At 35.8% G+C, this 144,179-nt stretch overlaps 1 protein-coding gene across 1 annotated transcript; it reads right to left on the minus strand.

The window, feature by feature from the left end:
- Window positions 1-1,037: 1,037 nt before the first annotated feature.
- Window positions 1,038-119,665, minus strand: OTOGL (otogelin like; the record flags this gene model as incomplete). Its single annotated transcript, XM_084255969.1, has 58 exons — window positions 1,038-1,238; window positions 1,913-1,992; window positions 3,237-3,282; window positions 4,592-4,711; window positions 8,355-8,459; window positions 8,944-9,122; window positions 10,515-10,578; window positions 12,531-12,571; window positions 12,657-12,761; window positions 13,873-13,974; window positions 14,124-14,231; window positions 15,086-15,190; window positions 15,652-15,864; window positions 16,992-17,177; window positions 19,237-19,378; window positions 21,542-21,756; window positions 25,420-25,609; window positions 29,218-29,310; window positions 29,399-29,422; window positions 29,671-29,813; window positions 30,298-30,475; window positions 31,475-31,548; window positions 33,459-33,500; window positions 36,469-36,548; window positions 37,685-37,802; window positions 40,290-40,568; window positions 42,248-42,415; window positions 45,204-45,230; window positions 45,892-46,048; window positions 46,897-47,013; window positions 47,922-48,041; window positions 48,645-48,794; window positions 53,572-53,706; window positions 57,377-57,515; window positions 58,273-58,380; window positions 60,511-60,673; window positions 62,201-62,253; window positions 65,255-65,329; window positions 66,380-66,545; window positions 68,697-68,906; window positions 74,924-75,048; window positions 78,201-78,378; window positions 80,687-80,810; window positions 80,895-81,040; window positions 81,772-81,818; window positions 82,851-82,959; window positions 84,249-84,374; window positions 84,880-84,986; window positions 89,028-89,134; window positions 89,507-89,634; window positions 93,428-93,633; window positions 104,689-104,810; window positions 109,896-110,050; window positions 111,865-111,963; window positions 113,598-113,664; window positions 117,547-117,595; window positions 118,507-118,534; window positions 119,587-119,665. 58 exons carry the CDS (start codon window positions 119,663-119,665, stop codon window positions 1,038-1,040), a joined length of 7,023 nt encoding a protein of 2,340 aa, XP_084112095.1.
- Window positions 119,666-144,179: the final 24,514 nt, after the last annotated feature.

Consider the following 144,179-nt stretch of genomic DNA (forward strand, 5'->3'; position numbering starts at 1 on the left):
TTAATTATTAACACATTCAAATAATTTTATTTCATTCTTCAGCAGCAGCAGCATGAACAGCAAAATAGCATGCAACTTCAATAGTATGCAGATGCATCTCAAAAGTCAAACATCATTGAGATAGTAAATAGGTTGCTAAATGTTAAACAGTAACAATATATTTGATAATAGTTTTAATTGCATAAAAAAATAAAAGCTCAAGATATCCCTCTCTTTTTAGTAACTATGCTACATTTCCCCATTCATTAATAGTGTGATGACTATTATATGCCTGTATATACATAAGCATGTGTGGTATTTTATCTTATTTAAAAAGGTATTAAATTTAAAATTCTCAATTCTGTGCAAGGAAATTCTGTAAGAATAAAATATTTTATGATAGATACTTTACTGTTCAAAAGAAAAGACCATATAAAAGAACTAGTACATACAGATTGGAACTTAACAGTTTACATGAATTCATTATATTGTTACATCAAATAAATTTGTACAAGTCAAACAGCTTCTCTGGTTATATGATATATCTGCAAACTGAGGGGAATTTGCAGCTAATATCCCTAACTTCCATTCAGGCTTTAAATAATCTTAGTTCCCACAGTTCTATGATATATCTCTAAGGATGCCACTCTTTATGACTACAGATGTCAGTTTTAACTGATGATATTTTACCAGACTCAACAGTAGAGATATATTTTGCAAATCAAAAAATAACTCAAGTTAAATGGAAAGAATTAAGTAAAATAAACTTCTATTTGACAAGACCATCCCAGGTCTGCAGTATGTTGCAATTTTATACATCAAAGACACCTAAATGACTTAAAATAATTTGATTCTCTAAAATAGGGTAGATCAACAAATCTATTTTCCCATGGACATTGTATATATTTCATACCAAGTGTCAAATTGCCATAAACTAATCATCTGAAAAATATACTACTGTTAAATGGTATATACTTGCACAGTGCCTAGATAGTAGAGATAAAATTTCAATCCATTTGACATTATGATGCTGCATTGTGTTTTTCAAATCTGTAAGCTTAAATCCACTGGCATGTGCAGTCTATAGGTTCCTGGAGGGTGTGCATGATTTCAGTTCCATTTCCTGAGCAATACAGTGGCACAGTCAAGTTTCGCACTCCATTTTCACGACAACATTTGCAGAATCTTAGATGGCTCTCAATATTGATATTATAAATGGTGGCTGATGGGCATATTCCATCACAGGATGCAATATTTATCTGTAGGGAGTGACAGTGAGAAAAGAATGTCTTGAAAAATATAAAAGACTATTGATTGATTCCACTAAGAAGTCAAATGAAAGTTAGTCTTTTTCCTTATCATTTCAACCCTAGAGCCTCTGTAGGTCAGAAGACTGCAAAAAATATAAAGTTGAAAATTTGCAAAAGTCAAGGTGATGTTCCATGCAAAGTTACATTGATGTTGATATAACTCCAAGTATAAAATGTGTGCACATAACTACACAGATAAGGAACATGTTAATCACAATCTAGTGATTGTGATTAACATAGTAACTATTAACATAGTAACCTGTGCTACACCTTAATCAAGCAACTAAAGAAGAGAACAAATTATATTAAAGGAGGCAAAGTTAAAACTAGAACATTTTTGCTGAGTAAAATTGCACAGTTAAGACAATATGTAGTCAAATATACTTAGATTTAATTTTAATCTCTGTGGATCACAATTATCATTCAGAACTGCTGATTTTGTATGCTAACAGTAATTCACACTTCTTCACAAACAGTATATTTTAAGATAAGAATAGGAATAATCTCAAAGTTAAATATCATGTATTAGCATTTTATTGGCTTACAAAATTATTAGTATATGTGACACAAACTTTTGGAGAGACACATGTCCTTCATGTAACAAATGTTGCTTTTCCACTTACAGAGCTTTGACTTATACAGTCCTGTTTCCTTATGATTGATTTAATGATCACTTTCTGGCATATTCTTTCTTCTCGTTTACCTGATAAAATATAGAATGCATTAATTCATCAATTATTCAAAAAGCCCATGTCAAAATGTTTAATTCAAGTAAACCTATGACTATACTTAAATTTTATTTATTTATTTATTTGTTTGTTTGTTTATTTATTTATTTATTTATTTATACAAGAACTGGGGTACAGGCCAGAGGTGCAGGAGGGTGAAAGGATTTACCAGAGACAGAGTGGGGAACAGAACAGGCAGACTAACAAAATACACTGCTGAGGGGAGTAGCAGGTGAGACAGGAGAGGTCTGCTGCGCCATGTGGGATTCTCGTCGGCTGGCCAGGGATCGAACCCGCGCTGCAGAGGCTGCAGACATCTTCACAGTGAGGCGCTCAACCGCCCGCGCCACCAGGGAGGTCCTATACTTAAAATTTTAAGTTTGATGTATTTCTATAAAATATATGCTGGCAGATTGAAAGATATTGAGGCCAGGCATTGAAGAGGCCTAAATCTATTACTGACAAGTATAATCAACTTTTCTGAAATTTCAATTCCTGATCTATAAGGTAAACCACACCTACTGCCTTAACTATTGTGAAGATTTGTTGTGGTCCTGTCTGTCTGCAATATGCTTAATAGAAAATCAATGTGTAGCAAGCAACAAATAGTAGTAATATGATTGGTTACACAAATCTTCTCCTGTCTGCCCTCATGTGAAATAAATGCAATCACATCTCAAATAATTAACATTATAGAATCCACAGTCTTAACACTTCAACAGGATTCTATTCCTATGTCTCAGACCTATGAAGTCTCAACTCAGAAGAAGCAGAAGAAAGAAGTGACATCACAAAACTATAAATGTCTTCATATTCTAGAGTCAAAATGTCATTCTTTGAGTTCTTTATACAATGACTATTTAATACACATTAGTTTACATTTTATTCAGAGAGAATAAAAAATTGCTTGCGTTTAATGAGCAGTAAACTTTTAAGTACTATGTGTCTAGTCCTAGTAATTAAAAAAAAAAGTAGTATTATACTAGCCACAAAAGTCCCAACAAAAGAATATAAATGTTATGGGTTGAACTGTGCCTTCTTAATAGTCATATATTCTTCAGAATGAGATGTTATTTGGAGACAGGATTTTTATAGGTGATCAAGTGAAATTAGATTATTAGAGAGAGCTCTAATTCAATAGAACTATCCTTATAACAAAGGGAAAATTTGTACAGACACATATGTAAGGCATACACCATGGGAATATATCATCACTCACAGATCTTGCAACAACCTTCATTATAAAACTTCACAATCCCTTCATTCTAGGAGGAGAAAAGGAATAAAGTCAAAACTCACAATGTTCATTCATTTCCTCTTAAACTAAAAATAGAAAACAAGTTTCTTCAATATTTTTATTAAATATCACATAACCTTTATAGAAAAACAAATGGGATATACCCCTTTTAATAAGAATAACTTTGTTTTTAAAATTAAGATCAGATATTTTATTTAAAATAATCAACTTATTTAAACAAAATCAACTTATTTAAACAAACACATTTTCAATACTCAAAAATATTTCTTACCAAAGCAAAGTACTAATAGATACTCTAAATAGAGGTCACTATATTTTTTCAACTCCTAGAAATGATCTAAATTTCTCTGGGACTAAACTCTTGAACATAAACTGAATGTTAAAATGATTTATCTTTTTCTTTAATATTTTATTATTTAAAAATTCTCCACTTCAGGATGACTCCAAAACTTAAATTCAGAAAATTATATTGATTACCTTTTTAAATATTATAGTAGTTACATAGTTACTTCTAATTGCAATTCAAATATAAGAATAATTTACTCATAAGAATGAGTCTCTAAGATGATGTCTGTTTTGCCAGAGTAGAAATTTTATGACTTTCACATGTATCATATCTTATTAGCTAATTCTCACTAAAAGAGTATACTTGAAAAAATAAAACTATGTTATTTCTCTACCCTTACAAATATTATGGCATCATAAAACAGAACAAACTTCACTCTCCATTATCAGTTTCTCTATTTTTAAAGCTTCAAAGGATCTTTTCCAAAAATTGTCGTTTTCATTTTCAAGAATCTATACTTTCAATGAAATTTTCTCTGACAGAATAAAGAATTGGGACAGTAAGATTAAAGTGTCAGCAATGGTATAACCAGTGCTGAGTTCTACAGTGGCTTGTGATTGGAGATGCTAAGAAAAATTTGACTTAGGCAGCAAGAGTTAACAGGTAAATGACATCATAAACCTATTTAAGAAAGAAAGCTGGACAAGCTTTAACTGATTTGTTTATAAATTCATATTGAAAAATAGTCTAAATCAACTGATCAAATGATTTTTCAATAATCTGATCTACACATAAAATTTCAGAGATAACATAATTATTATTATGTCAAAAATTTTTGGAATACCTCACATAACTCAAAATGGAAAACAGAAGAAATATAACAGGACTTTTACTTATACATGAAAATAAAACATACATCAAAATGAATAAGCCACAAAGTATGTATTTATGATCTTAGAAAACATACTAATGCATATTTTTCTAAGTTACACCTAACACAAAATTTTCATAAATATAACAAATTACAAACCATTTTGCATTCAGTCTCATTAAAAGGGGGACAGACCATACTATAGTTCAGAATAATTGTTCCTTCATCAGTCTTAACACATTCATATGTGGTGCAATTATAATGCCAAGTACTCCCCTCCTAAAAATAAAAGAGAAAGTTATTGTTTTGCATATTAATATCTATTGTATTTCTTAAATAGAAAATTTCCTCTCCTGCCAAATTAAAGGTAAAGTCAACATGCAGAAAATGTTTTATGACATAGTTTTCATATGGAAATGTCCCCAAATATATCTAATATTCATTTAAAATGCATATATATGTACATATGTATATGTGTGTATGGATTTATATATATATATATATATATATATAGTGTGTGTGTGTGTGTGTGTGTTTGGAACTGAGATGTAAATGTACAATAAAGCAATAGATCAGTGATAAGGAGGCTTGGAATAAAGGTTGGGAGATGTAATTCAAAAAAGGCAATAAGAATGATGCCTGAATTGAGACTATTCTGCACAAGGTAGTGCTTCATCCATACCTAACTCTAAACTTGATAAAACTGCATATAACTAGCTGCGTCTTCAAAAATGAACATAAGGTGGCGCGGGGGTTAAGCACCACACTATGAAGCAATCCACGCCTCTGCAGCTGAGGATTGTCTGAGTTCCATCCCCAGACGGCCAGGGAGAAACCCACATGGTGAGGCAGAGCTCTCCTGTCTTGCCTGCTGCGCATCTCTGGTCTGTACCCCAGCTCCTGTATGCATAAATAAATAATTTTTTTTTAAATGAACATAAGATAAATTCAGGAAATCTGAATACAATTGCTGATTGAGTCTGCTAATAACCTAGTTTGATATTTTACTATAGTTTTACAAGATGTTACTAATGTACACCATGGAATATTACTCAGCATTCAAAAAAGATAAACACATGCAATTTGCGTCAACATGGATGGCGCTGGAAGGGATCATGCTCAGCGAAATAAGCCAGAAAGAAAAAGAAAAATACCGGATGGTCTCACTCATAGCAGGAATCTAGAAAACTTAAATAAGGGACCAGGAAAAAGAATAACTGTAAGAAAGAAAATATCAAAACCAACAAACAACTATGAACCAGAGACACTCTATGGGGGGTGAGGGGCGGGGAAAGGAGGGATGGGGGTCAAAATAAGGGGGTTGTAATTGTATGGGGAATATAAAAATAAAATTTAAATAAAAAATAAAAATTTTTTTAAAAAAGATGTTACTAATGGAAGAAAGTGCATGACAAGTACACAGAAAATTCTGTATTCTGTCTTACAGTACATGTGAATCCAAAACTACCTCAAAATTGAAAGTTTATTTTAAAAATAAAGCAATAAAGAAGGAAAAAACAAATGGGTATCTGTGGCTACTACAAAATTAATTACCTAATTTGGTCAGTGTCAAAGGTCTTGCCCTCGGTTTACTTCACTAATTATAAAACAACAAATCAAATTACTTAATATGCCATCTTTCTTGAGTTTTGTTTAGACTCCCTTCTACTCCCTTATCAACAAAAATATTTTAAGTCTTTTTTTTTAAAGATGTATTTATTTATTTATACAAGAATCGGGGTACAGGCCAGATGCGCAGGAGGGTGAGAGGACTCACCAGAGACAGAGAGGGGTACAGAACAGGCAGAAAGACGAAATGCACTGCTGAGGGGAGCAGCGGGTGAGACAGGAGAGGTCTGCCACACCATGTGGAACCCTCGTTGGCCGGCCGGGATCGAACCGGCGCTACAGAGGCTGCGGGCAGCTTCACAGCACAGTGCTCAATGGCCTGCGCCACCAGGGGAAGCCCAATATTTTAAGCTTTTCAGTGATAGTGATTATTGACTTTTGGTTCTAAGTTTGTATACCTTATGGCTATTTTAAAACTTATTCCTATTCTTTTAACAAAATTTTAAGTATAACAATTATTTGTTTCATCCCTAACTTCAGAATTCCTATTTAGAATAAAGTCAGTTGAAAATAAATTATGACATAATTACTGAGATGTAATTGTTGATGTATATTTTTATTTTTTAATCCACATTTTAAATGTTATTCAAACTCTGACTTAAAGATTCCCTGTGAACAAGAATGTTGATTAAGTTCCTTTTCTCTAGGTTCTACGTTAATCTATGAATAACAAGAGCTTCCACGAACTTCAGTTGGAAAAGCATATATGAGTTCAAGTTTGAGAGAAGAGATAGTCTTTAAATTCAAGAAAAACTGTAATGTTGAATTCAAAAATAGAAAATAGATTTTTCGATAATTAAAGCTTACTCTTAAAAAACAAATTAATGATTTTGATATATTTTTACCTATCTGCATTACCTATTTTTTTAAAAGATTTATTCATTTATACATACAAGAACCAGGGTATAGGCCAGATGTGCGGGAGGGTGAGTGCATTCACCAGACACAGAGCGGAAACAGAACAGGCAGACTGACTGAAATACACGGCTGAGGGGAGCAGCGGGCGAGACAGTAGGTCTGCTGTGCCATATGGGTATCTCCCCTGCCAGCCAGGATCAAGCCCTCACTGCAGAGGCTGTAGACAGCTTCACAGCACTGCGCTCAACTGCCTGCGCCACAAGGAAGGCCCAGCATTACCTATATTTTAAAAATACTCTGAACATACCGGATATTTTTTTAAACCTCAGGCTTATTACAATGAATACCAATTAAAGACAGTAATGGTTTCTAGATTATTTACATCTGTAGAGTTCATTCTGCCCTTTCACCCCAAATCCCCAAATGACTACATGTTTTCTAGTCTCTCAGTCCTTTTGTTCTGACACCTGTATCTCTTCATTATGTAAGAGGGCAAGACTCTCTTTAAAAATAAATAAATAAAACAAATACTGCTAGGATAAAACATACAGCAATACACTATTTAAATCAACAAAACTATTTTGCACAAAATTGTAAAACAATAGATTATGATACAAGAAAGATAATTGTTTAGCTGTCTTATTTAACAAATGCACAGGAATGGAAAAATATGCTTTCTTGGGACATGCAAGTAATCTCATGTAATTACTCCAAAAACAAGATCTCCAGATAATTAAATTTAATGGACAAAAACTTAAGGGTAGTAATGATAAGTCAAAGGTTCTTTCAGGTGACATAAAACACAAAGAGAACCTGTGACTATCCAACACCTGATGACACAACTAACAACTACACGAAAATTTCAAAATTCCATTCTTCAGTTCTAGGGGAGGAGTAGGTTAGTCTGCAAACCTGTAAAGAATTATTTAGAGATAATTGAATTCAGAGCAACTATGTATTCTTTTTGGTGGGAACATAGCATAGCATTTGTGACTCTTGGAATCCTCTTGTTTTTATTGTCAAATATTCTAAATGCTTTGTCTATACATTGAAATCTTTAATATCTGAAATAATAAAGTGCTAACAGTATTAGGTTTCAGATTTCTATCAAAATATTTCATTTCAAATGAGTAAATATATTATAATTTTTCCTGTGTAATTGTTAGAAATGAGCATTTTTCAAGGTCGAGTCCTCATATCTGGGGTAAAATTGAGGATCTATAATAATACAAGTTGGAGAAATGAGTTAAACATGTTCTTTTACAACAGAAATTATCAGTGACAATTACAACTGTGTTTTGTGTATGTGTGCTTTATATAGCTGTGTTTATTGTATTTAGAACTCTAAATACAATAGAGTTTTGTATTTGACTTGAGAATATAGCACAAAGAGCTACTCTCCAAGGAACACATTTTGGTAAACAGCAATTTATACCTCATGTATAACTGATGTTCCATTTTCCATTTGAAACTTGCAGGATACATTTTTGCAGGTACCACAGCAATTGTAATCACTTGGAGATGGCATATATACCTGGTGCTGCATATAACAATAGTACCTTGAATTAGCCACACAATAGCATCAATATTTGTAATGAATGAGCTCTAAAAGTATTTCTTATCATAACGATATGCTCTCTCAGAACACGTGTAAGCATTGCTAAATTTGAGGCACTTCAAGTAATAATTGACTTTATGTAACTGCAGTAGAAGTGAAGTAGACAGTAATCTTTACACCTACCTGTCAAGATTCATCAAGCAGGTATAACCACCTCAGGTCAAGCAAGCTATACATAATAAGACTTTTGGCGCTCAAGGGCATTTACAAGGAAATGAAGATGTGCATTTTATATTTATATATATATATACACACACATATATATACACATTACACATGAATATATTATTTAAGTACTATTCAAGAGTATAGGTTTAACTTATGGAGCATTCCCTAGTTCAAATTCTATAGTTATCATTTTAAGATTAATCAGTTCTCTCCAGAATGACTTATAAAGAATACTTACAATATCACATTCCTTTGAGCAATTTACCATTGTAAAATTCAGCACATGAAAGCCTGTATAGTTATTTTTTTCTTCCAGACACTCCACTGAATGACAATAGTCTCCTTCCAAATATTTAATCATGGATTGACCTGGATTCAGTACTGATGTTTCTTGAAATAAACACACATTGTCCTTATCTAGGAAATGAAAAATGGTCATCAAGAAACTATTCAGTTTTTTATTAACCAATGAAACTTTTTTTTAAGCCCATGTTTTCATTGCTCTATGAAAAATTTTCTAAACCAACAAAAGAATCAGTGAACCAAAACCAATGAAGATATTCACTTTTATAAATTGTTTACTTAATAATACATTAATACATTAATAATTACTCAAGAATTTACTTAATGATGAATGTAGCTTATTTATTCCTTAACATTCATTAAGAAATCTGAAGAGGTGTGGCCCTATACCTCTAAATCATGTACAGTGTTATAATTCATTATCCTAATTAAAAAAAACAATAAAAATATTTTTACAAATAAAAAATATTATCTGTACTCTCAAGTGTAGTTTTCTGTTTGATCTTTCTCCAAAAGCTATACTTTGTAGCAGACCACAGAATTTTAGATCAAAGCTGGCCAAGCTACTCCTGTTCCTTCTGGAAACAAATATTAGGAGTGGATTATGCATGCAGAAAGGCAAAACCCAATTCAGTAGCAGTAGGCCTCTTCATGATGGGATTGTGTAACGGTTCATGACGTTTACTTGTTATTTAGAGAGAAACTTCTCAGTTTTATTGTGTCATAAATTAATAGTCATGTATGTCATGTTTTATGATGGATTTAATGTGCTACTATATCTTTTAAAGGATAGTGATGAAGAATTCAGCTCAGAAGCTCTGACTCACCAACACTGAATTAAGATTGGTCTCAAAAAAAAACAAAGCCTTCAACTTTTCTTGCTCAAAAGTTTTATTTTTTATCAATTAACTAATACTTAATATAAAGATTTGTTATTTCAAAAAAACCTCACTGTTAGTTTTACAAAGTTAACATCAGTAATTATAAAGCAGTGAGAAAAAAACCTCACTTTTAGATGTCTACTCTTTATTTTTTCTAATTAAATGTATTTATTTATTTTCTAACATCACTGTTCATTTTTGTACAATCCTGGATTTCTCCCCTCAGGTGTAGTCCCCGTAGTTCTTCCAATGCCATAGCAACGTGAACCATCACGCCATACCCTGTGCTATTCCCTCCCCTGTTTTCACACACCTCCCTCCCCTTCCTCTGTTGTCTAATCTTTAAAATTAAATATAATATAATAAAAAGAACCTTAGCATTAACTGTAAGTTCTGTGAAATCTCTAAAAAAAATTCATTTTTCTGTCCTGTTATCAAATTTTTGGAACATTTAGAGATATTACAAAAGAAGAAGCTCAAAAATAATGTTTTTATGCTAAAAAAAAATTGACAAATGGTTTAAAATATGCATACATCACAAGAAAACAGCATGCTTAATTTATTAACTGTAAGTACACAAATTTATACTATTCATTTTCTCTTATGAGTTAAAAATCATAGTTACCACAGAGATACTTTACACATCCACAGTCACTCTGAAAGTTATGGTCTATTGCAGTAAATTCTCCCTATTGGAAAGATATTATTATTATGATTATATGATTTATCATAGGGTTTATTTTGTGACAATTATAAAAATACATAATGTAAGATCTACTATGTTCTCTACTATACAGCAAGATACAAAGCAGGTGCTTAATAAATATTTGATAGTGAACAGCCTTTTCTTAATTCAGTGATCATTTAATGGATTATCCCATGAGAAAAACTGCCAATGAACAATGTGATCAAGGATCATTTAATCTCTCTAAACTTTATGTTCTAAATGATTGAAGTCATAAGATGACCTTTATGGTCTGTCCTTACTTTAAGCTATGTTGTTTGATTCTGAGTGTCCAGTGTGCAACGGAAGAGAACACTTGAAAATCCTGGAAACTTCCCTTGGTGGAAATTTTGCTTATCTTCTTCATAGAGGTGGCTCAGAGGTCTGCTATTTGCAAGGCTATTACAGTATGTAAAGCAGGAGCCGAAAAATATGCATAGAGACCAATGGTACAGACTCAGGAATAAGACTGCCTTCATTCTGATGTACCTCTGCTACCTATTAGCTGTATAGTCTAGGACAGGTTACTCAGCCAGCCTTCTCCTCACTTTCCTCATCTGTAAAATGGGGGGTGGTAATACTTTATACCTCTAAGTTTATTGAGAGAAACAAATGGATCAATTATGTAAAGAACCTAGAATGAGTTAACAGATAGAAAGCTGTCAGTGAATTGTTTAAACTTTGCCTCATCGGAAACAGTATAGACTTTTTATGAAAGGTAATTAAATAATCTACGCAAATCACAACTTTGGCATACGAAAGTTCATACATACTAGATGATTTGGAGCTAAGAATACATCCATGAAACTACTTATGCCACAGATCTATCCAATACCGCCAAAAGTTTCATCACATCATTATTATTACTATTACTATTATTATTATTATTATTTCCATTATTATTTTGATAAGATCACAAACTAAGATCTACCTTTAGAAAATTTTTCAATATACAATATAGGCACTACACTGTACAGTAGAACTCTAGAACTTATTCATCTCGTATAAACACAATTTTGCATCTTGCTTTGTTTACTAAGCAGTGACATCCTAATAGGGGTCTATTACTTTAAAAAATGCCTCATTTATTCCCCACTATAGCTATGACCTGGGGAGTCTGAATCAGATTTTCAAGGATATACATTGTTTGAGAAAGAGAATAAAAATAAAGTCTCTTTGTGAAAAAAAGTCTTTCCTAATAAATAATGCCAGAAATATATTTTCCTCAAACCTTATAGCTCTATTATGAAGGTAAATATTTAAAGAAAACAGACTTATAAGGCACTATGGTTACACCTAATGGTTCAATATGTGACGGCAATGTTGTAATTATTCCTAAAAATAAAATCTTTAGAATTTCTCCAACATTAGCAAGTTTATAGGTAACTTTTAAGAAGGTGCAGATCGTTACATTTATACCCTTTCTTTGCAAAAGATGCATTTCCTTGAAGAATCATTGATGATTCCTTTCAATATTTTCTCCTTTTTATTTATTTTTAATTTTATTATATATTTTTTACATCATTTTTCATTTTTGTACAATGTATGCATTTTCATCTTGGTTACAATCACCGTAAAATTCCCTCCACCCATTTACCTGTGAACTATCACCATGGTCCCTTGTGCTCTTCCCACCCTTGTTTTGATCCTCCTTTCAATATTAAGATATTTTTTTTATGTTTGGCCTAATTTTAAGTGAACTTAAGTAGATGCAAGACTAGTAGAATCAGTCATTCATAACAAAACATGTACTTTCCTACCTCAAATTAAATATGAAAGAGTACATTATTTTAATCTACCTCAGTACAATTTAATGGGGATAATTCCATTAACTGAGAAAAATTCATATGATGACAGAGATAAAGGAAGATAATCTGCTTTAAATAATAGGACAAGTCAATTAAAATGTGGTCTTACCACTTCACAAGTTGGCATAACAAGGTTCTCACAGCTACATTCTGAAAGGATAAAAGCACCACATTTATATTGATCAGAACACATTAACATACCACAATAAAACTTTGAAATATGAAAATTAATTACCACAACGCCAAGTTGGACAACATTGACCAGATACATTTTCTTTCAAAAGATTCATATCTTCTGCACAGCTGAGTAATGGCTGAGGACAAAGATTCGGCTCACAAACTAAATAGAAAAGTTACATGGGCAAAGATTAGCTTCATGAAATAAATTCTCACCACCTACATTTAATTCATTACCATTACTGATGTAATAAGCAGCCACATATCTCCCCAGTGTTGACTCTCCTGCCACCCATTGGCCAGGTGTTGGTGAGAAAGGAATGAATGACACGTAAGCAGGTATATCAGCAGGAGTAGAAGGAGGACAGCACATCAGGTGAGGAGGCTTGAGAAATGGCAGGGGTGCAAGAAGAAAATAGGCATGAAAATAGTGTGGAATTGGGCCTCCCTGGTGGCTTAAGGGGTTAAGATGCAACCTATGAAGCTATCCACAGCCACTGAAGCATGAGTTCGATCCCCAGCCAGGGAGCTACCCAGATGGTGCAGCAGACCTCTCCTGTCTCACCCGCTGCTCCCCCTCAGCAGTACATTTTGGTCAATCTGCCTGTTCTGTTCCCCACTCTGTCTCTGGTGAATTCTCTCACTCCCCCCACACACTCACACCTCTGGCCTGTACCCCAGTTATCATGTGCATAATAAAATGAATATTTTTTTTATTTTTTAAAGATTTATTTATTCATGCATACAAGAACTGGAGCACAGGCCAGAAGTGTGGGGGTTGGGGGCTAAGAGGATTCATCAGAGACAGAGAGGGGAACAGAACAGACGGAATGACTGAAATACACTGCCGAAGGGAGCAGCAGGCGAGTCAGGAGAGGTCTGCTGCGCCATGTGGGCTGCACCCTGGCTGGGGATCGAACTCATGCTGCAGTGGCTGCGGACAGATTCATAGGTTGTGTCCTAACCCCTTGCGCCACCACGGAGGCCCCCAATAAAATGAATCTTTAAAAAAAAAGAAAAGAAAGTAGTGTGGAATCACCAAGATTTCTAGGAATTCTAAGATGATGAAAAAAGTTATAACTGACCTTATTTTTTGGCAGTAAGGTTATTATCCAAAAAGAGTTCTTAGAAGTATAATATTCTATATATGTAATGTATATTTTATAAGCTAGAATTCAACTAAGTTCTGATATAATAGTACAACTAAAAGGGACTGGGTTCCTTAAACATTGGAGATGTCTACATATTTTAAAATAGTTTTAAAAAATACTTACCACAATAATACTGAGGACAACATAAGTGTGTGGTGTTAAGATCCACAGTGAGAAATTCTCCTTCATTACAGAGTGGAATAGGTTCAGTGCAAGGTTCACAAACTAAAGGTAAAGCAGAAAAAAATCCCAGAAAGTCACAGCTGAACTAAACAAATTTTTCAGGTAACTTTATATATGTTAAATCCTATGAAATTCACATCAAATGAAAGCTTTCCTACATCTTCCCTTTTCTTTCAAGAAACTATACTCACCACAAAGAGGAGAAAAACAACAAGGCTCTCCCTGTTGAACTTGAAGCATGAAGTAGTCTTCTTTGCACTCTGGTATTGAAATACTGGGACATCTGAGTGGGTCACATTCTGCAGAAACACAAAGATATTTGATGATTTGTATAAAGTAAGATAGTAAAATAAATTAGTGTGCTTTAGTTCTCTTTGAATTTAGTGATAATTCACTTTAAATACTTTAACCTTTAATGAAAATATCTAAGGAAAATATCTAGGAAAAAGCTATTATATATGCATATATGTATATCTACATACATAGTTGCTATTTCCTAAAATGAAGATATGCTATATATGCACAACTATAAAAAAGATGAAATCTTTCCATTTGCAACAACTTGGAAGAAACTTGAGGGGAGTATGTCAAGTGCAACAAATCAGAAAGGAGAAAAGGAAATACTGATGATTTCACTTATATGTGGAATATATAAAAATAAAATAAAAAAGCAACAGAAAAAAACTAAACCAAAATAATTGCTAGAAATATGACTACAGAATTGAGGCTACCAGAAAGGATGGTAGGTGTGGGGAAAGTGGGGTTAGGAAGTAAAGTAAGGATTCCAGTGGACTATAATGGAAGGTTATGGGTGCTTTGGTGGTGGGCACAATAACAGGTGGACACCCGGCAGAGGGGTGAGCCTATACCCTTAAATTATGAACAGTAATATAAAGTAATGTTGCCTCAATACAAAGCAATAAAATTAAAGAAAAATAAATTTTGTATATGTACACATGCATATGTACACACATATACACATATATACATATAGAAATTTATAAATTGCAGATTTTAAAAACTAGCTTTAGCAAGACAATTATGTAATCTGCATAAGAAATCATTTCCTTGTGGAAACAAAGAATGAGAATCTAGTCTACTATTCACACTGAACAATGAATCGCACTCTTATTTTTCCTAATTATTTACTCACCACACTTGTACTGTGGACAGCAAGAAAGAGGGCTGTGGCCAATGATCAATTTTTGACTATCTGTACAAGTTGGAACAGTAGTTTCACACAAGGTCATGTCACATCCTGGAGAAAAAGAAACAGAAGCATTAAAATATCAGTGAACATAACTAAAATCTTTTGCTTCTAACTCAAAGCAGGGAAAGAACTCTCATTATGCATATTTTTGTACAATAATTAATACTCCTCAACTCACAAAATTGGTTAAACGTGAAAATTAGGAACTTAAGATTTATTAATTATTGTATTTCACCCTTAATTGTCATAAGTCAGATTCTTGGATCCTTCATCTTGTCACTTATTACTGAATAATATTTGTTGCTAACAGAGTTTTGTCTATTTATTTGCAAATTTAACAAAACCATAACAAAACTGGCTTTGAGAAAGGGTAGCATGTAGGACAGTATTTCTATTGTCACTTCAAGCTTAATTTTTTATACAAAACATCGTGCATACCCTTCTTTTTCACAAGAAATAACATATTTTGTAGCATTAACTGACTATAGGGCTTCTGTCTGCATAGATACCACAAATTTCCTTTGAACAGCAGGTCCACTTATCGACGACGCCCAGGACAACTTCAGCTTCTCGTTCACAAACAGGGGAAGGCTCGTCATCACATTCAGGTTCTATAGGAATAATGCTTCCATTCTCCAAACATTTGTATAGAGCACATTCGTCAATGCCCCCATTCCAAACCTCCCCAGCACTGCGGGGTTGGTCTTCACTATCAGTGCATGCTTTAAAAAAAAAAAATCGACAACTTTACATCACTCCAAACCTGGGCACTGACACAAGCAAGCTACAATGTTCCCATTTCAGACTGTGGCTTGTTCCAGTAACATAACTTGTTACAGATCTTTTTTCAGAATCCTTTTTCTTTATATTTATCAGCTACTGGTCTACATTTTTCTTCAATGAAATTTTATTAAAAATAAATATGAAAAATATTTTTTGATTATAGAAATTTGTATGGACTCATCTATAAGTAAGATGATTTGTTAATGATTTTTATTCCTTTCCCCTGTGCTTGAATGAGTACAGTAATGTCAACTTAAGTCAGTTTCAAATATTAAATATTAAAAATGAGCAGTATTAGAAAACAAAGTATTCCCCACAAAAAGGATCAGAAGAATTAAAAAAAAAAAAAGAAGACAAAACTAACAGTCAAGCTATAAATTGGAGGCATTCATTAGGGGAGTGAGAGGGATCAAAACAGGAGAGAAGAGCACAAGAGTCTATGTTGATGGTTCAAGGGTGTCTTGGTGGTGGTAATTTATGGGGACAACACCTGAGAGGAGAAATCGAACACTACAACAATGAACAATGATATAAAAATATATAAACAGATAAACGAAAAAAATCTAAACAAAAGAGAAAACCAGGTATTCCCTACTTATATTAACTTTTTGCCATATGAAAATTCAAAACACTTCTGCTTTAAAATTTAAACATGGAAAGTAGCAATCAAGCCAAATATTATTTAGTGATAATAAAAACTATTATTTAGTGATAATAAAAAACTAGTGATAATAAAAAACTATTAGTTTTATTATTAAAGTTTTACTTGATGATATATATGGCCTCTAGTATGTCTTTAAAGGAATAGTAAATACAAATGTAGTGACCATCATATGCCCAATGAACATTCCTTATTTTATCCTACTAAGTAGCAAACCAAACTCACAAGTCCCCAATTAAAAACCTGCAAACAAGCAAACTTGTTTCCTTTACAACACATAGGTAATCTTCGATTAATATTTCTCAGATCTAAAAATATTTTTTTATTTATTTATTTATTATGCATGCATGCATGTACGTATTTACTTCCTGGCTCCCTGAAGTTAATTTATACTTTGCTTCTTACCACATTCTTTCTCTGGAATGCATTGAATTGAATCTGGCCTGTGAAGAATGGTTCCATTTTTGCACACACAGTCTTCTCTTAAATTCAGACATGGAGAATGTCCATAGAACCACTTGTTCAGGCATGTTCTGGCTTCACAAGATCTCACACAGGGTTGATATTCCTTTCCCTCTGGACAACTCAGAGCTATGAAGAATAGAGGGCAAAAATTGTTCATGATAGAAGTTACCTGGCTATTGAATTCCACTAAAAGCAAAAAATGTCAGATTTCTTTCTAAAAATAAATCTGATGCATTTCAAACTTTTCAAAGTTCAATTTTCACTAATATGACCATAAATCAGAAACAAAATAATCAGTGGATATTCTTGAGCGCCTTTCAGCTAGTATTATATTACATTATGGTAGGAAAACATCATCTGATTTCTATTAAGATATGAACAACAAGCAGTCGTAATCTGGTTGGCATAAGTATAGTGTCAACTATTCAAAATTCACTGTTCTGTGCAATGAGAGAAGATTCAACAGGCTATTCAAAATAAGCAAGATTAAATGCTTGAAGTATGTAAATCAACCAAGTCATAAAGAAGAACAAGGCTGCATGCTTTGGCACCAACCTTCACTGCCAAAAGAAACTACCATTGCTGAGGAGTTTCAAATATTTAGAAAATTCTTATTGATTTTCAGTTATCTGAAAAAGTCATCCTGTTTAAAAAAAAAACATATAATCGGTCGAGGTATAATGTAAAGTCTCAGTGAAGAATAATATAATCATGTCTCATAAAATTGGAGATATCATACATTCCCTATTAATCAAGGAACCCTATTCTTGAATAATGATTACTGCTGGGAGAAGCAGAGAGCAAAGGGATAGGACATAGGTACACCAGGAGTTACATCTGTAATTGCTTTCTTTCTAAGCATAGTTATGGAACTGGTGTTTGCAATATATCATTCTTCTTGAAGCATTTTTTTTTTCCTGGAGAAAATTAAAGCTTTTATTTGGTAGTAGCATTCATTTTGAAAATCCTTTATTATTTAATAACTCTCTCTTAAGTTAAATTGACAATATAGTCTGCAAAATGTGCCCACGATTGGTGAAAGGTAATCAAGTTTGCTTGAAGAAAGTTGACAAAGCATGAGCACGATAGACAAAAATGGACAAAGAACACATACACAAGAGAAGGGAAACAAGAATGTATTGGGGGAAATATTGATCTTAGAGGTTAATCAAAGAAAGTCATAAAGACTGGTTTCTAGGAAAATGGATATGGTGTTAGGGAAAAAGGAACAGCAGGTAGAAAAATCTCCAATCTCTCCCTATTGCAAATGATTTAGGACAAGCTGGGGGAAAAGAGGCAGGCTGAATAGGAACTGACAAAATGTGCTATAACTTACAATCCAAATGCCCAAAAATAGATGACTGGGTCAAAAAGATGTGGTGTATCTATACATGATGGAATACTACTCAGCAATGAAAAAAGATAAAATCATGCCATTCAAAGAAACATGGATAGAGCTAGACGGGATCATTCTCAATGAAATAAGCCAGAAGGAAAAAGAAAAATATCGATGGTTTCACTTATAGGAGGAATATAAGGGAAGCAAATAAGGGATCAGGAAAAAAAGTAATGATAATAATAATAATAATAATAATAATAATAATAAAAACTAGCAGGCAACTGTAAATCAGAGACATTCTGCAAAGGAAGGGGAGGAAAAGGGATAAAATAGGAAGAGAAGAGTCTAGGGACTATGGTGATGTTTCACGGGTGAATTGGTGGTGGGAATTTTACAGGGAATACATAATGATGTAAAAGATATAAATAAAAAAATAAATTAATAATGGAAAAAAAAGATTTAACATCCTCCTTTGATCCTCTGTGATCCCTCCAAAGTTTCTATCTACTTTGCAAACAATTATTTTTGTGGACTAATAAGCCCCAATTATTACATAATAATTACCATTATTGGGATCTTCTTTAATTTTAGAGCAGGTTGGAAACAGAAGGTACCCTGAGCAGGAGAGCTGACCTCTACAAGGTTACATTTACAAGCATTTTATTCTGACCAAATTAATTTCTGATGAAAAATGAAAGGAAAAGGAATAAATGAATGCAGAAGAAGATTGTCATTTGGTTATTAGGAAATATTTGAATTTATTGAATATTTTTTGAAATTATTTTGAAAATATTTTGAAAATATTTGAAAAAATTTTGAAAATATTTGAATAATTGCACGACTTACAGCAGTAATCAGGGGTTCTCCACTGAATACAGATGTCAAACTTGCTGCACAGAGCCACGTATGCAGAAAGAGCATCACACTCATAGTTCCAGAAATAGGTATAATTGATCCACATTTTTTCACAAAAGTCCTGTGGTGAAACCTAAAGATACAATTTCCTTTGGGATCAGTTATGTAGTCTTATTTCTTTGAAGCTCCTAAATTAAATTAAAATTTGGAGATTCAAAGGTAGCAAAAGTTAACATTCATTATAGCTACCCTTCCATCTCAGATTTTCTTTTTAAATTTTTATTGGAAGTGACTTTTGTTTACAACACCATAGGCTTCAGGTGTACAACCTTGTAATCAATAGCTATACATGTTACACTATGTTCAAAACCAAAATTTCAGTCTCCATCTTTCACTACATAATTGATCCTTTTTACCTCTCTTACTCATCCTTCCCCTTAGTAAACTACTATTTCGTTCTTATAGTCTGCATTTGTTTCGTTTGGTCATTTGTTTTGCTTCTAACTCATTTTCATATTCAGGTTGTAAGGAGACAACTATCTGGAACTTAGCAAATTAACAGAAGTAGTAAAAGAGGAAACTGGACAAGTAAGCAGAGGACTGTGTAAGCTCAGATGAGAAGCTTGGGTTGTACTTTAAATGTAAGTGAAAGACACTAAAGGATTTTAAGCAGAGAAATGATATATACTGTTCCCATTTTTTAAAAGACCATCAAACTGCTAAGTAAAGATTGGCAGAGAGGATGGAGATTAGAAATGGGAAAGCATATTATAAGCATTCCTTTCCTTCACAACAAAATCAGTGGGAAGATCCTAAGGAAGGACTGAGCCCACCACAGACACTGGAGATCCTGTGTTACCTTGCGATGCCTTGAATACTTAAGCTGAAAGTTCCCTGATTTAATCAACTTTCCAAGTTCCCAGTAAAGGCTGCAATTTTCAAAAATCATTACACTATAAAAGAATAAAATGACACTAAAATAAGTTTGAAAGTTATTTTTTCTTTTTTTTGTGCACGTGCATTTTAAAATGTGAACATTTAAAACTGATTTTTATCCATAGTTTCAATAAAACTGAAGCTCCAGAAAGAGAGGTCATTTTTATCCCATAACTCTATACCCTTTGCTTTTCCCTCAGGCGACTCAGAAGCTGAGAACTAGGGCATCTAGAGCAGAAGGTGCTTCCGGCTTTACAATTCCCTCACATTCCTTCTCAGACTCTTCCTTCCATCTTTCTTTAAAAAAAAAATTATTTATTTTTATACAAGAGCTGGGGTACAGGCCAGAGGCATGAGAGGGCGAGAGGATTCACTCTCTGGGGAGCAGAACAGGCAGAAGGACCGAAATACACTGCTGAGGGGAGCAGCGGGCAAGATAGGAAAGGTCTGCTGTGCCATGTGGGCATCTCCCTGGTAGGCCGGGAATCGAACCCATGCTGCAGAGGCTGCGGACAGCTTCACAGCACTGCGCACAACCCACTGCGCCAGCGGGGAGGCCCACCTTTCCATCTTTCTTGCACTAAATTATTTCGATGTTTTGCTAACCACAGCCTTTTACAATGAATTTACTCTTGTATGTATTTTTGTCTCTGCCTTGGTCTCCTTTACTTACTCTTCTCTCTTGGCAAATACATCCTTCCATAATAATGCAAATACCTAAAACCCTGGGAAGTCTTCTCCACTAGACACCTTGAGATCAAGAAGAAAGTTTTATGCATCTTTCTATCCCAGGAACTTTAACTCAGTGCCCCTAGATGTGCGTAGCTTTTCATTAAATGATTCAAGAAATGCCACATTTGTCTATGTCTCTAACAATGGATCTCTTTACAATGATACATATTATTTACAATCTCTACTAGTCACTTAAAGTCTGAACATTAGAGGCTAATAAATAATGATTAATTTGAATATGTTACTGGTTCTGTTACAAATGTACACCTAAGAGGCCAGGGTCATAGGGGTGGATAAAATTCTCACTGTCTTTGTTTCAATACTGTGTTATCAATCTACACTGATCTCTTTCTCCTACAGGTATTTATTCATAGGAGGGAATCTCATTTTTCATGAACACTATAGATACAGTTCTGAAAACAACATAGGGGAGAAAAGATAATTATCGTTCCTGTCTCTGTAAGTCTATAAACAGTAAATGATTCTGACTTCTAAAACATGCTCACAGAAGGTTTGGGAATAAACTATTCTCCCTAGAAAAGCATCACAGCAAGAACAGAAATTTATTGGCTTTTGCTCTCCACATGTCTAACGTGACATTTATTATTTATGGTTACTTTCAACTTACTTTATCATGGCATGGAATGAAAACTCTTCTATTTAATAACTCAATGCAGGGAGTGCAGTCATGCTCTGTGCAATTTCTGACAGGTCTTCTCGTTGTTACTTCAAATGATTTCTCAATTTCCCAGCTTTCAATAAATAATGCTATGTCTTCCAAATTTGTAATAATTGTGCCATTCTGCATTCTGAGGTCATCATCTGGGTCTTCATTACAAATTCCTAGAAAAATATGTGACATTGAAAAGGAAAATAATTTCACTTAAACCATCTGTAGGCAATAGAAATAAGTCACCTTAATAACTGATTTTAAATGGATGAATAATTTACTGAATTATTCAGATTTGCATCAATTGCCTTAAACATTGATGGATTTTTTAAATTATATACTTGGTTATTTGATGAAATAGTATAAATCTGTCTTACCCAGGCAAGAAAGAAACCATGATCTTAGAAGTCAAGATGTGAAGAGATCACAAAAGATGAAGAAAGAGGAAAGTGATTTTTTAAGAACTAGTTCTTAAGATTGTCAAGGAATGTGGACATTTGTCTTTCTCTGTATTCATTCCCTGGAAAATCTACCTGAAAACATTATTTTTTTTCCTTTCAGAAACTATCCTGTCCTATCACCTGATGACACTACTCTCAGAGAGAGTCCTGATTGGCATAAACTTATACCCTTGCATTAATAACCGTTACAAGTAACCCAGGCATATATCAGTAAGCTGTGGAATCATCTAGATACTTGAATTTATCCAACATTAAGATAACTGTTGCTAACTGCAGGACTTCAGCTGGGAATTTGAGGTCTTAGACCATCTCCTTTCTTTGGGATATGGCCAAATGATGACTCTAATGTTTGACCTATTATAGTCTTTAGCTTCCTTTCAGAATGGCCAAACTGAAAATGGAGCCTACTTTTCACCCAGTGGACTATAGAGTCAATGGTAGTACAGAGAAATGGACCTAAAAACCTCACTGTACCTTACCAGAATCCCACCCTCCTTTAAGACATAATTTTTCTTAATTCCTAAGGCTCCTGGATGTAAAATGTGTGAATTAATCTTTTTATCACATATCAAATCTTAATCCTCAAGCAGATTCATTAAAATCAATAAAGGTTGCTGCTGCCATAGTCGCCTTATCATTATAAATACACAGGGGACTGAGTGAGAGGCAAAAAACAAAGCTTAAGTGAATCATAATGTACAGCAGCTACTGTTTAAGTCTAAACACTTCTGGAGAAAGGTAATTGCTAGTAAAATTATATTTTCATTACAACTTCAGCCACCACCTCATCTGCAGACCTCAGAGTGCTGTGTAGAACAGGGTATAATGTTGACCACCCGTTCCAATGTGTGTGCTCACATTGGGCCACATTATTTTTATATAAGATTTTTTTTATTTTATGTAGAAGAACTGGGGTATAAGCCAGAAGTGGCAGAGGTGAGAGGATTCACCAGAGACAGAGTGGGGAGCAGAACAGGAGAGGATCCATTGAGATACACTGCTGAGGGGGGCAGTGGCGAGACAGGAGAGGTCTGCTGTGCCATGTGGGTTAGCTCCCTGGCCAGCAATCGAACTCAGGCTGCAGACAGCTTCATAGTGCTAAGACTTAACCCCTTGCTTCAGCAGGGAGACCTTGGGCTACCTTTTTGCTCACTGCTTTTCATCTAACACCCAGTCTAGTAGTCCTCACAGCACTCAGATTCCTCTTTACAAACCATTGTTTCTCCACTGTGAAGGTGTGAAATTTAAGGGGTGACCACTGGGGAGCAGAAAAGTGATCCTAGTCCCTTCTCTACAATGACTACGAATCTATAGTTAAGAATCTAATTAGCAGAGTGTCTGTCTCCATAAAGTAAAAACTGACACTAAAGGAGAAAAGAACAAAAAATTGAATATCAAACAGAAATCTCAGCACACAGAGTGATAAGTCAAAGGAGAAAATACGCGTTCTGAAATCCTATGAATTGTTACTCAATAAGAACTATTGAGTTACTATGTATAGTCAATACAGCACGTTCTCAATATTATATGTTCTCAAATGCTACATGATCAATACTGTGTGTAACTATTTCCACAATGATTATGTTTAGTCAGCACAGGAGATTGGCTTACATTTATCATGTTCTAAATATGTAGACGATTTTTTTAAAGATTTATTTATCTATGCATCAAGAACTGGGGCACAGGCCAGAGGTGTGGGGGGTAAGAGAATTCACCAGAGATAAAGTGGGGAACAGAACAGGCAGATCTACTGAAATACACTGCTGAGGGGAGCAGTGGGCGAGCCAAAAGAGGTTTGCTGCACCATGTGGGCAGCTCCCGGCCGGGGATTGAACTTGCACCTGAGTGGCTGCAGAAAACTTCATAGGCTGTGTCTCAACCCCTTGCGCCACCAGGGAGTTCCAATGTTCTAAATAAGCAGACCATTTTTAGCCAAACTTTCCACTAAATGCTGTAGGTTTTTGTAAAGAAATATGGTATTTCATGTAATTTGTGAGGACAGGAACTTAAGTCTATTCATTTTGAATTGTCAACACCAAGCAGAGTGAGACATTCAGAAGGTGACCCATGAACTTTTACTCAATATTAGTGAAGTTAAAGCAGCTATACGTTTTACTAAGTAAACATTTATTAACTGCGTGTAGTAAGCAGATGTGTTAAATATTTTACATTAATTTTCACATTCAATCCTAGTAACAATCTTGAAAGTATATATTACTATTCCCATTTTAAAGATGAGGCAACTAATGTTCACTTACAAGTACAGAACTGTAAAGGGAACAACTCAAGTTCAGCTTTCCAGAAGACAACAGCTAGTATTATTCTTTTTATTTTTTATACCATCGAAATATTTCTGATTTGTTTCATTTGGCTTACAACTCTTTCTTTTAAATCACATATGACTTTAGTTTCAGGTATACAAAAAGATTCCATTTTAGGATATACTGTGAAATGATCACCATGATAAGCCTAGTTATCATCCATCACCACACATAGTTACAAACACTCTGCTTCTTGTAATAATTCTTTACGTAGCTGGACCACATACTGTGACTTAACTACATGTAAAGGCACATGTAGGCATTATGCTTTATAATAAAACTGGGACACATATTCAGAATATTGTGTTCCCTGTATAAACTTTTAAGATGACTGGGGCTTTCCCCAATTTAAAACTTCAAAAAATTTTTAAAAACAAAGTTAGTTACCCCTTTAATCTTCTTATAACTCTTTTTTGTCATTTAAACATTAACACTAGTATCTACTTATTAGGACTATTGTTAGAATTTTTTTTTTTCATACAAGCACTAGGTACAGTCAGAAGGGCGGGAGGGTGAGAGAATTCACCAGAGCCAGAGTGGGGAACAGAACAGGCAGACTGACAAAATACACTGCTGAGGGGAGCAGCGGGCGGCAGGAGAGGTCTGCACACCATGTGGGACCCTCGCCCGTGGCAGGGGATTGAACCAGCACTGGCAGAGGCTGCGGGCAGCTTTGCAGCCCAGCATTCAACCGCTGCAGCACCAGGGGAGGCCTGCATTGTTAGAATTAAAGGAGTTACAGTATACTGACTAATGTCTGACACTTCATTAATGCTTAATAAAGATGAGTTAGCAGGAACATAACACAGGATTATAGAAATAGTGGCATGCCTATATTTCCATAAAATACTCAAAGTGAGCTGTTATTTCAGGCTTCTTAGTCCATTTACTGAAAGTCATTGCTTCCTTAAACATTCAGATAGGTAACTGAAAATTTACATCACATCTCAAATCTAAAGTGGGGGTAACAGGAGCCAAAACTGTGTAAGGTGAATAGGGAAAAAAGAAAAGAAAAGAAAAGAAGAAGCAAAAAATATTGGAGAGAAGTGCTCACCACAAAGTCCTTCTGTGTAAGATGACAAGTTAAATCGAAAGCCGAAATGAATGTCTATGATTCCTGTAAGATGAGCCCACTTTATGATTAGTCCAGCTGGGGTGGTAATCACATACATCATACCAGAATCCTCTATGGCCAGGTCTTGATTTGAGAAGGGTAAAGGTACAATGATAGAATCCACTTCTACCTAAAAGAACATAACGCATTTACCTATGTTAGAAAAATATTTATATTTAAATATATGCTCTTTAAAATTTGAAGAATTCACCAACTGGGAGAACATTTTTGCACCCAACACTAATGATAAAGGACTGATCACAAAAATCTGCAAAGAGCTGATGAGTCTCAACAACAACAAAGAAAATAATCCAGTCAAAAAATGGGCAGAAGAGCTTAAAAGAAACTTCTCTGAAGAGGAAATGCAAATGGCCAACAGGCATATGAAAAAATGTTCAACATCACTTGTCATCAGGGAAATGCAAATCAAAACTACCGTGAGATACCATCTTACACCAGTGAGAATGGCACATATTAAAAAAACTAGCAACAACAAATGTTGGCGAGGGTGTGGAGAAAAAGGAACTCTTCTGCACTGTTGGTGGGAGTGCAAACTAGTCCAACCACTGTGGAAAGCTGTGTGGCGATTTCTGGACCTACTAAACATAGAGCTTCCATATGACCCAGCAATTCCACTCCTAGGTATTTACCCAAAGGACACAGAAACATCAATTCCAAAGAACACCTGCACCCCTATGTTTATAGCAGCACTGTTTACAATAGCTAAGCTTTGGAAACAACCCAAATGCCCAAAAATAGATGACTGGATCAAGAAGATGTGGTACATATATACCATGGAATATTACTCAGCATTCAAAAAAGATAAACACATGCAATTTGCTGCAACATGGATGGCGCTGGAAGGGATCATGCTCAGCGAAATAAGCCAAAAAGAAAAAGAAAAATACCGGATGGTCTCACTCATAGCAGGAATCTAGAAAACTTAAATAAGGGACCAGGAAAATGAATAACTATAAGAAAGTGAAAATCAAAATCAACAAAAAACTATGAACCAGAGACACTTTTAGGGGGGCGGGGGCGGGAGGGGAGGGATTGGGGTCAGAATGGGGGGCTGCAATTGTATGGGGAATATAACAATAAAATTTATAAAAATAAAAAAAAAAAATAAAACTTTTGCAAATAAAAAAAAAAAAAAAAAAAAAAAAAATTTGAAGAATTCATGGGCCTCCCCGGTGGCACAGCAGTTGAGTGCTGGGTTGCGAAGCTGCCCGCGGCCTCTGCGGCTCCGGTTCGATCCCCGGCTGCTCCCCGGCCACCGGAGGAGGGTCCTGCATGGCGTGCAGACCTCTCCTGCCGCCCGCTGCTCCCCTCAGCAGTGTACTTCGGTCCTTCTGCCTGCTCTGCTCCCCGCTCTGGCTCTGGTGAATTCTCTCACCCTCCCGCACTTCTGACTGTACCCAGTGCATGTATAAACAAAAACAAACAAACAAACAAATAAATAAATAAATAAAACATGCCTCTATTAAAAAATAAATAAATAAATAAATAAATAAATAAAATTTGAAGAATTCAAATCATTCCATTTCTTCTGATTTAATACAAACTGTTTTTAATTTTTTTAATTTATGTGCACTGCCACTACTTTTCATAATTTCTAAGCTCTTTACTAGTCCATTGCTGTGTCTTGTCACATTCTATTTGTTCTAACTTCACTGCCTTTTACTTTCTTCAAAACTTAACTTTCTTCAATTATGTATAGTTTTCTGTCTGTTTCCCTCAATATTTGCTGATCACACTGGTACCTTCTAATATAAATTTAAGATGGTAAAGTTATTTTCAGAATGTTTTCTTTAACCTGGGACTTTAAACACTGTATAAATCAGTGTTTAAATATAATGGTCATATCAATGATGTGTCAAACTTGGTAAAGATTCCCAGATATCCTACTTCCTAGGTTTGCATGGGATTCCAGACTCTGTATTATCAGTATTGTACTCTTGGTAATACAAATGTAGGCAGCCCAAGGATTATATTATAACATTGTTGTTGTAAATAATGGATATGACATGGAATTATCAGCTGCAACCAGCAGTAAATTTGTAGAAGTTATGCATATCGATTTCTCATCTTTTCATCTTTCTTATACTGTAACATACAAGCTGATAAAGATTTATCTTCACTGTCACTTCATCCAAAAATATCTATTTAACTCTTCTGTAATTGCATTAAGTGACTTTTCTCTGTTTCCATGATAGGTTGGTCATAACTATCACTGGACATCTTCATGCTTTCTAGACAGCAGATAATTACATATACATACTTCCCAGACAACTACACATTACTTGAGATCAGAATCTGTGTCATTTTATCATTAAACCCTCACTAAATATATTTCAAATAATTAGTTTGGAACTAATTAGGAATATATGACAAGGTCTGAGTTAAATTTGAGACTGAAAATAAACCTTTTGCCCAAATGCTCACAGTGATAGCACTGACCAGGTTTGTGTTTAAATCAGTTTTCCAATTGCTTCACAGCAATATTAAACTTCATTAAAATCAAAGGTCTACACAAATGCTATCATCCAAAAAAGTCCCTCATTCATCTTACTAATAATTTTTAACTTTCACTTAAAATTAAATTTTCTAATACCTAACTATATTTAAGGATCTTTTTAATATTGCTTCCAATCTAGAATCCATTTTTCAATGTTAATGCAATTTCTTCCAAAAGGACATGTCAGTCATTTAGAGAAAAATTTTTACACATTATTTTCTTTTATTTTTCAGAGAACCATTTAGATCTCATTGAAACATCAAGCTTATGTAGCTCATTTCTAGCTAGTAAATATATATTTCTTGGGCTAATGGATTTTCTTATTAAAAGACCTTTAAAATGGCCATTAAAATGGTCTTTCCAACTTTTTAATAATACATTGCTCCTTTTCGATGTTTTCAGTAAACTTTAATATTCCTTCATTTTGTTTTCTAATTCTAGGTATCACTCCTTTCTTGGTTCCTCTCTCATCAGTCTTCATTCTGATATTTGCATTCTGATATTTACTATCTATGCTACTATCAACACTATTTGTGTTCCCTCTTTATCTCATTATTTACATTAATCTAATCCGAAACAATGTTAACCCTGACACTAAGAAATTTGACAACTCATACTATCCAGGAAGGCTATTTATATTTAATATATTTAATATGATGTATTTAATATGGTCATTTATTTAATATGGTCATTAAAGTTAATTTCAAAAGGGGAGAAATGTTTGCAAGAGATATTGAAAACATCATTGTGGAAGGAGAAATATAAGAAACATATTTTTATTTATTTATTTTTTAGATTTGTTTATTTATCCATACAAGAGCTGGGGTACAGGCCAAAGATGAGGGGGTGACAGGATTCACCAGAGACAGAGTGGGGAACAGAACAGGCAGACTGGCTGAAACACACTGCGGAGGGGAGCAACGGGTGAGACAGGAGAGGTCTGCTCCACCATGTGGTTGCTCGCTAGTCGGCTGGGGATCAAACTCATACTGCATGGGCCGCGGACTGCTTCATAGTGTGGTGCTTAACCCCTTGCACCACCAGGTAGGCCCAAAACATTTTTATTCTAAAACATATTTTTAGACTACTTCTGAAAAGAATTACTAGACATCATAACAAAAAACTTCACTGATATGTTTAACCACTTTTTGGAAATAATTGCATTTGTATAATTTCTTACTTTCATCTAATGTAAGAATATTTTTAAACTGTGTTCTTACCTTTCTTGCTAAACGGTTGACAATTATTTTATTTATAGGTGTTGTCAAATTTAACTTCTTAAAACAAAGTCCAGAGATTCTTCCAGAGGAAGCCTTGATTTAAAAGTAAAAATTTTATGGAGTTAAACATAATTTTAAAAATAATCAGAAGGAATTTATTAAATGTATTGCAAATACTTACTAGCTTTTTAAATGAGTTTCCATTCTGGAAAAAAAAAAGTATCAATAAAAAAAAACCTTTAAAAGAAAAGTATCACTTTACTTTTTAAAATAGTATTTGAATTAATATGACATGCCTCTAAATATGTTCACATGAAAAAATTTTGGCTTAAGTGCCAAAAGATTAATCTCAGTTTGTTCTTAAAAAGTTTCTTATTTCGAGAATACCTAATATTGCAAAAAACTGAACTGTAGATAAATGAAGAAATAGCAAAAGAATGGAATATAACCTACCTGATTCATGGAACATCTTTCAATATGAGCCACTATAACTTCCCCAGGAATTCTTACTAAAATATAAGAAGCCATACTGTATAATGCTGCATTGTTGCCATCAAATGTAATAATGCTCAGCTCTGACAACATGGAACACCGACCTAAAATAAATGGTGGAAGGTAGACATAGTCTATCAGTGAATTATTTGTATTTGTAGTGATAACTACTTTTTCAAAACTCAAAACTCAGATTATTTTCTTTAATTGAGGTAACAGTGGTTTACAACACTGTATGTGATTCAAAGGCATGGGGTCACCTCACCACCTTCACCAAGTAACATAGGTCAAAAACACACTGAGATACACCTCATATCCATGAGAATAGCCCACACAAAAATAAAACAAAACACAGAAACAATAAATGTTGGTGAGGGTGTGGAGAAAAATGCTCTTTTTAAAAAAACTTTTAGATTATTCTTATTAAGTTTGACAAGAATCAACTCTAAAAGTTACATATACACAGAAATCATAAATCAAGGGGAAAAAATTTAACAATAACTTTAATTTGATGAGATGGTAGTTTAAAAAAAAAAACATACTTTTCCTTGAATAAAAATGGAGTGTCACTAAGAAATACAAACTTACAAGGACATTCCCATTCAGGGCAGCAGACATCACTGTTCACTTGAACAGGTCTTCCACGAAAACCACAGTCAGGCATTTCCAATTCCATTGGGCAGTGAAGAGACCAGTTGTATAACGTCCATTCCATATTAAGGCATATGTATTGACTACAATTATAAACAGGATCAAACTGTTGAGGCTGTTAATAAAAAAATAAAATTAGTGAGTTTTTCCCATTTTTCACTAGTTTTCAATTTTTTTTTAATTTACCAATCACATTGCCTATGGCACATTTCTCAAATATGAATGCTTTTAAAGATAATTAAACTTTCACTACAACTTTTTGTTGCTGTAGCTTCTCTAGTATATTCAATATGGACTTCATTTAAGCTTTGCCCTTAACAATGGTTTGATAGCAGAGCTGCCCACATATGCTCAAACTTCTAAGCAAATTTAAGTCTTACTTAAATTTAGTCTTTAATTGTCTAGATCGAGTTTACAAGCTGACTTCTAAGTGCAATCAATCTTTTATTTTCTGTTTATAGCTAGCATATGTTATACTTCTGTTAATATCATTTAAAAAATAGAACTTAATACCATCCAAATAATTCATTATAAATTCATGTGAGATCAATTTGACAGAACCAATGTAGAATCATTAAAAATTAATTTTATATCTAGCTCATAGCCTGGCATATAGTAGTTGCTTGGTAAATAATTTTGAATGCTCACCTTACAGAGAATCCTACACTAGATAATTCTGTATTGAAAAATCAAACTTAACACCTCATTAAATTTTACTTGTTTTTCTTAGTGTGACCAGAGTCTAAATAATATGAAGGAAAGAAGTGGGGTCCTCCAGCATCCACCTAATTCTCTGCATTCTTTGCTATTCATCCATTAAATTGCTTTCTTCTTTCCTAATTAGATTGTAACTCAATATGGTAAACCTGATTCCCCTTGCATTTAAACAGAACTTTATAATTTTCAAATACAATTATAGTCATTATCTCAAAAAAAAAAAAGAAATGCCTGAATCAGTTAAGAAAATACAACTGTTAAGCATATTTTTATCATCTTTTAGCAAAAATAAACTATAGAATATAGCAAAATAAGTTTTATAATATATAGTGATACAGAGACCTGAACAGCTATTATAAGGCTATAACAACTAATTGGAGTAGATTCCCAGTCATACCTCACATTCCAAACCTGTTGTTGGAGTTAGCATGTCAAACACAGTGATGACTGATGGTGTAACCACCTCTGGACCTGCTAAAAATAAAGACATCCTCTCCATTAGTGGGATAGTATCTATCACGTATGGAATTCATATGTGCAGGGAAAATAAGTTCTAAATTTTTTTATAGAGATTATTTCAGTGACTCCCCACAATAGCTCTCTGAAGTAAATAATACTATTGCCATTTTACAAACACAGAAACTAAGGTGAAGAGAAGGAAGCATAAGTATCAGAGGCAGAATTCAAATTCAGTAATTCTGATTCTGAGTCCTGGCTTTTCATTACCATACTACACACATTTTCACTGTCTTTTAGTCCCAACATAATTATTCTCCTATAGGAAAAAATATTGATGGTGTCACAAAGGGTAGTTCAGGAGTTACAAATGATACGCATTTTAATATACATAGTAAGGCTGATTCATACAAGTAGTAAGGTTTATTTAGGGTATCAGGGTAGTTTTCTTATGCATGAAGGTTATGGAGTATAATCTATTTGCCCATATATTGGTTGTGGTGGCTTTAAATAGTTTTAGATGTTGGAAATACATAGTAAATATTGGTTTGGAGGATATTAAAGAATTCAAAGCAGAGAGATTTCAATGTAGAAGAAACAACAAACTAAATCCTGGATGTTAGGATGTGCAATATCATTCACAGACTATTGATTCCATAGATTAAATGATATAGAGAAAGTGGCTCTAAGTCCTCCCAAGATTTTTTTTTTAACTACATAAATTCACTGATGCCTAAAATTCACGGTATTAGAAAAATTCTTCATCTTTACCAGAGTAAATAACAAGACCTCTCTCAGAGAGTGTTTTTGAGGATTAAATGTGTACACATGACTTAGTCCAATACTTTGCACACAGTAAGTACATAATAAATGGTAACTTACAAGAATGGTGGTAATAGCGATAGTTGTAGTGAGGCTATTATTTTGAAGATGTCATAGCTCTACTAAAACCCTTTCATGATTCACTATTGCCTTCAAGGAAAAGTCCAGGTTTTTTCCATGACCCTTTATGATACGGCACCTGGTGACCTCTCCCATCCTATCTCTTGGTGTAGTTCCCCTCATGTTACACACATAAGACAGACTGAGCTCCTTGAAGTCTCCGTGTAACATGTTTCGCTCTGGTCCAGGCCTTTGCCCTTGCTTCCCCTTCTAGTTAGAACACATTTCCTCCTTCTAGCTTATCCAAGTCCTACCTTCTACTACCCTTATGAGATAAACTGCCAGAATAAGTACAAAACTCCTCCTGCCTGCTTACTGTTTATACTCACCCTTATTGCAAGATCACAGTAACGTATGAGCCATTAGCTGTTTTAGGGTAGGGTGATGACTTGGTCATTACATCACCCTTTTCCCCTCACTTCCAAGACAGTGCCTGTCTGAGCTGACACTCACTTGAATGCTCACTATCTATATACTATAAAGTAAGTGGTTATATATCTAAACTTTTATAAATTATAGTCCCAGGAGTAGTACATTAAATTTGTCAAGGCTCACTGCGTGGATTTACTAAGTTATTCTGTCTAAGGCAGGTTTCACAGTGAGAGAGAAGGGTGTAGTCCTCCCGTGGTTGGAACAGCAAATAGGGATGGGAACGGAAGCTCCTAAAGGAAGACTTCATTTGCATTAACATCTCCTTAGACTCAACCTATCACTGTGAAAGCTCAAGGAAGATACAGTAGAACCTAAACTCTAGCAAAAGTGTGGAGTAAGTCCTCATTACACTAAAGAAATGCAGAAGTACACTAAATGCAGAAGCCACATGAAAGTGTGGCATGCTGAGCCAGTGAACAGCTACTTAATGAAACAATAGTGCTTACTGGGAGTTCTAATCTTTGGAATAGTAGTTGTTTTAAGAGCGCCAAGGCTTAAATTACATATGCTAATTTTAGTATCTAACATAAAGATGAGTAGAGATGGCTTACTTGGTGGGATTAACGCTGGTTCTGTGGGAATCAGAGGTATGCCTAAAAAGAAACAAAGATGCTCTTCTTTAATCTGTTTTGTGTAAAGGGAGACCACATAGTTCATATTGGGAACTTCGGCTTCAAAGAAAATGGGGAGCAAGAACTTAAGAGTAATGTAGAAGGAAGATACATGTGGTTTAGAAAGTAATTCGGAACAAAAAACTAATGAAGGGATAGTGAAGAAAAATCCAATGAAAACTTATCATCTGCCATAGATTTGAGAGTTCCAGGAGTGGAGGAGGAAAAGGGAGAGTGTGTTCCTTCTAAGGCAGGTTTCACAGTGAGAGAGAAGGGTGTGTCCCTTCTGTGGTTAGAACAGCAAATAGGAATGAGAACAGAAGCTCCAAAAGGAAGACTTCATTTGCACTAACATCTCCTTAGACTCAACCTATCACTGTGAAAGCTCAAGCAAGATTTAGTAAAACCTAAACTCTAGCAAAAGTGTGGAGTAAGTCCTCATTCATTACACTAAAGAAACTCAGAAGTACACTAAATGCAGAAGCCACATGAAAGTGTGGAATGCTGAGCCAGTGAACAGCTACTTAATGAAACAATAGTGCTTACTGGGAGTTCTAATCTTTGGAATAGTGGTTGTTTTAAGAGCACCAAGACTTAAATTACTTATGCTAATTCTAGTATCTAACATGAATGTGAGTAGAGATGGCTTACCTGGTGGGATTAACGCTGGTTCAGTGGGAATCAGAGTTATGCCTACAAAGAAACAAAGATGCTCTTCTTTAATCTGTTTTGTGTAAAGGGAGACCCACATAGTTCATATCAGTATCTTTGGCTTCAAAGAAAATGGGGAGCGAGAACTTAAGAGTAACGTAGAGGGAAGATACATGTGGTTTAGAAAGTAATTTGGAACAAAAAACTAATGAAGGGATATTGAAGAAAAATCGATGAAAACTTATCATCTGCCATAGATTTGAGAGGTCCAGGAGTGGAGGAGGAAAAGGGAGAGTGTGTTCCTTCTAAGGCAGGTTTCACAGTGAGAGAGAAGGGTGTAGTCCTCCTGTGGTTGGAACAGCAAATAGGAATGAGAACAGAAGCTCCTAAAGGAAGACTTCATTTGCATTAACATCTCCTTAGACTCAACCTATCACTGTGAAAGCTCAAGCAAGATTTAGTAAAACTAAACTCTAGGCAAAAGTGTGGAGTAAGTCCTCATTCATTACACTAAAGAAACTCAGAAGTACACTAAATGCAGAAGCCACATGAAAGTGTGGCATGCTGAGCCAGTGAACAGCTACTTAATGAAACAATAGTACTTACTGGGAGTTCTAATCTTTGGAGTAGTAGTTGTTTTAAGAGCACCAAGGCTTAAATTATATATGCTAATTTTAGTATCTAACATAAAGATGAGTAGAGATGGCTTACCTGGTGGGATTAACGCTGGTTCTGTGGGAATCAGAGGTATGCCTACAAAGAAACAAAGATGCTCTACTTTAATCTGTTTTGTGTAAAGGGAGACCCACATAGTTCATATCGGGAACTTCGGCTTCAAAGAAAATGGGGAGAGAGAATGCAGGAGTAATGTAGAGGGAAGATACATGTGGTTTAGAAAGTAATTTGGAACAAAAAACTAATAAAAGGATATTGAAGACAAATCCAGTGGAAAACTTATCATCTACCATAGATTTGAGAGATACAGGAGGGGAGGGGGAAAAGGGAGAAGAGTGTTCTGTCTAAGGCAAGTTTCACAGTAAGAGAGAAGGGTATAGTCCTCCCATGGTTGGAACAGCAAATAGGAATGGGAACAGAAGCTCCTAAAGGAAGACTTCATTTGCATTAACATCTCCTTAGACTCAACCTATCACTGTGAAAGCTCAAGCAAGATTTAGTAAAATCTAAACTCTAGCAAAAGTGTGGAGTAAGTCCTCATTCATTACACTAAAGAAACACAGAAGTACACTAAATGCAGAAGCCACATAAAAGTGGCATGCTGAGCCAGTGAATAGCTACTTAATGAAACAATAGTGCTTACTGGGAGTTCTAATCTTTGGAATAGTAGTTGTTTTAAGAGCACCAAGACTTAAATTACATATGCTAATTTTAGTATCTAAATGAACATGAGTAGAGATGTCTTACCTGGTGGGATTAATGCTGGTTCTGTGGGAATCAGAGGTATGCCTAAAAAGAAACAAAGATGCTCTACTTTAATTTGTTTTGTGTAAAGGGAGACCCACATAGTTCCTCTGGGGATCTTCAGCTTCAAAGACGATGGGGAGAGAGAACGCAGGAGTAATTTAGAGGGAAGATACATGTGGTTTAGAAAGTAATTCGGAACAAAAAACTTATGACGGGATATTGAAGACAAATCCAATGAAAACTTATCATCTACCATAGATTTGAGAGATCCAGGAGGGGAGGGGAGAAAAGGAGGAGAGTGGAGGGAGGGGTAAAAATGGGGAGAAGGAGAGCACAATGGACTATGGTGGAAGATTATGGGTGCTTTGGTGGTGGGAGAGGTATGGTGACTTGAAGGGAGAAATGCTACACTGTCAGAAAAATAAAAGATTTGGGGCCTCCCTGGTGGCACAAGGGGATAAGCACAGCACTATGAAGCAACCCACAGTCTCTGCAGCGGGAGCTCCATCCCTGGCCATCCAGGGAGCTACCCACATGGCACAGCAGACCTCGCCTGTCTCGCCCACTGCTCCCCTCAGCAGTGTATTTCAGTCAGTCTGCCTGTTCTGCTCCCCACTCTGTCTTTTGTGAATCCTCTCACCCCTCAAACCTCTGGACTGTTCCCCAGCTCTTGTATACTTAAATAAATCTTTAAAAAAAAAACCAGAAGTAAGAAAATTCATTATTTTTTTAAAATTCATTTAAAAATTAAGAATAAAATTTTAGAAATAAAAAAATCTTATTGTCTATCTAAAACTTGTTTGCAACCATTTGCTAACCTAGAGAAAAAAATAAATGTTTCACTTTTCAGAGTAAATTAAATAAGATGCACACTTACAGTCTCCTGGATAAACACATTTGAGGGTGACCTCATCAAGGATCATATTTTTAGGACAATAAGGCAAGCATCCTTCAACCCTTTACATGAAAAGAAAATCAAAGTTAAAAGTATGTTTATATTTAAAGTATAAAAATTATACTGCATTTAATTTATGTGACTAGGTTATATTTTTCCTAAAATTCTATTCTCCTTGTGAAGCACCTCATAATTTTCATTTGCTACCACTCACCATACCTCATTTTACAAAGTCACAAGCTAATAGATAATAAAGGGATATATCGTGATTAATATCCTGAACACAGAATACTCAAAACATACAATTATGTTTAGGATATACTAAGATGGATAGATGATTGGATAGAGAAGAAATACACATATAAAATGAAATACTATTCACCTATAACTTCCTTACCTTTCTTCATTTTTTCCATAACACATTTCACAATATACTGTATTTATATTTACATTTTTATTTATTTTCTACCCCAATCCAACAAAATATAATCTTCACAAGGGCAAATACTTTGTATTTTGTTTAGTACTATATCTCTAGAAGCTGGAGGGATTCCTGGCACATAGCAGACCCTTGATAAGAGCTGCTTGAGCACTATTTACAATAGGTAAGCTATGGAAACAACGCAAATGCCCAAAAATAGATGATTGGATCAAGAAGATGTGGTGCATATACACAATGGAATATTACTCAGCTCTTGAAAAAGATAAACTCATGCAATTTTCAGCAACATGGATGGAACTGGAAGGGATCATGCTCAGGGAAATAAGCCAGAAAGATAAAGAAAAATATTGCATGGTCTCACTCATAGCAGGAATCTAGAAAACCTAAATAATGGACCAGGAAAAAGACTAATTATAATAAAGTAAAAATCAAAATCAACAAGCAGCTGTAAACCAGAGACACACAACAGGGAGAAGGGGGAGAAGACACTAGGATCAAAACAAGGAGGATGGGAATTGTAGGGGGACTATAACCAAGATGAAAATGCATACATTGTGCAAAAATGAAAAATGATGTAAAAAATATATGAAATAAAATAAAAAAATAACAACTGCTTGAATACAATGAAACAGATTCATAAATGAGTAAATAGCACATACAAAATATTCTTGAGAGTGTTTTTAATCTAAAATATTCACTTAGAGCAGAATTTGCAAATACTGGAATTTGCTCATTTAAGGGTTAAACATGACTTACGGGGGAAGAAATTTACATGCTAGTGCTTCAGGGTCACTACAGGTTTTGAAGCAGGGAGTGGCACAAGGTTCATATCTCCATTCACACATCCTCCTGTATGGCACTGCTGCCTGAATTTCTGGGGAAAACAAAATTTAGATTGTGTATATTTTTAACATACAGCTTGAAAAATGATTTATGATAAATACCCTTTTGGGATTTGAACACTCTTTGACTGTAATGCTGTGGAAAAGATAGGACTGGTGGGGGAAGGCATTGTAATTGCTGGGTAATCAAAGCAGTTCATTCTCAGGTTCAATATGTAAATTAGTCTGGCTTCCAAAGATTTAAAAAAGCAAGTAGTTAGAGAAAACCAAGGAAAGTTCACAATCATTTTCCTATTTTTATTAGTGAGATCTCATTGATTTATATATCATAATAATATCAAACTCTTGCTTGGAATTTCACTTTTTGCAAGTGATTTTTTTGTTCATTATTCTTTTAGCCTTACAACTGCTGATTAGGTGTTATTTTCATTTTAAAAATAAAGAAATGGAGGCTCAGAGAAGTGAGTAAGCAAGTTCGAACAGATGGGAAATGACACGACCAGAAACATGTTTCTTGACATCAACCTAGGGAGAACATGCTATCCTTTTTTTTTCTGTAGAATTTAGCAATTGCCTTGTGCATGGCAATTGTTTGATGACAAAAAAATAAATGAATGGATTCTAACAGCATATGCTTATCGTTACCTTCCTGATTGAATATTTTTCTTCTGCAAATTCTGCTAATACTTTCCCCTACCCATATCATAAACCAATTCTTCTGAGGTAGTCCAGACTATCTCTTAAGAACAGAACTCTATAAGGGAGAGAAAAAGTTCTGTTTCTTGAATTCTATATTCAGAATTCCATTCCACGGTGTGAGAAGAAAAGTAAGACTTTTTAAGTAGTCATCTGTGCACCTGAGATTAGAGTAGATGCCTGAGGTCATGTTTACTGACAGAGGATGAATTCCCAGACTAGAATAGAAAACTCACATTTCTCAGATTTAGAAAGCCCACAAAGATCAGTTTTGGACATTTTGGTGATGCCATTGACTGCAACTGTCCAATGCACAGAACGGGCTGCTGGGTCAGCTTTTAATGTGGCAGATTTCTAAATTGGAGGGGCAATAGAAGCTTTGTGAAGTTCAACTTTTAAGTAAATTCAAGAGGGCCTCCCCTGGCGGCGCAGGCGATTGAGCGCAGCGCTGTGAAGCCGTCTGCAGCCTCTGCAGCGCCGGTTCGATCCCAACTGGCCGGCGAGGGTCCCACATGGTGAGCAGACCTCTCCTGTCTTGCCCGCTGCTCCCCTCAGCAGTGTATTTCATCAGTCTGCCTGTTGGGCTCCCCACTCAGACTCTGGTGAATCCTCTCATCCTCCCGCGCATCTGGCCTGTACCCCGGTTCTTGTGTAAAATAATTCTTTAGGAAAAAAAAAAAAGTAAATTCAAGAGAAAATATGACATCTAATTGTAATATGGGCATGTCAGTGATTTTTTTTTTCTAATGAGTACAAGAGCCTTATTCAATAGGTAAAAATTTAAAGCTTAACTAGAACTTTCTAAAACCCAAAAACTCTCAAGATTTACAGAAATTTATCCAAAACAAAAAGGTAATGATCAGCTCTCTTTAACCGATTTGGAAGGGTTGGTTAGAAGAAAACAATGTGTTTGGGAAGCCTAAAGAGATATCAAGTTCTTTGTTTTGAAAATAAAATATAGCTTTTAAATATTGGATGAGGGCCTCCCCAGTAGCTCAGCAGTGGTTGAGCACTGGGCTGCAAAGCTGCCTGCAACCTCTGCAGCACCGGTTCAATCCCTGGCTGCCAGCAAGGCTCCCACATTGAGCGCAGACCTCTCCTGCTGCTCCCACTGCTCCCCTCAGCAGTGTGCTTGGTCAGTCTGCCTATTCTGCTCCACGCTCTGGCTCTGGTGGATTCTCTCACCCTCCCGTGCTTCTGACTATACCCAGTGTTTGTATAAATAAATAAATCTTAAAAAATAAATAAATAAATAAATAAATAAATATTGGATGAGGCAGAGAGGATTCCTCGCTGTAACTGAGAAAATCCAAAAGCCATAGAACTGTAAGGCTCTCTAGAGTGATTAGACTTCTACGGAACAAAGAAAATCTTCCAGAGGTTAGTGGAACCAGACACCCTACTATTCAAAGGACAGAGATAAACATGTCTTTATCATTAAGAATCATGTTATTGAGAAGTTGCCTTTCTAGGAAAGAAAAAGTAGATAAACATTAGACAGTAATGAGACATGGTGAGCTCTATTTCCAAAGTTCAGATGTCAGAGAAAGAAATAATTGGGGCAATAATAAAAATTTAAGGTTGTGCTAAGCAATTTTTTCCATATTAACTTATATAATACAATAACCTTATAAAGTAGATATCATTAATTCTCCCATTTACAGATGAATAAAGTATCAGATAGTTTAAGAAATTTACTCAAGGTCATATAACTATATATTTACGCACACACACAAAAATTTAAAAATTAAAACCAAACAAATATTCTACCATTATGTAAATTATCTAATTACTCTCTTTTTATAAGATCTCAGGGAACATACCTTCTATGCTGAAGCTACTTGAATGTTTAAATTCTTCCGAATCATCATACTTTGATGCTTTGACACTAAAATCTGTGAATATGATAAAAAAGCCTTTCTTGCCATATAATTCGAAAGCACTATAACCAGGAATCCAGAGGCCCTGGTGGTGAAAAAATGTGGCTCTCCGTTGAAAGGCTGAATTTGCCTCCCATAGTTCCAAACTAAAAGTGTCATCATCATGGACATAGAGAAAGTAGTTTGGCCTTTCAGCAGATTCCAGGGAAACAAGTGCCATTGCTGTAAAACAGAGCAGTGTGTTTAACAACTCCTTGGGCTCTCTGAAGAAGGCAGATCACCAACACTGGCATTATAAAATGTATTTAGAAGGTTGGCAAAAATAGAACTGCACAATTACCATACATAAATAATGCCAGTCTCAAAGATTTCAGAAATGAATTATAAGGTTGCTGAAAAAAAGCAGCATTTTAAAGCAATGAATAACAGTGACAGTTCCCCCAAAATCAATCTTTGATGAGTTCTATTTTCTAACTAATTTATCACGTCTTAAGGGGAAAAAAAGAAATAGCATCTTCAGCACCCAGAATGTACAATTTCATACAAAGAACTCAATGATTAATTGGACACATATTTGTCTTTAAACTAACATTTTTAAAAGGACAAAATCTACAAATGACTAAATAGGGTGCTAGAAAATATAAGAGCATAGAGAAACAGATCAATTTAGGCATGTCACTCCTTTTCAATATCAAAAGATTCTTAATCAGCAAATTTTACCTCGTTAAAAAAAGATTCTTAAAATTATTATCCATTTCCCAAAAGAAGATGAAATGGCTAGCAAATAAATACAAAGCAATTGAAAAGTACCTTTCTTTTATTGCTTTAAAAGTTTATCTTTTATTTGTAAAACCCATTATTTGGTTTAGTTTCCTTAGGTCTTAATTTCCTAATTCAAATTCATTAGGAATTTTCTATTAAAAATATCAATTATTATAAACCATAAGATGAAAAACTCTCAAATCCAATATGTAATTCCAAAGGCATTTATTGTGTCCTAAAACCTGCGAGTTGCTCTGCCAAGCACTGAGAGATGCAACAAATAAAAGAAATCTTTATATGAGGAATATATATATGCACATATATGAGTGTGTGAGAATACATATAATATATATGTATATATATTATATATTAACATATAAATTAGAACTTCAGACTATGGTTTTCATAGACCACAATGAGTCAAAGAAGTTTTTACAAGAAAGAAGGAACTTATTCTTATTGGAGAATCAAGAGATTTCTTAGAATAAGTGAAAGTTAAGGCAGATTCATTCATTCATAAATATTTCCTAACCTTATAGGACACACCATGTGTGTGTAGGGTTAGTATAGTAACAATTAGCCTGGGCTTCACCAGATCAGAAGGAGCCACTAAGCACCAGGTGCCAAGTGGGTAAGACTAGTATAGATCTGCAGGTGCAGACTAGCAAATGTCGACCCAGAGACTAGGAAAGACAAGATCAGCAAGTTTAACACACTGTATGTATCTGCCTAGATTCTGATTTAGACTCTTGAATACTTAGCTTCTTTGATGCTAAATTACAAGTTTTACTTTTATTTCAACCTGGTGTTAGAATTTCTCAAATGTTAGTTATCTGTAAACTGTTTTTCAAAATTTTCGAATTAAGTTCTATAATTAATACTACAAAAACATAAATGTGCTTTATTTTAATATAAAAACTCAATAAAATAATTGTAATTATAACATATATACCAACTGATTAAAAAATGTCAACCAAAGAGATAGCTGATTCAAGTCTCAGTGCCCTATTGTATTTGTATTCTTTACAGTACATAGGAAAATGCCACAAATGTATTAGATCCACAATTAATATTCACTACGTGAGTAAAAAAAGTGTGAATGTAAAAGAATTCTCATTTTCAATTCTGCTCATACTCACATGATTCCTTCTCTTTAAAGAGACCTGGAGTGATCATAAAATTAAAAAATAAGTTTCCATGACTACTACTTCTTGGCAAAGAGAAAATACTTCTACTGGTCATGTTGGCCCCTAGAATGAGGCCACTCTGTCCATAACTTGCCAGCATATATGGTCCTTCTCCAAGCCCTAGATAAATCCAAATGAGAGAATTATAAGTTTGTATTTCAAACTGTCATTTCAATGGAAAACACACAAAAAAAAACAAAAAAAAACTCAAAAAATTATTGAGCATTTAAACATCTCTTAGCAAATAAAATAACTGAACTTTATTTCAAAATAATATAATGATTTGGTATGTAATGATTTCTCTTGTGAGCCTGGAAGCAATGGACTCCCCACTGCTGTTACAACGTATACCATACATACTACATGTTTTTCTATGAGTACAAGTCAACAACCAAAGAAAATTATACCCTTCCTCTCCACCACCTACTGGCTCATTTTCCAGGAAAGACAAAAGCAACATAAACTTGCAAGTTACAAATATACTTCAATTTATAATATGCTAATTCATATAGATAAATAAATTATTGTTAAGTGGAAAAATATTTAAATTATAATGAAATACAATTCAAATGAAGAAGACATGTGAAGCTAAAATTTGAGAGCTCTTGAACACCCTCATAGGCATTCAACATAACAATAGCAGAAAAAAAATAGACAACTAAATACAATCTCTCCCCTACTGCATAAGTCCCTATTTACGACAACCTGGAGAAACCACTGTCATCTGAGAAACCATTTGCATAAAAATTGAAGGCCTCTGAATTGATTCCCAGTTAATTGATATCTTGTATCTGAATCATTTTCATCAGCAATTGGGAGACAAAAATCATTGACTTTATTATTAATTTTCTTCAGGGAGAAATACAATTTTACTATCTACTAACAGGAATGATCTAGTGGTTATTTAAATAGTATTACACATATCCTATCTAATAAAAATCATTCTGAACTTAAAATTTACACAATTTCTTGTAGGATATTAAATTTCAGGTTTACCTTCACCAGTAATAAAATCTTTATATTTTTAGCAAATCCCATAAAAATAAATATTGAGATATTACAGTTTTTTATTAAGAATTACTGAAATAATCTCACCTGTAACCTCTAAATTTTCCTATTTTCTCCTTGCATAGTCTTAATTATTTACTTCTGGATTAGCTTTAAATAGCCTAAATATCTTAATAGTGCAGCATCTAGAGTAATATGTCAGTTATGAATGTCCAAAAAAACTAGGCAAGTTTATAATGTCTATGAAATTATTTGGGATGAAACAAAACAAGACTATTGATTTCAAATGACTTTTTTATTACTATTATCAACAATCTCTACATTCTCTATTTTCCTCTAAACATCAATCTTCACATTACTTTTATAAATTCTTACTTGGCAGATTTGTGCTTTTCCTGATCACTTTGATCATAGGAAAGAGTCCCCATCATACCACTGTGTCTGTTGGCACCTTATGAAGGCTAAATGCCCCTATTCATTCTCTAAATATTTTCAGTGCTATATTACCAATGAAACTGATTAAGTAATCCTGTAACACATCAGAAGTAAAGGACCATCACTGTGAGTGCAGGAGGCTTGTTGAGAGAAAGTAAAGTACTAAGTACCAAGATAAAAACTCAGTGTTCACTGAAAATTTTGCTTCTGGGTCCAAAGGCCTGCAAAAGGAATGCCAGGGAGTAGAGAACAGATGGAGACTTTCACTGCAGAACTGTTTAAAGCAGAAATTTTTTAATAAGGATGTTATTAGAGTATTTTCTCAAATTTATGTCATGTGTGCATCACATAGAGTATATGATAATGACCATGAGGTGGTCATTCCTAAAGTAGGAAGTGAGGGCCATACTCTAGGGACAGTAGCATGGAGGTCAAGCTTGCTGGTTCTGAAGTCAAATTGTTTATAAATCCCAGTTTACCACAGTTTGGCTAAGTGGCTTTGGCCAAGTTATTTAACCCTTCTCTGCCTCAATTTCTTCCTCTGTAAAGTGGTAATAATACCTGTCTTGCAGGCATATTTTGGAGCTTAAATTATATGGTGAAAGTAAAGGAGTTGACACAATAAAGCTAGTGTTATTATTACTGATAGTAATAGTAGGCAATAAGTCTCATTTTAAGCATGGAATCCAAAATGTTGATGTGGAGTGTGTGTGTGTGTGTGTGTTGTGTATGTGTGCACACGCACACATGCATGTGCACTTAAAATTCCAAAGAAGGAACTATTTTTGGTTTAGATTTCTTTAACTAACCCAGAGGTTTTTGTAATGCTAGATTTTTTTTTCCCTAAAATTGTCTAGCTTTCTTTGGACAATAATAGCTAACAGATTTCTGCCTGGCTCAATAAAACACCTAAAGTACCTTGGGTTGGAGTCTTTATAATGATGACTTTTCTAAAATTTATCATAGATCCAGAGCGTCTAGTCACTGACAAAATGAACACCTCTTGTTTAATTGTACTTGTGTGAATTAAGTTTAAGGAGCTGTGCTTTCCTCACTAAATAGGTTTGACAAAGCATGCTCTACTTCTGCTACCTTCTGGCATTTCTTAAGGATATTATTATAAATATCTATACATAAAGATAAAATGTATGCATTTGGTATATGTCTTTCATTCTTTTTACCTAAAAAATTTAGCTAAATTCTCCCACTCATTCTTTCATGTCATTCAAAAACTTTATTGAGGGTCTCCTAAATATTGAGAACTTAATATTTTATTTTCCAGGGAATAAATTTTAATACAAATACTAAGAAATTTAGATTAATTTTTAAAGACTTCCATTGAGCTGTGTACCAAAATATAAACTATTCAGATTTAATTCCCTGTATAAATTGTTCAAAAACTTTTAATCTGAAAATACATCTAGTAGAATACTATAGATATAGTCTTTATTTAAATGTCACATACCTTCATTTAAATATTCACAATCAAGTGCTAAAATAAAAAAAGAAACATTAAATTATATAAGAATATGAAAAATTATCTGAATATGTATGATTTTGGCTATATGTTTATGAGAAATCAAATGAAAGAACTTATTCTTAAATAACATCATTATTTAAAAGCTTCCCTGCAAAAAGAAAGAAAATTCTTTAAGAATGATGCATTATAATTAATTAAATTTCATAAGATATATCTGATAATTCAGAAATGTCAACTGAAAGTGTTAAAATCATAAGCTGTTCTTCAGATGACTTCTATCTACACAATCAAATGAAAAGTATAGAGTCAAATCTGAAAGCAAATTCAAAATAATTTTTCACAAATATGTATCTTATAATCAAAGCAGTGGAACTTTACTGTTCTAAGAGGGTGGGAGTAATAAGCAATTTCTCTCGGAAAGGTATATAAAATTTTTATAGTGCAAATGTCACCATAAGAATAGTCAAACAAAAAACACAAAATTATCTCAAATTTTTCTTTTGACAAATGCTTTTGCTACATCACAAGTTATCTGCACTGTCAAATAATAAATTTATCATCTGTAATTTAGAATTTAAATTCTATTTTCTATGGTATTAATTCAAAGATAAAACAATATGGCTCTCCTCATAAGGTCTCCACCTAATGAATGATGCTCTGAGTCAGCACTCACAACAAATACTGGATGATCTCCAGTGAACTGACACCCCTTCCTGACAACACTTGTATGCGTAGGCTGCCACACTGGTGCACAAACATTCACAGTCCCCACCAAGATTACAGTTGCACGTGTCTTCATGACAATTTTTGGCAAAAGAAGTAACATCAATCTGCAAATGAAGTGAAAAATAAATTATTTCCAATAAGTACTAATTACCATTGATTAGAATTCCACCTTTTAAAGAAAACTGCTAAAATTTCAAATTTTGATATTAGCAGCTTAACACTGCCACCTACAGAGTATACTTCAAACCTCTCTCTGTCACCCAAAGGAGAAAAAATTTATTAGGTAAATGTAAGATTTTAAAAACCTAGCAAAACAGTATTAACAAATAAATATTATTTCAACATCTTCATTATATTACAGATTAATACTTTATAGTAGATCATTAGTTTCATTTTTGGCATATTCACATGACATTAAGAGTATTCTACTTCTAATTGTCCTTTGGGTTTTTATGAATAGCATACACTATTTTAAAACTTATTTGGAGCTAAAATTATTATGTTGGAAAAAGTTAATTTAAAAGGTTAAATTTCTAAATAAATGACATTCTACCTTGGAGTATACTTCTAAATCCATTTTAAATGGCACTGTTGCTACTTTTAAATTGTAATCTGGGTTCAGGAGAAAAATGCCCACTTGGTAATGTCCCCTGGATAAAAAAATAGCATTATGGCTTTGATGATTTATGTAAAAATGTTTCATGAACTAGAACAAATAATTTAAATTATCATTTACAAATACACACTGTTAAAAAATGGAGTGAGAGTAAAAGTAAACCAACTAATTGCATCATTTCTACAGAAAAACAAACTACCAAATTTATCTTGACAATGGCTGCATAGCAGACCTAAAAAGCCAACAGATGGGTAACTTATTTGCTCTGTTCATGTCAATATCATAGATACACCAGAACATGTTTAAATTACAAAGTTTAATAAAGTATTCAGTTACCACATTACGACAAGGAGCAAAAACATCACTGTACAAAATGGAGCATTCTTTCTTGGCATAAGGAAATTTGTTTTGGTGTGCCTCACAGGGTTTAAATGATTCAGTTGGGGTTTCACACTGTTAACAAAAAAAATGAAAAAAAAAACAAGATTTTATTTTTCCCCTCTTTTATTTTATTTTTTAATATTTTATTTATATTTTTTGGCATCATTGTTCATTTTTTAAACAATGCTTGCTCCCCCACCCCAGGTGTAGTCCCCATAGAATTCCCTTCACCCATGCACCTCAGTCCCCTGTGCTCCTTCCTCCCTCCCTCTGATTCATCTCCCTCCTCCTCCCTTGCAGGATGTCTCTGGTTTATATTTGTTTGTAGAGTTGATTTCTGAAGCTGGAACCAGAGCAATCCAACCCGACTCCATCCATTTGCATCAAGTATCACCTTATTCTTTCAGAAAGTTTTTACCTAGGGCACCATCCTCAGAAACTCAGTGGTAACAGCATGTATCATTTTTGAAAGCAACTAATAAACACACTATCAAAATCATGGCAGTAGAGAGCAGAAGTCAATAATTTTTATTTTTTGAGAAGTGGGGTACAGGCCATAGTTGAGGGGGTGGTGACAGGATTCACCAGCGACACAGCGGGGAGCAGAACAGGCAGATACACCGAAATACACTGCTGAGGGGAGCAGCAGGTGAGACAAGCGAGGTCTGCTGCTCATTTGGCTTGCTCCCCAGCCAGCCAGGGATCGAACTCACCCCGCAAAAGCCGTGGACAGCCTCACAGTGCTGTGCTCAACCCCCTGCACCACCAGGGAGGCCCCAGAAGTAAATATTTTTTAAATTGTCTTTAATCCAGCATTTACATGACTGGAAAACTACATAAACAAACTAGCCTCTTTCATTTTTGTCAGAAGTCATCTGTGAAGTGGCTACTCAAAAGCCCATAGGTTCACCTCCCAAATATTCAGCATTTTGGTCTCTGTTGCTTCTTTTTTATTTCTTTATTTACATATAGAAACTTACCTGTCCTAATGCCCAGCTATCTCCAAATACCTGGGCATTTCTCACTTCTAAGTTATTAGATGTAGTCATATCATTTGAAGTGCATTTGTCAAAGTTTCCACATAATCCTGATAGTTTGTTCTAAAGTAAAAAAAAAAAAAAACTATCATGAAATATTCTATGTTCACTTCAATATCTAAGGACATATTTTTTTAAAGGTTGAAAACAGACACTTCAATAATTTCTACAAAAACATTTAAGACGTTTCAAGAGGATGGAATTTTATATCTATTCAATTATTTCGATCCCCGGCTGCTCCCCGGCCACCAGAGGAGGGTCCCACATGGCGCACAGACCTCTCCTGCCGCCCGCTGCTCCCCTCAGCAGTGTACTTCGGTCCTTCTGCCTGCTCTGCTCCCTGCTCCGGCTCTGGTGAATTCTCTCACCCTCCCGCGCTTCTGACTGTACCCAATGCTTGCATAAATAAATAAAAATAAATCTTTAAAAAAAAAAAAAGAACTGAAATTAAACAAACTAAATTTCCACGTACTGAAGATTGGAATGGTGAAGTTCACTGCCCATATCACCAGCAAAAATAAAATAACCCTAAGAATAAAAGTGTCAAGATTATTACTTACCAGAGTAACCCTGCTCTCAGAAGACACATCATCTTTACAAAGACCTTGGGAAATACTGAAAGGTGGATGTAATTTTATTTTTTGCATCTCATTTGAATTGACCTACCTTCCACCATGGTCCAGCTTTGATGTGAATGGTTGTCTTTTTATCCCAAAGAATAGTGATATCTTTCTCTGGAAAGTATATTACTATGTAGTACCCTGCCTTCCAAAGCTGGTATGTAGGTTTATTTTCCAGAAAAAACCCCGATCGTTTCTTCAATAAAATAACAAAAGAATATAATTAATTTCATCATCTCTAATGAATATGGAAACATTAATAGCCACCAATAAGTATCTAAAACAAACACATAAAATAGGAAATACATAGAATGGTAAGCAGATACAAACTGCTAGATAGGTTCAACATGGACACATGAGTAATGTGAAAAAGATATTTTAGTTATGGAAAAGTGCATTAAAAAGGGCAAAGACATAAGAGTGCAGTAAGGGGACATGCTTGCTGATTTAGCAAATTCTGTATCCATGGATTAATAGATTAGTTTTAAGTGTAGGACTTTGCATGTATAGTTGAAAAACAAAAACACAATGTGTCCATGCATGTATGTGTGTTCGTGTATTTGTGTGTGTATGTGTGGAAAGTGAGAGGAGAGAAAGGTAGGGAAGGGGAGGGGAGTAAGGGGGAGAGGAAGAGGGAGAGGCAAAAGTCCCTCTATCTAGAAAGATAAGAGAGGACCAGACATGAGAAAGAAACAAAATCATTCCAAATAAAATGAATTCCTTGAAGAGAGGCACAAGGATGGAAGGTTTAAGATTTGTTCAGACCTAAGGAAGGCAACTAGAAAGGAAAGCATATAATGTGAGACTCTTTGCAATCAAGTTACCCACATAGTCAAGAATTGTTATTCCATCTGCAAAACATATTCCAGTAAGGCTTTGAATATGATGTATCAGACCAACTTTTCATATTAGAAAAGATAACAGGGAGGAATCAGAAATGAAACCCATCGAGAAAATATAGAGTAGCTTCAGCTTGAAGTGAAAATATACCTGACATCACATTAAACAATAAAGACATTAAGCAATAAAGAAAAAAGCATGATAGGTCAAAAGAAGGTGCAAAACAATTTTTGTGTTTGGAATAGGGCATCCCACATTTTCTTTTTTCACTGTGCTCCATAATATGTAGTCTTCCCTGTTCCCAAAGCATACTTTGCCATAAAACCTACTTTTTATTACTTTCAGTACCTTTCTATTATCTGATTTGTCTTTGGCTTTATTATCTTTCTTCCCCCAGGTGGAATGTTTGTTCCTTAAAAGATACATTTTGTCAAGTTTATGGTGGTATCCTTAGCGTTGAGATCAAGGAGTGCTCATATTTTTAACACCTTCCTGCTCTCGCCTGTTCTCAGGCCTCTCCTTCCAGGCTGATAAGCAACAATTAAAGCAGGTGAGTGGAATATACATGGCCTTTCAATCTATGAAATACTCTTTCATGTCTCTTCCTATTACCGTTCCCTCTGATTGATTGACATACCATTAGAACACAAAATGGATTTTTGGATAAGGCAGATGATAATTAGACTACCTTTATGTTAGTTTTGCATCGGCTATCCTGAAGGAAAAGTACATCTTTTCTATGTACTTTTTGTTAAGCAGAGCAGATTACTACCAGAACAATCCTCTGGTCAAAAGGAGATGCTGTACTCTTTTCATTTTAGATTAGGAAGTGAGGATGCTGTCTGTTGGAAGAGTGAAGTAATATGAATTACCCCAAATAGAGACCTTCACTTCAGATGAGAATTATAGCACTTTTAAGCAGTATCTAGAGATGTTAGAAAGATGAAATATATGCAGAAAATGAAAACACTTAACTCTTCAATGAATAAAAAAGCAGATATCTTCATAACATTTTCATATCACATACTTTGACAAAATTAGAATTGTGCATTTATTGAAAAATTAACAGGGTTATTTTCCCACCCCTGAATAAGCAATCCATCTGCCATAAAACAAATGGTACTTATTTTTTACTTTTGAAGTTTGAGAAGAAATATTAGCAGGGAAATTGTTAGGGTCAAACTATTTTTATGACTTTTTTCCTTCTTACTTCATACTTCACAACCTATATGAAGGAGATTCATCAGCACCTGCATACAGGTGAAAATTAGAAGTTGAAAGTTGTAGAGCTGTAATTACCACTTCAAAAATGTGTCAAGTAGTCTTTATAAAGGCATTTACTATTTTCTCTTCATTTTTTTTTAAATATCTTTGTTCTTAGAGGGAACCTTCACTATAAATGAAAATCCAGCTGACAGCAATAGCCAACTGCAGTAGTTATTTCAAGATATCAACATGATTGAAGAAACTCTGTTTTGTACAAAGCTTGGTTGTTCCCTGGTTGGATCAATGCTTCTGACTGGGATATGAGCTATGCTCTAGGATACTGGTTCTCAGACGTTAGTGTGTAGAAGAATTTGGGGTACTATTTAAAATACTGATTTTCATTCTCAACCAACCATTCTAATTACTGATGTGGGGCTCAGAAACCAACTTTTATCATAAATATATTAAATGATTTAAACACAGAAGTTCTGCAGACCAGACTTTGAGTAACACTGTTCTAAAATCTCAAAGGAAGTTGACTATTCAAATACCATATGTCAGATCATATCATTTCTCAACTACAAAAATCCTTAGTTATAAACTTCTAACAACTATGTCATTAAAGATTTTACATGGTGGCCTCCCTAGTGGTACAGGCGCTATCAAGATAATCACCAGCCACTGCAGCACAAGTTCTTTCCCCAGCTGGCCAGAGAGCAACCCACATGGTTCAGCAGACATCTCTTGCTTCGCATGCTGCTCCCCTCAACAGTGTATTTCAGTAGATCAGCCTATTCTGCTCTCCACTCCCTCTGGTGAATCATTTTATCCCTGTACCTCTGTATGCATAAATAAATAAATCCTTTTAAAAAATTCTACATGGCCAGGAACAAATGTCTAGTGTACTACCCTTGCTCCAGTGGCCCCTGAACTGAAATCAATGTAGATACAACACCCTCCCTCCACTTCAACCTAGCTAAATCACTTGCAGTTTTCCAAACACATCATCTTATCTTTCTTTTATTTTTTTTTTTATAAATTTTATTGTTATATTCCCCATACAATTGCAGCCCCCCATTCTGACCCCAATCCCTCCCCTCCCGCCCCCGCCCCCCTAAAAGTGTCTCTGGTTCATAGTTTTTTGTTGATTTTGATTTTCACTTTCTTATAGTTATTCATTTTCCTGGTCCATTATTTAAGTTTTCTAGATTCCTGCTATGAGTGAGACCATCCGGTATTTTTCTTTTTCTTCTTGGCTTATTTCGCTGAGCATGATCCCTTCCAGCGCCATCCATGTTGCAGCAAATTGCATGTGTTTATCTTTTTTGAATGCTGAGTAATATTCCATGGTATATATGTACCACATCTTCTTGATCCAGTCATCTATTTTTGGGCATTTGGGTTGTTTCCAAAGCTTAGCTATTGTAAACAGTGCTGCTATAAACATAGGGGTGCAGGTGTTCTTTGGAATTGATGTTTCTGTGTCCTTTGGGTAAATACCTAGGAGTGGAATTGCTGGGTCATATGGAAGCTCTATGTTTAGTAGGTCCAGAAATCTCCACACAGCTTTCCACAGTGGTTGGACCAGTTTGCACTCTGCTCTGTATTGTCATTCTCATTCTCATTCTCTCTCTCTCTCTCTTCCCTCCCTCCAACCTAGCTAATATCTACTTATCTTTCAAGACGCGAGTAAAATCATTTCATCCAGAGCATGTCTTCTGGGTCATGAAAATAAGAAGGGTAAAGAAGAGGAGTGGAACTATTTCTTGAAATCCATTTATTTCATATATTTCTCACATGAACTTAAGATAGAAAAGAGGTTCTAAGTAAGCACTCACTCCGAAGTCTATGCTCTTATTGTCTGTATTGTCTGACAATACAACTACTCTAAATGTCCAAGTTGATTTAGATCTTCTCCCTACAGGGAGCACATCACACTGTGCTACCTTATTTACTTGAATGCATCTCTGATTCAAGTATTACCTCTTTAAAGGCAGCAAAAGGGTTTTTTCACTGTAGGTCCAATAATTAGCATAGACTTTGACACCCCATAGGTATTATGAATGAAATTCTTTGAAATTCTTTCAAATTGAATAGGCTCCAAGAATACAAGAATAAACAAGACTACAAGAATACACAAGAGAGATGGTGGTTCTAATGTTCACAGAACCAATGGAGGAAAGAAGCAACACTCAGTAACTTCACTGCAGTGGAATCCATTTCATCAACTTTACCATGTCCTAACAGGGTGCTGGAGAACACAAGGAAGACTCCCTAAAGGAGATAAGATGACACCTACCACATTAGAATAAGGTAAATGGAAAGATAGATCTAAGTAGGAGGAATGACATTAAATAAAGGGCTAGAAGTGAGAGAAAGAGCATATAGCATTAGTTTGGAAAAACTAACGAAATTTCCAAAATTTGGGACATGGACTTGTCACAGAAAATGATGAGAAATGAAACAGGACAGGTGGAAAAGGGTCATATTAATGATGCCTTATAAGAGCAATAATAAGTTATTTGAAGGTTTTGAAGCACCAGAGTGATAGTAACTTAGATTCTAATTTTAGAAAAAACCACCCTGGTTGCAATGTAGTAAGATGAATTAGCAGGGAAAAACTCTGGCTGGAAGTAGATCTAGTTTGGAGGCTGTTGAAGTAATCTAAGTAATAGGTGTGGTGGATCAGGTTAGAATGGTAGGAAGGGGAATGATGAAAGAGGACATAATTGGAAAATGGGAAAATGGAGTATAAATAATAGAGACAAGTCAAGTATGATTTACTAATGCCATATAATATGACAAAGAAAAAAAATAGCCTAGATGTTCTAACCACTCATGGAGAAAAGTATCCCAAATTGTTTCCATTTCATTTTTGGTATCCTCAGGACAAGTAAAAATGATCCTGAAAGAAATAATTTGCTAACCTGTTTGTAAGGAGCATCATTCAGGTAAATTTCAGTGTCCCCAACTGAAATCAAAACACTTTTAGAACAAACAATATCATTGTCGAAGCACTTCTTATTCTGGGCAATAACAGATATATCTGAATCATCTGCACTCTGGAATGTCAAAAATATTTTATTAATACAAATGTACACTATGCAATTTATATTTATTTTTATTACCAAATATTAAGATCAAGCTTCAGATGGATTGGGATGAAATCAAAATAAAACTTACCTCTAAAATAAAAATTACTTGGATATAATAATGTGAAGAATTTTATACAAATATACCACGGTAGCTCAATCTTTAATTCCTTGTGTTAAAATATTTTGTGTTTAATATCTTGCATTAAAATTTTGTTCTAATAAATTTTTTTTCCATTGTATTACTATAGTTTGAATTAATCAATCCTTTTCAATGAATATCCAACAAGACATGTCACTTAGAGAAATTTCTAAAGAAATATTTTCATTTTAGACAGTATTTTGTATTATCTTAAAGAGTGTTCTGGCTAAATAATTGCCTTCAGTAAAGTTGAAATAGATACAAAACTTTGGTATATATTAGTAAACTAAAAATTGCATATCATTTGATGTCTTCTTTTGAACTTTATATATTTTATTACATTTCATTCTTATGGCAATTTTTTGAATTTAATATTATGTCCATTTTCTGATCAGGAAACAGAAGTTAAGAGACACTAATTGATTATTCACCATCATTAGTTATGAGACAGGTTTCAAATCCCTACTTCATTTCATGACACTTGTAGAAAATTAAGGAAGAGAATAACAGTGGTTCAGAAGGAGAGTCAATTTTAGGTTATAGGTGATCCTTAGTTTCAGAGACTATTATTTCACCCCAGAAACTCTACATCTAAGCTCTTCACCTATCATTTCACCCTTATTTCCCTTTGATCTTTTCCCTACTCCATCCACTAAGAAAACACCCTCTAGCACCAGAGTTTTTGGTGGGGCTTCTGTAGTTCTACAGTGCCTGAAATTCATTGTAAAATTTTGTTTCTGAGGATCTGAATTTTTCTAGGAAGAAAGTGCATGGTTATGTCAGATTTTTGTAGTGGTCCTTATCTCTTCTAATATTAAACCACTGCTTTGAGAGTCCTTCCAGGAACTGGAAAAAGGTAGTAAGTTTTATTAGGACAGTCACATTCCTCTGCCCACACATATTTCCTGAATCTTTTTCACTTTTAGACCTATGGCTCAGTCTTTATTTTAATAATGAGAAGAGTCTTTCCATGTTTGGCAATCACATCAGTCTTAACATAAATTCTACATATTTCGTTTTTCACACCATCAGCAATACAAATGCCAGCTCAATATATCTCTTGGTTTGGCCAAACTCTTCCTGTCTTATTAGTAATTACTGTGGTATAGTGCCTGGAGAATAGGTTTGCAGTGAATGGTGTTGACAGAGTAATTAATGTGTCCGACTTGTGATCCATTTTTTTCCTTTCTGCATAGGAACTGAGAGCTTTTGCTTCTTAATCCTTTTTGCAAAGCATTGCTTAAATTTTGAAAAGGAAAATAATAAGGGTCATTAAGACGATTATGGCATTGTACTGCTCAAAAAAAAAAATGCCACCCTCTTCTGCCTCATGAACAATTTTCAATGAAGAAGAAAATGTATAATTCAAGGTTTCATTTTGTTCTTCCTTTTGGAAAGAGTTATTTAGATTAAAGAATCTTGACTGAAGTTGACTGAAGTGCTTTCTATTTTGCCATGCATTTCTATCACCATTAATTAAAGTACTACATCAATTTTATTCTTTATATTAAATCAAAAATGCCAAGAAATACTCTATATTGTATGGTCTGCTTTGTAATACCATGTGCTGACAGTAACTTGAAACAATATCAATTTCTAAGAACCGCATTTCTATTCCTTTCATTTCTAGTGTATTTTAACTTAATATTAGGCTTGGAGACAATGTCAGAGTTGCTAAGCAACACAGTTAGTCATGATTACAAAGCTAAAGGGAAAAGGTCACCATCAATATGCCACTGGATTCCTCAGCCCCCCTTTATTCCCAAATACTGAAAAGAATTGGTAGAGAATATTACCCCAAGTGATTCCAAACACAAAGTGTAATCATCTCTCAAGGTAATATATTTTTTATTTGACACATCAATCTAAGCATGTGTCATAGCCCTGGCTCAAATAATTCCCTCAAAGTCCCTGCTCTTACTATAGCTCCAAGCAGCCATGTTTTAAGTCCCACAGCTAATGGATCCAGTACGTTCCTTGATGGGAGAAGGGACTTTAGTGCTACCATGTCAAAAGACATCTTTAGCCAACTAGGTATCTCTCATACTTGAATCAGAAAACAGTGGTTAAAAAAAATGTTTTGAAGATCTGAGGATGAATAGACAGAGAGGATAGAAGGTAGAATAGGAACTGAATTGATGAAAACAAGCATAAGATAGGAAGATGAGGAACGAAAAATGATTAAGTTAAAGCAAAGACACAGAAAAGATACAGAAAAGAGAAAAACACAAAAAAGTCTGAGTGAACATCATGTTCTAATGGTGTAAATGACATGAGAGTTTTCATGGAACTCCTGATGCCGAGAGGCAAACCTTTCTTCAGTTATCACCTCTTCAGTATTTAACAAGATTGTATCAGTACTGGTTTGTTCAAGGATTTCCTCTGTAATTTTATTTCTCTCAGGGTTTTACACCCAAATTACCAGATCACTCCCTATTGTTTATTTACTGAATTAGCAAGTACATAACCAGAACATCAGTGAGAAGGGGTGAAGTGTTCAGAAACCATTGCTGGGAAGGAAATCTACTTGAAAATATATTGATAAAGAAGTCAGTTATAATAGGGTGAAATGCTCAGTACCAGTGCCTCTACTTTTCCTGTTTACTGTTTCTAGTCAAGGTCAGGGGTAGTTCAACAACAAAAAAAAAGCAATCTTCCATTGAGCTCAGTCTTATAGCTTCAAATTATTTATTAATGATTCCTCCAAATGTGAAATAATTGCAGGTAAAGCTAATATCTTAATGACTGTACCCTTAACATCTCCTAGGATAGAGGACTAAGTATGGACTTAATTATTTAATTAACTAAAAATTAATTAACTAAAAGTTAATTAATTGGAAAACATGTGTCATTGCGTTACTAAACTGTTAAAAATCATTGGGTCTATTATCAAAGTATGCAAACTACTCCAAAACAAAATAAATACTAAACATGAACATCTAAGATTAACAATGAAGATGAAGCTATGGTTAAAACATTAAAAGTGTCTTGCCTAAATTTGCAACAAAAAATACAATATTTAAGAATTAACTAACATTGCTATGGTAGACAATTAATTAAGCACTAATTTCCTGAAAGGACATTTAAAAAGTAATTTGATAAACTCCACAATTCTTATCTTCCCAGTGAAGTAGATTTTCAAACATGCTGGGATTTCCTACATGATTTAATGTCTTGTATTTGTATTCACCAAACTAAATCAATAAAAATTAACATGGTTGACTTTTTTGAGTAGAGTTTCTTAAGAGCTTTACAAGTACCTATCTCATTTAATCCTAAGAAAAAACATAGGAAACAGTTGCCACCTTTACTTCAAAAATAAGGAAATAAAGCACAGAAAGTTTAAGAATTAATCTATCACTCATAAATAACCAAATTTAAGAATGAGTCAAAGAAATTAGTTTAAAAATGCTATAACTTTTAGAGATTCTGTTAATGACATATGAGTTTGATATACCAGGAAAAAGTATACTTGAAAAGTGAGTATCTATGACATACCTTTATCAAAAATACCTGGCAGTCACTGATATAGTCATATTCCAATCCATCAAAAGAATGGTAGTGCCGGTCTCCATATATCGTGCACACTGCCGGGCATGGATAATACGTGCAATTGAACATTCCTCGTCGACAAACACTATTAGAAAATAAAACCAGTTACCTGGTTAAGTAATTTGGCTCCAATTAGTGTTTTTGCAAGCTGCAGAAACTTTGGGAGGTTTGAATTCAAGAGCATTCGCTGAGCTAATAACGGCCCTTATAAATATTAGCAATTCGATCTTATAACATTTATTGCTATGAAAAATTAAGCATACATCTACCTCTTTCCCTAAATAAGTTATCAGATACCACAACAAAGCCTAGAAATTGTACCTGACTCACACTGAAGACAGATGATGGTGTGAAAAAATGAACGTAGTCATGCTGGTAACCAAAAGACCACAATACTTTGTCCTATGTTTGAGTCTGTTAAAATATATTAGACATGACAGTGTTCATGGATTTCGAGTCTTCTACATTTTTAGGAAATTATATTCAATTTTATTTTATGGTATTCTTTTGGTTTATTTCCAAGCAGAAAGTCTTCCATGAAATATGACCTTTTATTTGGAACATTTGTCACTTATAAACTTGAGATACTTTTTCCAATTTAATTTTCAAATTGCTGTACATGGTAATTTTCTTCTGGTCTGAACAAGGAGCCATAAATATAATGGAACTATATACCCCTATAAAGTATAGCTCTCCACCAACCCAAAAAACCTAAACAGAGTCTTATTTATTTAGGCTTGATTTGTTTTTTGCTGAAGTCAGTCACATTAGGTAAACAGAGAATGATCAAAACTGATACAATTGGTTAGGAAAACCTTTGTGAAATAAATGGATCTCATTACCAGGTATAACACGGCGTAGCAATCACTTCTCCTGAGAGATACTCCCAATCTTTCCAGATACACGGACAGCTTTCAGGAACATAACACTTTCCTTTATGCTCTGCCAGTCTTCCACATGAAACAGTCAATACTTTAATGTAAACTAATAATGTCAGTTTAAAAAAAATCAGTGATCTTGTCATATTCAAAACCATCTATAATGAATTACAGTTCCCACAGCCATGCTCCACCTAGCTGATGGCAAGGTGGAATCCAGTCTTTCCCTTTTTACCACAACACCTTGCATATCACAATAGTAAATAAATGTCAAGTATTGACATTTGCAGCTGATTGATGCAATGCTTTAACTTTCTGCTATCAGTACCAAAAAAAAGGGAGATAAAAGCCATAATTTCCAGGCAAAGTGAGCTATTTTGGAAAAAGACTTAAAGGATGAGTGAAGGTCCAAGTTGTTATGTAACTTGCCCCAAAGTACTTCAGCCAATATGAAGGAGAGCCAGAATTTGAATCCATTTCTAAATGACTCTTAATTTGTTTAAAACACAGTGATTTCTAAACTAAGAACAGCAGCCCCTGATGCTCAGTGAATTGCTGGCACTATTAGAAGTCCAATGAAAACAAAAGATATTTGGCTTATTGTCCTAAAACAAGTGCACCAAGGTTGCATTGAATCTTAACGACATTACCACAAACAATTGTATGATATTTTATAATTTATGAACAATTTTGTAGTTTATAATACTTTTATAATTATAAAATTTCTGTATAACAGAATTATTTCCAAATCAGTGAGAGGCCTCTCAGTCAATTCCAGCTATACTTATTTAATACAGTAAGAGAAGGTGGGAGAAAATTTCTTTAAGTTTTTGTAATGAGATTTGTCTAGCAAATAAATAAATCATTGTCAAACTATAAGTCAAAGGTGACAGTAAACAGAATTTTTTTTAAATAATAGCATCAGCCACAAGCAGATAAAATAAAATTAGGATGTGGCTTCATCTAATCAGCCATGAATCCTTAAGAATGGTAATCAAATCAAATAAAATAAGCAATGTTGTAGGCTCCCATGATTTTACTGTAAGAAAAGCTTTATTCCCTTCATCCTTTTTACTAAAATGTCTTCCTGACTCATCAGCTCTGTGGTCTGATTTCCACCTGCCTTTATTTTCCCATGCATAGGCACTTGTTCTCTCCAGCTCCTATGTCTTAGCTTTCTAAAGAAAATGTTCAGTTCCAAGTCACTTGGCTCTTCCACCTATTCCAAGTTGGGGCCATTCAGAAAAATGCAACTCTCCTGGGAAACAGCCCACAGAACTTCTCTCTTCTTTGCTCATAGTTTATGTGTCCTGAGCCCAGGAATCTCTTTGTGTGAATATGTTCACCAAGGAAGAATAGGTGACCTATTTGCCTTAGGTGGCTCTCCCTCTGTGCACTACATCTATTCATTACCAGAAAAAAGAGAGCCAGTGAGACCTGATTATATGTGTGCCTGCAAGGAACTAACAACACTGGATTCCATATACACCTTTCACATATGTTAGGCATTCTTTCTACTATAGAAAATTTACAAGTAGATTATGCTGTCATAAAATAGTCACTCATATTTATTGAGTACACACACACACACCAACAACAACAACAACAACAACTCAAAATGCCTCATAGAGGTGTAAAAGAACCCTGCAGAAAAAATCACTGTGCTAACATCAGCAGAACTGGTATTTGAACTCTGTGTCTAACCCATAATTCCCCTGTTATCCAGTGCTCTAGTAGACTCAACACAGTGTTTTCTGTAGCATCCATTACATAGAACAATGGCATCAGTATTATATATCAATAGCAACAGCACAGCATAATATACAAATGATATGCACTTGAAGTGTTTTGAGTGAAAAGTGGCATATTATTATCACTTTCCTAACATTGTGGTTGAATCAGTAGGTAAATGCCAAGTCCAAGTGAAATGAAGAACTTCCTTAATTCATTTTATTAAGTTAATAAGCCACATATATGTTACATAAGGTAATCACGTTATGAGATATGTAAGATGTAATATCTCATATAACATTTGCAATATGTTCATGAGCAAAGCACAATAACTAAAATTGTCTTCTAATTATCAACTCGAAGTTAACCACCAATCAAAACGATAACTTTAGCTGTTTTTTAAATAAAGTTTTTCAGAGCTATGTGTTTTCCATCAAAATTGAATAGTATTATCAAGGAAAAGAGACTTACCCTGGAGCACAAACACAGCCACTGATACAGGGTGAGGATGGGGCACAAGTGAAGTTCATGGCCAAGTTTGCACATGTTGTCTCACAATTTATACCCCCAGCTGGTAATTCAGGGTCAGGAAATCTGCAGTCGAAATACTGTTTTCCCTCAGGACAGGTATGAACTACAGGGGGCAAGACAGGGATAAATTATCCTTAACTTTGTCTCCCCTCTATAGATAAATAATAATATCTACATGCATTTGTCATCAAAACACAAGTCACCATTCAATATTTTACCAGTTACCATGATTTTTGTTTTGTTTTGCATGTGTTTATTTTATTCTGTGATCTTTAATTGATGGACTCACAAGCGTTCCCGAGACAGATTCAATTTAAAACCTATGTTGAATTTGAAAATGTTAGTTACTTTTCCCTGAGGCAATAACTCACCAACTAGTATATGATTCTTTGAGATCAAGAAACAGGGCATTTTGACAAATCCATAAAAATATTATCAAGTTTTGAGAACTGAAAATACAATATAAACTTTTTATCAAATTTACAATGAACACATGATATTTTTAGATCTTGAGTCTTTAATGTTATGAGACCTCACTGTAATGTAGAAGAGCAAAAGTGGACATAATTATAGACAAAGTAAGGGCTACATATTCCCATAAATGTTTTAGGCTCACAGGGATTAAATCAGTTCCCTTATTTGGAGTGAAAGGGATCAGTTCTTGCAGATTTTTCACTGAGAAGTCTGGCTGCTTGGATTTTCCCTTCTACAACTCTGAACTACCATGAAGCAAAGGGGGGAAAGGCAGGATGGCCATTAACTACTGAATATTGCATAAGCCATGATCATACCCTATAAGGAAGTCCTAGAGAGCCTAAATTCTCTTAACAGTAGATCCAGAGCACATTTAAGCTAAATTTTAATAAAATATACATGACCATGCAAATACAAAAGCAATAGCTCACGATTAGTTTTATGAGCCTATATTTATCCTGTCCATTAAAATTAATGAAAACTGTGTTATTATTTGCCTAGGAATTTTCAATAATGACAGAAAATTTGAGATGTTTTGTATGGTGAAATAAATAACACATAGGATCCCCCTATATCTTCAGGAATGATATGCAAAATAAAATGATATTCTAAAAATAGGTGACAGTAGATGTGATTTCACATGCCTTTTTTAAATGATGGCTGCTGGGTCTACAGCCTTATGTATCTCAGGAAGCAGTGGCCATGGCAGAAATGTAGACTCTCAGGCGCCACCCCTGACCTATCAAATCAGATCAACATTTCAACAACATCCCCAAAGGGTTGTACGCATATTAAAATCTGGGAAGTGAGAGTTCAGAGTAGAGTATCCCAACTGCTGTTGCATAAGTAACTGTGTTGCATAGGTTACAACAGGTACTTGGATATATATCCCCAAAGCCCTTGACACCTGGGGAGCTCCTGGGGTAGGCACAACCCTGACTTAGTCAGCTCTGCTTTATGTATTCACCCCAGACTATAGGACATTATAATTCCCAATGTGAAAAAACTCAGTAAGTACAGGAGCGCTGTGTTAAGAAACACTCTATATTCATGCACACCTCAAGGAGGATTGTGTGGATTAAAGGCTTTTGCCAAAAGAGTAGGGGCAGTGCTAGCAGCAGATTCTCCTTTAGGAAAACAACTATCTGTCTCTTACCAGTAGAGGGCGTTGCTAATTCATCACATGTCACAGTTCCATTTGTGCACTGGCTAGAAGGAAACAGTTAATTGATGAATCCAAACGTCAGGGAGGTTGTTTTATATTTCAAAAACAATCTAATTTGCAAGAATTTATTGATTACTGGCACAATTCAGTTCAACACATTTTTAGCAAAATGTGTGGGGCTCCATAAGAGGCATAAGTGATATAAAGACCAAACTTCTCAGTCTTTCCCAAGTACTTATATTCTAGTAGGTAAGGATGGCATAAAAATACATCATTTATGCAGCGTGACGTACCAACACAAAAAAATATTTTTTAAATACAGGACTAAAACAGAGAAAAAATGTTTTAAAATCTATTGGCAATTGACACTAGGGCAGTCAAGAAAGGTAAAGCGCGAACAGTTTTGAATGAATGGTTATGATATGGAGGTTATGAAATGCATTAAAAAAAGAAGGAAGGAACATAATAGAGACATGCAATGCAAGAAGTGACAGGAGATGAGGATGGCAAAGAGAGGCATAGACTAACTCCTGTTAAAATGCTAAGACTTTGTGTCTGAGGAGCACCACTGAACACCCTTAAAGAGAGAAGTATTATGGTTGGTTTGCATTCTAGAAAAATCACTCTGGCAGCAATGTTTAAAATAGACTGGATTTGTAATGTAGGGCACAAGACAAAAGCCAAATACAGGCAGTGAGTGATTAAGCAAAATAAATACTGGATGGTGCCACTTAGATGTGAAATATGGAGAAACCAGACAGAGGGTCAGATAAAGCCAAACTTAAAAACTAATCCTTGAAAGGTGACTATAGAACCGAGGTATCCAGAACTGAGGGCAGGGGGCGAAGCAAGAACAGAGTGAGCAGGGAACACAATAGGCTATGCTGGTGGGCTATGGGGGTTTTAGTGGTGGGTGTATTAGGAGGAAAGGATGTCCTGAGCAAACTTCATACAGGTTTTGTGGAGTCCACTCCCACTCCATCAAGACACTGGGAACTACAAATCCCATGATCACCAGAGGGAAGGTTGCAAGTACCTGAGGGCGGAGTTAAGCAACTATGTTCTCTTTTGAGTATTTAACTGGCCATGTGGCCGGGGTTTCTTCTCTTGGCCACACAGTGTGCTCGGTTTTTCACCAGCTCGGGCGACTCATTGGAATTCCAGATCAGTGGAGTGGGTAGGACGCATTTACGAACTTATCTCCCTTTTTTTGTCCCTGAGTTATTCATTTCCCCACTTCCCCTTCCCTTGTAAATTAACGTTTTAGCAACCTTTTTTGTGTGTCTGCAGTTTAGCATTAAAAATTCCCCTTTAAGCGCATGGGTGAGGGCCACAGTCAGGCAACCCGTTTTATATAGGGGTTGCTCTGTAACAGATGCACTATAGTAACAGCACCTGGAAAAGGGGGGGGGGCCTATATTTCCAAAATACAATGATATAAACCACTGTCATCTCATTTTTTTTATTTCATCTTGAATCACTTAAGAAAATGAGAGAAACAATATAGCTGTCCTCAATAATCCAACACAGACCATTTTTCCTCCAGCTTTGTACCAAATCATGTGCTCTACATGTGAGCCCAGATGAAGAAGTTGACTAAAATATAAGGGTCACATCACATGAAATCAGTTCTTACACAACATCTCTAACACTAGGTGACACCTAGAGGTGAGATTCACTCGCATTGTGAATGGCAGGAGGTGTGTGTGGGGTGGGGGGACTGTGACAAATCACAGGTCCCAGATTCAGCTCCTTCCACTCATTCTCATTCAGGGAAATAGGCTTTTCGAGAAGGTCCATGAGATTGCTGTATTGATTAGATTATTTTTCTCATTAAGGAGTTATTGTTCCTTTGTTTTTGTCAAGCTTACATAAATAAATTCAAAATGTTAAATTCACGAAGGCTAGATCGCCTTCATAAAATGGAAAGGGTAAGTAAGACTAGAGAAGAAAAAAAAAAGAACAGGTAGAAAAGTCCTAGGAAAGATGATGAGAAACATCGCTAAGGTAGTCACAGCAGAATTTCAACTGTACGTAGAGCATAAAACCCATTGAGGGTACTGGGTAAGGGTGTCAAGCAGGAAGAAGGAGTCAGAAATGATTCCCAGATTCCTGGCTTGAGTAACTGTGACTAGAAACAACCTACTAGAGAAAGACTGGTTGCCTTTGTATTTTGATTGGTGGGTGGAGGGGAAATTGAGATAACACCAAATGTAAACTGAGCATAAACAATACTCTACTGTAGAGACAGGTAGGCAGTGAAGCAAACACTGAAGTAGGTTCCTTGGAGTTCTATCCCAGCTTTTTGACCATTTTGCTTAACTGCCTGTGTCTTATTTTCTGCACCTGAAAAACCAGGAATATAGCAATAGTATCTATCTTTTAGGGTTTCAGTGATGACTAGGTTTTTTAATACTAGATATAAAACACTTAGAATGGTGCCAGAACTGCATAAAGTGCACAGTAATGGTTAGATATATCATTATTGTTATTATCATGATTGTTACTATTCTCTACTGTCTATTATTATCTATCAGCACTTATGCTGCAACTACAGGAGAGAGTTAGAAGTTGGCTACAGATCAAAGTGGAATGTTGCATGGACTTGTCTACATTTTTAACAGACAGGTTTCAACCTGAGTGTTATGCTATAAATAAGTGTTATCTCAGATTGATGTGGCTAGGGAGCAGTACATATTGACTCCAGTGTGTGATGTGGTTAAATCCATTTTGTATTTGCTGGATTTGAGCCAGTCAATGGACCACAAACTAAAACTATTCAGTATCTTACAGCATTTGAACACCAATCTCACCCTTAACTTCTGAGAACCAAACTGATTAAAGAACTTCCAATTCACTGCATATTTCAATTTGTAACTCTTTCCCATAGTTATGAACACAAGAGTTAGGCACCCATGTGGAAATGTAATATACATATGCATGTATTATTTAATCACATAAGTCACATTTTCATTTATGGTATTGGTTTGATATTATATTAAAGAAGGTTTTTTGTCAAGTACAATCACCATCATTGAAATCTACCATAAGCCTGAGGGTGTTGGGATGAGTTCTCCAGGTTGATAAACACTGCCCCTATAATGACACCGGCAGTGAAATCTACAAAGAAAAAAAATGGTTCAATTAATAAAGTAGGATATACATTTAAACACTAAAATTCAAGCTGACCTTATATTCTGTATTGGTAAGTTTACAGCACACTCTAAAGTTTACATCATTCTGTGAGACTGCATGAGTTCTGTTTTACAAATGTCAGAAACCATTTAAATGTGAAGTCTTGTGTAGCTTCATATTTTGTTTTTTAAAATACAAAATCTATATTGTTTTGACGCAATAAAGAATGTGTTGTTTTAGTTCCCCAAAAAGTAACTGAATGTAATTCAGAAAAATATAACTGATATACATTTAGCCCTTATATAAGTCCAAATCTTTATCACATGTGAGATTAGAGAAATTTCTGCATGCCAACAGGCATTACAATCCTGCTATTAAAATTTTCCACATGAAGTGAAACAAGCCTTGTTACTAATTTTGATATGGTTCCAAACAAGTAGGAATAAACTTCAGGATTAAACATCAGATTTCTTAGCTTTTTTGGTAGGTATTTGTGACCATGTACAAGGATTTAAAATACACAGGTAAAAACATTAAGAAATATTAAAAAAACATGAGTTCACAAGCAGAATTTTATACACACATACACTTGTTTCACGGCAAAAGTGACTGTTCACATGTTGATAAAATTTATAAATTATTTTTCTAGTAAAATATGCTCAGTCAATAAGAAAGAGAGAGAAGCATAAAAGTCCATTTAACTTATAAAAGAAAAAAGATAAAAACTGGGACCTCACTAGTGGTGCAGGGGTTAAAGTCTCAGCACTATCAAGCTATCTGCAGTCACTGTGGCATGAGTTTGATCCCCAGTCAGGAGCTACCCACATGGTGCAGCAGACCTCTCCTGTCTCTCCAGCTGCTCCCCTCAGTACATCCACCTGTTCTGCTCCCCATAACGACTCTGGTGAATCCTCTCATTCTCTGCACCTCTGGCCTACACCCCAGTTCTTATGTGCATAAATAAATAAATAAAAATAAATCTTAAAAAAAAAAAAGATAAAAACTGGCTGCTGTGAATCCATTTCTGTGACTTACATGGGCACACAGAAGTTAAGTGTGTCTTCAAAGTATTTGCCTTCAGGACAGTTGCAGCCTTCAGCACAGTCGTCATCACACTGCTCCGCAGAAGAGAGAGATGTGCAGGAGTGAAGGCAAAACGAGGAGCAGTGGTGGTACAGCATGCCCTTCTGGCACACCACCCCTAGGGGCAGAGGAACATTTGTTGAGCACTCCATGAGCTTTCCATGGGGCGCAGAAGCATTTTATGCTATGTGACAGATCTATGATAGACATGAATTAAGAGAAAAAGGAAGCTATCTTACATCAACAAATCTAGGAGATCACAGAATCTTATTCCTCAAATAAATTTAGAAATTGGGCAACTGCTTGCCACAGTAGAAGTATACAGGAATATAAAATTATCCCTTGTAATATTTTAAATGTGCCATTCCATAACATTCCTTAGTAGCCTAGGCATGACTTATTAAGTATTTAAGACATAGCTGTTTTCTATCTCTAGACAAACTTCCTGTCCCCAGTTTTAAATCTATTCACTACTATACAGTCACGATTTTCATTGTGGCATTATTTAAACCTAAATAAATGATCAGTCTTCTACAGATAAGATAAAACTTGACTTTAATGATCCATAGCTCTTAGTTTTTAACCTTCCTAACTACATTTATACTTTTTTCAAAGCTTACCAATTTCTCTTTAGACTAAAGTCTAAAGAGAACTAATTATAGGAGGCTAACTGAAATAATCTAAAAACACACTTACTTAAACACTTATATGATGCTGAATAAAACATAATTGAAATTATGTTTAATGTATAATTGGCCTTAAGAGGAAAAAAAAAGTCAAAAACAAAAACAGTGGAGGATGGTATCATCCCAGGTGCCAGAAGTAGAGAGAAATAACATCCAGAACTTTGAGTAAAGGAAGGATGAATCTTAGATCTTACATTTAACTCATTTGGGAATGAAAAATGAAAGTTGATCCTTTACAAGGCAAGGAATTTGGAGTCCTTGAACTTAGACCCTCAAAAAATCCCCATCCGGGCCTCCCTGGTGGCGCCAGGGGTTAAGACACAACCTATGAAGCTATCCAAAGCCTCTGCAGCATGAGTTCAATCCCCGGCCAGCTAGGGAGCAACCCACATGGTGCAGCAGACCTCTCCTGACTTGCCTGCTGCTCCTCTCAGCAGTGTACCTCAGTCAGACAGCTTGTTCTGTTCCCCACTCTGTCTTTGGTGAATCCTCTCACCTCCCACACCTCTGGCCTGTACCCCAGTTCTTGTATGCATAAATAAATAAATAAATCTTTTAAAAAAAAAAAAGCCCCATCCTCAGTTGCAAAGATAGATTGAAACAGGGGTCAGCAAACTTTTCCTGTAAAGGATCAAATGGTAAATAGTTTCACCTTTGCAGACCATCTAACCTGTCACATGTACCACAAACTTTGCCATTGTGGCTCAAAAGCAGCCACAGAAGACATGTAAACAAATGGACAATAAACTTTCTTTGCAAAAACTTAGAAACACCAAGGGTATAGTTTGCCAACTCTAGGACTAGAAAAAAATCCGCTCATAGTACAGAAAGATGCCAGGAAACTATTGTAATTTTAGGGCTCTGTGATGAGAAAAAAATATCATCTGGAAAATCAAAATCCCAGATTTACAGATTGTATAGGTTTGGTTTATGGATCTTAGATTTGTATTATTTTTGTCTTAGAAAACCCATACTGAGAAATTAACAGCAAAACTGACACATAATATCCCTGAAGTGAAATTGGGGACAGAAAATAAGGGTGATAAACCCAAAATTCAGTTCACAAAAGATTCTGACAGTAGAGGGGAGGGATTCCCCATAATGGTTAGTTCATAAAAAAAAAATTATATCATGCATTAGGATGATGATTGAGAACAACAAATACCATAACCAGGAAGATTAGAGCCGGAGAACTTCAGATAATAATTGTCTGTTACTTAACTCACCTATTTAACAACAAATCAATTACATTACTATATCACATAATGCTGTTCATACTTTCCAATATTTAGATAAAACATTTCTACAAGAATTTTTTCAAATTATTTCTGTTGCACATTTCAAATATATAGTTATAATGTAACTTTGCTTATAACAAAAAGAGTCACTTAATGGCTTATCAGACATTCCCACTTCAAAAAATGAAGTATTTCATTTCTTATGTTTTCATATCAACATAATACTTCAGATAACTGAAGCAATATGGACCTTTCATTAAAAAAGTAAAAGCAGTAATTACAAGTGTAAAAATAACCTAAGTGTCATCTGATTGCTTTTATCTGTGACTAGGACATCATACTCACCACAGAATGAAATCTGGGCTCTAAAATCAATGGGGACCCCACGCCGGCCACAAAGGTAGGCGTAGTGGGCAAGAGCATTGCACAGGCAGGCACTGCCACACTTGCAGGCATCATGGCGACACAGCTGGTAATACAGTCCAGGGCTAACATAGAAGTGGCAAGGAGCAAAGAGTTCTTGGTGGATGACATCACAGTGTGCTGCATACCCAACTGAGAGACAACAAACCCATTAGCACATCATCTACTAGTGCAGATCTCACTCCCAAGGATCATGTTGCAGAAACTTCCAATCATCACCTTTCTTAGATATATACTGTATTTTATATTATTTTCAAAAAAGATGGTCAATATTTTCAATTTATTTTCAATAGTGAATATTTTACCAGATTTTTCTGGTTTGGCTTGTTTTTGGTAATACCAGCAACAACAACTATTCTGCATTCAATAGACTTTTAGCTAAAAAAAAAAAAAAAAGTATTGTGTTATAGCTGAATGACATGAGTAACAGCAGCATTGATGTAAGCAGTGGCTTCCATCACCCCCATTGCCTGAGGATCGTTTAGGAATTCTAGAGTACTGGGCATTGAGTAATGAGTATTGGGAGGCTTATCTACGATAGCCACACATAATGAAAGTGGTGCCAGATTATGGATGTTATGACAACTCCTAGGGATACACAATTATTCAACTCATCTGGAATCACCTCGTTTTAATAGAGTCACTGAGGTGAATGATAATAAGGCAGATGCCACATAGTCACTGAATATAAAGTCTGCACAAGGCACAATACACAGAGCACAATGCTTGGCAGATATTAGTACCTCATTAATATTTGGTAAGTAAATACATGAATGCATGAATAAATGCACAATGAATATAGCTTGTGGATGTCAGTAGATAAGCCTCCCAAATACTCAGCATATGCTAGAGGCCATGAGATACTACTATCAAACCATTTTTGGAGGTCTGTGTTCTTGAAATCCATTAACTTTTTTCTTGGAATGACTAATCAGATAAAATCCTTTATGAGAGTAATCAAGATTGCACCTTTCTGAAAAAGGCTAGGCCTGTGATTCCTTCATAGAGCAAATCGAGTTTGCAGTGATTTTCTCACAGACAAAAATGAAACAATCTTTGAGTTGTCATTGTCTTTTAGAAACAAGATGAACTGGGTCTCCCTGGTGGCATAAGGGGTCAAGACGCAACCTATGAAGCTATCCTCATCCTCTGCAGCATGAGTTCAATCCCTGGCCAGGGACCTACCCACATAGCGCAGCAGACATCTCCTGACTTGCCTGCTGCTCCCCTCAGCAGTGTATTTCAGTCAATCTGCCTGTTCTGTTCCCCACTCTGTCTCTGGTGAATCCTCTTACCTCCCACACCCCTGGCCTGTACCCCAGTTCTTGTATGCATGCACACATAAATAAATAAATCTTTTTTTAAAAAAAGAAACCAGATGAACTACTGGAGAACAGAATTTTTTTTACCACTAAGGCTTATACTGAAATTATTTTGTTGAGTATTTTAAATATATTTTTATTGGTAAAGAAACATGAAGTAACTGTCTGAGTACTATTTTTTGCCTTGTAATGCACACATATATGAAAACAAATGATTTAGACCATAACATCATACTGTTAGCTTGCATACTCCTAATCCTCAAGAGCTCCAAGGCAAAGCAATACACCAATGGAGGCTTCACTGTGTGCCCTAAAGATTTATAGACCAAAAAAATATTCTTACTGACATTAAGTAAAAGGGTGACTCAAATATATCCTTGTAAAAATAAAATATTCAGATTCCATAACTGAGTTATTGACTCAGTTATTAACTGAGTTATTTCCTTTACTTTGGGGAATCTTCTAAATTTACACATTTAAAAAAATTTAATTTTGTGGCAAATAAAAATTCCATGGCAAAAATAAAGAGGAATAATATTCCAAATAAATGTCATGTTGTGGGGGGAATAATATATAGATATACATCACATAAAAGAGGAAGTAATTGTAGAGGAGATAGCAGGAAATGGAATTTATCAGTTAGACTCTACTCAAACTTTTACATGTTATTAAAAATATTGAAAATTTCTGAAACATCAATGAAAGAATTGAGAAAATTAGAAGCAAACTGAGCAAGCTCTATTGAAATAAAAGGAGAATTATTAGTGAAAATTTAAGGACAGAATGGGGGCAAGTGTTAAATGGAGGTGAGATCAAAATCATTGAATCAAAAGTGATCAAATAAGAAGACCTCAGAAGGGTCCCCCCCGGTGGCACAGCGGTTGAGCGCTGGGTTGCGAAGCTGCCAGCAGCTTCTGCAGTGCCAGTTCAATCCCCGGCTGCTCCCCGGCCACCTGAGGAGGGTCCCACATGGCACGCAGACCTCTCCTGCCGCCCGCTGCTCCCCTCAGCAGTGTACTTCGGTCCTTCTGCCTGCTCTGCTCCCCGCTCTGGTGAATTCTCTCACTCTCCCATGCTTCTGACTGTACCCAATGCTTGTATAAATAAATAAATAAATAAATCTTTAAAAAAAATAAAATAAAATAAAAGAAGCCCTCAGAAGAAATTCCTTGCTTTGCTCCAGAGAGGATAATCTAGCAGTTACCAGTGGGAAACTAAAAGAATCTATGACTTGGGATTGAAACTGGAACACCTCTTGAACATCAAAGACCAATATAGACTGCACCAAAAGAGACACAGGAATGAGTCATCTTTCACTGAATAAGAGGTGGGTGGAAAGAAGTACCTGGAGGGTTCAGTCTGGGGCAAGAGTCATAGACTACTAGGGCTGCCACTCTGTCAAGGTCATAGAGTTGAGGAGAACTAAAAGGTATGGAGGCTCACATCACTGATTGAGGAGAATGACACCCACAGAAACTGGCATGCTCCCCACAGGGCAAGATGCGCCCAATGTGAAAGGATGGAAGAGTGTACTAGGCTGCATTCCCTCCCCCTCCCACTGAAGACTCTCTGGACTGAAACACCACAGAAAAGGGATTTCAGCGTGTCAGAAACATGTGCCAGACTCTTCCCCAACAGTCCCACCTCCCTTGCCCCTGTACATTCACATCACTAGATGGATTCCTTTAGGTCCTTCCCTACCCTATGACTGAGAAACTGCCAAAACAGGTTTTAGTTCCTATAGAAGCCAGCAAAAGATGAAAGAAATGAAAACCACGGTACTACCTGGTGAAAATTAGAAGTAATTCAACTCTCTAAGTTATAGCTACACATACTTTTTTAGAAAAGCAGTAAAATAGGCAGAAAAATATATAGCACACAGCATCTTAAGATCTCAAGAGAATATGACATCATGAAGAGAAAAAGACTCTCCAGAATATAATTACAAAGACATAGGAGACTTTGTCTTCCTATCACATAGAGAGTTCAAGATTGTCATAATAAAAGAAACCAAAACAATGGAAGATCAACCAAAGATATTTCCTGCTCATGAATTATAAGACTTAACATTGTTATCTAGTCATCTTCCCTCAAGCAAATACAGATTCAATGCAGTCCCTATTAAAGTTTCAATGGCATTTTTCAAAGAAATAGAGCAAACATTTTTGAAATTTGTATGGAACCATAAAAGCTCCCAAATAGCCAAATTAGTCTTGACAAAAAGGAAAAATTACATGACAGCATCATATATCAGACTTTGCTACAAAGCTATTATAATCAAAAACAATATGATATTGGAATATAAATAGATAAACAGAACAATAGAATGGAATTGAGAGCCTAGAAATAAACCCACACTTACATGGATAGCTAATCCCTGACAAATGAACCAAAACTATACAATGGAGAAAGGAAAGTCTCTTTAACAAGTAGTGTTAGGAAAAGTAGACAGCCATATGCAAAAGAATGAACCTAGACAAAACTTCACACCATACACAAAACTCAGCTCAAAATGGATAAAAGACATGGATATAATTTTGAAACAAGAAAACACATAGAAGAAAACATAGGCAAAAAACTCCATGAAGTTGGCTTCAGAGAGGTCTTTAGGAGTTTAACTCCACAGGCATGAAAGCAAAAGCAAAAATAAAGAAATAAGACCACACCAAACCAAAAAGCCTCTACACAGCAAAGAGAACAATCATTAAAACAAAAAGATATCCTATCAAATAAGAGAAAATATTTGTATACCATACATCTGGCAAGGGACTACTATCCAAGATGGACAGGAACTCACACACATTAACAAAAAGAAAACAAATAACCCAATCAAAAAGAAAAAATAATTGAATACGAAAAAAGACCCTTCTCTAAAGAAGATATACAAATGGCCAGAAGGTATATGAAAAAATGCTCATCATCACTTATCTTCAGGCAAATACAAATCAAAACCACAATGAGATATCCCTTCACACCCTTGAGAATAATCAATCATAAAGTCAAGAAAGAGCAAGTATTGATGAGGGAGAATAAGGATCCCTCATCCACTGTTTGTGAGAATAGAGACTGGTCCAGTTCACATGAAAACCAGTATGGAGATCTCTCAAAATATTAAAAATAGACCTATGATGTGATTCAGCAATTCCAGTCCTAGGTATCTATCAGAAGAACACAAAAGCACTAGTTCAAAGTGATATCTAGCTATCTATCTCTCTATCTATATATCTATATTGCTTGTATGTGTATATATATACACATATGTGTATATATACATATATAAGCAATATGTATATATACATACATATATACATATATTGCTATGTTCATTACAACACTACTTACAATAGCCAACTTATGGAAACAACCATAGTCCAACTTGGACACAATTCACCCAATGACAGATGAGTAATTAAGAAAGATGGATATGGCATATATACACAGTGGAATATTAGTCAGTTATAAAAAAAAATGAGATTTTGCTATTTGCAATGACATGGATGGAAAAAGGAGAGGATGGGCTAAACAAAACAAGTCAGAATAAAGATAAATAGTGGATGATTCCACTCATGCATAAAACAAAGCAAAACAAGCAGCAAAAATGAACCTTTAACATCTGACTGTCAAAACCAAAAAGGGGGGGTTGAGGGGTGGGAGCAAAGGGAGGGGAGAGGGGAGAATCTGAGGACTCTGGTGGAAGATTATTGGTCCTTTGGAGGTGGGTATGTTACCTCAATAAAAATATTTTTTAAAAGATAAAAGTAATGAGTCATAGAAACAAAAAGACTATTCTAGTCTTTTTATTATAGATAGGAAAAATGATCAAAAAGGTTAGCAATCTTCTTAACAACTTTCTTAGAAATAATCTTTTTAAATTTAGAAGCTGGCTTAAACAAAAAGTACTAAAAAATGATCTTGTATTCTTATATACTGAAACTGTAATAATAAAGACCAAATATGAAAATCAACAGAATCCTCTAAAACAACAACTACAGAGGCCTTCCTGGTGGCACAAGGGGTTAAACACCACACTATGAAGCAATCTGCAGCCTCTGCAGCATGAGTTCGACCCCTGGTTCGGCCAGGGAGCTGCCCACATGGCGAGGCAGACCTCTCCTGACTCGCTTGCTGCTCCCCTCAGCAGTGCATTTCAGTCAGTCTGCCTGTTCTGTTCCCCACTCTGTCTCTGGTGAATCCTCTCACCCACTGCATCTCTGGCCTGTACTCCAGTTCTTCTATGCATAAATAAATAAATCTTTAAAAAAAAAAAAACTACAATATCCAGAAATTGTACATCCATGCTTCTCATGGATGTCCCACTAGTATTAATAATGTATAACACCGTCCTTCCTGGTGGCCTCGGGGTTAAGTCTCAGTGCTATCATGCTGCTGCCTGAGCTCAATCCCCCACCAGGGACCTAATCCACATATGGCACAGCAGACCTCTCCTGTCTTGCCCACTGCTCCCCTCAGCAAGTGTATTTCAGTACATCTGCCTGCTCTAATCCCCACTATGACTCTGGTGAGTTCTGTCACCCTGCACCTCTGGCCTACACCCTAGTTCTTCTACACAAAAAAGCACAGTAGTAAATAAAATAGTCATCTTCTGGATTGTTTTTTAAAAACCTAGGTTACATAAAGAGGCACATGCAAAGGCATAATTTAAATAAAAATGCAAAAAAGAATGACATAAGTTTTCTTCATAATGAAGAGAATCAGAATTTAAAATCACTATTTTTGCAAATGTATGGTAACATGATAAATAATTACTATATAAAAATTACATAATATAGAATGTTTCCTTCAGTTTATGCAAAAAGGAAGACTTACTGTTCTGCTGATTTATGTTACAGGGATCCACCATAGGAACATGAACAGGCGCAAAACAAGTGGAAGAAACTCTCCATGCATTTGCATGAAGTTGTGGGGTACCTTCTATCATGCCTGATGGAGAACTAGAAGGCAAAAAAAAACTAGTTGGAGAACTGAAAAGCATATGTAAAATTCATCTTAGTCTCTCCCATTCATTGTATTTGTTCATACTTTTTGAATATTGAAAAAAAAAAGAGAATACGTTTGCTTTAATTTTCTAAGAAATCTGAGCTTAAAATATAGTCTACTAGTTTTTTTAATAAGCATGGTATTAGCTTCCTGCTATTAAGACTAAAATTGTGATATATGATGTACATACACGGTTTTATTTAACAATCATCTCAGCTTGGGAAGAAAACATCATTGTTCCTATTTTATAGAGAAAGAAAAGCCATATCGCAGAGAAATGTTAAAGTTCACGGGATTGATAAGTGTGAGAAACTAGATTCAAACCCAGTGTGGACAGATTTAACCAAACATCTCTCAAGCAACCAAAACATAAATGTGTATATGGTTTTGGGGACATCGAAAGAGGTAGGTACATGTCGCTTTCACAGCTCCAAAAGCCCCAAAGATTAATCTATAATTTCTGGTTCAATATTTCTGTTTATAGGATGAGGTCTAAAATACTGAGGTTCCATTGTGAAGTTGAGCAAGCAAACAAAATGAAAATTGAGGGAAAATGTTATGAAAGATACCCTTCATCTGAGATTGTGCACTTCTTCAGTTTCCTCAGCAAATCAAATTCCAAGACATCTACCCTTCCAAACTCAGGCTTGTATACCACAACAACATCTAAGAATCAAAATTCAATGCCACCTCCAGTAGCCATCAAGATTTTTAATTCATCAATTAATATTTTGGCAATCCCTATAGTTGACTGTGTCAAACACTGTCAAAACTAGTTCAAAAGTCAGGTTGGGCCTGGTCTCCTACAGGGGCTACACCTTAAGGGAGGAATCAAATACTCTCCAAATTTTAACAAAGATGTAAGAAAGTAAATAATTTTTTTTAAATAACTAATTTTTAAAAGAAGTTTTCAACCAAGTGAACAGCTAACAGAAGCATGAACTATGTTAATTACCACAACATGGCCAAGTAGTTGACTGGGCCTTATCTCAGCTCTCTATACCATCCTAATAACTTAATTACCTTGGATTAAGTTATCTCAGTCACAATCCACTATGGAGTTTCTCACCACGATGATTGAGAAAGGAGGAAGGCAGCACAAGCCTTTCCACAATGGTCATCATTTGTGCCCATCTTTCCCCTATCCTTCCATTTTTATTTCTCCATAATATAAAGAATCATTACAAACACCGAATCTAAAATCTCACTGTGTTCAAATGAGAACACTGAGGCTCAAAGGAACTGCACAATTTGCATTAGCTGTTCTCATTCTTCCTTTCTTTCCCTCTTTACCCTTCCAAAAGACAAGAAAATAGGTCAAGGTGATGGGTGTAATCAGTTCCCAAAAGGAACTGACTCAGAGGGTGGCACTTACTTCATTTAGTTCACTTAATAAATACATAGAAAAAAATAAGCGCTAAAATGTGGACCCGGTTAATTATAGCCTTTCATTTTATAAAGTAACCTTCCTGTTTGCCAGAGTAAATTTACTACAACAAGGCATAAAAAATAAAATTTCAAGTAATTAATAATTTCTACTCCAGGTTTGAGAGTCACATTAACCTTTGTGAAATAAAGAATTTTAATTGCTTATGCTGGAAAGCTAAACAGTGTTTAGAAAGTTATCTCTGACTCTGAAATATTATCTTACACTGTTATCACGCCTGAGTGTTTATACATGGAGGAGACTGGTGCCTTAGAAAGAGGCAGACAGATCTGCCATCTGTTAAACATTGACTGCTAACCTATTGTGAAAAACAAGGAAAGAAAGAAGGCTTAACGGCTCTTCTGAACATCTTAGCCAACCCCCTTAATATAGTTTCTGTTTCACAAATGTGATAAAGATACTGATATTCTGACCCACAGATAAATGAAGTAAAAGGAAAAAATAATGTAAAAATATTGAATCTCACAGGACACAAGCTAGAAAAACTCCATCTTATTCAATATGACTGCTATTGCATATAATGTTCCTTGCTTGTTCCTAAGAATGCAAGGATAGAAAACATGAGCCTGATGCTAAAGTCCTTGAAGTTTTAAGTGGAAGCCAGAGAGAAAAACAATGGATTTTTATAAGCAGCACAAAGTTAGAATTAACTTTATTCGGTGTGACATGAACTCATTTTTTTGAAGCAAATAATGTTTGAGTTGGTTTGAACAGTAAGTAGGAGCTCATAAGAAAAATCAGTACAGGGAATATTTCCAAGCAGGAGGAGGAGAATGAGCAGAAATGTTAAAAAAAATTTTGGAGAATGACTTCTCCAAGAAAGTTTCCTTGGTTCCACAGCACAATCTGTCCTGGCCATTATCACATAGCTCAACACCTAATTTGAAATTACCTCAATATTTAATGTATTGTGTTGGTCACTGCCTTGCCTTGAACTAATTGTTTCTTAAAGGTTGTTATTCCTTCCCCATCTGTAATACAAGCTCCTTGAGGACTGGAACCAAATCATTCTGCATAAATTGCCCCACAGCACTTAGCGTAATAACAAGTGCTCAAAGCATTTACACTAAATTATACACTGTCTTTGCACTTGCAGGCAAAAGTGCTTTGCCAGTACAAGGGGTACAAATGTCTGTATTGCTTTTCTTTAACAAAATACCAACTATCACAAAATCCAATTAACTTAGATGCCAGGATGTTGCTTTATAGGAATTATTAATATCAAATGCTATCGCTATTCTTAAAGTAATTTATTTACTATCATTAACACAAAAAAATTAAGATTTTTCTATGGGCAGTGAGTTTTCAAAAATAAAATACTGTTAAGCTTGATTGGTGCACAGCAGAGATTAATGGGTAGCAGTGAACCCACAGGCTGTGAGTCACAATGCCTAAATTAAAAGCCCAACTACAATGCATGTGAAATAAGCGGCTATAAATCCATTTATTGCTACTTTGAGGCCTCAGTTAGTTTCTTTACCTATAAAAAGAGATACTAAACAGGGGATTGCTACAAGATTTAAATATGCTGATCCATGTAAAGCTCTTGGAACAGTGATGACTGTGCTATTACTAAAGTAAACATTTTTAGTGAAAGAATTTATATTTTCTAAATTGTTGGTCGTTAAATCATGTTAACTATACAGAAATCATACTTACAGAAAATCATCTCTTATGTTCCCATTAAAAGTGCCACAGAGACCTAATGTTCTTCTTTTCCATGCACTAGTGAGCTGAATATAAATTCTTTCCCCGTCTATAGCAAACAGAATCTTTAAGCCAAATGTGGTTTTTAGAAGAATAAATAAGGATGACAGAGTTTGGATTTTAACAAGTCCTGCAAGAAGAGAAATACACCAGTCAGCTTTGAGATTCATAGGCAGGGCTTTGGAATGTTAGAACGACATGCAAACTCTTCTGAAAAACAGGACATGGGAAAGTAAGCTCAGATTCTGCCCCTGTGTTCTAGGGCTGATTTTTGCCACCTTTTTGTCTGTTTTCGTTTCTCCCATTTCCCTTCTGTCCCTCCTTTCTGGATCTTTACTAAATATGTTTAACACAGTGTCAGGTCAATATGCAATTTCAGTTGGTAAGCATCTCCTGACAAGGCCAGCAAGAAGCAATTCTAAAGTATTTGAAATCTGTTTTGTTTGTTTGTTTTCAGGCAGGCTGGGCTTTTTTTTTTTTTAATTTTGGGCATTACATTTTTATTCCTTCATACCTGCACATATTCCTCACACTCTGCCAAACCCTCATGCCAATACCCCATCTGCCTTCCTCTCCCTTCCGCATCTCCCTCCCACCGTTCCCTCTGGTAACCATTAAATTATTTCACTAAATCTAAGATTTAAATCCAAGATTTATCCCTGCTATATTTTGCCTGTTTATATTTTTTTTGGTTATTTATATTCTACAGATGAGTGAAACCATCCAATAACTATTTTTCACTTTCAGATTATTTCACCTAATATAATCACCTCGAGGTCCTTCCATTTTGTTCCAAAAGTCAATATTTCATCTTTTTAACAGCTGTGTTATATTCCATGACATTTGAAATCTGATCTCTTTTTCTTAACATGTGTGTATCTGTGTAAATTTTCTCCAAAATTGGTTATGATTCAGTGTAGAAGTTGATTTTCCTCAAAAATCCCCCATTTCCTTGAAATTGTTAGCAAAAAATAACACTTAAAGACTATAATCTGTTTCCAAAACTGAACACAAAAACGTATCATTTTTGCCACCAAATGAGTAACTCTTCATTGCTCCTAAATTCCTCTCTCAATTTCTGTCATCAGTTTGGTCATCAAATCCAGCAGTCCAGGAATCAACTTTGATCAATTCATCCCCCTCATAGCCCTTCCCCAACCCATACCAATCCAATCCATTGCCAAGTGCAGGCCACTTTTTTTCCAAAATAATTTTTTCAATATGTCATCTTCTTTCCATCTCTACTGTCATTGCCTTCAATCAATTCTTTCTCGTTCCTTGCATACATTATTTTAATAACATACTGACTGCCTTTCACATTGCTTGTCTAACATCTCTCAAAATCAATTCCACACCATTGTCACAGTAGTCTACCAAAAAAGAGAGAGAGACTATAGCAACCTTCTCATTAAAACTCATTTTTATTTGGTTTAACCATGAGATTGTCTTTTTTGTACAAAAATGGTCAAATAATCATAAATCTATATTTAACTTCATGTCAAGTTCAGTTTCCTTAGTATGACACCGAGTAGCATGACCATGTAATTTGTAATACAAATCAAAACTCTTCTGAGAGTGGAAGTGCTTTATTAACAACTGTTCTGGAACACAGGCATGAACAAGGCCAGGAAAACCACAATGTGTGATGCCCTATTTATAAGAGACCTTCCCCAATCTCACCCCATTTACTTCCCTGTTCTCATCTCTGGGACATTTTCTATTTACCCTTTGATGTTGTAGCAATGTTAGACATACTACATTGTTCTATACCTCTTAGCTTTGCATGGGGCACTTTCCCCATCTGCTTCATCTGGCACTTCCTCAGTTTTAATGAAACATTGCTTCCTTCAGAAAATGTTCCTGCCTATATCTGCACATGTCTCCCCAGGGCTGAGTAAGCTGCACTCATTTAGATCCGAAATCCCTTGTGCTATCTTTAAGTTTATCATATTTTCATTGTAAGTGGCTGTTAGCTTATATCTCTCCCTCCCGAATTCTGGGCTACTTGAGGTAAACACTAGGTCCCATAAATGTGGTCTCCACTACACCTTTCTGAAGAACTGGCAATACATATGCATTCAAAAAAATGCTAGATTTTTATATCACTGCAAAACTGAGGCAACCAAAAGGGGAAGTTGGCAGGGTAGGAGAAGAGGAGGGAGAGAGCCCAACAGAACATGAGGAAGATTACTGAGGCACTAGTCGTGGCCAGGGTATGAAAACATACATTTGTAGAGGTTTAAATGTATAATCCCAAAATCAGACACAATGAGGTAAACCGACCTGACTTTAATAAACATAACTGGAAAAAGAAGAAAAAAATTTTAAAAATCCTAAAATATGTTAGATAAGTCAGCCAATAGGAGAGCACTCCATTAGGTTGTTTTGTTGTTCTTGACTTAATGTAAGGAAAGTACACCATAGACATTGCTTCTTACCATTCAGATTGAAGCCCTGGTTAGGGCTGGTAAGGATCTCGCCTCCCCTGTTAAGGGTCACTTGTTTGTTAAAATCATCTTCCAGAATTAGAGTTATAGACTGAAGGCAGACCAAGCCAAGGTTCTGCATAAGAATCAAAATATCAATTAATTTTTTTTTTTAAAAAAAGTGAATATCCCTCTGGTCATTTTGAAATGTTGATCTTACCTGTTCACAGGGAGCTTTCTGTAAAGTAATTGTGAATTTATCTTTTCCAGTTCCCTTCACAAGGATGTACTGGCACATTCCAATGAAAGAATAATGTCGACCATCAAAAGTTGTAAAATGAGAATCACCCACAACAGAGCATTGAACTACCAATAAAAGAAGAAAAAGAGACTGACAAGAGAGAAATTATGTCGATTCTTAAAAGTAGGACATCAAAGGGTAAATTATCATGCATTGAAAAGAACAGCATAATGGGCCTCCCCGCTGGCGCAGCGGTTGAGCGCTGGGTTGCGAAGCTGCCCGCGGCCTCTGCGGCGCCGGTTCGATCCCCAGCTGCTCCCCGGCCACCGGAGGAGGGTCCCACGCAGACCTCTCCTGCCGCCCGCTGCTCCCCTCAGCAGTGTACTTCGGTCCTTCTGCCTGCTCTGCTCCCCGCTCTGGCTCTGGTGAATTCTCTCACCCTCCCGCGCTTCTGACTGTACCCAGTGCTTGTATAAATAAATAAATAAATAAAAATTAATCTTAAAAAAAAAAAAAGAAAAGAACAGCATAAGTTTTTTAAATGTATTGGTTTGACAAACTTACTAAATCATATTTTTCAACTTAATGTAAAATTTATTAAATGATAACTCTTACACGTATTTTTATGTTTTGTAGTATTTATACTATTTAATTTTTTTAACCAAAGTTGCCTGCTCAAAGTAATCATTTGTTTTCTGAACATCATTTACCCATTAATTTCCATTATGCTCTCAATATCAGGATCTACAGGTTATTATACTTCTTGGAATAGATGTGTTCATGAAAATTAGTGCTATCTTCCTCTCCAATTCAAAGAAAATTGAAATATTTCTTTAAAAACATTTCAGAATATTACCTGGACAGTCATGCTCAGTGCAGTTCCAAGCACCGCCAACACACACACTAAATGAAATTATAAAAATATTAATCTACCGGTATTGAGAAACTATTAATGGTTGCATCAAAATACATCATATTCATAGGTACAGAATAATATGACTTGAAAAACCTCTTCAAAAGTTTGATTAAATGATAATTTTGGCTGGCCAGCACCTAAATTATTAATTACATGTTATACTTAAAAATCACTAAAGGTGACACAAAAGTAGTACAAAATAGTCAGGAACAAAAATAGTAAGCAAGCAAAGAACTTCTATTTTATGTCCTTTTTTCATTGATTAAACTTAAAGTCACACACAAAAGTTTTTACCCAAATCATTAGAGAAATATACATAAGATTACTAAATTATCTACTTCATATTTTAAAACTTGATTTTTGAGAATCATCAAAAATTAATGAAAGGATGTTCATTTATGTACGATCAATTCTACTGTCTACCATCAGCAGGATATGAGTTTTGGAGGAAAGAAGTATATCTGGAAAGCAGGCATTCCAAATGGTTACCATTTGCATTCCATTTACATACATCGTCACCAAAGGGAAAAGAATCTGATATATTTAGAGTAGACTTCTGTTTCTTTTTGGTACTGTCCTGGGGGAATATCATGTTTCTTCTAATAGTTTTAGCTAATTTATTAAAAGATTCTAAATATCACTAATCGTGGCCAATGTTGACAATATGGATTGTCATATTTTAAAGTCCTCAGTTGAGAATTTCAGGAGCACTACCAAGTTTTAGCAGTAAAAAATATGGACAAATTAGTGACTAGGATCAATAAGAAAGGACATGACTCGTTACCATGGTTCATATTTTATGGAAGTATCAATGGAAGTAAGAAGAATTATGTCATAAAAGAAAATATAAATGCACTCCCCTCACCGATACAGGTACCTATATACAAACTTTAAAATGCAGAGTGTCATGGAATTTCTGGAAGAAAATTAATAATAAATTTATTCTTTTAGACATATGTCATGGTAAAATTTTCAACTATCCAGGTACCCAGAAATAACAATGCATGTTGATCACCTACCATTCAGTACATTCTTGTTCAATTTTTGAACCAACTGCATAAGCTAATCCATGAAAATTACATGGGCAATTTTCCAAGGAGATGCAAGTCCCATTTTCCATTATGAGGCCTATTTCAGGAAAAAATAAATATGCCAAAACTTCAGAAGAAATAATAAAGACTGTTATTTGAATGTAACAACACAGCCAACTTTTGTTAAATATTTGATTACTCTAGGTATGGGAAATACAAATTTTATTTACTTTCACATTGCTTACCAACAACCTGACTCAGTCTCAAACAGTAGCTATCACATAAGGGTCTGCTCCAGTGATTTTCAAATTTTTTACCCCAAAATTTATCATCAAAAACTCAAGTTTCATCATAAAGAACAAAGGCAATGAGTTGGTGTCTCTTTACTTTTGAGGGAAGGAGGGAAAGAAGGAGAAAGTATATTTTTTTGTTTAATCTCTATTCATCCCAAAATGAGAGATTTATACTATGGTTATACAGATAAAAGGCTAGTGAGTATTACTCAAACAGCTAAAATAGTAGAATTGTATTCATTAATTTTTTCTAATGAGTAAAGGTGGTTGAGCCAAAATGTAAATCAACTCTGTTACTAAGCACATGGATTTCATTCAGCAGATCTTTTTGCAGAGAAAGACTTTCTAAATGAAGGAAGCACTGACTTATATTGTGGTGCATGGATTTATATATTGATATAAACTCTTAATCTTATCCTTAATGAATAACAAATAGGTAGGGCACTGGTCCACAAATAGTAGTTTGAGTAACACTGATAGAACAATGAACTGAGACCCATTGAGGACTACAGATCTGATCCAAGTCCTCACACATATTAAATGTATGACAGTGAAGAAATCACTTAATGTCTCAAGGATTCTACAGTTTTATCTGTAAAAATAAAAGGTTTGAGTAAATTCTCAATGTTCTTTATAAGCATCTATCAGTAGTTGACAGGCATTCCCAAATCTGAATCCTACTTCTATTACCTGCTATATTACTCCTAATTTCAAATACTAAAATTACATCAGGACTAAAATCTTATACTGTCAAAATGTGAAGTTCTTTTTTTTCTTTCAACTAGCTTTCATCTTTAAAAAAAAATGAAAATACATAAATTACTGAATACTTTTAAGTAGTCAAGAAAAAAAAAATTGCTAGGGGTAACTACAGGACTCCAGATTCTAAATTTCCTGTATATTTGCAAAATAATACACTTTTCACTAAAGAAAAGCAGTCAATCTTTCTAGTCACTTCTAGGACGAAATCCTACAAGGATAAAAAGTTACTACCAGCCCAAAGTCTTGGAAGAACACAGTAAGAGGTGAATCTCAGATAATGGGATATTAGTTTCCATGAAGGCAGGCATGTTTCCTTTCATGAAGCACTTACCATCTGGGCAGTAACATCCATCAAGACAGTGGAGATTGCTTCCAAGACATTGTTTCTCAAAAGTGCAGGTTGGTGGGCAACAACTGATGCAATCCCGATGGACAAAGCTATCATCACATTTATCAGCTAAAATGCACAAACAGAGGAGCTGTAAATAAATGTACTCATCTCTCCTTCCAAAAAAATCACATTGTTCGGAAAAATATGCAAGTTGATCAAAGTTATTGCATCAATAAAATATCTTTGGTGTTTAGTATTTGGGTAAGTTTTGAGTACTAGGATAAACCTAAAATTAACAAAACTACAAAAGACTTGGAAAATAAGAAATTGCACTGGGGTCTCCCTGGTGGCGCAGGTAGTTGAGCGCAGCGCTGTGAAGCTATCCTCAGCCTCTGCAGTCAGGGTTCGATCCCTACCAGCCAGGGAGATACCCAAATGGCACGGCAGACCTCTCCTGTCTCGCCTGCTGCTCTCCTCAGCAGTGTATTTCAGTCAGTCCGCCTTATTCTGTTCCCTACTCTGTCTCTGGCAAATCCTCTCATCCTCCCACACATCTGGCCTGCATCCCGGTTCTTATATACATGAATAAATAAATCTTTAAAAAGAGAAAAAAAAAGAAAAGAAATCGCACTGCATGCTGGAAAGTCATCTCTCCAGTCTTGAATTGGGTAGCCAGCATGGGAACAAGCTCTAGCATACTCAGTGGCTGCTCGACAATAGGTGTCATCATCATCAGTTCTGGAAAAGGAAAAGAATTACATAGGAAATATTAAATATATGTGTGTGTGTATGTGTAAGTGTGTGTGTATACACATATATATATATTACTAATATATAGGAAAGAGCCAGAATCACATGGGAAATATTAACAGAAACCACACCTTTGATCTCCTGATCACTAAAAATGCAGATGTGGGGAATATCTGTATACTAAGTCAGCATGTACATAATATAGACAATAATGCAGAAAGCACATAAACATAGGATCTCAGCTAAAAAGACCTAGGTATATTGTCTTCATTGAAGGCTTTCAGTAATTTGGACACTTTTCTTTTGAACTGAGGGACTGTCTATATGGATAAAAATCTCTATTTTAATTATGGTATTATTTTCAGGATCCTCACATATATTATTTCTTGCTCTCACACAAATCATCCCAGATCTTTCAGAATTCAATAAAAAATTCTATAACAACAAAAGTAACAAATATGAAATTTATTTCCAAGATACTCTGTTCTAGATAGGCTAATTTTGAAATAAAATAATACTAATAATTTGCAGAACTTTTAAGAGAGTGCAAAAATAACATTTAAGATTTAAAAGAGGGGCTCCCCGGTGGCGCAGTGGTTGAGCGCTGGGTTGCGAAGCTGCCCGCAGCCTCTGCAGCACCGGTTCGATCCCTGGCCAACTGTCGAGGGTCCCACATGGTGCGCAGACCTCTCCTGCCTCCCGCTGCTCCCCTCAGCAGTGTATTTTCATCAGTCTGCCTGTTCTGTTCCCAGCTCTGACTCTGGTGAATTCTCTCACTCTCCTGCACTTCTGACTGTACCCAGTGCTTGTATAAATAAATAAATAAATGAATGAATAAATAAATAAATAAATCTTTTAAAAAAATGATTTAAAAGTTTTAAGTATTTCAAGTTTAAAGTTCTTTCAAGTTTAAATTACTAAAGCAAGCTGCTTTTATAATCTTGCCAAGAGTAAATAATCTCTAATCATTTTCTTATAATCACCTTAGAAGTTCCCCCAAACAAATATAAAAGGTCTGCCAAATCCCAAAGCAGATTATAAAATAAGCAGGGTTTCTAATAAGGTGGTGGGCTTGTTTTTCAACCTGATTAAAACTCAAAATTGAATAGTTAAATATCTTACAAGATAATGACCTTAAGAATGTTGTATTTTGTGAACTTTAGCATTTTCAGTATCTATTGTTAAAGCCACCCATCTCAAATTGCTCTTATCTTGTGCTACTGAAATTGGAGTCATGGAGCTTATCTGGTCCAATTAACTGAGCTTTCAAAGGAAACAAGGACTGGGCACGTTAACTTCGAGCTCAGAAAATAGTCCAAAATCTCCAAACAAGAAAGTCTCTGAAGGACAGGTAAGCTAAAATTGTTGAATTCCTGGAAAGTCATTATGTTTATGATTTACCTTAAAATGTGAATTGTTTCCTACAATTAATAGTGGTGTTGAAAGTTAAGACAGTTACTGAATGTTGGCTTTTCAAGCCAACAAAATTATTATTAAAATAGCTACCACTATTAAAGTATCTACATACATACTTAGGAACCTGTCAGGCACCTTCTAAATGGCATCACTCAAAAAGTTTCAACAAACAGGGCCTCCCTTGTGGCACAGAGGTTAAAGACAGTGCTATCAAGCTATCCACAGCCACTGCAGCATGAATTCGATCCCCAGCTGGCCAGGGAGCAACCGACATGGCACAGCAGACCTCTCCTATCTCACCCGCTGCTCCCCTCAGCAGTGTACTTTGGTCAATCTGCCTGTTCTGCTCCCCACTCTCTCTGGTGAATCCTCTCACCACCCACACCTCTGGCTTACACCCCCATTCTTGTATGCATAAATAAATAAATCTTAAAAAAATGTTTCAACAAACAGGCAAATGGAATTATTATACCAATTTACTAAGGGGGAAATAAGCTCATTTTTCTATGTTGGATGTTAATTTTAATCAGGAAAATGAGCAGTAGAGAATACCTGCTTTTAATCCACAACCATCTCCTTGCTGTTAGGATTAGCATTCTTAGAAATATAAAAGAAGGGCATTCCATCTCACATGTCATCTCCTCTAAAGAACCTTCACAGACACTCCTTCCTGATAGAGCTAATTGTTCTCTCCTCCATATCCACAGAACTTTTCAGTTAGAGCTCCTGCCAATCCTGGAGACACATCTCTCTGTCTCAATAGAATGAGTTCCCAGGACAGGAAACATGTCTGAATTGTTTCTGTTTCTCCAAATTATGACAGTATAGATAACTCAGAAAATGTGTACTAAATTTACATAATCAATCCACCCAGGAAATTAATCTCTAGCTGATCTGCAATTTCATTTTCTTGATACAGGATCCCTATGATTTGACCATGAAATTTACCTTATATAGATAACAAAGAGAATTTCCTTTAGCATAGAAATAATGTCAGTGAGTCTAACCCCAGGTGAAATATTAAGGGGAGGGAAAGGCTGACTCAGATAACTTCTCACTTCCATTTTATCATGCTCACTTACTTGATTATAATGCCCTTCTTTTTGGTATTACAGGCTTGCTCTGTCCCCAAACCTGGCCTCTCTACTTCAAATATGTATCTTAAGGGGTCAGCCGATTTCAACAAATAAAATGTGTTTCTCTATCCTGCTATGATTTACCCTGGAGAAAGGAACACATTTTCAAAACCCAAAGCCTAAAGATATGAAAATTTTAAAAGATAAAAATGTTAGTTTCTCAATGATGAAATTTGGGGTGAAGTTGACATGGCAGAAATTTTTTTGATGCCCAGTTGCCTCTTCTTTTCAATAGTAGAAGCACATAGTTCTTACTGGGCCTATGGCTACCAAGCAAAGGCAAAACTTCCCAATCTTGTATCTAGGTGGGGCCATGTGTCTAAGTTCTATACAAAGTGTGCATGAAACTTTCAGGTCATATCCTTTAAAATGCTGTGAGCCTTCTACTTCCTTTTGTCTTTATGGGTATCATAAGGCTGAACCAGTTTTGACCATGAAATTGAGTGCATTACTCTGGACTCTGGGTTATGACATACCAATAATATCTCTGAGTCACTGGAAAACTAATGGCGTGGACACATGGTATGCATCCAGGACCACTTACCAGCTTGGACTTCATATGAAAGAACTATAAACATTCAATTTAATTTAAGCCACTGATACTTTGGCAAATGAAAGAGTCAAGCAATATCCTAATACATAAATGGAGAATGATTCTGGATGTGCCAAATGGTACTTCATCTCAGTGACTTAAGAAGTGGATGCTGAGGATAATAATGATTAATCAAGTGAAAAGACTACTAGAGAATGGTCTAAGCATGACTCATTGTGGAAGAACAATTTTTAATTCCATATACATGACTAAGTAAGTGATCAAGAGACTGAGTGACAGAATAGAGACATAACAATGTAATGCTAAAATAAAAAATAAAACCAAACAAGAAACAGATGTTAAAATATAGAGTAGGTGATAGTACCCAATATTTTATGCAGAGAGGAAGTTCTTACCAAGATCCTGCATTAGCTAAGAAATTCCCAAAATTATCACACAATACAACTAAGTAAAGGTCGAACTGCACTCTACCCAAAATTAACAATCATCCCAAATAACTTTATTTCACTATCTGGAAAATATCATTATTATATTCATTATTTTTGTAATAATATCCATTCAGTTCAAGTAGGATATTTAATAATAATACAAGTTCATACTACCTTGACTTTTCCTCTTTGTTCTTACCTTGATAACTTTAACCTCTTAATATCATATCCTAAAGGCCATTTAAATGGTTTTACTCTACCCAAAATCAGTCTGGTGTTTTACAACAAAGTTCCCATATACCATTTAGACTCTACCTGATAACCAGGAATTTTGGAATAGCTGTTAAAATTTACATTTTAACAAGTGCAAATTTGCATTTAACAGTTTGGCTTTTGCATTTCCCATTATATTTTGTGTGTGAGTCATTGAAATGGCTAAGTTAGAGATGTGATTTTGGACAAAGAAAATTTTACTGCAAACAATCACCTCACTTACTTGCAAAGATCATTAACACAGCTGGCAATATATAAATATGGATCTATATATTCATGGCAGCTCAAAAAGGGAAACTGCAACAGTATCTGACACTTGAAGAAGATTGCCTGTCAAGAAAAAGATAACCATCAACAGAACACACTTAATGATAGGTGTGTAGTCTCTTTTATTTTTTTCCTAATGATCTATTTGCAAGACTCTCTGTTCTTACCAAAAAAGGCAGGGTTATTCAAGCTTATAAAATTTAACCAAACTTTGTCTAACTTTGTATTTTCATAATGAGTACTACTTTTATGAAATTTATTACATTTACTACTTCCAAAATAGTTTTAAATTTATTACTGTTTGCAATTATATTTCCTGAATTTAATAGTTTTCAACTATGCATTATTTGCTCTAAAAAGGCTTAATGTTAAATGTATAAATAATATATGTATGTGTTAGCCCCAACATGCCCAAATTCTTCACACTGAATTTACCTCAAATGCTGGCATTCCACTGGAACATGGATTTGGAAAATCTGAGGGTGTTGGTACACATTTGGTGTCATCTGCAGTTTGCACCAACCAACTGTTTGCAAACATTGCAATGTCTTCTGTGTAGTCCTCTATTTCACCCAAAAACATACATAAAAATAAGTATCATAGTATCATTTTTCATAAACACACAATTTGTCAACCTAAACTTCCTGGTCAAGTTAAACTCAACAGCTTTATGATTACCAGTGACATTAGACTATAACATTACTTTAATATAGTAAAAATGTTAAGCAAATTAACCAAATAAAAGTTAATATCTTTGGAATTAAAAGGAGACTTCATTGAAACATGGGGAAGGACTGGACAGTGAGTGATACAGCATATGCACCAGAAAAGCACTAATTAGCCAGCATTCAATTCTTGCAGCAGGATAAGAAATATGAAAGAACTAAGAAACATAAGTAAAGTCTGGTATGAAATTTTTCAGACAGCCCTCTTATTATATTTGACATTAGTCAACATTTTCTTTAACTGCTGTTTCAATTAGGGGGCATACATTTTAAAATTTTTGTTGAGCCCTCAGTGAGGTTCCAGAGAACAACCAAACAGGACTGGAAAGAACGGAAAAGACACCCGGAGAAAAGAAAACTAAAAAAGTGAATTCAGTTCATCTGAAAATGAGCAATAGTGTTTCTAAACATGCTCAGGACAGATGGTTAAGAATCCTGACACTACCCCAGCATTACTCTGAGGCAAGATTCAAGAACTAATATGCAGGGAACAACAAAGAGACAGTGAGTGGTGAGTATCCAGAAACTTGGCTCCAAATTAAACTTAAATTGTCTCAGCACCTGGCCTGAGAACAAGTTCAGGGCCTGACATGAAAATTAATCCTGCTGCACATTCATACAAAGGCTGAATCTCAAATCGCATGTATTTAGCAGAGCCAAAACAAGATGGCATCTGAGAGCTCCGTCTCAGACGGTCAGCCTGCAGATTTGAGTGTTAGGTTTGCCACCACCTGAATTTACATAACTATACTCTACCCTGATGACGGTCTCCTGAACCACTAGAATCAAAAAAATCTCAAGTCAAATGTTTCTTCACTTTCTCATATCAAGTTGGAAGAAAATGAGTGCTACAACCAACCAGCAGGAAGTTGAGGGATTTGGTCTATAAGAAGGTTTTGACCCAGGGATGGACTTCCCTAATTGCCAACCTCCATTCACCCCACCTCGCCCCACTGTCATATACCTTCTGCTCCTACTCTTGCTCAACCTACCACAGTTATACTGGATTGATACTGTTCTTCACTCAAGCTTATTCCCAGCTCAGAGCATTTGCTCATGTTCCTCCTCTTTTAAAATCACTCTTGATGCCAATCTTCCTTCCGCTCCTCACTTATTAAAGCATCTGTTTAATGTGACCTCTTCAGAAAGACCTCCCCTGTCACATGACCTGAACTGTCACCAAACACACACTATTCTCATTTTTAATCTCCTTTCCCCATTTTATTTTTCATGATATGTAGAGCTTTCAATTATAATTTGTTTCTTTACTTATTTTTGTCTTCTATTATAACACATACTATTGATATATGAATGGGAGAGATCTTCTCTAAGCTGCTCTATTGCTGTATCCTTAGTTTAGTTCTTGCATATAGCAGGTGCTGAAATGACATTCACTGTTTAAGTGAATGAATAAAGGCAAGGGAGTTTGCACTATTTATTAAATAGATGTTTAGAATCCTAGAGAGCTTTCAAACATAGATGGTCAACTTCATTATCTCCCATATTGTTAGAAATGTTACATATTGAAACAAACATGGGCCTAGTCTGGCTTATTTAAAAATGGAAAAACTGGGCCTCCCTATGGCACAAGAGGTTAAGAGGCAGCACTATGAAGCTATCCCCAGCCACTGCAGCATGAGTTAGGTCCCCAGCCAGGGAGATACCCACATGGTGCAGCAGACTTCTCCTGACTCACCCACTGCTCCTCTCATTACTTGTATTTCAATCAATCTGTTCTGCTCTCCACTCTGTCTCTGGTGAATCCTTTCATCCCCCTCACCTCTGGCCTGTACCCCAGTTATTGTATGCATAAATAAATAAATCTTTAAAATAAATAAATAATAAAAATGGGAAAACTGACATTCTTTTTTAAATAAATGTATAGTTATATTTCATTTTAAAACATCATTCTTTAAGTCTGCAAAAACAAAAATATTTTGTAAAGACCCATTTGTTTCACTATTTATGTGCAGATTTTACAATCTCTTGGAATTCATTTCAATTCCAACATTTAACAACATATTCAGTTATTTTTACTACATTGCCTGAATCAACAAGTCACAAAAGCTGGTTATTATGAGGCAAAATAAGGGGGGTGCAATTGTATGGGGAATATAAAAATAAATTTAAAAAAAATAAAGGAGTATCCTCCAAAAAAAAAAATCCATATCAATTTAAGTTCTGGGAGCCTGCTAAACCAAAATGTTTTCTGTAAAATGTGATACAAATACAGTAATTTATTGTCTGTATTGGGACACTTTCGAGTGTCAAAGGGAGACACTATTAATCTTCATGCTGGGCAAAATAGGGTAAACCAGGACTTCTGCGCTACTGTATAGCTAGGTATAGATAGGAATTATGGAACCAGAGTTTCAACTAGACCACAAATTAAAATCTTTCTTTATCCACAGAAATTCTGAAAAGCCTCATTTCTTTGTGAAGTCATCCTTGAAGAATGAGCAGAAACTCACAGAATGTGCAATTGTAGTCCATGTTAAGAAACTATGTGTTCAGTGAAATTCTCTCAAACTATTATACTTTATTCCCTCAAAAGATTTATCTAATCAGCAAAGTATAGGACAAATTTCAAGAAAAGACTAGGCATCTTAACGTTAAATGTAACATAGTTCATCTTTAGACATTTTCTTGCATTGCACAGCATAGGAGAAAGTCAAAGGCAGATTCTAACACCTCTATAAATTGTTGTAAATTAGCTTTTTTTTAAAATTAAAAAAAAAATTATCACTGCTCTATTCTGTGCACCAAATAAAACTGTGAAAAAGCTAAAATCTCTCTTCAGGTTCTCCCACATCTTATCTAGTCCTTCATTTCTGTCAATTGGGCTATAAATTAGTCCAATTACCTCCTGCCTGTCTTCTCCCTCTTAAAATCCACTGACAGCCTTTTGCTTGTTGCCTTAGTCATCTCACTGTGAACAATCATTTTGTGGTCAAGATTATCAAAGTCTGTCTGACGTGTAACTTAAATCCCTAATCTGAGTCTTCCTATCTTGAAGAGCAAAGACTATTTTCTATTCTGACCTCCATACTGTATTCCCCAGATGTCCCGGGAAAGTTACTGATAGCAGTCCTTTCTTACTTTACACTGAGAACCAACTCAAAGTACTATTTATTTTGTAAAACTCTTATACAAAAGAAAAAGAAACCAATCACTACTATCTGATTGTCAGTGCCCGAGTCCAAATCCTTACTTGCTGATACAGTCTTGGGATTCAGAGTTTGTGAATTATATCATTGTAAATACCCAAGTGGACACAAAACACCATTTCATGAAGCTTCCAACATTGTACATCCGCACTAAACTCACAGACTTTTGAACACTTTCACTTACCTTTCTCATTTAAGCCTACAACAGTGCCTGACACAAAGTTAATGCTCAATATTTGTTACATGAGTAAGTCCAGTATCTTAATTTAGCAAATGTAAATAACAACACAGTTTTCAAAATATTTTCCTACTCAAGTTTCACTAAAAATCAAGAAAAGGGGAAAGGATAGCAACCAATGCTACTCAGCCTGGGACAGGATGTGCCACTCTGGGTACAAGCAGCTTGATCAGGTTAAAAAAGAAGACTTCAGAAGTAAACCATACATTTCTTCTGCTCCACTTACCTTGCTGAATGATGAAATCATCAGACTGAATGGCATTGTAGTTTCCACACAGGCCGCAAGATTTTCCTTTATGCTCTGCAGACAGTTTGAGGTAAATTCCAGATATCCCATCCCATGCCAATGAAAAGCCAAAGGCTGTTTTCACCAGGATGTAGTCAGCTAGTTTCTCAATAAACACCTGTCCAATTGTCTGAGGCAATGTTAAGCTTGAAAAAATAGAACAAAGACTGCCTAAGAATTATGAAGAAGGATCAATTATAGAGGTTCTATTTCTTTCTTAAAGTGATAAAGTGACTATGATAACTAGATTAAACAGAATTATTGCTCAAAATTTTTGAATAAATTATAGTTCTTATAGGAAATCTAAACCTTTTTGAGGATTTCAATATGGAAATAAAAAGATGACTGAAAGGGGTCTCCCCTGGTGCCGCAGCGGTTGAATGCTGGGCTGCAAAGCTGCCCACAGCCTCTGCAGCGCCAATTCAATCCCCTGCTGCCAGCAAGGGTCCCACGTGGCATGTAGCCCTCTCCTGCCGTGCCCGCTGCTCCCCTCAGCAGTGTGTTTCGTCAGTCTGCTTGTTCTGTTCCCTGCTCTGGCTCTGGTGAATTCTCTCACCCTCCCGCGCTTCTGACTGTACCCAGTGCTTGTATAAATAAATAAATAAATCTTAAAAAAAAAAAAAGACCAAAAGGATACCTGTTTCCCCAATCTAATTTAGATTTATAATTGTATGCTTCTTTCAACAAACCAAAGTACACCTCTGATAAACATCAGTGATTTTTGAAAATCTGGAAAATAACCTTGTCGACATAGAATCTAAAGAGCTTTGATGTATTTTTTTATCTAGTGAGTTCAAGATAATATGAAACTGCTACTTAACAATTTGGAAGTGAGGACAATGGTGAAACTACATAGAAATTTTGCTTGTGTTCCAATTTTGTTTAATTTTAAGTGTAATGGTAAGGAAATAGAGCTACTGTACACAAAATCTCACTTTGGTTTAAGTTACTGCTTCCCAAATGAAAATATCTAAACAGGATTAATTACAACTTACATGTTCAATGCTACAAAGAACACTACTACGAGTATAAAATCCTTTGTCAGTATTGCATAGGAGTTAAATTCATAATTTTCAAATTGGACACAATTTGAAATATTTAAACAATGGTCACATTGAACATTTAAATTCCTGATCCATTATTTACTCGTTCCATTTTCCACAAGCATGTGCACATGCACAGAAAGTAGAAGAAATGGGAGAACTGAAGAAAATGAAACAATTGGCCATTCAGTTACCAGAACATCTTTACAAGAATATGCAGAGTATTAGAGAAATGGGCAGGTGCAAATAATCACAGAAATATAAGGGGGAAATCATTTTTATTAAGACAGTCATGCCACTTGAAAATCATTAACTGTAATGTGAGGCAGGAGATTAACATATAAACATACACTTCTCCAAAAAACTTCAAATTAGTGAGCTCCTTTCCAAGAAGAACGTAGCTATGTGACACAAAAACTATAAAAGTAAATATACTCACATTCACAAAAGGATAGTCCCCAAAGAAATAATTCAAAATATCTGTAACCATTTGCACAAAGATGTCTACAGATAATTTTTTACAAAAAACTAGTTGTAAGAACAGGAAAGTAAATCAAGTTTACATAGGAAAATAAATAAAAAGAGGCTAACTACTGCCATAATTTATTCTTACTAAAAATTATAAACAAGAATCATACAAAATACATAATAAAAGTCAATATGATTAATAAAAAAATAGAAGTCATATGAGTAAAAGTACATACAAAATCCATAGTAAAAGTCAATATGACCCTGCAAGTTTATGAAAACTGTATTTGAAAACTGTGAATCATGTTTTAAAAGGATACTTCATAGCAATGGGATGCTATTTATATGGAGGTCTAGTTATTCTGTTTGGGGACTTTTTTGTTTGCTGATTTGACACTTATCTCCTTTCCAGTAAATTTGATTAGTTACTCAATTTTTAAAAATAAAATATGATTATCCTGAGGTCTACCACATAAAAGGGATGCTGATAAAGATGGGGATTAGTAGCTAAAATTAAATAATCTCCCATAAGTCTAAGCAACACTGCATGCAACCTAGGCAGGAAACATTAACAATGCAAATTAAAATGAATACAGAAATTAATGCTGAAAATTATTCATGGGTTCCTATGTACCAATACCCTTCATTTCACGGGTGAGAAAACTAACAACCAGTGAGGTAAAGCACAATATACAGAGTCTCACACATTTGATTTCATTATGGGAAAAATTTCTCTAGCACCTGTTCTGAGTTAGGACGAGGGCCAGTTACTGTGATAGTATAAGCAAATTAATTAACTGAATAGTAAGAACACTTTCTTTCTATCATGCAAATAGAAATCCTCAAGTAAATATTTTCTCTGAGCTAAAACTAAATATTTTGTCCTAGATTTAACAAAGGACCAGTATTCCTGAAAATCCTGTGTGGCATTACTATTTTGTAAAACAATAATTTTTTTAAGTGCCAATTATGTTACCCAAAATCCCAGATAAGAAATTGTATGTATTGGGGCGGAGCAACATGGCGGCAAGGAGACGCTGCGAGTAAGATCTCCCATTAGAAAAAGTTAATAGGGAGGAAAAGCGGCAGGTCCCAGTGAGAACTGGGACACGGAAGATAAACGGACGACTCCAGCAAACTGCCCGAAGAAGAAAGTTGCCATAAAAGAGGACGAGAAGGGAGGGAAGCGCAGAACCCTGCTCCCCTCCCCCGCCCACAGAGGCGGCACTCTCCGACCGGCAGAGAGGAGGAAAACAACAAACCAAAACGCCCAACAAGAAAAACGGACACAGCAAGTGGGACTGTGAGTGGAAAGGAACTATTGCAGCCACCACACCCCGTGAACGGGAGCTGAGGCGAACCCTGCAGGATCCGCCGCGGAGGTGAGCTCCACGCGCCATTAAAAAGAGAGCCCCGCCCCCCAGGAGGAGACCAGCACCAGCACACAGCCCCGGCCGCCCCCGCCCGGTAAGCTTGCGCAAAAGCGGTGCTCGGATTGCAGCTGCCCAGGTCCCCGCGCCTGCGACCTAGGCTTGCGGGGAGACGGCGGAGGCCCTCCCTGAGTGAGCAGGAACAAGGCGCCCAGGCAGGGGAGCGGGATTCAAAAGGCGCCATTCCCGCGCCACTGATCTGGGCTACAGCCCGCGTCCTGGAACTGAGGGCTTTGGAACTGAGACCCGGGCGGAGGCCCTCCCCGAGTGAGCAGGAACAAGGCGCCCAGGCAGGGGAGCGGGATTCAAAAGGCGCCATTCCCGCGCCACTGATCTGGGCTACAGCCCGCGTCCTGGAACCGAGGGCTGTGGAACTGAGACCCGGGCGGAGGCCCTCCCTGAGTGAGCAGGAACAAGGCGCCCAGGCAGGGGAGCGGGATTCAAAAGGCGCCATTCCCGCGCCACTGATCTGGGCTACAGCCCGCGTCCTGGAACTGAGGGCTTTGGAACTGAGACCCGGGGCACGAAATTAGGGGCGTGGGTTCCCCACGACGGTGGGGCACAAGACAGACACAGCACCCTAAAGCCGTTGAGGTGTACCCTACCATCCCCGCTCTGCTCCCTGTCCCACGGGGTGGAAAATCAGCTCCCCAAGGGCTCTAGGAGAGATCTCTGGTGCCACCTAGCGACTTGACCCCAGCACAGGCTACTGAAGGAGCTAGTGGCCAGCTGGGGAGTTAGCCCACACCGGGCCCCTTCTGAACAAGTAGTCTGAGCCCACAGGGAGAGCGAGCACCCACAGCCGGGGCAGACCAGGCGCGCAGAATAGAGTGCCTGAGACCAGAAGCGCAGGGAATGTGTCCCACATCACCATTTTAGAACAGGGACATTTCTTCAGTAAAGACTACCTGCAGAAGGCTTCCCCAGGAGCCAGAGGTGAGCGGGGGAAGTTCGCCCACGCCAGACCCCCTCTGGCCTGCAGTCCAAGCCCAGAGGGGAGCAGGAACCCACCGCCGGGGCAGACCAGGCGCACAGGGGAGTGTGTCCCCACATCGGCATTTTAGAACAGGGACCTTTCTCCAGTAAAGGCTGCTTGAAACTGACAGATGACTCCTGGAAGAACCAGAGGGGAACAGAGAAGCCCACCCAAGATGCCGGCAAGTCCCAACAACACAGTGTCCCAACGCATACGGCAAATTAGAAAACAGACAGTAGGGAGGAGAAGAACCACACGCAACCTAGCAACTCTCCAGAGAAAAAGCACACCACAAAAAGAAAGCCAGCCCCCAGATTGCAACGACAATAACTTGGAAGAATTTCTGAGCCTTCCAGAAAGAGAATTTAAAATTGCCGTGATTAAAAAACTGACAGAAGTCATAAAGGAAAACAATGATAAGGGAAAAATAATCAACGATCAGAAGAATGCAATTGAGTCCCTAGAGAGGGAAAACAATGGTCAGAAGAAAGAAATTGAGTCCCTAAAGAGGGAAGTAAAAGAAATGCAGGAGATCAAAGAATTAATGGAAGAACTAAAGAATTCTGGGAAAAGCAATGAAAGCAGAATAGATGAAATGGAAGAACGAATAAGTAATCTTGAAGACACAGAAATAAAAAGAACCAAAACAGAGAAGGAAAGAGAAGTACGAAGGAAAAAGAACGAAGAAAGACTTCGGGAAGTATCTGACTCCATGAGGAAAGGAAATATAAGAGTTATAGGAATACCAGAAGGAGAGGAGAGAGATGTAGGAACAGAGAAAATATTCAAAGAGATAATTGAAGAGAACTTCCCAAATGTGAAGAAGGAGCTGAAAATTGATATACAAGAAGCAAGAAGAACACCAAACTTCCACGACGAAAGGAAAAATACAGCAAGACACATAATAGTAAAGCTCCCAAGAATCCAGGACAAGGAAAAAATAATGAAGCTGGCAAGAGGGAAGAAACAGATAACATTCAAAGGAAAACCAATCAGGCTGACATCAGACTTCTCCGAAGAAACACTACGGGCAAGGAGAGAGTGGAGGGACATAGTCAACAGACTCCAAGAAAACAGATGCCAACCAAGAATACTCTATCCCGCAAAGCTCTCCTTCCTCTTTGAAGAAAGAATATGGACCTTCCCAGACAAACAGAAACTCCGGAATTTCATTGCAACTAAACCCCCACTCCAAAAAATACTACAAGGAGTCCTAAAGCCAGAACCTCAGAGCGACGAATAACAATGAAAGAAGGCCAAAAAAAAAAAAAAAGTTATTAAAAGAATAAATAAATAAAATCAAAGGAAAGACAAACACAATGGCAAATACAGATGTTAACATATCAATATTAACTCTAAATGTAAATGGACTAAACTCTTCAATAAAAAGACACAGAGTTGCAGCCTGGATTAAGAAACAAAACCCAACCTTTTGCTGTCTCCAGGAAACACATTTAGCTACAAAAGATAAAAATAGGCTCAAAGTCAAAGGATGGAAAACAATCCTACAAGCAAATGGGCCAAAAAAGAAAGCAGGAACAGCTATACTTATATCAGATAAAACAGATTTCAAACTCAAAAAGATAAAAAGAGACCCCAATGGTCACTACATTATGATCAAGGGGACAATACTTCAAGAAGAAATAACACTAATTAACATATACTCACCAAACGAAGGAGCACCAAAATATATCAGACAACTGTTGTCCTCTCTGAAAACAGACATCAGAGAAAACACATACGTAGTGGGAGACTTCAACACACCACTATCAACAATGGATAGATCAACAAGACAAGAAATAAGTAAAGAAACCAAAGCTCTAAATAAAGACCTAGAGCAATTGGGCTTAACAGACATCTATAGAACACTAAACCCCAAAAAAACGGAGTACACATTTTTCTCAAGCGCACACGGATCATTCTCCAGGATCGATCACATACTGGGGCACAAGACAAACATCAACAGATACACCAAGATTGAAATCATATCAACCATCTTTTCTGACCATGAAGGCATCAAACTAGAAATAAACCATAAAAAGAAGGCAAGGAACTTTCCTACCTCATGGAGATTAAAAACCACACTACTGGAAGACCATTGGACTAATGAGGAGATCAAAGAAGAAATTAAAAAATTTTTTGAATTGAACGACAAGGAGGACACCAATATCCTAAATGTATGGGATGCAGCAAAAGCAGTAATAAGAGGAAAATATATAGCAATAGAAGCTCACATCAAGAAACAAGAAAGAACGCAAAGAAACAACCTAATCTCGAAGCTCAAAGATCTAGAAAAAGAACAACAAGAAAACCCCAAAACCAGTAGAAGAAAAGAAATAATAAAAACCAAAGCAGAAATAAATGAAATTGAAACTAAAAAAACAATCCAAAAGATCAATGAAACCAAGAGCTGGTTCTTTGAAAAAATCAATAAAATAGACAAACCCCTAGCCAGGCTCACAAAGGAAAAAAGGGAGAAAGCACAAATAAACAGGATCATCAATGAAAGAGGAGAAATCACAACGGACACAGCAGAAATCAAAAGAATAATCAGTAACTACTATGAACAGTTATATGGAAACAAGTTTAACAATCTAGAGGAGATGGACAAATTCCTACAACTCTACAATCACCCAAAGCTAGATAAAGAAGAAATAGAACACCTAAACAGACCAATTACAATTAGCGAAATTGAAATGGTAATCAAAAACCTCCCCAAAAACAAAAGCCCAGGACCTGATGGATTTACAAATGAATTCTACCAAACATTCAGAGACGAATTAGTGCCTATCCTTCACAAACTCTTCCAAAAAATTGAGAAGGAAGGGACAATACCAAACACGTTCTATGAAGCCAACATTACACTAATACCAAAACCGAACAAGGACAACACAAAAAAGGAAAACTACAGGCCAATCTCCCTAATGAACACTGATGCAAAAATCCTCAATAAAATTTTAGCTATCAGAATCCAACAATGTATCCATAAGATAATTCACCACGACCAAGTTGGATTCATCCCAGGGGCACAAGGATGGTTTAACATCCGAAAATCAATCAACGTTATCCAACACATCAACAAAAAGAAATATAAAAACCATATGATAATATCAATAGATGCTGAGAAAGCTTTCGACAAAGTACAACACCCATTCATGATAAAAGCCCTTGAAGTTCTTGGGATACAAGGAACATACCTCAACATCATAAAGGCCATCTATGACAAGCCAACAGCCAGTATCATTCTCAATGGTGAAAAGCTGAAAGCAATTCCATTAAGATCTGGAACAAGACAAGGATGTCCACTCTCACCATTGCTTTTCAATATAATACTGGAAGTCCTAGCCAGGGCAATAAGACAAGAGAAAGACATCCAAGGAATCCAAATAGGAAAAGAAGAAGTCAAACTATCACTATTTGCAGACGATATGATATTATACATAGAGAACCCCAAAAACTCCACAGAAAAGCTAATTCAACTCATCAATCAGTTCAGTAAAGTGGCAGGATACAAAATCAACACGCAAAAGTCAGTAGCCTTCCTATACACAAACAATAAATCTGAAGAAGAAGAAATCAAAAAGACCATCCCTTTTGTTATTGAAACAAAAAAAATCAAATATTTGGGAATAAATCTAACAAAAGAGGTAAAGGACCTATACAAAGAAAACTATAAAACACTGTTAAAAGAAATAGAAGAAGACACAAAGAAATGGAGAGACATCCCCTGCTCATGGATTGGAAGAATAAACATTATTAAAATGGCCATCCTTCCAAAAGCAATATACAGATTCAATGCTATTCCAATCAAAATTTCAATGTCATTCTTCAAAGAAATAGAACAATTATTGATGAAATTCATATGGAATCACAAAAAACCCCGAATAGCCAAAGCTCTCCTGAAAAAAAAAGAAGGGAATGGAGGCATCAGACTCCCAGACTTCAAACTATACTACAAAGCCATAATCATCAAAACTGCATGGTATTGGAACAAGAACAGACATACAGACCAATGGAATCGAATAGAAAATCCAGAAATAAACCCACAGATTTATGGTCAACTAATCTTTGACAAAGGAGCAAAGACTATGCATTGGAGCAAAGAAAGTTTGTTCAATAAATGGTGCTGGGAAAACTGGGTCGCTACATGCAAAAGAATGAAGCTTGACCACCACCTCACACCATACACAAAAATCAACTCAAAATGGATTAAAGAACTAGACATAAGACCTGAAACCATAAAATATATAGAAGGAAATATAGGCGAAACACTACGTGATTTGCACATCAAAGACATCTTTACAGACACATCACCCAAAGCAGTGATAGTGAAGGCAAAGATAAACAGCTGGGACTATATCAAATTAAAGAGCTTTTGCACAGCAAAAGAGACAATAACAAAAACAAAGAGAAACCCCACCAACTGGGAGAACATTTTTGCACCCAACACTAATGATAAAGGACTGATCACAAAAATCTGCAAAGAGCTGATGAGACTCAACAACAACAAAGAAAATAATCCAGTCAAAAAATGGGCAGAAGAGCTTAAAAGAAACTTCTCTGAAGAGGAAATGCAAATGGCCAACAGGCATATGAAAAAATGTTCAACATCACTTGTCATCAGGGAAATGCAAATCAAAACTACCATGAGATACCATCTTACACCAGTGAGAATGGCACATATTAAAAAAACTAGCAACAACAAATGTTGGCGAGGGTGTGGAGAAAAAGGAACTCTTCTGCACTGTTGGTGGGAGTGCAAACTGGTCCAACCACTGTGGAAAGCTGTGTGGAGATTTCTGGACCTACTAAACATAGAGCTTCCATATGACCCAGCAATTCCACTCCTAGGTATGTACCCAAAGGACACAGAAACACCAATTCCAAAGAACACCTGCACCCCTATGTTTATAGCAGCACTGTTTACAATAGCTAAGCTTTGGAAACAACCCAAATGCCCAAAAATAGATGACTGGATCAAGAAGATGTGGTACATATATACCATGGAATATTACTCAGCATTCAAAAAAGATAAACACATGCAATTTGCTGCAACATGGATGGCGCTGGAAGGGATCATGCTCAGCGAAATAAGCCAAAAAGAAAAAGAAAAATACCGGATGGTCTCACTCATAGCAGGAATCTAGAAAACTTAAATAATGGACCAGGAAAATGAATAACTATAAGAAAGTGAAAATCAAAATCAACAAAAAACTATGAACCAGAGACACTTTTAGGGGGGCGGGGGCGGGAGGGGAGGGATTGGGGTCAGAATGGGGGGCTGCAATTGTATGGGGAATATAACAATAAAATTTATATAAAAAAAAAAAAATAAAGATTTTTTGAAAAAACAAAAAAAAAAAAAAACAAAAAAAAAAAAAAAAAAAAAAAAAAGAAATTGTATGTAGGAGAATTATAAAAGCCATACTATGTAAACACCAAATGTCCAAAATTCTTTTTCATCAATATATGTCATAAAATGTTATTTTTTCAATACTATTAAACATAAAAAGGGAGTTTTACAATCAGTGCTGTCTTTAACATTTCCAACAATTATTGTACATAATTTTAATCTGACATTTATTCATTACTTCATTTATTTTTAAATATAAATATTGTTTTTGATATATTAATTGAAACCACATCCTGAAGATGAATAACAGTTTCTAATAACTCAAAAGAAAGCTAAATTAATTATAATATTTTAGTTATTTCTCTATATCTTAATCAATATTGAACAAAAATAAAGCTTATTGCTTTCACCTTGCAAAATGAATCAAATTTATTCCATGCTCATACAATTCAACAAGGAACATTTTGGAAATCTTATTTCCAAATTCCCTATTTTTGACTTTACCCTAACAACACATTCCATTGAGTGGTATGGAAATTGAGCTTGTTGATTAAACAAATACCCCTATAGGGTTCATTTAAAATAACATCTTTATTTGACTTCTCTTTTACATTATTTTTAAAAATTTAATTTTATTCATTAAGAATGAAGGTGAGGCATGTCAAATGAATTTGTTAGCTATAAAAACTTAGTTTCATCATTATTTACCATAATCAATTTCACAGGTTAATACATAATTTAACTTTGTGAAATGTTTACATATATATATGATCTTTAATTACATTTATGCATATAACCTATTATGAAATTGTTTTTTAATATTATACTAATTAGTATTAAGTATTTTACTAATAAATCAGTGAAAAGGTCTATTAAAAAATCCAAATTACCATATAAATTTGGCCCCAAGACAAAGACACACATATACACATATATGTACATTTATGGAAATGCATATCTTCCCATTCAAATGGCTAAGCCCCCAAATGGTCAAGAAAATAAACACAAAGGCAGAGGGGCTACCCAGAGCTGTTCACTCTGACAAAGCCTGATTTAGTGTCTGGCTACCCTGGCGATGCTGGAAAGAATCCTCAGGGTTCAAACACTTGCCAGTGAGTTCTGGATGATGAATAGTTTCATTCCATCCCATAATTTACTTTTCCTGACGTAACTCAGCCATGAAATATTTAAAATTGAGTATCTCTGTAATTATTTAGATAGGAAGGTAGATTATTCCATAGCATTCCTAGTTCAAAATGTACAAACCATTTACAAATTAATAAACATCTCCTTCCCCAAAATTCTCCTTTGCAGATAGGAAACCAGAAGCAGGTCCTTCTCTGATCTATTCAAGTTTAGTCATCTATGGACTTGGGAATCTTTGTCAAAAGACTAATGAAAAATCTTAAGTGACATCCAAACCTCATTCACAGAGATGAGAAGGACTTTCAGTGATAAAGTTTTAGTTTAAGTTTACCCTTCAAAAAAAATAAAAGGTTGGGGAAATAGGAAAAGAAAAGATGTTTTTTAATGGCAAAAATAATTGAAGAGTTGAACTATGAAGATTTCTTCTGAATCTCTCTTAGGAAGAGATGTGATAAAAGTATGAACCTATGCCTGAATTTACAACATGTGATATTGTAAACCATTGTCAACCACTGTCAACCATTGTCAACAATTGTCAAAATAATACAACAGAAAAAGAAAAAGACATGGTAACCCAATCACTACCTATTCAAAGTTAAACTGATGAGTTCTGTGGCTACCTAGTCAGCCTCACAAAGTATTAAAGTTTTGATATCTGCGCAATATCACTTTAAGGCTACTATTGAAAAGAAATCTTCTTTTCTTACTCTCCACAATTCACTTCCAGTTTGGAAATTTTATTAACCTATGCTACTGTTATCATCATATCATTCAGTATATCTTACCTGATTCCATCCTTTTTTATTTCATGACCATAAATTCGAATTTCCTCTTGGTCTGAAAAGAACAAGCTGATTGACCGATAACAATAATACACTGAACCAAGGCACCTAGGGCTATTATGAACCTTAAAGGGAGGAAAAACAAAAGAAATATAGGAAGCAACAACACATATATATGCCTTCATTTGAAACTATAATGTATGTCTATAGCTCCATACCACCATTAGTCCCATGACCACTTACAAAACATAAATACATTTAGAATTTTCAAGAAAAAAAATATTTGCCTCAGATATTAGACAACAGAAATAACTTCATAAAGCCCATGCTAATCCAGTTTATTTTAAAATCACCTGAATCTGTAAATGCTGTATGTTAATACTCCAAAACTACATGGTATGTATTGCAGCAAAAATAGTTCTGATAGCAAAACAACAAAGACATACATGTATAATTTTCATGTTCACATTTTACTGGTTAGATAATTACTAAAAAAAAATTGTCTAGATACTTTAGGGATGATAGCTTACTTCTGAAAAAAAAATTATGGGAAAAGTAGTTTACAAGTAATAGAAAAATGAAAATAAAAAAGAAAAGATGAAAGAAGAACAGGAGAAAGGAAGAAAGGAGAACAATAGATTATCTTACCCTACCAAAATTCATTTCAGAAGGTCCAAAAAGTGAAGTATAAAAGATGAAACCATAGAATAACTGAAAGACAATATAGAAAACCGTGTAGATGGAAAAGAACTTTCTAAGCATAAAAGTGATCAGGAAAATCATCAGTGCTAAGATCTGTGTTTAACAATGCAAGAATTCAATGTTTACTAAGCCAATATTCGCATTGCTGGTGGGTGTAATGTGGTAACATACATCTGAAGAGGTGTGAATCTATACCTCTGAATCATAGGAGGTGCTGTAAACCAATGTTACCTCAAAAAAATGTAATATAATAAAAAATTTTAACAATTAAAGTTTAAAGATTGGGGCCTCCCTTGTGGCACAAGGGGTTAAGCACCGCACTATGAAGCAATCCACAGACTCTGCAGCACAAGTTTGATCCCCAGCTGGCCAGGGAGAAAACTGCCTGGCCATGGCGAGGCAGACCTCTCCTGTCTTGCCCGCTGCTCCCCTCAGCAGTGTATTTCAGTCAGTCTGCCTGTTCTATTCCCTACCCTGTCTCTGCTGGATCCTCTGACCCCCCACATCTCTGGGCTGTACCCCAGCTCTTGTATGCATAAACAAATAAATCTTAAAAAAAAAGTTTAAAGATTGAACATTAATATGACAGCAAGGATAAACATTAAGCAGTGAAATAGAATGTGTTTCAAGGGGTAGGAAGACAATTTTATTTTATTTATTTTATTTTTTTAAAGATTTATTTATGTATACAAGAGCTGGAGTACAGGCCAGAGATGCAGGGGGTGAGAGGATTCACCAGAGACAGAGTGGGGAGCAGAACAGGCAGACTGACTGAAATACACTGTTGAGGGGAGCAGTGGGCGAGACAGGAGAGGTCTGCTGCGCCATGTGGATTGCTCCCTGGCCAGCAGGGATCGGATTCGTGCTGTAGAGGCTACAGATTCCTTCATAGTGTGGTTCTTAACCCCTTGTGCCACCAGGAGGACGATTTTAGATTAAGAGGTCAATGAAAGTCTCACTGGGAAAGTGACATGATAAAAACAGTGTAAGATCACATCCTATGGATATCTAGAAGACCATTCTAGGCAAAGGAAATAGCATGTGCAAAACAGTATTATGCCTAAAGTAGTCACAATTTCCAAGAATCTAGCATCTGACACCAGGCAAGATATTGGTGGACTCTAATTTAGAGAAACAAAATGAAAAAAGGAGATACAGATACTAATATATAAGGCTTTAACTAGTGAAACCTGAGGGCCTCAGATCAATCTCCTACTAGGCGATCAAGTCCCATTGTATATTCAGAGCTTCCAATCACTTTTTAGAACCTAATTCTCAAATGTGAGCAAACATCTATGGGTCACTAGTCACTTGACGAAAGCAACATGAAAGACACCAAATAAATAAATCAAAGGAAATCAATGGAATCAAAACATTAAGAAAAATAGACTTCCACAATCTTTAATTAATGTCTTCTAAAAGATAAGAATATATGTCATTCAAGAAATAAGAATAAAGAGCCTCCCCGGTGGCGCAGCGGTTGAGCGCTGGGTTGCGAAGCTGCCCGCGACCTCTGCGGCGCCGGTTCAATCCCCGGCTCGATCCCGGCTGCTTCCCGGCCACCGGAGGAGGGTCTCGCATGGCGCGCAGACCTCTCCTGCCGCCCGCTGCTCCCCTCAGCAGTGTACTTCCGTCCTTCTGCCTGCTCTGCTCCCCGCTCTGGCTCTGGTGAATTCTCTCACCCTCCTGCGCTTCTGACTGTACCCAGTGCATGTATAAACAAAAAACAAACAAACAAATAAAGAAAGAAAACATGCCTCTATAAAAAAAAAAAAGAAATAAGAATAAAATACTGTTAAAATGAATTTCGAAGAATAAAATAAATAACTGGATATTAATAATATGATAGGAGAAATACAACTGAATAGAATGGCTAGGGGATAAATATCTAAGAATTGGAAAAAAAACTCTCAAACATATAACAAAAAATAAAATCAATATGGGAGAATCGATGAGAAAATTAAGAAATCAATCACTTAGTTCAGGAGTTCTGATATCTGAATAGAATTTCTAAAAAAGAGGAAATTAAGAAAGAAACATTACTCCAAAACTGAAAGATTTATAAAGTCTGAAAGGTCCCTCCAAGTACATAATAGGATAATAATGAAACAAAAATCTCAGAATCATAAAATCTCAGAATCCTGAGGATAAAGGGAAGATATTTCTCATAGATGTATAATATATAAATGACAATATTGTAAAAAGAAAACACATAATTTAACTAATGATATAATTTAGCTGGTGATATAATTCTACTAAAAGAAGGTAAGGAGTGTGTTAGGGGCAGGAAAGGAGATACAACAGAGATGATTCCTCTATTTCCATAGCAGGAATGAACAGATTAAGCCTATTTTGAAAAATAAGGAAATAAGAGCATGTTTTGCCACAAAAGATAAAAGCCAGAGTTGATGTGAAATAGATGATGTGAAAGTTGATGTGAAAATAGTTGAAGTTATCAAAAAAATAAGTTGACATCTTTCTTTTGGGTAGTCCAATCCCTGCTGAAGAAAGTGCTATTTTTTTTTTTTTTGGTTTGTATACCTGGCTATAATCTTTTAAACTATGTCTAGTTTTATTACAAAAATAAAATTGAATTTACAGAAGAAAAAATAACCAGGAGTCTAAACATATATAAACAAATATTTCATCAATATTTATTTTTAAAAAGCTGAAAATATTTTATTATCTAAATCTCAAAAATAAGGCCTTCCTGGTGGCACAAGGAGTTAAGCACTGTCCTGTGAAGCTATCCACAGCCACTGCAGCACGAGTTCAATCCCCAGCCTGCCAGGGAGCTACCCACATGGCACAGCAGACCTCTCCTGTCTCACCCACTGTTCCCCTCAGCAGTGTATTTCAGTCCGTCTGCCTGTTCTGGTGAATCCTCTTACCCCTGCACCTCTGGCCTGTGCCCCAGTTTTTGTATGCATAAATAAATAAATCTTAAAAAAAAGTAAATCTCAAAAATAGAGCATAATTGAATAATTTGAGTATTTAATTAATTGGAACAATAAAATGTGTTTATCAAAAATATCTGACATTGAAGAAAGTTCTTAATATAAATTAGGTAAAAAGAGAGGACAGAAAATTATACATAGTATGATTTCAATATTACAAATGTGTACAAAATCCAGAGAGAAATTCTAGAAGGAAATATGCCATTAGCAATGATAACTCTTGAATAAAAAATCTAATGTGGTGTCTTATGTTTTTCTGAATTTTTCAAATTTTTTGCAAAAGAAGTAAACTGTTTCTATAATCACAGCAAAGATGACATTTCAAATAAGTGGATTTGAAAGCAAATCCCTCACAAGGCCAAGTAAAAACACTATCTATTAGCTCTGGAAGCACAGTACAGCACTGTGTGTGATAGATATATTATCTATTAAGCTGACACCTTAGTCCTCAAAAGGGTCAGACACTGAACAAGAACATTTCAATGAGAGGGTCAGAAGGCGTATCAGTGATAAACCCAGTAAGAAAATGAAGGAGAAGAGGACATAAATGACTGAGAACAGTAGCCCTGCAAGTAGCCCTAAAGATGCATTCTACTAACTCCCCAATCTACAGACACCTCCAATTCTTTATCCTTGTGCCCCATAAGTTAACTTTCAGTAGACTTCATTTTCTTTCTGGGTCAAAACCATTTGTTGCTCTTAAAAAGATTCACAGCCTACTATTTAATATTTGCCTCACCTGAAGAGAGAAGAGAATTTAGGCAACTCTAACATAATTAGAAAAAGAAAACAGACATGCAGAAAATAAAGCTATGGAGAGTTTCAGTTTCCAGACTGGAGAGCACAGCAGTTTCCTGGTTGTATTTTGAGACAACTTGAAATTCACGGCAAGATACTGAGCAGGGGAGGAGATTCCTGGCTTCCTTATTTCTATGAGTCACTCTGCCACTTACCTTTTAAGATGTCTCCTAGGAATATTTTTGAATCAAGAATTCTGCAACTAAGAACTAACTCTCTGAGCTCAATCATACGTAACAATCTACCTAGTAATTAGCTGCCTGTCTTCAAATCTACTGGGCAGTGTTCATATAATTCCTATGCTCACACTGAGGGTTGTTGGTCTTAAAAATCAATCCGGGTGGGCATCATAATGGAAGTGTCAAGAAGGAAACATGTAATATGAATAATATGTTTGGTGTCTAAATCCATCCACTCCTCAAACTGATCAAATAAATCTGAAGAATGGAGATAAGAACTAGTATTGATATTATGACATTCATGACAGACATTTATGAATTGCCTATAAATCCTTCCCACATGGCCCCAAGCCCTTCTCCTCCTAATCCTAGGCCCCATCTCAACAGAACTGTATTCCATACAGTTGCAAATGTGGCCTGTCACACTAGGGACCAGCACGTCTCCTTCCCCAGTCACAGCCCAAAGTACTCATGCTATGATTATTATATATTTTCATTTAGTTTCCCAGTATTTTAAAAGCATACTCTTTGCCAGAATTAAATTTTAAGTTAATTATATCCTAAAATCACCTACCCATACAGTGTACCGAGGCTCCAAATTATCACAGTCCTTTGCAAAAATGTAAGAACAGTTTCCTGGGAAGTAATAATAGATGCCATCAAATGTTTCAAAGTGGTACTGGCCCCAGGTTTTGCAAATCCCATCTCTACCATTGCCCATGTTTGGCACTGAAAAGAAATAAGATAGTATTTAGTGGAATAATACGGACTATACTGATTTCTAACAAGGTTCAGTCATGGAAAGTGATTCTATGTGTTTTTTTTTTTTTAATCACAATAAACATTTTCTTCTTTGGTGGTCTTTATCACAGGAAGCAATAAGTAACATAACATTTCTAGCTGCTTTCAAAACTATCAAACACCCCGGAAATAAAACACGGTCTCTATGTTATTTTAAAGGAAAAATGTATGCTAGAAACTTCCTTAATTTTTGCTTCCAAAGCAAGGCTCCGAAAGAGAGGAGGAGTAGAATGATAAGGTGAAAGGTAACAGGCATAAAGAAAATACAGTGACTCAGAAAAGGAAGAAATGTCAGCACTAAAAGTCCTAAAAATGAGCATAGATAACAGTAGAATGTTCTAGTCTTCTTAATTTGTTCGAAAATATCTTAATAGCATCCACAAAGAAAAATAATCACTGATCTAAAAAAAAATTTCTATATGTGGGAGTATTAGTCATCCAAAGTTTGCTGGAACTGAGGAATTCATGACCTCACACTGACCAAATTTCAAACAATGTTCATGTGAAATCATACAACTTCATCTGCTGTTATCTTCATGCCTACCTCCCTTTCCTACCCTTCTGGATAGACCTCTAGTCTATTTAGATTTTCAAGACCATCCCTTTTAGAAAATTATGGAGATTAATATTTACAGACCACTCAGTATATAAAAAGCATTTTAATATACTCTACAGGAGCATAAAGGTAAGACACAATTCATCTTTTTATAATTTTTACCTAAATTTATTAGCTTTGACTACCTTTGGCCTTTTCAGTAAGAAAACCCACACAGAGTGGCTCATTCCTCAGGCAGTCTTCTCTGACAGTACAGCCTACCTCTGCTGTATATTTTCATAAATTCTTGTACTTTCCTTCAGAGCCCATGTCACAAATGCAATTCTTGGTCTTGCCGACACTGAATAAGCACTCATTAAGCAATATTTACTGATCATTATTGACATAGGATCCTATGTTAGACACCGTGCATAAAAATAGTTTTGGGAATCCTCAGCCTTTGAAGAGTTTTCAGTGACCATTATTATTTTTATGTATGGAATGTCCAATTAATTCAAAGCCAGGAAGAATCAGTCCCTTCTAATAGCAATTCTAATTTATAAAGCAAAAGAGTCAGTGTTGTGGAGTATTTTACCTGTTTTTTTCCTCAATATGTCTTACAGTTTCAGGTCTCAAAACCAAACCAATAATAAATTCTGACTGCAAAACTGAGGCAACAGAGTGGAAGGCTAGTGGAGTGGAAGGGGGGGAGTGAAGGGCCCAATAGCTCTTGGTAGAGGATTGTTGGGTCACTGGTGGAGGGCAGAGTGTGAAAGTATAATTTGTAGAAGTTAGAATCTATAATCTGCAAAGAGATACAAAACATACAAAAAAAGATACAAAAACCTACTTTACCTCAATTAACATTATTCGATGGGATAATCTGTATATATATATATATATATATATGTATAAAGCAAAAGAGAAATGAATGAGAACCTCATTTTAAAGGTATAGTACCATCTAAAGTGGGAAAAATATTTGACAAAATAGTATTTGAAATAGTAAAGATGAATAAGAAAGGAAAGAGTTCATTCTACTTTCTTTTAAATCATTTCTAAATTATTGAGAATGAATGGTGAGCACTGTACGTAACATACAAAATGATTTTTCCAACTCCAAATGGATGAACACTGATGTAGCAAGTTACATCTTAATGCTTTCTTCAGCATCTCATAATTCTCTCGTAAGTATCCCTGAAACTTACCAATCTGGCACCTTGTCCCAAGTGCCTGAAATATTTGACAGTCACATGTACCAGTCTTAGAACAGAAAGCCCCGTTAAGGCATTCATGAGGGCAAGAACCTGAGAAACAAAAATAAGTTATCTGCTGGCCTGCATCAGTTCTTATAAACATAATATGCCATGATTTAGCTTGGACTAACTATAATCATTTTTTAACTCAAACAGAATCCTGGGTCTCTTGCTTGATGAATTAAAAATTAAATCCGTCAAATCTCTATCTAGTCCATTTCATTATGTGTGCTGTGAAACAAGAAAGACAGGCTTTCACATCTCATACTACCCTGAGAGCAAAGGTTAGCCTCTTTTGGGCAATTTAAAGGTCAAGTTCCCATGTAAGGAATCCCTGTCCCACATGACGAGAACCAGAAATACACAAGCGGCAGATGATTCTGTTGACAGAGTTTGGCACCCACTGCATCCATCAGCTCCCTCTCCAGGAGCAAGTGCTATATTAAACAATAGCCCCATCATTATTAGCTCCACCAATCAGGCAGAGTTGAAAACTCAAAAGGAAACTCCCATTTTTTGAAGAGAATGATTAAACATTTCATTTGAAGTTTGTGTCTTAGTCTTTAGGCTCTATTATAAATGACGCATTCTTTCTGACCCCTACTTAATATCAGTGGGGCAGAAGCTATAGTCACTGCTAGCCATCATCAAAGACATTTTTTCTTTCCTGTAAAAAAAAAAAAAATCACCTCAAAGGATTATGTTGACATGAAAACACAGAAAACTATGCGTTCCTGATTGAGTTTTTAAAATGCAAATGAAGAACAGTGAAAAACTTTTCTCTAATAAGGACAGAGTAAAAGGCAACTAGCAAAAATTTAGCACTAGGGATTTAAGGAACACATCAAGAGAACTAAGGACACCTTTGAGTCACATAAAGTATTAAAAATTGGACCTCTCTGGAATACTGTAAGGTCACGAAAGGCACTTTTCTAACTGTGATAATTTAATCACAGTTCTGCAGAAGGCAAGAATTTAAAAACCCTTCTACCTTAAGATTCATTGATCTAAAATGTCTCTTTACATTTAAAGGTACAAATCTCTAAGTCAATCTTCAGTGAGGAAAAATGAGCTGTTTCAACTTTGATCATAAATATAGGTTTTAAAAAAAAGCTTTTCATAAATTTAAATGCAATTCCTTCCCCTACAGGCAAATCTACCTTTAAATTTTATCTTACATTATAATCTTACATTTTTCCAATGAATAAGTGTCTAAATATTCAGAAAAACAAATCCATCTCCTTCAAAAATGTATGTACAAGCCTTGTTTATTCTCCTGAAAATAAGTATCAGGCTAAGACCAGCGGGATTTCTTGTTATTTTCAATGCAACAAAAACTTGAGTTAAATTTCAAACTACCATCAGCATTCTGTTTAAAGGAAACAGGAAACTGGTATGCAAAAATAGCTATGTCAAAGAATCAAGGAACAAGTAATTGATACAGAAAAAAGGACTGATACCCCGTCCTATTCATAGTTTATCAGCTTTGTATGTGTGAGTGCTAGTTATGTCCAAGATAATTCAAATTTCTTTACGAAGTGAACTTAAACTATTACTAAGTGTTATTACCACCTGGTACAGTTTCCTTCATGAGTTATATGAAAGCAGTAAAGAGTTCATTCAATCTATCCCACTACAGAGGTCTTTTGAGAAAGTGAATACAAAAATACAGATGTAGCACTGACCTTTTATTTTGCTCTCACCCCAATTGACAGCTTCATGAAAGAAATATCTTGGAGAAGTTGCTTCAAACTTTGAAAGAAGAAATAAGAATACAAGATATTTATTTAGTTCTAGCCTAACATACAAATTGGAAAACCTAGAAAATAGCTATAAAAATGGAAATTATCGATGGGGTCTGTATTTCCTTGGGTTATTAAGGCAAACTCAAACAGAAAGAGCTCCTCTGGGGTTGTGGCTAGAAGACATGACTTTAAGGTATAGTTTTGCCTCTTATGTGACTTTGACAGTTCTGTGTGTTCTCTCAACATAGTTCTTCTGTCTTCCTGCGCTCCTTGGAAGAAAGCCTGTCTGGAGCCGAATCTTTACATAACTAAATTTTCTGCTACAGGAGTAGCAGTAGTTATCTAATACTTCCAAATACAGACGGGCCTCAAGAAAATGCAAGGGGCTAAGGACACGCGGACAGCGATGGCCCCTCTTAGCACCCTCCCCTTGGAAGATACCATCCACAGAGACTTCGACTACTGCTGTAGATGTCATCCTCAGTTTCCAAAGAGTTGACATTTTAAAATTCATAAGACATTTAACTATAGCTTTTTATAGCATCCAAGTCACTTGAGGGTAATGGTTAAAAGCATTAATTGTAGATTCAAATGTACCTGGATTAGAGTTCTGATTCTGCCATTACTTACTCTTAGCATATTTCCTAAACTCTTAGCGGCCCCTTTGACTCGTCTGTTAAATGGAAACAGTGCAACCTTCTCACTACAGTTACGACAGTTCAAACAATAAAAAGATTCCAGCATCGCACCTCACACATAGATGATGAGCAATAAAGAGATTTCTATTAATCCAAGCAACCCAGATAACACTTTAAGATGAAATATACATATCCAAAACAAATGAACAAATCACAACAAAAATAACTCCTAAAAACTCTATGAAAAACATGGTGGTGGGCCTCCCGGGTGGCGCAAGGGGTTAAGCACCACACTATGAAGCAATCCACAGCCTCTGCAGCATGAGTTCGATCCCAGGCCGGCCAGAGAGAAACACACATGGCGCAGCAGACCTCTCCTGTCTCGCCCACTGCTCGCCTCAGCAGTGTATTTCAGTTCGTCTGCCTGTTCTGCTCCCCACTTTGTCTCTGGTGAATCCTTTAACCACCCACCCTGCATCTATGGCCTATACCCCAGCTCTTGTATGCATAAATAAATAAATCTTAAATAAAAAAAATAACAAAATGTGGCGGTTACCAGATGGGTGTGGGAAGGAGGTGGGAGGAATAATAGAGAGGTGTAAACATATCAAGGTGCTCCTAAAATTTATATAATATTATAAGCCTATGGTAATCCAATAAAATTTAAAAAGTAAAAATTTAAAGTTTTAATTAAAAATATTTTTAATTATTTAAAAAGTAAAACTTTTAACCTGTAAACATTAAAAAAATAAATAGCTAAGATCCTGATATCAATTTCTCATCTCATATCCTCTCAGTCCATCTTGGAATTCACCTGCATCTGGATTTTTATGCACATCGAGACCCTCCACATTAGCACTAGCTTCTCCCTCTCTCTACCTGTGGCCAGTTTTCAAGCTAGACAAACCACAGGGAATGTCTTCAATAAGTTCCGTAGAGGCTGCCCTCAATCAATAAGAGAAAGCTTCCCCCCATGCCTTGGAGAAAAAATTCTAAAATACATGCTACACAGCTCCTCAAAAGGTCCCCAACAACACTGAGCCCCAGATGCCCAAAGCAAGAAGCCCTTCATTAATATACTATATTGACTTTTCCCCATTCCCTCTTCCTCAGGATCTTGTCTCCCTCAGGCACTTTCGAAATAAATTACCTACTTCTACATCTATGTCTTGGCTCAGAAGAAGAGTTTTTGAAATTTAATGCAAATGCAAAAAAAAAAATTTTCATGCCATGGGAGTATATATCCATGTAACTGATAAAAAGGACAGCCCATTATTCCTCCTTGCTGATTACATCTACATAGAAGAGTGAGAAGCACTGAAAAACAGAGTCTTTAGATAAGAAATCGCAGCCACACACACATGCCATTGACAGACGTGTCTATCCTTTCTTTGCTCATTGTTTATCTCACTGAAAACATATTTTTGAATCCTTACTCACACAGGTATCTATCCATCAATGTTCTGCAGATAAGAATATCCTTATAACAGATGAAATTTTAGTCCTAAACTGTACAACACACAATTACAACCTCATGCCCATCTCTAACATCCCTGCTTTAATAACATGTTCAGAAAATAAATGATTTTGATACACGTTCTCTAGCTAGAGAAAGTATAAGTTCATGTATCCTGCTCTTTATTCTCTCTAAAAGGAAAATCAAAACAAAGAGTGTTCCTCACTGATTAACAGAGGGGAGGTATTGATGTAACTGCTTTGGGGTAAATCACACAAATTCTAAAGCCATCTAAATGGAGAATATTCCATTTGTTGCATGTGACAACTTTGAGGTATATTTCACAGATTCTTCAATCTGGTGGGTTCACCAGAAGTCAGTCTTTCTCAAAATAAGATTTTCTACTGAGTCATTATGATGTCTTTTTGTGATTAATATGGTCTACTGGCAAACATGTACAGAGAAAAATCATTTTAACAACATCACATGACACATAAGTACTTCAGAACATGACACATTCTTTTTTAACAAAAAACAAAAAAAAGCATTTTCATTCCAGAGACAATCCTTTGCCCAATCTGGTACCAAAAAAGAGCTCCACTCTTAAAAGAATAAATTAGTTCTGGCTTCTAAATTGTCACAACAGCATATCAAATCTGTCTTCAATTCTCTTTTATTAGCATCATGAAATATACAAATTCAGGCATCCATTTTAGCTGTTAGTAGAAATTTGTGGCAAATCTGCATTTAACAAAAACCTCCTTGAATATATAAGGTATTTGCTACATAAATACTTGAATCATATTACTTTCCAAAGAAATGCCTTCATTAAATTATGATTCTCTATTTTAAAAACTTTTATAAATAGTTTTATGAACCCACTCATTTGAATATGCCAATCATAGTTTGAAGATACTGTAATAATGTCATCCAATATCCTTTATATAAAGAACTCTGAGCAAAAAGGTCTCCTTAAATTCAGTGTTACCCTATCCCTTAAAAAATAAATAAATAGGGCCTCCCCGGTGGCGCAGTGGTTGAGTGCTGGGTTGCGAAGCTGCCCGCAGCCTCTGCAGCACTGGTTCGGTTCAATCCCCGGCTGCTCCCCGGCCACTGGAGGAGGGTCCCACATGGCGCGCAGACCTCTCCTGCCACCCGCTGCTCCCCTCAGCAGTGTACTTCGGTCCTTCTGCCTGCTCTGCTCCCCGCTCTGGCTCTGGTGAATTCTCTCACCCTCCCGCGCTTCTGACTGTGCCCAGTGCTTATATAAATAAACAAACAAACAAATAAATAAATCTTTAAAAAATGAATGAATGAATAAATGTCACCTCTCCAGAAGTGCCTGTAATTTAGGTTTATCAGTCATAAAAGCTGTCAGGACATCTCTGATGTCCTTTTGCAGTACTTAACTGAGATCATGTACACTTTATCTCTTTTACTTGTGTGTGTTCCATTGGCACTGTCCTGATATTGTGCTTAATCTTTAAACCAATTAAAGCTTTCTAGCATGTAGATGAGATCAAATCACCCACAAAAGCTTTGAGTCTATCCGTTGGTAACCAAAGCGAATAGGAAAAACGTATTTTAAGTTTGAACAAGTAAATGTTAACTAAGCATGAACTTGAGGGTTGCAGAAAAGCAGTAGAGAAGTTACTTTGCCTCTTCCTCCTCTCTCCTGACTTGTTTGTAACATTGTATTCCTCTCCACAAAGGTTTCATTGTTGAAGTGACAGCAGAGTCCTGAAGCAGAATGGGTTATATCCCTGCCTCTCTCTCCATCTGAGGCATAACCTACCTGTGCTGCTAAAAGAGCTCTTTTCTGTCGATTTTCATTAAACCCGTTTCTGGAAGAAAACAAAAAGAACTTGTATAGTCAAAGGCCCCTAGGCAACCTGAACAAGCTTTTCCCAAGAGAGAGCTGGTGTTTTCCTCCTGATTTCCATCACTTTATCAAAGAGGTCTTTCTTGGTTTAACATTTAAAAAGCCCCCCTCCCCCTTTTGGAGGGTTTAGATTTGAGCAGTGGCGCTGTATCATTTTACAAAATTCGGGAATGTCCCCAAATCTCTCCAGTCTCTGATGTAAACTGAATTTTAGGAAGCTAGAGAAATAAACAAAATAGTGTAACACTGTAGCACCAACACACAAGATACTTTCGCCGCATGACTTCATAAAACTGGTGTTTGCCAAGATCACGTTCACTTTTCTCAAACATAATAATTCTCTCCCTTCCATGCCATAAAAAGTAGCATTAATGTAAGTATATCAACCTGTGATTTATCAAAATCAAATGGTAAGTTAAATTCTACTTTTCATTAAAATAGAGTAGTCCAAAAATTATTTTCATTTTTTATTGCTAAAACCATTATTCATTTTTATCATTACAAGTGTTTTACTGTTAAGAGTACAGCCCATTTGCAATCAAAAATGTATATTAATAATGACATAAAAGGGGGAATTACTGAGTATGACTTCTTTACAAATCTTTGAAATAAAAGTAATACCTCCTTCAAAATCTATAGTCATTGGTCATCACCAAGAACTCCTCTTGTAATTGAAAGGAAATATTTCTGTTTCATAAATAAGGAACCAAGCGTCTGATAATATTTAACTTCCAGGAATGTTTTTAAAGAACAGCATTTCATATACTAATTTTGTAAAACACTTTTTTTTTAAGAAAAAGCAGAAACAATTATTTGCTGAGCTTTACTTACTCCCATTGGCTTTGTTTAGAGAATATTAAAAGCATTACTCACTTTGATGTTCCCGTCAAGATGGATGATCCTGTCAGAGGTAAATATATGTATGAAAAGAATGAGAAAAATTATCCAAATATTTTGGTCATTTATTCTTGTTATTAGACAGATCATTTTACCTACAATCTAAAATTCAGATTGGGTTTTACTGTTGGTTATTTTGCATTTTCTAGATTTTTGACCAGCAAATTCCCTAAGAGACAAATTCCCTAGTGACTGGTAATCCAAAAAGAAGGATCAGTATACCCTGATTTACGCAGAGACATCATACAGTGGAACAATCACTAGACTTGGAGTCAGAGACCCAAATTTAAGTATTAGTCCTACCACTTAGTAAAAGTCAGGTATAAGCAAGATACCAAACTCTCGCAAAATGATAGTTCAGGACAAGTTCTTCTCCAGAGTTCCCTCCAACTCTCCACAGTCTGTGACATTACCTCCTTGAAGTTTCAGTCACTACTAGAATTAGAAGATATGACTTCTTAGTCTTTTACACTAGAGTAATTTCTCCTACTTCTTCCACGAGCTCCAAAAATACACAGCCCTTTTCAGGAATTAAAAAATAATAACTGAATGTAAGCAAATGCTTTCTCTATAAAAACATTTTACGAAAATTAGTGTATGAATAAAATAGCTATAAAAATAATTGAAAATCAATTCTTAGCCCCAAATATTAAGGTCATATTTAAAACATGGATATACCATTCTGTGAATTGGTCACATGCAGAAAATTTAATTTCTCAAATTCTCTTTATTATCAAAATTCAAATGTTTAAATCACACAAATATTTTACCCATTTATTAGAAAAGAAAAAGAATCACACCTTCTTCTGGCATTTACATATCACAATAAAAGCATGATATTTTTAAAAATATAAAACATTTTAAAAAATAGAAACTGAATGGCACAAATTATCTTTGTTATTAAGAATTTTCAAAAAGATGAGCTGGGTGTCATTTATTATATATCCATTTTAATGCCTTCAAAGTGCTTTACAGTATATATAATGGTAACCTATTCCTCTCAGTTACAAGAGAAAATAAAAGATAATAAAAGGAAGGGGAAAAATATGTTCTTACCTTGTAATGAAAACAGCAGTATATGAAGCAAGAATATACTCCAAGGTATCATTAAATTGAGTTTTCTCACAATGTTCATTTCAGTGTAGACTTTCTCCCTGAAATGTAACCAAATTGTTGGTCTGTATTATGATGGCATCTTAGAAATGTGCCTGTTTATAGAGTGCACAAATTCTTAAAACTTTGTAACTTGGAATAAAGTAATTCTAAAAGGAATTTTTCCCAGCCTTTCTAACTACATACAGCATCTGATGCTTTAGAACTTGCAGGTAACCTTCTCGCTGAGTGTCTCATTAGTAATGCATGGCAGCGTCTTACCTGGCCGTATTAGTTACACCCTACCCCATTCCTGCCCATCATACGTCTTTTTAAGCCTCTATTAGCCTTTTATAACTTCTAAAGACAGCGCTATCAAATAAACAAAAATACCTGTTATATCCTGATGTCATAAAAGATGACCATTATTCCTAATTGTTGATCTACTCTCTGTGTTTTAGTCATAAAATAATTACTATACTTTGAGAGAAAAATGAAATAAAGTCCTATCAATCTTACCTTAAATATCTAAATGTGCTCATAAATTTTTCTTTAAGAATTAAAAGCAATGAAATTATATCCATATATGTTCAACGCAAATACCATTGTAGTATAAAGTTGACATATACATGTGCCCACAGAACTTATTGAACATAACACAAAAAGACAATATTCTAATATTTGACTTTTAAAAGGAAACAAAGCAACTCAAAAAGCTCTCAAAACCTCCCCTCCGCACCATATTTTTCCATCCTTAATGACAAGCTCTCAATTAGACAACAAAGAAGAACTTCATATTCCAGCAATATGAACATTCTTATATGGAAGCAACTGGCCACCTAGATTGGCATCTGAGAACAGTTCTAGTATTTCAAAATGAACTGCATAGAGATGATCTAAGCCTTAGCAGATCTCATGAGTTGCTGGCACTATTATCAGATTCATTTAACAGACAGGGGCACAGAAGTAAGGAATGCCTAACCACACAGAAACTACATAATGGGACAAAAAAGTCCAGCAGTTGTTAACAACTTGTTGTACTTAGACACTCTTCTGTAATGATTTCCTAGTCTTTTCTTTGATGAAGTCTTGACATTCTAATATATTGAATGTCCAACATCTATTATATAAAAAGATCTTGTGTCCTAAAGTCAGTGATCATTTACTCTTGTTCTTTGTATCATAATCATTTCCATACTTCTTACATGAATTACTACATGATTATTAATACTATGAGCCAAGAAAAGATATATGCTTATAAATTCATGCTAAGTATGAAAACACACACACAAACTTCACCAAAATTTTAAGTAGCTATGTGTCCCTTTACACACACACATAGACACAGTAATTTGCACATTTATAGTCATTAAAATTTTTGACAGGTTTAAATAATTTCAATATGTATTGAAAAATTACTGGTTGTTTCTCGTAAACTGAGAAAACAATCATTATTCTTAAACTAATTAGACAATCATTATTAAAACTAATTATACAAAAATTAATATACTTCTAAACAAGGAGGCTTTATTACTTACAGTAAGATACAAAATTCTGGTCCATAAACATGTCTATTTAACTCCAATCAAGATTATAAAATATTTGGAGGACAATGTTTTCTTCAAAGAAATTCTAAGGTTAAAGGCAGCAATTTTGTTATGCAGAATCTTTACTGATTTTTTTTTTCTGGAAAGGGCAGAAATGTATATAACCAATATATATTAAGTCCCCTTCTTAATTTACAGTCATTGTACTTGGTTTCATAGTTTCTAATATATGTGAACCCAGTGTATGAAAAATCTATACCTCATACTTTAGGAATATTTTTCTCAATCTAGTAACTGCTTGACATTTTACATTGAACACATTATTTTTCACAGTTGACACACACGGAAAAAACCAAATGTAATCAGTTAAATTTCATCATTCAAAAAAATAAACATTTTGGCCTCCCTGGTGGTACAAGGGGTTAAGTCTCAGCACTACGAAGCTATCTGCAGCCACTGCAATCCCAGGCCAGGGAGCTAACCCACATGGCACAGTAGACCTCTCCTGTCTCTCCTGCTGCTCCCTTCAGCAGTGTATTTCAGTCAATTTGCCTGTTCTGCTCCCCACTCTGCTTCTGGTGAATCCTCTCACCCCGCCCCCCGCCTCTAGCCTACACTCCAGGTCTTGTATGCATAAATAAATAAATCTTAAAAAAAAAAATCATAGTCATTTTCACAGTATAAAGTTGGAAATTCAAAGATGATAACACCTGAGGGGTAGGGGAGGGCATATTACATTTATTGAGCTTAACCACAATGGGCATAACCTCTGTACAAATCTAAATGTTTTTGTTACTAGAACTTCTGCATCGCTATTAAAATCTACACAGATTTTTAAAAACCAGTCAATTCAACTAAAACCCACAGCAAAACTTAAATACATATTAAGACTCAAATGCAGAAATTTAGTGGACTAGAGCTGGTAGTCCAGAGAACTGTCGATAACATCTGATATTTTTATTACTGTTTTTCTGTTTTGAACTATATGCATTTCACTCTGCAGCTTGATTTAGCAGATAAAAAAGTGGAAAAGATTATAACAATTCTCAGGGTGACCATGCTTTTATAGACAAAGGTTTGGATTATGGCTTCTTTCTGTTCCTCCTTCACTCAGGCTGATAGTAGGTAGGCGGTTAGTATAGGAGAATGAACAATGGGAAAGAAACAATGTGAGAAATCTCAAGTCCTATTGCAAATAGCTACATTATGTACTCATTACACTAAATGGTAGGCTGCATGAAAATAGGCAAAATAGACTTTCATGAATAACTACAATATAGTAGAGAGTTTAGATGAAAGATTAGATCCAGAACCACAAAAAGAGGAATTTATGACTGTGGTTACACGTAGTTATTACTGTCAAAATTTAGTTGACAGCTTTTATATTTCATTCTACTCTGACAAAGGAGCTTTGGCAAAAAGTGAGTCAGCCACCAGTTTGTGAAAAGAGATTAAATTCATAAGCAGGCTAAAACCAGTACATAATGCATGGAATAAACAGTTCCCTTTCTACCACAAGAGCACTGCACATTTTCCCACACGGAATATGATCTTCAGAAAGTTGACACCTGACAGCCTATTGGCCTCAGCACACCAGATTAAAAGCGACTGGCAAGGATGAGAAAACATTGGCCTTATAGTTTATATATTGATGACTTAAAAAGAAAAAAGTGGGGGAGGTGTTTTCAGTGAAGTTCATCATCCTTGGGAAAAATTAAATTTCCTTGGTAATCTATGTTACAGCCGTTTTTATTAATTGAGATCAAATCTAAAGCAGATAGCATTTAATCCCCATCATATCACATCCTTCTAGTGAAATACAGCAATTCTTTATTTGCTTTACTAAACCTAGCACATTTCAGGTTCAGTGATTTATACAGAATGTGTTATCATTGAGCAAACAAAACGAATTCTGTATCTTGAATGTGATTTTAACTATTCTGAATTCAGCTGCCTTATTATGAGATAGTTTTGCGGTATTCTAGCTATGCTTTCAAGAGGTGTGTTGCTTGGCAATATCTGGGATGTTTCATATAATCTAATTTACAACTGGCATCTCTCTTAGCTATTCTGAATAAAGACAAGACTGCGTGTTATTATGATATCTGTGTTGGCCTTGATTTCAATTTAAAATGCACCCTCAGAAGCTAATATGTTGTAGGACATTCATTATTTTTATGGGGCATTTTATAGGACATTCATTATTTGGGTTGCTATGGTGCCACTGATTTGTAAACTTGAAAGAAGTAATATCCCTCCAACTAAAATTTCCTCTTTTCAACATTTTAGCATCAAATTCAGATATGACATCAATATTTTCTTCATTCTCTAAACTACTAGAGCACTGTACATTTACACTATATATATTGTGCATTCCATCTATAACAACATACATTTAGTTTCTTGTGTTTTCAATACCATTTTATGTCTTCAATCATTTTAGATGTAGTTTTTTTGAGAAATGCTGAGGGATAATCATAGTTGAATTTCCCAGGAGGACAAGTGTTCTAATTCTGCTGTTTGTCAGACTTGCTTCTCACACTTAGGGTGGATTACCTCATGAGCTTTGTAATATTGAATTTTGGATCTGGGCAGGGCACTTTCTATGTGAATCCTTTACCTCCAGGATGGAAGATGTATCTTTCCAAAAACAAGTTTGCATTTACTTCCCCCAAGAAATTTTATGTTGATTTCTCCACTTAAAGATTCCCAACTACAGCATGTAAATTCAAATCTCAAATTCAAAGTGAAAGAAGGCCACATCCTGTTTCTGCTGTTGCTTTTTATTTCTGGTGAAATCCCTGACATCCATGTGGACTCACCCAACCATTTAAAAGGATGACTATCTTATTTTATTCAGTATTTTGAATATTTTAAAGATAGCTAGTATTCAGATTACATTACCAAAAAATAGAACCATCAAATTTCAAAAATTATAATCTCTTACTGTATAGGTTTCCATTTTACAAATTTGAAGTTTACTTTTTCAACTGAATTACAAAGCTGTGACATGGAACCATCTATGATTCAAAGGTAAATACTTATCTAATTGAAACCTTTTATTAATTCCATCCATTATTCAAAACAAGCAACTAAAAATTTATAAAGCAAGCAATTTAAAATATCTCATACTTGGATCAAATTATTTAAAATAGAATTTAAAATTTATCAAATCCCTACATGTTATGGTTGGATGCCTTCATATAGCACCAAGACTCCAACTCAGACACTTGACAACCTGATTCACAACAATAGTCACTGCAACTATTCTGCAGTGTCCAACATTAACTTATCATCATCTCCCTTCCCTAAATGGGAAAAGTTGATATAGAAAACCTGCCTCTGGAGATATGGCATCATTGTGGTTTTCAGCAGAGCACAAATCAGCACAAAAACACAACTTAGAAGGAACTGAGACTTGCATTGTGATTTGAGAGTCACATAAAGGTTGGATCAGCCATAAAAAAATGTTCACTCTTATCTTGAAATGACCTCTTCCCCAGATCCCAGCCTGAATTAGTCTTACTAAGTTACATACAAAATTGCTATCATTATCTCCTGAAAGCTCCAGTGAAAAAACATTAGTTCCCTTGGAAGGTTTTCTTCAGACTTCTCTTCTAACAAGATAAGTTTATCTGCTTTACCTTAGAGTACAGTAGAGGTTCTCAAACTTTGGTATGTGCAAGAATCACCTAGGGAGAATATTTAGAAGTACAGATTCCCAATCCCCCCTCTACTACATCACTACATTTTATGTTTTCTGGTCCATAGGTGTAAGGGGATTAGACATCTGCATTGTAATAGAGACTCTAGCATTGGGGAAATTATATACCAAACTAGATCATTCTGGTAAGGAAAAGGAATGCAAGCAAATTACAGATATGGGAACAATGATAGATCCCACTGGGGGAGGGGGCGCAGGAGCTGGAAAAATTTATTAGAGATTGAGAGTCAGTCTCACCACCCCCTCCTGAGCAGTTTCTTGCTTGGGAAGATGAAATAGGTGTGTTATTTAATTTGCTTACTCTTTCCACACTCCTTTACAGAGAAACTCCTCCCAGAGGCCACATAGCCTCTGCTCCAGTGGCAACACATCTTTATGACTCTCACTGTGATAGATGGAACAATGTCTCTGCCCCAGACACCCATGTCCTAATTCCCAGAACGTGTGAATTCTATCCTACATGCCAAAAGAGACTTTATAGTTGTAATTAAAGATTTTTTTAACTTAATTCTTTGTGGGTCCAAAACTAACACAAGAATCCTTCAAGTGAAAAAGAGAATGAGAAAGATAAAAATGAAAAAAATATTTGAAAGTGGAAGCAGCAACCACAAACGAAGGCAGGGAGCATCCAGAAGCTAGAAAATGCAATGGAATGTATTCTCCCCAAGAGTCCCTGGAAGGAATACAGCCCTACCACCATTTTGATTTTATCCAGAGAAACCCATTTCAGTCTTCAGATTGCCAGAGATATAAGGTAATAAATTACTGTTGCTTCAAGCCACTAAATTTGTGGCAATTTTATTACATCAACACTAGAAAACTAATGCATTCACATTCCCTGGCCACTAGACCTAAGCACTTAATTCACACTAAAATATAGTGGTCCAATGACTGATCCAATTCTCTTTCACCTTGAAATGTATATTAAAGAGATAAAAGTCACATGTAGTCATAAGGTTGTGGGCCCTGGAATTTTGTGATCATATGAAATTGATAATGCAGTTATTTTTCAGTGGTATGCATGCAGTTAAGTAAGCAAAGAAAGCCATTCCACAAAGAAAAGGAGGAAAATGAGCAGATATTCAGAAGGAAACAAAGAAACAAGTGATGGTGAAGCTACTTTACCACAGTCTGGTTTCTATGACTACGTGAACTTTCTTTTCTCTTGAGTTAAACTTGGTTAGGATTTTTTCTTTGACAGGCAATGATCTAGACTAAAACAGGAACTGAAAAAAGGGAGGATGGTTGATTTTTTGTCTGTTTGACAGGGCATAAGGCATAGAGATAGTCTGATTAAATATTATTCTGACTGTGTCTGTGAAGATGTTATTGGGTGAGATTGACATTTGAATTGATAGAGGGAGTAAAGCATATACTCCTCCCTGATGTGGGTGGGCCACATCCAATCCATTGAAAGTTTAAACAGAACCAAACATTGAGTCAGGGAGAACTTCCTGTCTCTGTCTTCAAACTAGGACATCACTCTGCTCCTGCAGAGTGGATTCAGATTCAGACAAAAATTACACGATCCACTCACCCACTTCTCAGCTTGTCAACTTCAAATCTTGAAACAATCTACTAAGAGATACTATAAATTACATGGTGTGTACTTTTCCATGTTCCCCAAATCATTTGTTTGACATTTAAAAAAAAACTGGAGGGCCTCCCCGGTGGCGCAGCGGTTGAGCGCTGGATTGCGAAACTGCCTGCAGCCTCTGCAGCGCCGGTTCGATCACCGGCCACTGGGTGAGGGTCCCACATGGTGCGCAGACCTCTCCTGCCGCCCGCTGTTCCCCTCAGCAGTGTACTTTGTCATTCTGCCTGTTCTACTCTCCGCTCTGGCTCTGGTGAATTCTCTCACCCTCCCGCACCTCTGACTGTACCCAGTGCATGTATAAATAAATAAATAAATCTTTTAAAAAAATAAATAAATAAAATAAAATAAAAAAAAACTGGAGAAGCAGGATGTGCACATACAAAAAGATGTTTTGTTTTCCCAGAAAAACCATCTGGAAAGGCAAGAGGGGAGATGAAAGTTGTGAGAACCCCATGAGAAACAGAACTGAGGTGATGTGAAATAGTCTCAATACCATCGATCTTGGACTAAGCCTAGAGTACTCTTCTGCTCTGAGAATCCAATCCAGGAGAACCTATAAGGAGACTTCTATTACAATACTCCACACATGGAACTCAGGAACTTCAGTGATAAGACTGGGAATTTAAGAGAACATTTTTGATACTTAGTGACTTGGGAGTGAAGACTTTCATGTAAAACCTTCTTTTTACCAGGTGGTATGCCAAATTAGGCAGGAACACCCTTGAGTAGATTATTGTTTGTAGCTTCATTCTCTCATTGTTATAGAGTCCTATACCTTCTCTATGTTTTTGTGATATCTCCTACTGCAATAGAAGAAATGTATTTCCCAATCCCACTGATGTTTAGGTTAGTCACATGACTTTCTCTGGCCAATGAAATGTTAGGACATGCAATATCAGCAAAGGTTTTAAATATGTTGCAGAGTTTGGGATTGTTTTCTTGCACTTCTGCTATCTGTCAATATGTCCTGAATAGACACTAGTCCAAGGAGAACAAGAAAATACTTGAAGAGGACTCTGTTTTAATAACCTCAAAGAGTTGACTCAAGAGGGTCAGAAAAATAAACATGTGATATGTCATTGAGATTTGGATTTGTTAGTTATATGCAACATTATTGTAGCATCAACCTGACTCACTAGAAAAGTCTGTAATCTCAGCACTTCAGCAAACAGAACAGTTAGTCGAAACTGGAAAGTTAGCTTTCTCTTGAAGGTGGTCCTTCACCAGACCTGAAAGGAAGCATCCAGTATGACTTTCCTTTACAGGATATACCTAAGGACTACCATATATGGGAAAACAGATGGGAAGAGACACAGAATTATAGCATCTCTTTAGACAGAGGGGAATCAGTAATCCCCTTTTATTGGTGGCAAAGCTAACTCTTGCTCATCTTCTGGATTAAATTTAAACACCGCCCCTGCTATATAATCCTCCAAAGTCATGGTCCTCAGTGTTCTCTGTAATGTATCATTCACACCCCTGCCACTGCCCTCAGCTAAATGTGTTATATATTTCTTTCTTTATGGGTTTATCTCACATGGTATGGATTTTTAAGGGCATGGAACACATTTTAATCTCTTCCTTTCACTAACAAATCTCAAGACACTTGTTAAAGAATAATGTATTCCTCTGCTAGTCACTGGGGAAGTAGTTTCTAAAACCTCTTCTTATTTCTATATTTTGTGCATAGTCTCATCCAGTGGGTCAAGCTAACTCTTCCTAATGGAAGAATCCAAGCATTGCCCTTCAAATATATTAGCTTCACTAAATTCAAATATATTAGCTTCACTAATATATTTGAACTTGTATAGTTAGTGAACCAATGGCTAATGGAGACCTGAATGAGAGGTCTCAGTCATTGACTAATATCTGTCCCATTGCATTCTGAATTCAGGTTACAATTATAATAATTTTGAAAATGAGAAAGAAGGACGAATACATAAAACTGGATAAGTCACAGGACTTGTCTTCAAAGAAAAAAGCTGAACATTAAATGTCTCCTTCCAAACTTTCCTTGTTTCCCATTAGTCACATTTAGTTGTCATAACACAAAACTAAAGCAGAACTCTATTTCACTTGTAAGGAAATTGTACTCTTCATTCTCAACTAGTATTTTACACTTACTATTTAACTAATTTATATTACTATTTATCTTGTATATGCATACCTGCCACTTCTGCTGGATTAGGAGATGATTGAGAGCTATGAACCTGGCTTATACAACTTTGCATGTTTCCACAGGCATTCATATAGTGTTGGATTTAAACAAATGCCTAATAAATTTTGTTCATGGTGACGGTAATAATGAAATTGATGATTATCTGCCTTTCCTGAGGTTTTTATAGTTTGGTGGGCAGGATTAGAAGGCGTGGTGGTATGTGATGGGAGATGACCTTAAAAAAGGGAGGCAATATCAAGATCATGGGAAGTATTACATTTCATGTTAAACAGTATGGACTTGAGCCTGGAGACCAGTGAGATCCACTAGAAGTTCCAACGAACATTTTCTTTAAGCTTAATGAAAGAAATGTGCTACATAAAAATGATTTCAACATTTCAGAATCTAACATCTGCTTTATTTCTTGGTTTGAGTTTGACTGCCTTCATCTTCATAAAATTATCTCACCAAAAAATTCTCCTCTTCATAAGAAAAGAAGATAGCCCCAGAGACAGTCAGAGGAAAAAACTAGACAATGAATATTGGCCAACAAAGTGGAGTCATTCAAGTGCTTTGGGTCATTGTAAGAACTTTGGATCTAACCCCAAGAATAGAAGCAATGGAAAGTTTGATGCAAAAGAGTAGCATAAATAGGATTTTATATGTGCGCATGTGCGTACATATGCACATTATATATATGCACATGTGCGCACACAGCTACATATAATATATACAGACATGCATATTATAGATTATATATGATTTATTTATTTAGATGTGTGTTAGTTTTAAGATCACTCATATTCAATAACAAAGGTAAATGCAGAAAAAAGCCAGAGGATGGAAGTTGTGGGATTTCAGAAAAGAAACTTGTTCAAGAGATACTTTTGAAATAGAGTAACAAATCTGCTCGTTAATCACACATGGAGCGTGAGTGGAAAGAAAATCTAAAGGATGATGTTATCTGGCATGATTAATTGAGTAGACGGTGACATGATTTACTGAGAGAGGAAACATAGAGAAGGAGTAGGTTGAACAGATGGAGAGTTGTTTTGCTTCTTTAATTAGAGAGATACAGGTACACATTTAGCAGTTAATAGGAAGGACACCACAGAGAGAGTTCTAGTGAGGACACAGATAAAGATGCTGCTCAAAGGAACAGATCCTGAGCAGCAGAAAAACCTTTTCTCAAGTTGCTTATAAATCAGTGGGTGGAAGACGTTTATGTAATGGAGATAATTTTTTAAATATATTAATATTTTCAATTTCATGTGCATGACTTCCCTCCAAGCCAGGATGAGGCATGCATGTGCCCTGAATAATCTTAAAATATTTGTGTGATTTTATCTAGAGAACAGGGGCGGGGAGGGGAGATATGGGGTGGGGGTGGGGGGAGGAATAACAGCTTCAAACTTACAAAATGGGATTTTTTTTAATCTGCATAAAGAAAATAAATAGATGTTTGTTTGTTTTAGATCATTCTGTTTTCAATAACAAAGATAAATGCAGAAAAAAAGCCAGAGGAAACCACTGCAGTTTTGAGTCTCAAAGCCAAGCTCTTCCAAAAAAGAAGGAGATTTTCTATACAATTTACCTTCCCCATTTACTTATTCAGAGGTTGGAGTGAGGGACTAGATCTTAGAGCTTGATGTGATGGCGCTCCCAGTGAGATAAAAGGAGGAAGTTAAAGCTCATAACCTGCTACCAGAGGGAGGGCAGAAAGGAGATCAAATAAGAGGTAGGAATGATGACTCCACAGGGGGCATGCTGAAGGTAGAAGCCACGTGTGGACAAGCCAAGGGAGGACCTGAGCTCAGCAATCAGAGGCCATTTGACAGATGAAACCACATGCCTCTAATGAATATTGTGGAAGGGAATTGAGAGTCTGACTTTAGAACTTGCAAGAAGGCAGCTGTCTTGAGAAAGAATCACTTTGGTAGCAGAAATTGGACTGTATGGCCAGGAATCAAAAAAAGAATTCAGAGAATTCCACAAAGTCAGCATGAAAGCTGAAGTCGAGCACAGAATCATCAAAGAAAATTTCCAGAAGAACAAAGCAGGTGTTTCAGCAGCTCCCATCAGCCATTGTGGGCATCAGCAGACAACTAAGGATAAGATCAATTATACAGCGGAGGTTGCTGACCTGAGAAGCACAGACTGGCCACTCAATGTAGAGACCTGCAGACCTGCAAAACACCATGCAGACCTAACACCCAGTCTCCCAAAGTCAGCAAGAGCCGGTGATGCCAGCAGGGAAAGGACTCAATTTTGAAGGACATTGACCTAACTCATTCAAACAGAGCAGTAAAGAGTGTCATTAGGTCAGTTACAGAGAAAATGAAATTACAAAATTAAGCAAATGAAATTAAGAAATCAAGAAAATGAAATTAAGAAACTGCTGATTGCACAGAGGAGTGTCAGATTAGTAAATATAAGGCTTCAGTACATTTATAAATAGCAACATTACATCAAAAATGATAGATGCCACCTGAAGTGTGTAGCTGAAAGGCTACACAGCATTTTAGAAGACAGAACTGAGACATAGGTTAACCATGACTGGGACAAGTGCACAGTCTCTATTCACCATCTCATCCACGTACATCCCCCTGCACACCAAACACCAGGGGCTCCACTGTCCCCCTCCAGATCCCACCTCATGTGTTACTAAAGAAAGAGCCAGATTGATCTCCCAATATTTAAGAGAATGGAACCAATCATTCAATGACGACTTTTCAAACATTCAACTGGACAGGACAGAGTAGGCATGAAAGTGGTGTGAGATGGCACAATTCTCAAGAAATTCTCCCTTTTTGTTACAGCTGGTGATATGGTGGTAAATGTTTAGCAATCAGCTAAGGAAAAAGGAGAAGCCCATGATTTACAGTATTTACAAGTTTCCATATTGTAAATATAACCACCCAGATCAATTTTGATCTACAAATGTGAAGTCAACTGCATAAAATTCCTACAAATAATTTATTTATTTAAACTGAATGCAATGTAATAATTGACTTTCATGGGCCGGTAGGAGCAGCTCCTGCTCAGCACTGTGACCATGCTGAAGAACCAGGAGAGCATTGTCTATATCAAAGCCTAGTTTGAATGGACTCCACACACTGGTAAGATTTTACCTGCTCTTCCCCCTGATGAACACACACTGTGATTTTCAAAAGGATGTCACCTTAACAAGGCAAAGAATAGATCGAATCGAATTGCAAAAGTTTTGTTCCACTAACCAGTCTTTTAATTTAGTTTTCAAACTAGCTTCTATCCAAGAAATTGATTTCCTTTAATCTGAGTTTATAATTTATCAGGTAATTTTTCTTCCATTGTGTTGTGAATTTGCCATTGACAAGGCACCTGTCACAAGCACAGTAAAGCCCTCTGCTGGCTCACTTTTGAAAGTCAATGTGGATGTTCTCAGAGTCTGGAGCATTCTTTTCCCTTGCTTTGCTGAGCTGTGCCAAACTGCAAATTCTGCCTCAAAATGTCATTAAGATAAGAATGGCCTGACTGTTTCTAGTAGATTTCATTGTTAAAACATGAGACTTGTCAGTTTATAAATCATATCATACTGCATTATTCCAAAGATTAGTTATAAGAGTCTAAAGAAACTTTTATAATCAAGCTCCTTTTTAAAAATTATATTCTAAGAAACAAATGGGAAAAGAGTGTCTACTTGTTGAGTACATAAAAAGGAATTACGTTAAAATGAAAATTAAAGTTTTTTCTAACACATTGTCTAAATTTCAGGGTAAAGTCAGATACAATTGAGAAGGAATGTGAATGAGGGAAAAATAATTAAAGGCCTTATTATTACACTGTTATTTTAATTTGACTCATATAATTCTATGATTTCTTCCTTGTACTACTTTACCAAATCTGAAGACTTTTCCCCCTTTAGTTCTAATAAGAAAGCAAGCAAAATTTTATTCATTTTATGTAATTTTTAAGATTTAAGAAAAATCATGAGTCAAATATCTGTATCACTTTCATCATCAGACAAAAATAAATGTAAAAGCTACACTAAAATATAATTTTGGCATTCTCTTTGTTATATAAGGGGAAAAAATCTCATTTAGGCAACAAATACTTATTATATCTGACAATATAATATTGTCATAGCCAGGTCTAGAACATAGATCACTGATTACATTTCTGACTGGGTAGATTAAAAATGGGTATTTTTATTTTTCCTATATGAATCAGTCTGAAGGTGACTCTTCTGGGTGATTTAAATTTGAAATGTCTTGCTTCATTTTCAGGTAAATAGTAGCTGCTGGAGTCACTTAAGTGTCTTTACTTATAAATATCAGGAACTAATTCTGGCCAAATTAGCAAAAGGGGAATTTATCTGAAGGTTACTGGAGCTCTCACAGAAAGGTTAAAAAATCATATTTAGATTTTGTAATATATATCCATATATACACATATAAATTCATGAAATCACTGCATTGCATATATTAAGTTTATACAATGTTATAAGTCTTATATTTCAATAAAACTTGAGAAAAAAAAGTAGTAAAATGAATATTAGGTTCTCATCAAAGATAATGAATTCCTTTCATATTTCCTTACAAAAAAAATAAACTTTAAGATTTGAAGTTCTTAGAGTGAATAATTAGGTCACATACCTATCCCTTAGCTATTCAGAAGGGGTAACAGGATTCCCAAAAGAATACTTTTTAGTGGTATTTGTATTTTATTTTTTTAATTAATAAAATAGCATTGTTTTACATCTTTGTTAATGTTTTGGCAATATAGACTTTCTCCCCTGAGGTGTGTTCATCATAGCTCTCCCGCCACCAAAGCACCCCTAGCCCTCCACCACGATCCATTGTGCTATGCCCCACACTACACCCCTGCCACCCCCCCCCTTGGATGCCTCAGACCTATGGTCATTTTCAAGGATCGCATTTTTATAGTTTGTCTTTGTTTAACCCTTTATTTGGTTTCTCTGTATCCCACAGACAAGTGACGCCATCCGGTATTTATTTTCTCCTCCCAAAGGAATACTAGTGTTGTTAGGAAGAGAGAATGGGTCCTACATAGCTAAAACAACAAAGCTTCACCATACTGCTTATTCAGTTTTGTCTGTGCTATCACTAACTCCATCAGCATAAGGGAAAAACCACTATTTCCCCAGGTTTAAGTTTATTCTGTATAAGATGAGAAGAATGCACTAGATGACTTCAACTTTTCTCCTTCATATTTCACAACATGATTATGACTTAAGCAGATACTGAAACTACCTTTGCAAAAGGCTTTTGTCTGAACAAAAGGACATTTCCTAACCCTGTGATTCTCAGTTCTCACCATACCACCCTCTCAGTTGCACTCAAGTTTCAGAGAACATTTGTAGCTTTTCTGAGTCTTGCAGTGCCTGAGTCTTCAGAACTCAGTGGATTTCACTTGGAGAACTTAAGAATCGGACACATCGTATTTCAGCACACTTGAGGATTATGTTGTCTGAATAAAACATTTCCTTCATCAAAGAATAGATGTTCCTGGTAATATACGCCAAAGTTAAGAATGAAGTTGTTTAGATTATTTTTTGAGCAAAGTGAAGCTTTGTTGTTCCTTTCACAAAAAATAAGAGTTATCTTAACAAAGGAAAGTCCTGGTGCTCCATCTAGAGGACACTTTGTATTCTCCAAATTACAAGGGTGACAGGTCCACTAAAGAGGTTTAATCTTCTAAATCTTGCTATGATAATTCTGTTACAGGACAGGGAGGGAGACACCCCAAAATTTCCAAACCAACCTGTCTGCTCTAAACCAGTTTTGTCATCTGCCACATTAAGACAAAACATATTTTAGTGTGTTAAGACCTTCAATGGAAAGGAATTTTAATATAATCATGTGAAACAAAGAAAAGGCAAGAATATAGTATTAAATTCAGCACCTGAAGTTACCCATCCCCTTATGGGTAAATGTCCAGCCAAACAGGGTTGGTCCAAAGTAGGGCCATAGAGGCCTGAAAACCTGTCACAAGTCTAAGGCACCTCCTGGTGGGGACCTCTAGGAAAAGGGCTGAAGGGACCCAGCACAGTGGGACAGGAAACCTGGAACCTTCCCTTTTTCTGGGGACCACCTTATTACAATTCTACCAACAATTTTCTAAAGCCTCTACCAATATATTTTCTAAACGTTTTTGAATAAGCACATACTGTATGAAAGTTAAAAGAACAATTTCCTCATCTCCCAACTGCTGATTATCTAAGAACAATTTCCTCATCTCCCAACATTTTTAATTCATGAAATAACTGGATACAACTACATACTCACTGTGTTTTTTATCTTGGAAATTTTTAGTCCAAAAAATTATGACTTCTAACAAATGTACTAGTTTGTAATCATTTTCATCAATGATCAGAACCGTTTATCTTTAATTTGACAGATATTTCCCCTGGTTTAAAATATAATAAAACATAGGACAAAAATATGAATGTCCTTTTTCATTTAGAATTACTCAGCATTTTCCTTCAAATAGACCTGCCTGTTAAGAGAACATGCTATTTTTATTTTTACTGGCATGAGTTTCAGTTTGGTAATGCTTCACAGAATCTTGGAGAAACTTCTTTTTTGATATAAAACCAGGACCTTATTTTCATAAAAGCAATGTTTCCAGCATGGAGATACACTTTTAACCTAATGGAGCACACACATAGGTTCTATTTTCCCATATAATTCTGTGAGAAAGTAAGGCCATATGGTGAAGCCAAAAAAGGAGGAACGAGGAATAAGATTTAGGAGCAAATTCTATGACGGGGGTAGGAGGAGGGGTGAATGGCTGATCTTGGACCATGGCCATCTCTGTCAGGATGATGTAGCGAACCATAGCTGGACAAACAGCTGGGACGTTCACTTCACTGCAAGGGATTTTGTTGGAGGTAAAAAAACCAACTGCACAGCAAGTTCTGTGAGAACGGAAACAACCAATGAGCAGAAAGATTTGTCCTAGAGTCTGACTTATCACACTGGTCTCATCCAAACATTTACCATATGTCCCAAGGGTATCAAGAGTGAAAAAATAATGTATCAAAACTTGCAAGATACACAGATCAGGGTAGTAGATTTTTCCCATAGAAGGACAGAGCAGGAGAGTGAGGGGGAAACAGTGGGCTGGAGCAGTTTTGATTTCTCTTTCACAATTTGCTACATATTCTTGGGAATAAATTGATTGACCTAAAAATTTCCTGAAAGCAAGTCCAGATGAAATTTCATTTTAGAATCCCTTCTTTGAAACAGAAATCTTGTCTAGGGGTACTTTACTATTTGAAGCTGATAGAGCCGTTCCTGTGTCCCTTTACCATGTGAACAGAGCAACGATAATTTGCTGAGTATCAGAGCAAGGGAGTCAGTGTAGGGCTGGGCCAGAATTCACTCTCTCTGGGAGACCCTGTCCCTGGGTTCTTTCTATTACAAAGCGATTACTATGAAACTAGTTTAGCACAGAAGCCACAGAATCAGTGGAGGGTAAAATCTTCATATCCCTTCTCAGTTAAAAGGCATTTGTTTGGATGTAGCATTCTTATTTTGAAGGAGAAACAACAGTGAGAACAAACCATCTTATACTGTAACCATATTAGGTTCTTTTGAGATAATTTGAACACATTGAATGGTTTTTAAAAATTCACTTCTCACTTGCCTGCATTGTTCCAAATCACTATCTGGCAGCAGCAAGTGACTTTAAAGCTGCACAATATACAAACATACTTAAGGAATATCTTCTGGCCAATATTATCCCAGAATGTAAAGAGACAGTGACCTCAAGCCTATGAATGATTAATACCCTGTGTCCTTTCAACCCATTCCTCTACGCTAACAGAAAATGTACCAAATATGAGAACTGGCCTCAGGAAGAGAGGCTGGCCTTTCCCTGCACCAGCCTGGGAAAAGAACGAAAAACAGCTATTTTTTTAAAGAACCACTACTAATGCTAACACTAAACAAAACCTGTATTAATTTTCAAACTGAGTTGCAAGGGTTCACTTTGCCCCTGATTTGAACAAAAGAAAAATTCATGAATAGATTCTTCCCAAGGGTCAAACATCCACTGATGCTGGTAATACCCTAGTGTCCAAAAGAAAATGTAGCTAGCAGCTCTCATTATTTTTTATGCATCTTTTAATTTATTTTTATTTTTATTATTTCTAAGCATTAAAAATAGTTAAAAATGATACTAGTTGAAGTATGTATTTTACTGGACTGGGAAGGCTCTTTCATGAATCACTTAAGATGCAAGGCACATCCTGTTCCTAAACAAGTAACTCACCAAATATCAGCACATGCATAGAGCAGCCTCATAAGTCACATCCAAATATAATTCAGTGAAGATTCTTGCTATTAATTCCATCATGTGCCAAAGTAAATCATAAAAGTAACTGTCTATGTCCAAATTAAAAAGGCAAAGTCCATAACATTTCAACTGCCATAAAATTGGTGCCAGAGAAACTGACCAGCTTTGGCAGGAACCACGGTCAGGAAGCCCTGTCAACTTGTGTCCCCTGTTTCCAATCACCCAAGCTAACTGGAGGTCTAGTTAAAGACATAGAAAAGAGATTCTGGTGATTCTTTCCATTACATTCAGCTGTTTTCTATCCCTCCTTGGTCTCTCCATATTGCTATCTGATTCCTTGCTTCACTTAAGTTATTTCTATGCAAAGAAGCCCAACTGAAGAGAAGGACCTGCATCTACAAGCTTGTTGTCCCAGGGGAATAATGTGGTCTAAGTACACCAATAGTGGTTCTCAAACCAAGCCTACACATTTAAAATTATCTGGGAAAGCACTGCCCACACAGTGCAATGCTACTTTCTGTATGTGAGTGTCAGATATTTGTATTTTTTAATTTAAATTCCCCATATGATTCTAATACAACTTTGTGAATAGAGACTCTCTGGCCCCCATTCAGTGACATGACTTTTGCAATCATTCCCTTTTAATCTTCCAGACAAACATATTCTAGTTTTAGAAGGCTTCTAGAAAATCACTTCTTCCAAGAAATGAATTAACAGTAAATAATTTTTGCTAAAAGGGGCAGGAGAGGTTAAAGAAAAGAGAAAAGCAGAAGAAAGCAAATTTCATTCTTATGAAATGCAACAAATTTCCCAGCTACTGGGTCTCATTTGGGCAATTGGTCAAACATTGAAGTCTCTTTGTTTTACCAAGAAGCATGATTGCTATCCATGCTTCAAAGAAAATAAACAAAGTTGAAGATAGTTTTGAGTAAAAAGATTATTCAACTGGGATTCACAAAATCTGGATTATGTTTAGTGGTTAATAGCTGTGGGAGTTAGGACCTTGAACTTACCACTCCATGTCTCATTTTCCCATCAGAAAAAAATGGAATAATATACTTCCTTCTTCCAAATGCTCTATTAATCTGAGAATCCATTTGTGATCCATTCACAAAAGACCTTAGAAGATGCATTGTTCTTCAACATTGCCCAAAGTAGTAGGTAGGGTAGGCTTCTTTCCTTAAAATTCTCATGAAGATATTACATTAGAGAAACGATTATAAAATTCTTAGATGATTAAAACAGATAAAATAAAGCAGTGTGTGGGAAAGCTTTACTCAAAAGAAAATACTGAAAAGTCTGTGGAGGATCCATTGTTTATGATCCTGTTCTCTAGAGACTGAAATTCTTTGGATACACCAGACGGTTTATTTATATAGCAAAAGACAAGCTCTAGTGAGGTGCTGCTTACAAGTTCACACACAAATAAAAGAAACCATATTTATGTATGTATATATACCCTCGCTCACTAGAAGGATTTGTCATTGTTTCTTACAAACCTTTGAACAAATGTTGTATTTATTTATAATGTTAAAGAGAAGGCCCACCATACTGTAAAAGGAAGACTAACCTCCCAACATAGTCAAGTAATCCCAGAACCTGAATCTGACCTAAGTGGACAACAAATCTCACTTTATTCATTCTTTAATGCTCATATACAATCCCATCTCCTCAAAGAGTATTATTGAAAATGAGAAAGAAACCCCAGCCCACTGCCCATATGAATATTTCAAGCTGCATCCTGTGCCCACTCCTGGCACCAAGTCAACTTGTCAGCCCAATTTAGAGCACATGGCAGTGAGCCAACTCATTGTGGCTTTTTGTGGTTCCCAGATCAAGTTTCAAAAAAGAAGGGGCAGCAATCCGGTGACCTTCTCAAGATAGTAGAGAACAACTCTGGTCATGACTGACACCTGATCTTTCTGCTAACATTAGCTCCTAATCAAAGATGGTGCCAAGATTGCATAGAAGGCAGCCCACAAACCTTTCCGTCTTCCTCTAAGAGGTGTGGAGCATCCTGTCACCCACTGAGTTTGGGTTTTGGAATGCCTTTCCCTTTCAGATCCAAGGAAGTTAGAGATAAAGCTTAAGATCTGCCTTAATTGAGCTTTCCTGTTATTTATTGTGCACGCTTATTTATTATTCATTGTCTTTATACCTAGTGAGGTTCAATGTGATTCAAACAAAGACGTGGTTATCTAGCTTTAAAATTAAGAACGCTAAACATGTAAATCATAATTAAGAGACCTCAGGCTCGTCTTTTGTCCACACATTCTGTCAACTTTCTTCAGAACATAGCCATCACTCTTCCTGGGATTTTCCTCTCTACCTCAGTTAGATTCAAGCCTCGGTCAGGCAGCATTACCACGTGGGAACCCAGCAAGTTCTACAGATTTTACTCCATTATTTCTCACTTGACCAAATACCAAGTGTCAGCATGAAAAAAACAACCTTGCCACTTGCCTCAGCATATCTTGACCTCACAGGACCTTTGGGGAATACTTGTTCTGGGCTCACTCCCTGTATATAAAAGTCTGTGTTGGGACTGATGATTCTTAGAGCTCTGGAAGGGTTCAAAGTATCTCTTGGCTTTATCCCAGTTCTGAGTTTACACATAATATATGATTTGCATCAGTAGAGTTCCAAGTTTTATATATAGAATTTTATCTTCCTTCTATCTCCCTAAACAATCTTTGAAGCTCGATAAAATGAGAAAAGAGGATGGAATTATTTCACCCTGCCTTGTTTGTTTCCATGAGGAGTCTAACCAAAAGGAAAAGATGAGTCATTCAGCATCATTCCCTATTTGGTGATCTGGACTCTGGGCTGATATTGCCAAAAGAGGGCAGCACTCTATGGGTTTTGAATTCACAGAAAGCAAAATTCTTCAGTTCTTAGTCGAACTCTTAAACTCAAGCAACACATTAGACCCCGTGTTTGCACAGACAGAGAGATAAACAAGAACAACCCTAAACATACAAGCACCAGAAAGAAGATCATGCTGGGATAGCAATTAAAGCATAGCTCTGTTTGGGTGGTGGTAAAAGATAAATCTAGAAATAAAATGAAGGATTAAATTTTTTTCTTTTCTTTTTTAAATTATCTTTTATATATATTTTTTTATTGTATTGCCTCATTGTTCATTTTTAAACAATATTTAAATTTTGAGGATCCCTTGAACATTTTCCAAAAATCAAATTTAATCATCGTTATTTTTCATTTTTTAAAAAATATAAGACCATATATGCTGTTTCTTACAACTTGACCTATCTTATATGAGAGACCCCACCACAAGGACTCTAGAATCTATCTAAATGGCCACACAATAGCATTCTCTTCACTGTTCCTCCAGAGACTCCTTCATTGAGAGACTTTTGTAATTTCCTCTAATACCTGGTGACGTTTATAGAGAATCCTTGGTGATCACACATTGCTCATAGATTTTGGGTATAAAGCTCTGCCCTCCTATAAACCACTAAAAGGCAACCAATCACTGCATACTGGATTAACCTGTGTAGGGCATGTAGGAAAAGAGTTTCTCAGACTGTTTTCCACTGTGACCTTCCAGCACAGGTGGCCTAGTAGATACCATGTAGCCTTGAGATGTAGCCCACTGTGCTGACAGCAGTAATTAATATGTAACCTTAATGTATAGTTTGCATGCACAAAACATACTTCTGTAAACTAGGCCTAAAGTTGGCCCTTTGCTGGCTTTGTCTATGAAAGCCAATGGGGATCCTCTGGGTGGTGGTGGGGGAGCGGGGGGTTCTCACTGCCACTCCCTGGGCACTGGGCCACTGCTCTGGCTGGAGCCCAGGGGGGCTGCTATTGCTGGAAGCTGCTGCTGTTGCTACCTGTGTATCTCCTGTTGTTGTGATTAAGACTTGTTCCTGCTCCCCACATAGGGGCTTGGTGACCTACTTTTTTCTCTGCTGCCATAGAGAAACAGACAAGCTTATATCTGAGGCCCCATAATCTGGGAGCAAAGGTTCTCACAGGCTCAAAGACTGTGACCTTCTATACCCAGCTATCCATTATGCCTTGAGTTATAAAAACAGCACCCTGAAAGTTTAGCAAGGCTCTTTGCTGAAGTAGAAATGGTATCCACAGAATAGAGTCAAACCTGGACCTCCTGGCCTAACACACGACAGACATTCCCTGGATAGCTGCTGCTTTCACTAGGATGTCCCAAATCATGGGTGGGACCTGAGGTCAGCACAACTAATCCTAAATTCATGCACTGGATGTCCTGGTCAACATCTGGGACGATTTGTACATTTTTACAGACTTTTAACCAAGTGTCATTGGTCTGTTCATCTACTCCAGAAATAGCAATTCCTCACTCAAGGTTGCCTACTTTAGGGTACAGAACTCTGGAAATCTCTTGCCTCCCTCATAGGTACTCAAAATAGAATCAAAATTTTACATCTCTCTGCACATACTAAAGTCACAAAGCAAGCCCCTCCTAAGACATTCCTTATGCACTTCAGAGATCTAAACATTTCTGAAAGCGAGCAAGACACTCATTTCACTTCTCAAAAATCACAGTGCTGGGCTCTTGAAAAGGGCATTTAATAAAGTGTGCACCTCCCTCACTGGCCTCAGGCTACAGGATTTATAGAGTGCCATAATGACTTACTTAAACAAACTCAAATTCAATTAAATGGAACATGACACATTTTTGTCATCAGTTAAATATCAGGGATAAGTTGAAATTAGAGTCTGATTCCATTTCTGATGTTTATGACAACTTTCCTGCCTCACCTCTTCTGCCTCCCCTTCTGTCCTACATGTGGGCAAGTTGATAAGAAAGCTCCCTTCTTTGGCTCCAGCAGGAAATTCAAATCATGTAAACCTGTTTCAGTAAGTTACTTCACCCCAACCCCACCCCTAATCACAATAAAAGTCAAACCAGTTTCCTTTTCTTTGCTCTTTCAAGCTATTTTCAGACCTGCTTAGGAGCTTGCCCTCCCCTCGGTAGAAAGCCTCATTATGGGAGTAATAAACCTTTTAATACACTCAACAGTTCCAGTTCTCTGTTAGGACTGGAGTCTCACCTGTCACTTCTTCCTTAAAAGTAATAGTGAAAGTAGAGTCATCGAGACAGGGCTAAGAGATGGGAGAGGTCAGAGCAAACTAGAGTATTGAAGAACAGAGGCTGCACAGAAAGACCTCGTGAGACCTGCAGAAAACTCCCCTTAAATAGCCAGTTGAGTATTGATTAGTGCATGTGAGGCTGGCGTTAAAAAAAAAAAAAAACACTAAAAACTAGAAAGGAACTGAGGGAACAATTTCCAAAACTCACAGAGAGCTAGGAATAGTTCATGTTCCCATATGACGCAGTGGAAAACTATGTAATACACAGGGCACTGGGTAAAGTATTAGGAGGATGTTACCTTGGTAATGAAGCAAATTAGTCCTAGACTAAAGGTTGCTCTGATTCATCCTAAAAAATCTTAAAATCAATCTCAAAATGACAAACAGACATAAGACCTGTACACTAAAAACTTCAAAACACTGCTGCAAAGAAATTAAGGACCTATGTAAATGGAAATACACACCAGATTCAGGATCGGAAGGCTCACAATAGATCATTTTCCCCAAATTGATCTATATATTAAGCCTTATCTTCAGCAAAATACCAATTTGCTTTTATATATGTAGTCAAAGGACAGAAAATCATCAAAATAACTTTTATAAAAAGGAATGAAGTTGGGGATTTATCTTCATGATTTCAAGTTACAATAACAGTGTTATATTAATGTAAAGATAGACAATAAGACCAGTAAAATGAAAGTGAATACAAAAATAGACCAGACATATATGATTAATTAGTTTTTAACAGATGTACCAAGGCAATTCAGTGGAGAAGGATCTTCTCAATAAATGGTGTTGGAACAATTGGATAACCCCATGTTTAAGGAACACGCTTCAAAACCTTTACTTTAAAACATACACAAAACTTAATTTGAGGGCATCCCTGGTTGCACAGGGGTTAAAGACAGCGCTATCAAGCTATCGGCAGCCACTGCAACACAAGTTCGATCCCCGGCCTGCTAGGAGCAACCCACATGGTGCAGCAGACCTCTCTTATCTTGCCCGCTGCACCCCTCAGCAGTGTATTTCAGTCAATCTGCTTGTTCTGTTTCCCACTCTGTCTCAGGTGAATCCTCTCACCCCCACCAACACACACCTCTGGCCTGTACCCTAATTCTTGTATGTATAAATAAATAAATCTTTTTTAAAAAATTTAAAAAAAAACTTAATTTGAAATGGTCATGGACCTTTAGTTAAGAACTAAAATTTCTAAAACTTAGGAGATCTTACCACATTGGTTTCTGCAGAGATTTCTTAACACAGAACTATAAAATCATTATATTTTATTTATCAAATTTTAAAACTTATACTTCAAAAAATTGAGTATCTTCAAAATATCTTCAAAAAATTGGAGAACACATTTTAAAAAATTATTTCTGAAAAAAGGACTTTGATCTAGAATATATAGTCAAGTCCTATAATTTAATAGGACTAATAACCCAATTATAAAAATGGACTAAATTATTGAACAGAACAAGTAAAATATATGGATGGCAAATAAGCACATAAAAACAAGTTCAACATCATGAGTGATTAGGGAAAATGATGATTAACATTAAAATAACTGATCATAACAACTATTGATAATAATGGAGAAAAACTGGAATGCTCACGTACTGCTATTAGAAATGTAAAATGGCACCATCACTACTGCTATGCTATAACCCAACAACACCATCCCAAGATTTTTAAACAGGAGACAGAAAAACATTTATCTAAACAAAAACCTGATACATGAATATCCAAATAGGTTATTTTGATAATAGCCAGAAGCTTAAGTCCAAATGTCCATCAATAGGTAACTAGATCAATAAACTGAGGTATATCCATGCAATAAAGTACTATTTGGTAAGAAAGAAAAAACAATTATATAAGCAAGAAGTGAATAAATCTCAAAAATAGCATGCTGATTGAACGAAGTCAGACCAAAAAGGGTGAACATATTGTCTATGTTCCATTATTCTAAGAGTCTAGAAAATATAAACTAATCTATAGTTAAAGACAGCAGGTAGTGGTTATCTGGACGGGGGAGAGAACCCTGAGAGAGGATGCAAAAAGACCCAAGATAACATTTGGAAATGATGGAAATGCCCATTATTTTTTTTATGGTGATGATTTGATAGGTTTATACAT

Source organism: Talpa europaea, assembly GCF_964194135.1.
Source record: "Talpa europaea genome assembly, chromosome: 15".
NCBI lineage: Eukaryota > Metazoa > Chordata > Mammalia > Eulipotyphla > Talpidae > Talpa > Talpa europaea.